Source organism: Catharus ustulatus, chromosome 16, assembly GCF_009819885.2.
Source record: "Catharus ustulatus isolate bCatUst1 chromosome 16, bCatUst1.pri.v2, whole genome shotgun sequence".
Lineage (NCBI taxonomy): Eukaryota > Metazoa > Chordata > Aves > Passeriformes > Turdidae > Catharus > Catharus ustulatus.
Window position 1 is genome coordinate 13,674,505 of NC_046236.1, and position 104,508 is coordinate 13,779,012.

The window sequence follows — 104,508 nt, forward strand, 5'->3', positions numbered from 1 at the left end:
CTTCCCAAGACAGCATCCTTCAGCATCAGAGCATAGCTGTCCCAACAGCACAGGCAGCACATGAATACACCCTCCAAGCCTCCCCCCTCCTATCAGTGTTCAGAAACTCAGAGGAAGACAGGCATTTTATTTTGATAAGGAATCAGAGGATGAAGCAGCCGCGGCAGAGCGAGCGCCTGCAATGCAGCCAGCTCCAGGCTGCAGCTCCTGACACCTGAGACTGCTCGGGCAGGCACAGCACCAGCAACGGCCTCCGAGCTCCCCAAGGGATTGGAAGAGACCAAGAGTGATAGCCCATGATGGAATTTGATTCACACATCAGGAAAAAAAATACTACAGCTGGAATGGCAGCTGCTGGGTCATGCAGGGACACGAAGAGGACCCTGAATGGCCAAGTGCAGACCCTCACCATCACAGCTACCCTGCTGCATAATCAAGTTCAGAAATCCATCATGGAAATCTTTACATTAGCTCAATTTTCTACCCCTCACTGCTGCTGGCATCCTGCTCTGGAGCTGCCTCCTGAGGATGCTCCACCCCAGGTGTGCCCAGCTCAGGGTGGGTTCCCCACAAAGCCTCACCTTGGGGCTGGTGTCCCAGTTAGGCACAACCAGCATTAGCTCAGTGACAGCATCTCCAGAGAGGAAGGGAAATGGGGATGGAGGAGTGGGATATGTGACGTGGAAAACCTCACATTTTCAGGTCAGAATTAAAAATTTTGTTGTCATCTCTCAGGTACAGGAATGGTCTCACTCAAACAGGGCTTAGCAAGACATGGCCCTGGCCCAGAGCAGCGAGGCTGCTGCAGCCCTGAGCACAAAGGGGAAATTCTGATGAAGACAGAGGCTGCATCATTAAAATGGAGCGAGTTGGATTCTGCCTGTATATCTACCCCTGCAAATCCCAGACAAAAGATTTTCCAGATTACGTATGCACATTCCTTTCCCTGCTGTCCCATTAAAGAACACACAGTGCCCCTTTCCCAGCCTACACCAGAGCATCACAAGAGGCAGGTTCAAAGCTTTGGGGCCCAGGGCTATCCAGGGAAGGAGATTCCCTGGAGAAAGAAAAGACTGTGGGGCTTTTTCCCCCTCCTTTTTTCAGAGAGGATGTGCTTTTTTTTATGTGGCAGAGGGAAAACTCAGGTTGTGACAGCAGCAGCAGCAGCCCATTGGATTTGATGCACAGCAAAAGGAGATGGGTATTTTTCCTTGGCAGCTCCAGATGCTTGAGACACAACACTGCTGGGGCATCACATGGACACACTCCATATCCAGTCTCACTTTCACAAATAAGAAGAAAACTTTGATTTTCACTATTTTTCTTCCTTTGATTCAGTCACACAAGAGAGCTGTCCCCAGTTTTGGGAGCCAGGAGCATGGAAGGTGCTGTGGCTGCTGGGGTACAAGGCTCATTCCCTTCTTTGCACCATTCCCCCCACATCCACTGGGAGGGGAGTTGTTTGTGCATCTCCTGCCCAAGGCACATCCCATGGGAAGCAGGGAACAGGTTACAGGGGATGCTGACCTCTGGAGCAAGGCATGAAACTTCAGTGTGTCCCACAGGGACAATTATCAAGTGGGAGAGGCAGAGTTCCCTCAAAGCCATTAGTTACAAAACAGGGAAGAGGGCTTAAAGCTCTTATGTTTGAACATGTTAGCTCAGCCCTTTAGGGAACTCCTGATGTGCCAGAGCATCTAATCTCTGCAAATCACTTTTATTCAGCCTTGCTCTGGGTTTTCCTTTTTAATCAACTTAATCTTTATTCATGAGGTGTGTTACTGCATTACAGGAACGCCCAGATTCTGAGCATCAGGCTCAGGGAACGGAAATTGAGGAAACTTGGTGTTTGTTCCAGTCAGGGCTTAAGGTCTGGAGCAATTTATCTGGACTCGTGGCAGGCCCTAGAAACTCCTCCATGTCCCAGCAGGGAGGAGGAGGAGGAGGAGGAGGGAAACAGCCCAAGTTCTGGGAGGACAAGCACTACACCCCAGGGCTGGCACACGGTGAGCAGCACGTCTCATTGCTATATTTAATCAGAGAGGTCCCCACTCACCCAGCCTCGATGATAGAGCCTTTTTCTTATTTAACAAAAAAAAAAAATAAAATTTACAATAAAAGATTCTGTGAAACAAAAATAATAAATTAAAGGGATCAAAGAACCGAGCGACCGGCGAGTGACAGCAACACTGAAGCAAAGAATAAAGGAAGCGTTAATGGGATTTCAAGGGGAGAAGGAGGGCAGGAGGGAGGATTTGCTCCTAGAGAGAACAGGGAGCTGTGGTGCCAGGACCCCATGACCTGTCCCACATGGGATCAGCTACTCATCCTGACCCATCCCTCCTCAGGCACAGTCTCATGAGGCGTTTCTAAACGGGGATGTGCAGCAGGACAGAGTTTGACAACCAGCACAAGCTCCTGGGAGCAGGCTGGGACACAGCAGTGCTGGCATTTCTGGTTTGGGAAGGCAGGAGCAATTTCAATATCTGCCCTGGAAGCAGAGGACCATCATTTGAGGGCCAAGAGGGGGTGTCTGAGCAGGACCCCATCCCCAGAAATCAGCCTCAGAGCACCCCCAGTTTGCCCAGTGCAAAGAGCAGCTCTCAGCAGCCTGGAGTGCCCTCAGCCTCATCCTCTGAGGATCAGCTCCCCCCCACCACGATCCAAAGGAACTAATGGGATTGTAATTCTTCTAATGAGCTGTAATTAATTAATTACCCTGTTAGCACAAGGGCTTTACATTTTTTGGCAGGCACGGAGCAGTTTTGTAGCTAGAGGGAGGCTCTTCCCCAGCACCATCAGGATCTGATCGTGGCTGCAGACAAGCTCATTCCCCTCCACTTCAATCTGACACGGTTCCCTTTGGGAAAGAACCTTGGAAGCAGCCACACAGCTCGCAGTTCTCTCACAAATTACAGACAACCAAGGCACAGACATTCATTCAGAGGGATCACAAACATCTCCTCTGTCAGTCCCTCAAGAGCATCCATCCCCTCTGGCAAACTTAACCAGACAAACACACCACGGGCAGAGAGCAAGAGATACCGAGACCCTCCGTGGTCCCTGCAGAGCAGGAATATAAAGTAGGAAATTCCAAAAAGCACTGAGAATGAAGCCAGAGCAGTGTCTGATCTGTGCTGCTCAGCACAGCAGCCCTGGGATGCTCAGATCCACGCTGCAGCCTCCTGCATGCCTGGGAGGCAGGATTGCACCCCTGCACAGCAGCCACCTCTTCCAGCTTGGCTTCTCCATTACCTCCACGCTTAATAATTAAAGCAGCAGTGTAAAGGCATTAAAGTTTCAGGGACTGACACGTTCAGAGCAAGACAAAGGGCTCGGGGATAAGGCAAGCGCTGCTGATCACCCCTGAACAGCTCAGTCCAGGAGGAGCAGGTCCCTGCCCTTCTGCCCCCATGGACCCGTCCTTTTCTCCTCACAAATCCTTTCTTCCCAGATCTGCTTTCCAAGAGCATCCACTCCAGGCTCTAGGGGAGATTTGCTCATCATCAGGTGTCTCTAAAAAAATCCTAATAGAGGGGGGGGTTCTTCCCAGGGCGTGTGGCTTTTTATAGCGCACACGGCTTTGCGTGGAGCCAGCTCCGAGCAAGGGTTATGAGGTACCTTTGGCTGGCTGTGGAGGCGGAACAGGAGGGCTTTCTGCAGGAGCAGATGGAGCTGCCATGCCTGGGAGCCAGCCCAGCCCTGCTGCGGTGACAGACTGTCCCACGCCACCTCCCCCGAGGATGCTGCACCAAGACCCCCGTGCGGGAATTGGGGGAGGCACCGAGGCACAACTCATCCCACCAGCACCACACCCCACAGCAGGCAACCCCTGCCCAGCCTCCAACCCAGCCCACTTGTTTCATCCTATTTATAACCAGCAGGCTGGGGAGGAGGAGGTTTCTCCTCTCTTTAGGTTGAGCTGGGCAATAGTACACCATCTTCCTTCTAATACACCAATTAAACTAATTGCATCGCCCTGAGTGGCTGAGGCTGTTCTCTGATCACACAGCCAGCAGTTCTGGGTCCCTCTGCATTTTGGGGGATATGAGCTCCTTGAGTGTGGGATGGAATCCCCCAGACAAAACTCTTTGGACACATTATTTGCTCCTAAAAAAACGCTGAACACATAAGGTCGGGAGCAGAGCTCATCTCTCCACGGAGCAGCAGAGATCTGGGGTTGGTGGAGCCCTGATCATGGGGAGATTTGAGGCTGAGAATGCAGGCAGCAGTGCTCAGCCAGCCCTTTCCCTTCCTGCAGAAATGAAATGCAGTTTGCCTTGGGATGAGCGGGGCCACGGGAGCCCAGGCTGTCACCGGGGCTGGGTGTGCCAGGCCATCAATCCTGCCCTGACACCGCCCGGGCCCGGCCACAACTCGGCATTACCGTGATTAAAAGAGATGGGTGAATGCAGAGCTTGGTCCCAGCTCTCCCAGGAGAGCCAGGCAGGGCTGTCCCCCATCAGCAGCTCCTCAAATCACAGGTGACAGCAGGAGCCTGGTGGGTCCCCAACCATCCTCTGTCCAACCCTCCCAGGGATTGTCCCTCCTTGCTGGGCAGCCAGAGGTTGTTTCACTCATTAATCTGCTCCTCTGAGGATGCTCCTGCCGTTTCAAAGCTTCTCCTGGTTTGTCACCTGCCTTTTCAGACCCTGCAGACACAAAGGACCCTGTTCCCCTGGGTACAGCCCTGGACTGGATCTAATGATGCCACAGGTCACCTTCTTCTTCTACCTCCAAGCTGTTGTCCCAGTTTCCAGCCTTGTTTCACCACTTCTGTATTTCAAAGAGATTTTTGGAGCAGTTTCTTTCATGGCAATATTTTCACAGAATTCCAGAATGGTTTGGGTTGGGAGGAACCTTAAAGCTCATCTCATTCCAGCCCCTGCCATGGGCAGGGACACCTTCCACACCCCAGCTTGCTCCAAGCCCCATCCAGCCTGGCCTTGGACACTTCCAGGGGTATAAATGTGATGCACAGGAACGTTCTGCTGCAAGGTCACCTTGTTTCCAGACTGGCCCCATTTGTGCTGGTCCTTCTCTTCCACATATCAGGAACCTGCAGCCAACTCCCACAGGGATTCTTCCCGCATCCCTTCTCCCACTTGTGCTGTTCTTGCACCTGCTTGAGTTTGCTGAACACTAAATATTTCATTTATCACCTCTTTGGAAAGTTACTGGGGAGATTTCTCAAAACAGGAAATAATCAGAGCTGTGAGCTGCTCCTGGGGGTGCACCGAGCCTGGGGATGGCTCCAACCAGCTCTTTAGGTGTGCTCTGAATGTGCTTTTTTATACCATCACTATCCCCTTTGATTTGAGTCTTTGACCAAACCATGACTTGTGCTGCTTCACTGGCACTGCCAAGATGCTCCCAGCCAGAGGGAGGGTTGTGATCCCTGGGGCTGCTTTGATCCACCTTTGCTTTTTTGGGAACGTGGTGCTCATCCCCCCAGCACGGCACGGGGTGCCAGGGCCCTCTGGATGGTTGAGGACATCCAGAGCAGGGATGCTGCAGGGAGGAGAAGCAAGGCTCGTGTCCCTGAGCGTGGTGGCCCCACAGGCTGCCCAGGCTTGCCCCAGTTCCGTGTTGGAGGTGTCAGGATGATAAAACCGAGCCCAGCTCGCCGAGCAGGCGCAGCTCCCGTAATTAATGGCACCGCCAGCACTTCCCTGCCAGGCCATGAATAAAACATCGCTGCTGAGCACCCAAACTTTGAAAAATCTCTCCTTTTTTTCATGTTAATTATATTTGTCGGGACACTGGGCTTTTATTATTGTCTGCTCCTGCTTAATCCGCAGGGTGGGAGTGAGTTTGGGGCTGCTTCTGTCAGACTGGCATTCTGTTTCCTAAAGGGATGGCAGAACTGCCAGGGGGATTTCCCACCCCCCAAATTCCCTTCCCTCCCTTTGGAAAAGGATTCACCTCTGCATCTTCAAACCTCCTGGATCTCCAGATTAGCTACAGCCGTTGGATATTTTGGCATTTCTGGGTCTTTCAGCAATCAAGAGCCCCTCCTGGAAACCAGCTTCTCCAGACCCTTTCCATCTTTTAGATGTTTTTGCTGAATATCCAGGCTATGGACATGGAGCTCACCATTTTCCTCATGAAGATGGGACTGCAGATTGTCCCTGACCCCCTTAGTCCAGAGAAGGAGGGACAAGACAGAGGGAAATGTAAGCCAAGCACCTCAGATTAATTGCTGGCATGAGTTTCAGCACAGGTCCCTGTCTCTGTTTCCCCATTTCTCTATAAAATCCTCAAAAGGCAGTGGGGGTTTCTCCCTACCTGTCTTTCAGGGCTGGGAACAGCTCAAGGGGAGAGAGGAGGCAGCTTAAGGATCTCAAACCAGACCCTGAACATTTTCCTCTCCCTGCCATGGCTTATGTAGGTATTTCCTCCATCCCAAACAACAACTCATCACATCCATCCCTGCAGAGATTTGCACTCCTGAGTGATTTTGGGAGGCTGAGCCCATGGTTGTGGCACAAGCCAATCCCACCCCAAGCTCCTGCAGGGAGAGCAGCTCCCATCACTGCCTGGCTCGGCAGTGGGAGCGATGTCTGACAGGAGAGAGATGTTCCCTGCACATATCCAAGTCTGAGCATCTCCCTCTGTGGAGAAAGGTGAAATTCCACCCCAGCTTTGCTGGCTCTGATCCAGGAGCTGCATTAGCAGGGCTTTGTCAGGTCACAGTCGGACTCAAAGCCAGTTCCTGCTGTTGCAGAAGTGTCTCAGCCACCCAAAGAGAGGATGATGATGGTGGGCAGAGGCATCAGGAGCTGAGCTCAGGGCTATGACTGCAGCACAGTCCCCTTGCAGGTGGCAACAGCCAGAACTTGCATTTCCACAACTCCTGGTTGATTTTTAGCTGAGGTTCTGCAGGTCCTGTGGGGCTGGGTACCACAGCTCTGCCCACACCATCCCCAGACCAGGGGCACTTCCAGCAGAGGCTGGGGCTCTGGGACACAGCAATTTCCTGCCTGAGCAACAAGCTCTTTGCTGCTCACCAGATCCTCTGCCAGCCAATTTTCTCTCCCTGGGCTCCTTCCAGCTCAGCAGCCCAGTCCCAGGGATGCAGCCAGAACATCCAACCTGTTTGGGATGGATGCAGCGCTGGCTCATCCTGCAAGGTGCCTTCTCCTTCCCCTGCATGTCCCCAGGGGCTGGTGGCCTCTGCTGTGCTTCTGTCTTCCTGAAGGTCCTGGAAATGTTCTGCTCTCAGCAAGGGCTGAAAGTGCTTGAAGAGCTCTCAGAGGGAAGAACTGGCACCTCTAGCACTGGGAAATAGGGTTGCATCCACTCCTAGGAGGGTTCCTAGGTTTTTTAAGAGGGGTCCTGCAGAGGAAAGGGATCTTCTCACAGCTTTGTCACCACAGTGAAAGCCTCAAGCAAAGAAAGGAAATCAGTTCTGTCAAGGTGGAGAGGAAGCAAGGGGAGAAAAATGACAGTAATCTCAAAGGGACCACTAAAAATCCCCTGGCACTCTTCAGCAGAGCAGAGATTAGCAGGAGGATTTGCAGCCACGCTGGGGCTGGGGCTCAGATCTGCTGCTGGGGTTTTGCATGGGCTTGGGTGAGCAGCTTCATCCCATCCCATCCTGTTTCCATGTCTGGGAAGCAGGGACAGTCTTGATTGGCCAGGAAAAAAAAAAAAATCTCCATTTAGTGGTGGTTGTGAGGCCCTTTGAGATCCCTCAAAGCAGGGAGAAGCTGGAGGGAGGCACAAAGGGGTGGGGGGGAGCCATGGATGTGATCTGTGCTGCTTCCTGCATGGAACTCTTCCCTCAGATCCTTCCACCAGCCTCAGTTAATTGCTCATTTGATGTCTGTGGGACCTGCAGGAGCTCCCCCAGCCCCCTGAGACATCAATCCCCAAAAAAAACAGCTTCATGCCACACACCAAAGCCAACAGACCCCCTCTTGAGCCTGGGATTTTTATAAAGGCAGTGAGACCAGGACCTCTAAATAAAGGCAAAGCACACACAGGGCACATGAGATGAGTCTGTGAAACTGTGTGATGGCTGAGGCCTCACTTCCAGTGGTGCCAGGGTGAATCCTTCCCTCCCTGAGGGTCCCAGGGCACCTCCCTCCATCCCCATCCTGGAGGACTGGGCTTTGCTGGGCACTGGCACCAGGAGGCATCAAACTTTCCCAAGCCCTCTTAACACAAATAAAAAAGAGGGATTTGAACCAGCCAACAAAGGTGGACCCGAGGCAATCCCACAGGGAGTATATTTTTATAAGCCAGGGCTATAAGAGAAAGGGCAGGAAACCTGACCCATCACAAATCAGTCTGCTGTCACTTGCTGTAATCTAGAAATGTTCTATTAAAAACAAGAGCAGCCAGCAGGGAAACAGAAGGGAGGCCAGGGAGGAGGGCAGCCTGGGCTGGGATCTGGCTGCCAGGCAGGTGCAAGTCTCTGAGGCTGGGAAGTGCCTCCCTGCTCTCTGTGCTTTATAAATAAATGGAGCTGCCCAGCTCCCTGGCATCTGTCACCTGCAGCCAGCAGATGTAGGTGGGGGAGATGTCTCCCTCCCTAATGGCTGGGCTCACTCACAAAGGGCTCAGGACACAGCTCCATGGGTCCAGTTTGTCCCCAGAAATGCCCTCCCAGACAGGGTAGGGTCAGGCAGGGCCCTGAGCTCTCAGTGGATGTGACCTGGTGCTAATGGGGTTGGGAAGTTGCCTCCTCTTCCCTCAGCTGTGGCCACGGTGCTGTGAGCCCCTGTGGCCACCACTGCAGCAAATAACATCAGCTAACAGTGATTCACCTGGAAAATAAGGTTCTGGGGCAACAGCAGCTCTTTGCCAATTCAGCACAAACTGAGGCAATAATTACCAGGGGAGCAAAAGTAATTCAAGGGTATTGAAGCACTTGAGTGCGTCCAAAAGGTTTTTTCCTTGGGAGATGCAGATTCCCATTTACTTTGAGATTTTCTGGGTGAGATATTTGACAGCATTTTAACATTTTCCACGTCCAAACCCAGCTGCTGTGATCACAGGGAGCAGCTCAAGAGGAGGGAAGAAGCACCTGGGAGAGGAGTGGGAGCCTCCTCCCTCCCTCCTTCCCTGGCTCCATCAGGGTTTCACAACCACAAAACCTATTTTCTCATGTCTCCCTCCCTCGACAAAACCAAATGTCCTGGACCACCTCCAGCTCCAAGCACTGGACAAAAGATCTGGTGATGCCAGGAACCTCCTGGACACGGGAGAAGCCTGGAGCAGGGTGTGGTGAGGTGCCCCCACCCCAGCCCCCTGCTGCACCCTGCTCTGAGGCTGGTGCACACCAGCTTGCTCAAACAAAGCCCATCTGTGCAGATTAATTACCAGACGATGTTTGCTCTCTTGCAGAAGCTGATTGGGTGATGAAAGTTTAAACAGGATGGAGAAGGGAGCACAGTGTCCTAGAGATGAAACAGCCTCTGGGTCCCACCCAGAGTCAGATCCCCATGGCAGCACCCCTTGAACCCCGGGCTCTGTGAGCACCTCACTGGCACAGACACAGAGGGTGGCATCCCCAGAGAGCCACCAGCCCCAGGACAACCTGCCCTGCAGGTTACAGGAGACACAAAATGACCTGTCCATACACCGAGAACAAAATCCCTGCCGGTGTTCCAAAGTCCAGGGAGTGCTGTCAGAGACAGCCCAGCGTGCTGCAAACAGCCCCAGGGACAGGATGGAAAAGCCTGGGGTGGGATGGGAAGGACAGAGCAAGGAAATCCCCTGGCAGAAACAGCTCCCACAAAAACAGACACCTGCTCTGGCCTTGCTGCCCAGCTGGGAGGAAAAGCCCTGCTTGGGGCTGGAGCACATTGCTGCACCCCAAGCTAGACCAGGAAACCACCCTGAGTCCCTTCAAGCACTGAGATAACCCCCAGGCCACCACATCCACTCTTCCCCTCACTGCTGGGGGCTGATGAGGAGCCCAAGCCTGGAAAAAAACACCCAAATTTCTTCCCAACCCTTCCAGGTCCCATGGGACATGGCTGGTCGATCCCCTGAGCCTATAGAACACTTCCAGCAGACGTGGACTGCTGTAGATCACTGCTTTGAACTTCTAAATGATATTTCCTCAATCAAAGAGCCTTCTGGACCTCAGAGGGAGGTGAAACAAGGCTGGATGTGCTCACCCATCCCATCCTATCCCACCCCAGCTCATCCCCCCGGACTCACACTCAGCTCCTGGAGCTCTCCTCTTGCTCGTACCTCCCAAGACTGGTGGAGGAAGATCTCACCTCTTTGGAGCCAGCCCTCACCACCCTTTCCTGCTGCTGGAGCCCAGAGGACACCTCCACATCTCCACTCCTCCCATGGGTGAGGCTGGGGAGCCAGGGAACATCAGCAGCTCCGAGAGGACGTTTCCCCACTGATGGATCCAGAGCAGGGAAAGGAGTGGGGAAGGAGGAGAGCTGCCTTCAAGCCAGCCACACTTGCTCAACCACTGGTTAGTGGCTCCACAGGAAACACCTGGCCATGCTCACCTGGACAGACATGTTCCCAGTGAGGCAAGGCAGATCCACCCCTTGGCACATGTAACCTGCTCCTGGCCACAGCTGGTGAGGAGAGGAGGCTGCCAGCCAGCCCTTGGTGCAGGATGGGGTTTGCTGTGGCCATTCCTAAAGGTGAAAGGGCTTGTTCACCCAGGACTAATCCAGCCTGGGCTTGCTCCAGTGTAGCTCTGGTGTCTGATGTTCTAATACACCTTTGTGCTCCTCAGTTTTTATTTCAGACTGAAGCTGTTTGGTCACACATGAGGCTTTTGGGGAAATGATTCTCCCTGCCCATTCCTGAGCTGCTCCAGGACCAAGATCTGCAGGTTCACAGCTCCCAGTCCAAGCTATGGCTGGTTAAAGCCAACAGCAAACCTGAAACATGGGTGGACTGTGAAGATGTGTTCAAGGCCAGGTTGGACAAGGCTTGGAGCAGCCTGGGACAGTGGAGGGTGTCCCTGCCCATGGCAGGGGGTGGGAATGAGATGATCTTTGGGATCCCTTCCAACTCAACCCATTCTGTGGTTAATTCAGTTGTTCTAAAGTCTGCTTTACCTTTAGGATGTGGACAAATGAGGGTGTCAGGAGGCAGAGGTAATCATTGGGAAGGACCCCTGGCTTCACCACAAGCCCATCTGGATACCTCAGCCCTAGAGAACCTCCCAAGAGAGCCGGCTGAAGGCGTCACAAAGGACTGGGGACAGCAGAAACCTGGAGCAGGAGGCTGGGACAGCATCGTACCCAAACAGGTCCTGCCTACTTTGCGGAGAACAACCCAAACCTGCCTGTCACAGTCACAGCAGAGCTGCTGGATGACAAAGAGTAGCCACCCAGGTTTGTCCCAGCATGGGGCTTCTCTGTGGCCATTGCTGCCAGCTCTCGTGGACAGGCGCTGGATGTGGCTGCCCTGCTCCAGGACACGACACCCACAGCTCTGCCCTGGACCTCCCTGGGAGCACAGGCCATGGTATAAGGCTCCATTCCCTGGCAGGAGAAGGTTACTCAGAGTAAAAGCATCTGCTCATGTGTCATATAAACAAACCCTGCGTCCTCCTCCCACCACAGTCCCCGCAGAGCCGGGCGGGATCTCACCACAGCCACGCTGCCTTTCCCATCACACCCCTCCAAGGTGGCTGCACCACATCCCTCAGAGCAGGGGCATGGGCTGCAGGAGAGGAGCCCTGCATGGACGTGCCAGGAGCCATCACACCCCTGAGGGACAGCTCTGTCAGCTGGCACCAGCCTTACCTTGTGCCATGGCACACGCCATCCCTGTCCCCGCAGTGCCGCGATGGTGACAGATGCTCAGAGCAAAGCAGCACAGCTCCATTGGCATCAGGGACACAAAGTCCCTGCCCATGATGAGGGGGTTGGGACTAGATGGTCTTTAAGGTCTTTCCAACCCAAACCATTCTATGATTCTGTAACTCAGAGCCATTTTCCAAAGCTGGTCTCACCCTCACAGGTGTTGGGTGCTTTCCGTGCTCAGACCCTCTTCAGATGCTGTTTCAAGCAGCTTCTGGGTGGCCCACATCATCTCTTCCCACACCTCCATGAGGCCACATGCCTTCTCTGGTGCAGAGCTGTGGCTGCTCCAGGCTCAGGAAGGCTGAGACATTAAGTGGGAAAACACTGATTTTTCAAAGGACTGCAACAACAGGGTGAAGCAAAGCCCAGCTTGGGAGAGCTGCAATTTTTTTCCAGTCACACACAAGGGAAGGGGAGGAGGAGAACCAGGTGAAGCTCAGGATGAAACATCATCTGATGCATGGCTTTGCAGGTTGTCACCAGTTTTCACAGCCCTGAAATGGAGATCTCTTGTTTGTAAACACACAAGGGTGTCTGGTGAAATCAAAGGGCTGTGGGCTCAGGGTGAAACACTCCCAAGCCATGAGTCAATCCGTAGCGTTGCTGTGGACAGGAAGCTGGTGAGTCAGGGATCACAGCCAGGCTGGAGGTGACCACCCAGAACATCCCTGTTATTGATAACCACGACACTGATACGGGCAGAGAGACCCCAGGGCTGCCCCCAGGCAGGGACAACACGGGACATCCCCACCATGTCACTTCCTGGCTCCCCAGCCTGGATTCCCAACCCAAAACTGGGCTCCTGGTGTGCTGGATGTGCCCCCTTCACCCAGCCAACACTCTCCATCCAGCAGCCAGTCTGTGCTAAAGCCATCATTGCCAGCTGCCTAAAGGCAGAACTTCCCAAGCCTCTCCCTCCACGGGTACCACTCTTGGAAACAAACATATGGAAGAACAAACACGGAGTTTGCAGAGGGATTTCTTACATAATTGATCTGCAAATCAAGAGGCACTAAGGAGATGCAGGAGCTCTTGGATGAAACCTTTCTTTCATCTTGAAGGTTTGGCTTTGCCCTCCAGACCCCACCTGGATGGCTCAGGGCTTTCCTCCTGTCTCCACAGCCAGCCTTCATCCTCAGACTCATCCTCCATCCCCTCTGCACCCTCATTTGAGACATTTGGGCTGTGCCTCACCAGCGGGGATGGAGCAGCTGCGAGCACAGCATGCAGAGCTGGGGGCCAGCACAGAGCTTGCCAAGAGATGCGAGGAAGGGCTGGTGGTGAGGAGCTGCCCTTTGCTTCGTGCCTCCCTTCCGACTGCGTGGTGCACTCAGCCAAATATCATTAAAGGTTTATCCACACGCTGATCCACTTATTTGCCTTCAAAGCTGGAGAGAGATGGGTCTCTGCGGGGAGGGGTGGTGGATGTTGCACCATCTTCTAAAACAACAGAGGATGCACAGGCGCTCAGAGCTCACTGGGCTGAGATTGGCCAGGACAGCCTGGAAAGAAGTGGTGATGCCTTCAAAGTGGAGAATGGGTTGATAAAGAGGGGAGTGGGGAGAGACATTTTAGCTCCTACTGGGTAATTATCACCCGTGGAAAGCTGGAGTTAGCTGGTGGGAGGGAAATTACAACCTATCATAAAACCAATCTTTCCCAAATCCAGTCTCTTCAATGCTCAGGAGTGTTTGGTCTGGTTCCAAGGCTCGGCTTCTGGAGGAGTTTGGAGAGGTCCCTCGACAGAGCTCCAACCCTCTGCAAAGCAGACACCACATCCCTTTTGTTCGGAGAGCACAAAAACGGGGGCGCATCAGGTGAGGGGCTGAAGGAAAACAAACGGCTCCATTCAGGAGAAACAGTCCTGGTGAGATGAGAAGGGACTTAATTACAGTAAGTCCCTTTACAGCAAAACTGCCAGGTGCTAAAAGACTTTTTAATTTAGCAGAGAAAGGCAGATCAACGCCAAGCATCTGGAAGCCAAAGAGAGAGAAAATCCAATTAAAAGTCAGGCAATGCTGCGAGTAGAACAAGCTATGAAGTGATGGATTATTCATTCCACGAGGTCTTCAGTTCAAGAGAGGGGTGGAATAATCGATCCTTCCAGCACTGCTGCTGTTGATGACGAGCACTCCAGCCCAACTTCTGGGAGTGTGAATATTCCACTGCAAGAGCCAGGCCTCGACTTTGGCGAACTGCAAAGTTCCCATGGATGATGGAGGACAATCCACCAGCCCTGCTAGGTAAGTTGTTTCATGCTTGGAGGCATTAATAACCCAGAACTAGCAGCCAACTCCATGGAAACCAACTGGTAGTCAGTGACAAGTTCTCCTGTTGCTATAGGAACAGGGTCCAAACAAATAAAAATTACCTATAATTTCTCCTCCCCAAAGTTCTCCCACATTACATTTCCATAGCAACTAATTAGCTCATTATTGATCCGAACCAAACCAGTGGAGGTGTGAACCAAGCCAGTGGACCAGAGGAAGTGCCCAGCTGCCATGCCCAGCTCCATCCTGTCTCGTGGTGAGCTGAGACAAGCCTTTGAGGTGGTGGATGCTGGGTTTGAGAGGAAAGGCTTAAACACGAGGAGCTGTGGATCTCAGGGCTGCATTCCTTCATGCCTTCCCCAGGATACCTCTGACACAAATAGCACTTGCTCCCTTCTATTTCTAGCTGTCACCTTACACCTCCATCTCTTTTCCTCGTTGTTCCTTTCCAGACTCCCCTGTCTCCTCCAGGCCCAGCGTTGCTCTGTTGGACACCTGCTTGTCTTGGCAATGTTCTCTCATCCTTCTGGCCAGGATATTTGAGTTTTCTGGCTTGTTGCTTTCTCTCCTGGACCAAGTCAGCACACTGCAGGGTGCATGCAGGAGTTTCTCTTTCTTCATGTACACTCACAGCTACAGCCCTGTGTCCTCCTCTGGCAGTTCACTGCCATGGATCTCTTCTGTCTCCACTCCTGGAAGTGTTCAAAGACAGATTGGATGCAGTTTGGAGCAACATGGTCTAGTGGAAGTTGTGCTGGGGTTGGAACTGAATGATCTTGAAGGGCCCTTCCAACCCATTTTGGGATTCTCTGACCCAAGGAGATTGGGTGCATTGAACCATAGGGCTGCACCATGCAAACAGCAATGAGGTCAATTAAACACAGCCAGCTGCTCCATTGGGAAAAACTGCTGTGACACCTAAACCAAGGGAAACAGAGCTGTGGAAAGTCAAGAAAAGCTCAGGCAGGTCCACCAAGCCTCTGTCCTGGGAGCCTGCAAACTCAGTGCAAGGCCTCGTGCAGGGGCAGCACCACAGCCCTACAGGGACTGGGGTTGTGTTGTGGATCCTCCTTTTCTCTTCCCCCTGTGCCCTGGGTCAGCAGCACTGGCACTGGGATGGGGACAATTGAGCTCAGGGTGGAGGATATTGTTTTCATCCCAATCTGGAGGGAATTTCCTGGTATCTCAGTGTATCCAAGACTTTCCCTGCCATGCCCAAGGCCCTGCCAAGGACCAGGGGATGGAGCAGAGGCTGCTGCTTGCTCTTCCCCTCCCGTTCCATCACCCCCACGATCACACACACACAAACACCCCAGGAAACACTCACTGACAGAAAGGCAGCTGAAGCAGGGGGCAGCACAGCTCTACAAGGAACATTCCCCCATCCCAGGGGCTGCACTTCCAGCTGAATTAATGTAAATCACACATGAATCCCTGTAATTAATTGCTGCCATCCGCTGCCACACATGCTGCAGCAGAGGCAGATGTGCAGGGATCCCTGAGAGCCACATCCCTGCACACACTCCAGGCAGCTCAGGATGAGGCCAGGCTGGCTACCAGGAGGGCTGGGGGATGCTGGATTTGCTCTAACCTGCAGCAAGGTGAAGAGCTTTACCAAGGAAATTGCCTTTTTATAACCAGAACCATCCCAGCCTGCAGGGTTCAGCCCCCAGTGAGACATTCAGTTAATTCACCTGTCCCCAAAATGTGACCTGACCCCAGAGCCTGGCTGCTGTGTCACTTCCCCAGTGTCTCAAAAGGACCAAGTGGCATCACACAAGGCCCTGTCTCTCCTCCCTCCTCCACCAGCCCCGGGAATCTGATTATCAGCAAGATCTCTGCCACCGTCAGATGTGATCAAAACCAGGATTCAATGAAATCTGACTGGATTGAAAGCAGAGGGTTTCAAGGAGACAGGCACTACACCCAGGGCAGGAGTCATTCCCCAGGAAAGCAGGCTGGGATCTGTAGGATCTGCAGGATGGTCACCCCAGGTGAAGGAAAAGCCAGGATGCAGCTCTGACCCTGGGATGAACTCCATCCTGTAGGGGCAGGAGCCTTTGCCAAGTCACTCATCCTCCTTCTGAAGGATCCTGGATAGAGTAAGGTGAGCCCAACCTCCTTTTAATTCTTTCTCATCTTCTGAAATCAAATAAAATTCCAAATGAGAAACTTTGTCATCTGAGCAACAGAAGAGGGTAAAAAAAAAAAACCCAACCAAACATGCCTGGAGATGAAAGGGAATTGTAGATGGATATTTCATCTCTTGCTCTTGTAAGGAACATGAACATAAAAAAAGGAGAAACAAACAAAAAATCCCAGACACGGTTAATGAGCTTTGCATTTAAATGTGCCACCAATGTCACTGCTCAGACAGCTCCTCCAAGGTCCCCCATTCCTGCTCACCCCAGACAATGGGTGTGGGACAGCAAACATTGGGTGAGATTAAATTCCACTGGTGTTTAGTAAATAAAACATTCATTTCGAGAAATCAGGAAAAAGTTTGTTAAATATTTTAGTACATCTGGTCTCCCCACCCGTACACGGCCTTACAAAATGTTTTGCATATTTATTTTAGCATGCACTAGATTTATTTAAAAATAGCATCACCAGCACTGGAAACAGCCCACTTGCTTTTCATCTAGATCTTTGCATTGAATCAATGAATCCAAAATTAAACAAGGTTGGGTGAACTAAATCTATACACGGACCTATTTGCTGATCAATACAGGAATGGATGCCTGGGATCTCGTTGCTGTGTGAAATATGAGGACTTACGAGAGAGAAATGGCTTCTTTTATTATATTTTAAAAAAAAATCAGATTTAATCTGCCCACATAAAGAAATTATTTATCGGAGCGATGCTTGGTTCTAAATAATTCATGCTGGTTGTATAGTACCCAGAAGACAGAAGACTCCTGTCTTCCATTCCTAATGAGAGGGAAAAACACCTCAAATACTTTTCTTGCATTCACTTTCATCACTGGAGGGAGATTAAACTCTACTTGGCTTCCAGAGGGTGTCCTCCCCCAGGGGAGCAGAGCCCCCCAAACCACAGAGAAACCACAACGTGCTGTGTGTGAGAGAGCTTCAGACACTCTGGAGGCCAAATTTTAGTTACCAGTAAAAGGCACTGGGCTCTGGTGTTGAGGTTCAAGGTGTGGCTTTGGTGACCAGGGAGCCAGAACAAAGGAGGGTCTGCTGAAGCCATCTCAATATAAATAGTACATTTTTTATTATATATATGTATGTGTGTATGTATGATATATATGTAAATGCCATAATATAAATTCAGCCTCTCCAAAACAAAACAGGGTAGGGGTGTAGCCACCCTGGGGGTACCAAGCACTGAGCCCCCAGCAAAGCAGAGCTGGAAGAAGAACAAATTCAACCCAGACCACTCCAGCTGAAGCACATGGGAAACACAAGCTGTAAGGACCAGTGGAAGTCTCCTCTTTGAATTTGGGCTGAAATACGTGGATTTGAGGGGAAAAAAGAAACTATGAATGGCCTTTTAGCCCATCTTGGGCACAAACTTTGGGGCTGGCTTTGGGAAGTTCCTTGCATGGCTGTTTGCTCAGCCAAGTCCTTTTCTCTTAAGCCTGCTGCAGGAATTGATCCACCGAGGGCTGTACCTGCTCTGCTCTGAATAAATCTGCATATCAGCCTCTTCCATGAATGAAAAATGCATGCACCAGTAAATCTGAGGTGAAATAATACATCTGTTGTCAGCAGCCTTTTCCCTTTTTTTTCCTCTTTTCCACAAGTTTCATTAAGAAGAGACACATCAGCTGTGATAAAGTCGGCACCACCAGCTCACTAATTGTTCCTGACGCTTCCCTGTTGCTTTGAGGATGGATCGCTGCAGAAACGCCCGCCCCGAGCAGGCAGGGAGGGGTAAAATCACCTCCCCGGGCTAATTCTGGGAGAAAACATCAGGAGGCTGCAGAGGACATGGCAGAGAATGTCCCCAGGCTGTGGCAAGAATGGGGACACGGGGGTGGCAGGGGTCCCACGAGCCCTGTGAGGTGCCAGCGATGGATTTGGGTCCTGCAGGGCTCCCAGTGCTTCCTCTGCAGGAGGGGAGGAATGAGAAATAGCTGCTGATCCCAGGGGCAGAATTCAAGGAACAGCCCCAGCTTCGCCTTCATCCACCTGCATCATGCAGCAGGAGCTGGGCAAACCCAGAATTAATTTGGGTTTGATGCACTCAGGCCATTTGCATCCCCACTGGAAGGGTGAAGAGGGACCCAGTGCTCCATCCCCACTCCCTGCTCAGATGATTTCAGGGCAGGGCAAGGCTGCTCCCAGCTCCCCTCAGCATCCCCTCAGAGGTGCCAGATGTGACAGTGACAATGCCAGTCCCTGCACTGTCCCTGTCCTGTCCCTCAATCAGGTTGGCAGCTTGCAACACGCCCAAGCGTGCTGCAAAGAGGCAACAGCTGCTTCCTGCTGGCCCAGATCGAGGATTTTAATTAAGCAGAAGATTTGGGGGAATAAAGGGGAAGATCTCTCTCAAAGCTGTAATTAAAGGAACTCAGGGTGGGGCAGGATATGAGGAAGGACACGTCCTGCTGCTGCTGGGGCTCAGGGAGGGCAGTGAAAGGTGACCCCGTGTGGGGCTGGCATTGCCCCCTCCCCGAGGGGAAGGATCCCCCAAATGCAGGTCAGAGGCTGCTCTGCACCCCCACAAACAACCTTCCAGTCTTGGCTGAGGTTCCTCACAGGGCAATCAGGTTCAAACCCAAATTCCTGTGGATTCCACGCTCAGTTATGGCAAAGGTGAGGGAGAGGCCGGAGGGCTCTGCCAGCTGAAGGTCCTGACCCCACCTCGCCCCCTCTGCACCAAAAGGGGCCAGGTCAGAGCCCAGGAAACCTTTGGGAAGTGGGGTGCAGTCACTAAAATCCCCAGACCACTTCTGGGCTGCTTGAAAAGGTTCCTAAAAAAAAATTTCAAAAAAAACCCCTATGAAAAACACCGGGGTGAGAAGACAAGCTGGAGACAGCAGTGCCTGAGAAGTGCCAGTGCCATCCCTACACCTCACACCAGCACTGCCCTGGGAGCCACCAGCACCTCTGCACCTTCCCCCAGGCTTCCAAAATTCCACCCAACAAGGCTTTGTGGGGTCAGTGCGTGCACGGAGCCGTGCAGAGCCAGCCCGAATCGATTCACGGCAGCTGCTGGGTATTTACAGAGCCATTCCGAGCCTGCGAGCACAGAGCATCCCTGGGGCAGCAGCACAGGAGCCAAACATCTCCTGCCACAGCCAGGGCAGCGTTCCCAACCCACAGGCACATCCTGGGGACCCTCGGGATCATTCATCAGCTCCTCAGTGCCAGCACAGAACGGGAGCTGTGATGTTCTACAGAGCCCGTGCACAGGGTCGGGGTGACCTGGGAAACTCTAATTAATTGTCTGCGTGGAGCAGTGGTGCTCAGAGCAGCCACACACCCTTTGTGGCGTTTGGGGCATCTTCAGACTCAAGCCAGAGCTTTTGTCTGAATAATTGGGGTTTATTTATGAAATCCCAGCTTCAGAAGAAAGGAGTGCATCACTCGAGGAGAGACAAGCGGCCCTGAGCAGGGAATGACACTGAGGAAAACACAGCTGATATCAAGGTAGCAGCTTTGCCTCATCAAGGTTTCTGTCTCCTCCTCCACCCCGAGATGTAAATCAAGTGCAAAAGCCACCGTGGCTCCTCTCAGCCCCCTGCCCACGTTCCGGGTGTCTGGAAATAACCAGCGTGTTCCAGCTCCGCTTGGTATTTGCAGAAAGGTTAACGCAGCGTGCGAGGGGCCAGAGCCGCCGCTCCGGGGCTGGAAAGGCTCCCGGCAAACCCGCCAGGAGACCGGGGCTCCCTGCGGGCCAGGCGACCTCCCCGGTCACCCCCGGAGCGCCGGCACCAAGATTTGATATTTCCAGGCTTTGCACTGCTAAAGCTTCCTTCTCCCACCCCCACGTTCCCCACCAGCATCCCTGCCTCTGAAAAATCAATAGAGGCTTCAAGCTGAGAGGGAAGGATGGAGGGTGAGATTTGCTGGGCAAGCCAGGAGTTTTCCTCTTGGTTTGGGGCTTCAGCAGAAATCTCCTCAGTTTTTTCCAGCACCCTGTTTGTTGATGGGGAGTTGCTGTTGGTCAATCCCCAGGGGATGGAGCAGCAAAGCTGCTGTGCATGGACACAACTCACTCCATGAATACACACCCTGCAAACCAGGCTGTTGGGATAGTGCTTGGAGATGCTTTGTCCAAGCCAGCAGCAAAAACAAAGCAAAACATAAAAACTTATAGCTAGGGATGATCAATTATCAGTGGAAAAGGCAGGGCACCAAAGCACCTGGATACCAATGGTTAAACCAGAGTGTGAGCTCTCCTCACCTCAAAACTAGCCAGCTACATTTCTGTTTGGAGGGGAGAGCTGGGAGAAATCCCCAGCAGCTCCTCATGGGCAGCAAAGACTTCTCCACCCAATGCACCTCACTTTAACCCTTCCCTCCCAGCTGGGCTGCGCTGTCCTCTGTGTCTAGCTGAAATGATTTCAGAGCCTCTGGCTGGGCCAGGAAAGGCTGATCCATATTCCTGAGGCCTCATTGCTATTCTGCTGCTTCAGCTCATTAGTGCTTAGGTGCTACAAGAGCTTTGGAAGTTTCTGGGTGAGGCAGCTATTAGGGGAGGATTGAACACATCTTGTACAAGCCCCTGGCCTGGGAGAACTCACTAATTTACACTTATCGAGCGACAAGGTGCCCAGAGGCCACCTGAACCAAAAAAAACCCACCCCTGTCCTAGATACGGGCTCAGCCACCATCTGAAAAATAAAAGAAAAATTAAGCAAAATAAATAACCCTCAGCCCCAGAAAACTGGCTGCATCATCACACCCCCTGCTAATCCATTAGCCAGCCCTCCTCCGCACACGGCTCTTAGGAACAGTGTGAGCTCCAGCTCGGGAGCTCCTGGAGAGAACCACCAGAGAATGGAGGCACAGAACGGTTTGGGTTGGAAAGGACCTTAAAGATCATCCAATTCCAATCCCCTGCCATGGGCAGGGACATCTTCCATCAACCCAGTTTGCTCCAAGCCTTGTCCAAACTGGCCTTGGACACTTCCAGGGATGGGACAGCCACAGCTGTGCCAGGGCCTCTCCATCCTCACAGCCAAGAATTTCTTATGTGTATCAAACCTTTATTTTGCCCCTTTTCAGTTTGAACCTATTACTCCTTGTCCTACCACTACAAAGGACCAGTATGACCAGTACAAACACCTGCACTGTACTGGGGAGCACATTGGGGTCTGCCCTTCTGCTCCTGTTGCTCATAGGTAAGGCTTTGTTAAGGGGAACAAGGCTCCAGCCTACTTAGGCTAAGGACAAGGGAGCTATGGGAGAGTGACTCAGCTGGAACAGGGGTAGGGAGACATGAGAGGTGTGCTGTGTGACTGCAGCATGTCCACACCGTGGTGGATGCTGGTTGTTTGACTTGGGCTTGTTGTGCATTAAAACAATGTAAACTGATAACTGCTGGGAAAGGCCGGGTTTTTGGCCCATAAAGATAAATTTCTCTCCTTTGCACCTTCCTGGAGTCCCTGCATGGCTCATTATCACAGCATGCTCCCAGCACGTGTTCCCAGCACAGGGAAAGCTGTGGTCTCTTCATCTGAGGAGGTCTGAGCTGCTGCAGCCCTGATGGTCCCCATGCCCTCTGCCTCTGCTGGGTGTGCTGAGTTTTCCCTTCTCTGCAGCAGGAGCTGTGTCCTTCTCACCCAGGTTTGGGCACTGCCTGTTCACACCTCGTGACAGTCCCACGGGGGAGTCACCAGGCAGAAATAACCTCTTTTTGCCTCTGTTTGAGACAAATGGGGGGGAAAAAAAAACACCTTTTCTCCTAATAAGGGAACTCAAAGTGATGAATTTTCCACTTCTCCTGAAGTTCTTTCCTCGGAGGCACTGATGCATTTTTAATGGTCTCGATGTAGCTATTAAGCTGGTAATTGGAACAGAGCAGGCTCCAGCTCCCAGCAGGTCAGGCCCCCTCCAAGCGTGTCCCCACACCACAGGGCTGGGTGTTCCTGGGGTCCCTGCTCTCCCCAGCCCCATTTCCAGGCAAAGCATCGCCAGCAAGATCCCAGGGTTTGAGGGACCCGGTGTTTGATCCTGCCTGGAGAGGGCTGACAGGGAAAACACTTGGGGAGGGAGCTGTTTCCTCACTCCCAAACCTGCAGCTCCATCCTCCATGGGGACGAGCCCCCGGACCCCCTGCCCTAATCCCGGCCGTGCACCCCGAGGGAGGGCTGGGAGGTTCCCACAGGGGGGTGACAGCAGGCTGGGATGGAAAAGGGAATGCGCCGGTGGAGGCTCATCCTGCGGGTCCAGGCTGATCCCGCGGGTCCGGGCTCAATCCGCCAGGTCCCGGGGGATGCTCATCCCCGTGGGGTTGGTTTATCCTGCGGGTCCAGGCTCATCCCGTGGATCCAGGTTCATCCCGCTCGGTCCCGGGGGACGCTCATCCCCGTGGGGCTGGTTCATCCCCACGGATCCAGGTTCATCCCTGCGGATCCAGGCTGATCCCGCCAGGTCCCGGGGGATGCTCATCCCCGCGGATCCATGCTGATCCCGCTCGGTCCCAGTGGATGCTCATCCCCGCGGATCCAGGCTGATCCCGCTCGGTCCCAGTGGATGCTCATCCCCGCGGATCCAGGCTGATCCCGCTCGGTCCCAGTGGATGCTCATCCCCGCGGATCCAGGCCGATCCCGCTCGGTCCTGTCGGGTCCCGGAGGATGCTCATCCCGCGGATCCAGGCTGATCCCGTTCGGTCCCGGGGGATGCTCATCCCCACGGATCCAGGCTCATCCCGCAGATCCAGGCTGATCCCGCTCGGTCCCGGTCCCGGGCGCTGCCTCCCCCTCGCGGCCGCGGGCAGCGCTTGCTGTCCCGGGACCCTGGGCTCGAGGGGATCCCCGATCCATGATAAACCCCAAAACCCCAAACCCGTCAGAGCAGCAGAGCCCTGCACAGCCCCAGGCAGCGCTGCCGGGATCTCCCTCCTGGGATGCTGCTTTGGGGTTCCCCAGCCCCAAACTGGAACCAGCAGCCCTCCAGAGGTTCCTGCCACCCCAATCCCAGGGGGGCTGCTCCAGGGATCCCATCCCGAGGGTCAGAACTTGCACAGCCCCAAAAGCAGGAGCAGCATCACCCACAACACAAGGATCCCCCTCCAAGCTGCTGCCCCAAACACGCCCGAGCTGATGCTCAAACAGCAACAAGAGACAAAAGCAGCAGGGTTTTGAGGGTGAATTTTATTAGAATCAAGGATGGGGGTTGAGGGGTACAGACCATTCCCAAAAATACAAGGGGAGAGGGGCTTCCCATGCCAGCCAAAAATCCTCGCCCACCTTAAGCCAAGCTGGTTCTCCCCAGGGAACTGCCACTGCAGAGGGAACAAGGTGGGACAGGGAAGCAGGGAGGTGAAAAGGGATATTGGGGATTTGGACAGGTAAGACCTGTGTTGAATGAAGCAAAGGAGATGGCAGAGGGAGGTGTGGTGTGTTTGCCTCCTCAGCAAAGCCTCAGCTCATCCCCAGGGACCCAAGCCCACCCCAGAGCCATCTCCCCTGTGCTTGAAAGGACAGATGCTCCCTTATCCCAAAATACAGAAATCCAGACTTTCTCCAGGAGGAGAAATGCAGAAAAAAAATTATTAAGCATGCAAAAAAAATGTTTTTTTTAAAAAATGAACACCATTCCCCAAAGCACCATAAAAGGGTGAGCTAAATGAAGGGGAGAAGGGTTTAAACAAAGAGAGAAGGAAGAAAACCCAAAAGCTCAACTCAAAAAAAAATCCAAAGTAACCAACTACCAAAAATACAATTGTACATCTCAGCAGCAAAGCTGTGAAACCAAGCAGGTACAGGTGAGTGTTGGGTGGTTTGCAGAGCAGGATGAGGAGGAGGGAGACATGGAGAACATCAATCACTTCTTATTTTCCATCCAGAGGTGGGCTGGGGGATGAGAGTGGAACCAAAGCTGACCAGGGTTTGTGCAGCTCCAGCTGGGCTGGTTCCCCCAGGGTTTGTTGACTCAGGGATCAGAGGGATGGCACAGGGAAAAGTGTGGCTGTGTGATGCATGAAGGACTGAAAACCATTTGCCCCAAAGCAGCTTTGCCAGGAGCAGCTCGTGGGGATAAATGGTGTGGAACACCCCAGTTCCCAGGCAGGGAGTCCCCAGCACTGCATCAAACCCTGGACTGCAGGAGGGGGGATAATGAATTTAAGGGGACATCATTCTTCATTGAGGGGGACCCTGAACACTGGAAATTCACCCTGAAATCCAGACCTCCAGGGCATGAATTTCAGGAACAACATTTTTAAAAGATTCAGTTAAAAAATAGATGCATTTCTTTAAAAAAGAAAGAAAAAAAAAGTAATCTTAGGCCAGAGTGTTTTCTAATGACCCCTTCCCCACCTGCCCAAATTTAGCCAGAAAAATGTTATTATGCCAGATCTGCTGGCCACATAGACATCCACACATTCATCATTGATTTAAAAATATATAATATATATAGAGCACACATACACACACACAAATATATATTAGAAAAGAAAAAAAAAATCCTTCGGAAAAACTCAATTAAAAAAAAAAATAAAATCCACAGCCGGTGCGTTTATCTGTGATCATGTACAGTAGAAGCCAGAAACCTCTCCTGCTCCCCTGGCTCCTCAGGCTGGGAGCATGGGGAAACACATCAGGTTTTCACAGTGGATTTGTCAGCAGAGAAGGAACTGCTCCTCCCTCCTCCCACACAGAAGGGCTTTAATTTATAGCGAGTTAGATCAAACCTAGGGAACACGTTACAAAGTCCATTATATATAGACATCAAATGTACAACTGTGGCAGCCCCGGGCCAGTCACTGGGGTTTGGCTCTCACTGGGGCTGGGGACAGTTTGGGACACCAGTTCAGCCTCTGGAAGGAGCAGGTGTCACAGTGCAAGGTCTGCCATCAGCTCCAGGTTGGAAAGCAGAGGGAGCAGCGTCTTCTCAGGGAGCCAGGGATGCTGGAGGCAGCCAGGGCTGTGCAAGGCGATGCCCAGAGCAGGATGTGCCCTCCCAGGCAGTGGAGGGAGGAGAGGCAGCACTGGGGATGTGCTGTCTCTCCATCACCTTGTGCCCACGAGGGAAGGGATGGATGCTGGGTGAAGTCCCAGGTGTGGGCACAGCATGGGCTGCAGCTTGTGTCACAGTGGGCTCGTGGAAAAATGCCTTTCCTCCCCATCAAGGGAGCAGCACTGATTGAGGGAGAGAGATGCCCGAGCTGGTGCTGCCTCAAAAGGTCCTCAAGGTGTAGAGCCAGGCATCAAAACAGCCTCTGGTGTGAGCAGCAGCCCAGGGAGCCCCACAAGCCCCTAAAGCTGGGTGGGCTCCTGGGAGCAGAGAGTCAGGCACAGAGGGAAGGGAGTGAGACCCAACTCCAGGGAAGGGGCTTTGGGCAGGCAGGAGAGGCGTGGGAGAAGCACAGCAGCACTGGTTCTGTCTTCCCCTGGCAGCAAAGAAACACAGCCCCCTGTGCTGTGCACTGGGGAGGGGAGGTGGCCTCTGGCACCCTCTGCCTGCTCAGGCACTGCTCCTCTCCAGGGACCTCCTGAGCCTTCCGAGTCCTTGGCTTGGCTGGGAAGGTCTTGGCTTCAAAAGGCTCCTCCTGGAGGATTTTTTTTCCTCAGGGCAAAGACAAAAGAGATTTCAAGGCTGGATGGGGCCAGAGATGCCCCCAGGCCGGGGAGGTGCGATTTGTGATGATTTGTGATTTGTGCAAACCACCGTGAACTCGAGTCCTGGCTCGCTGTCCTGCGGGGAAGCCGGGATGGAGGGACTGCAGGAAGCTGGGAGCTGGGAGTTAGGAGTCTTCCCCGAGGATCTCTGTCACAAAGGAGGCCATGTCAGTCTCTTTGGTGTCGTGCAAGGTAAAGAAAGGATGTTCCTGCCAACGAGATCAAAGAAAGCGTCAGCTGACACCAAAGCCAAGCACAGCCCCCGGGGATGTCACACAGCTGGAGGTGGATTCCAACCTCCTCCCCAGACTCCCATGGACACCATTCTTCAGCTAAAAGATGACCTTTGGCATTCCCAGGTTCAGCCCCAGTGGGACTCTCCAAAAGCAGATAGGACAGAGGGAGAAAACACCTGGAAACCCTGACCTTAACACCCATGAAATCAGCACACCTTTCCACCTCTGACACACTACACCCATCCCACTCTGTGCCTGAAAAATCACCCATGTGCTGTCCCATCTCCCTGCTGGACCAGTGATTTGAGTTTCAAAATTGGGAATCAAGACCAGCAGAAACAGCTCTGCACTTACCATAAGTTCTAAATAGTTCATTCGCTCAGCTGGGTTCTTCCTTAAGCTGGAAGGAAAAAAAAAGAAAAAAACAGAAAGGCTGTAAGATCTTTTTGTTTTGCTGCACCTGATCTGTCATAGGGGATCTCCCCTTCCCACCCAACATGAAATGCATCCCTCTCTCCCCTTGGCTGAGCAGGTTTGAAGCACCAGCAAAGCAGCCAGGCAGGTAACTGGGGAAGGACAACTCAGTGTTTTGCCACAAAAAGCACAAGCCAAGCAGCTCTGCAGTCTGCCCCACACAGACCAGAACTGGGAAGGAGAGGTTATGGTTTCCCAGCACCTGCAGGGTGAGCTTGTCTTTGCCTGGCAGCTCCAGGCAGCACCCAGGGAGCAGGGGACACCCTGAGCAGAGCAACTTCCCACAAAACCACAAAGCAGCTTTCACCCAGAGGCTGCCAGGGCTTGGTTCTGGTTTCACTGCCACTTTGCCAGAAAGCACCAACAATTCAGCAGCAGTGACAGGAAAAGGGGAAGAGAAACCTCTGCACCTTGCAGCCAGCCTGGGTGAGTCAGGCTGAGAGCAAAACCAGTTTGGGCAGCACTTCCTGCCATGCTGAGCACCAGGTACAGCGAGGAGGGGAGAAACGGGCTCCCCAAAGGACACCAAACCCAGCCCTACAGACCAGGAGAGCCAGCAGTCCCTGCTGGAGCCTCACCACTGTGCTGTGAAGTCCACAAACTCCTTGGAGAAGCGTTCAGGGGGCAGCTGGGGCGAGGGCTCCTCCACCACCTGCTTGAGCTGCTGGAAGGGCGTCCCCCAGGACTCGTACGGGAAGCGCAGGATGGCCAGTTCAATCTGGGGATGGAGCAGGGATGTCAGACACACACCAAGCACAGCCCCTCCATGCTCTGCCAGCTCACATTCAAAGGAAAACCCTCTTTCCTTACAAACCATTTTCAATTTGGGTCACACCACTTTTTTTTTTTTTTTTTTTTTTAAATACAAAGACCCAGAGGCCAAAAATACTTCCTTTTGAGGCTGGTTCAGCATATTAATGCATTTACAGGAAGTCACAAAAGATATGTAAAATGGGATTATTTAAAAAGATAATAACAGCACAGAGTTTCTGCACTGGTTTGCAAAGTGCTCTGCTGGCCCTAAGGCAGCCTCTGGGCCTTGGGCTGGTACTGCATGAGCTAAACACACAAAAAATCCACAAACCCAAGAAAAATTAAGTGCTGGAAAGTCATTTTGCCAAAACCACCTCAATTACTGGGTTCTTCCTACAAGTCACCTCTGCTCCATCCCTCATTTAAGCAGGAAAAAGTCTGTCACAGCTCCTGGGCAGTCTCCTCATTCCAAGATCGGTTCCTGCCTCAAAATGGGCAACAGAACCTTGAGAGCTGCCTGGTAGGGTGTGATGGGATGGGAGCAATAACAAACCTGAAAGGGCAGAGCCTGGGACAGAGCCCAGTGTCCCTCCCTGCCTCTGGCTCAGCTCAGGGGAGCTCAGCTCCTGCTGCTGCAAAACTGAATGAAGCCACCAGCCCAGGAAGGGTTGGAACAGCCCTGCAACTCAATGGCCCATAAACTGTCTGGTCTGAAATCAATCCACCCCTTCAAAAAGAAAATAAAATAAAAAGCCCCAGGAAGCCAGCTCAGGAGGAAGACACAAGAAGGAACCAAACATGCTGGGGCTGCATTCAGCTGCAGGCTGGCCAGCTTTCAGCAAGGTCCTCTCTCCCTTCCAGCTTTGGAAAAGTTTGGATGGGAGTCTCCCATCCCACAGCTTCCTGCAGCTCAGAGCTGATGACATTTCCAGGCAGCCAGACCAGCCCTGCACTGGCATGGGGACACCAGGGACAGGGGCTTGGGTTTGGCACTGTGGATGAGACCATGCTGGGGAAGAAGGAATATTTGCCAGGACACAGCATGCACAAACGCTGGGATGCAGCCCCCAAAAACAAAAGCCAAAAGGCTAAGAGGGTGCAGGAAAAATTCCTGACAATAATTCACCCTCAGAGAGAGTCTCCTGGAAAGCAGGAGCTGCTTCTCAGGCAGCATCCCTTGGAGCCACCAGCTGGGATTTCCTTTGATGGCGCCAGAGGATCTCAGCTCCTTTCTGCAAGATGTTTCTTGCAGGAGGCAGATAAACCATCCCAAGCAGCTGCAATTTTGGAACTGAAAGCATTTCCCCTTCCTGTTGGCTGCTCTGATCTACCCCACAGGCAGGATTTGCTGCAAACCACACACAGCAGCTCTCACTGCAGCAGGACTGGAATCCCCTGCAAGGCTCTGCTGACATGGGGGGCTGAAATAGGAAAGCTGCAGCAAACTCTGCCCCTCTGACCCCCCCTCAGACAGCAGGCAGGGAGCTGCAGGGCAATTAAAAGCCAGACTCTTGAATGCTCAGCATGGATACTCATTGTCATCCTGATATTGTCTGCTGGGAGCCTGAATTCCCTGGGTAATTACCCTGATTGCCCTGAGCTGTCAGGCTCCAACTGAGTCCAGCTTGATGGGCACTCAGAGCAGGAGTACAGCCCCCCCTGCCCAAACCCCATCCCAGCCCCAGGGCTGCAGACACAGATCCCAGCCCTTGGTGTTACCATTGTGATCCCAAGGCTCCAGACATCTGACTTCACGTTGTAGCCCTTCTGGTTCAGCTCTGGGTTTATTCTTTCTGGCTGTAACAGCAAAATGGGAGATGTTACCACTCCTGCTTTCCCCACAGAGCAAATCCCTGGCTCCAGAAGCCAGGCTGGGTGGATTTCCCTGCCTCTGAGGTTAAACCTAGCTCTGATGAAAGCCACATCTTGCTCCACACAACTCACATCAACTCTCCCTCTTTGCAGCAGAGGGAGATTGCATGATCCCTGCCTCAGGAGCACACACTTCCCACATGGAGCCACAGACAGCAAAGGGAAATTCATCCTGACTTGAGGATGAAACTAAATATTGCCAAGAAAAGCCTCAGTACTTTCTATCCAACAAAGAGCAGTGCCACAACCAGCAGCAGCCAGTTTTGTATCCTTCTGCAAATGGAAGGGGCAGAGGGAGAGTCACTGTGGGATTAACACAGAGCTGAGCTTAAAGGGAGGCTCTGCTGAGTCAGGCAGACCAGAGCACTCTGAGTGGCTTTTATCTCAGGGTGGAGGTGGAACAGACTGATTTCTAAGCAGCAGCCTCTCACAGGCAGGGCTGAGGCTGCACAGGGTTGCACTTACAGCCATGTAGGGTTTGCAGCCAGCATCCATGGTCTTGGCAACAGAGTCCACCAAGTAACCGCTGATGCCGAAGTCGCACATCTTCACGTGCCCCTCCTTGTTGATCAGCACGTTGGAAGGCTTCACGTCTAAGAGGAAATGCAAGAGGGTAAATTGGGTATTTGAAGGGGTATGGAAGAGTCTGAGACAAAACAGGCAATTTCCTGCAGGTCTGGAAGGGACAGGCAGGCCCCAACACAAGGGGAGGGAGACAAAACCCCACCAGTCTAATTGCAATAAAAGTCATTCACAGGTAAACTACAACCCTGTCCTTCAGGGAGAACAAGTCCCCTCTCCAACCAGGCAGGTCAAAAGGTAGAAATAAAACTGAGGAGTTTATCCCCAGCTCCTTAGGAGAGATTTATGTGCCCAGCATAGCCCTAAAAGCACAGCTCTACCAAACCTCCACAACAGTTTGTCTTGTGCACATCCTGATCTGTCCACAACTACACAAGGGACTTTAGCAGGATGGAGAGCAAGACCTGGGTGTTACAATTCCCATCTGTGATTTTATAAGGTCTCCTTCAGCCCTCAGTTTGCCTAAAATACTCAGCCAGGAGGATTTGGGGATTTTATCTCCAAGAGCTGCCTTCAAGGCACTTCTGCACTCCAACAGGGACAGAAATGCTCATAAAATACAGGTAGTGAGGAATTCTGTTGTTACATTCAACCCTTCATCTGGAAAGGAGGAAGAGAACAACATCCTGAAAAATGGGAAGCATCTCAGAACAAGCATCTAGAGCTGTTCACAGTCCTAAGCATCAGCAGATTCCACTTCAGGCCTCCCAGAGGGACACAGCACATCCACAAAGGAGCCTCCCCTAGGTTATTTCAATATTGCATCTCCAGCCACACTCCACCAACCCCATCCAGCATTTACCTCTATGGATTACAGAGAGTTTACTGTGCAGGTGCTCCAGAGCTCGTACAATCTGGGGACAAAGAGAGTGAGAAAGCCCCCATCAGTCACAGGCAGCAGCAGCCTCTCACTGCAAACACACCACAGGCCCCAGGAGAGCCCTCCAGCAGGCTCAGGGCACGCACAAACCCACCCAAGAACCCAAGAGCCACTCACAGACACAGCCATTTTCCCCAAAATGTCTTCAGGGATGGTTTTCTTCTTCTCCAGTACTTTCTTGTAGAATTTATCTAGGGAGGTGTCCATGAGTTCCATGCAGATCCACACATCACCCTGCAGATGGAGAGAAAGCAGCTGAGAGGGAATTCCCTGGAAATCTGAGGGAGGTAAGGAGCTGGGCTGAAGAACACAGAGGTGTTTGGGGACAGTTTGGTGCCATCCCAGAGCCCCAGGTGCCCCCAGGCACCCACCAGGTCAGTACCTCACGGAAGAGGGCTCCGTAGAAAGTGACTGTGTAGAAGCAGTCAACTGTCCTCATGGAGATGTCCAGGTCCATCAGCAACCTCTTCTGCTCCTGGGTGTTCACAGTGGCTCGAATCCTCTGAGACAAGGATGAAAGAAGAAGGGTTTGGTGTAGGTGGGGTAATCATCATCCCCCAGCCTGATTCAGGACCTGCAGTTCTAAAGTCAGGGGTGTTTTATCCTGATTTTGCAGCAGCACCCAGGAGGACACACCCAAATTGCCTTTGCCAGACAGAACCTCAATGAATGCCAAACCCTTGGCAAGCTCTGCAGGGGATGCAGGGCCAGGTCAGCACTCTGACACCCCAGCCTTGCACTGCAGGCACCAATCCTGGATTTCCAAGCCTGTTATCAACCCCACCGTGCCCAGCCAGTATCAGCAGGAACACCACAGGCTGCCAAGCCCAGATAATCCCATCCCCATTTTGCCACAACCAGTGGAGCTCAGCAGTTGCTCTGCTCCCTTGGAGGTGTCCCTGCTGCTCCCAGAGCCCCTCAGGTGTCCTCCCTCACCTTCACAGCCATGATGGTGTCGCTCTGCGCGTGCCGGACCTTCTCCACCACGCCGTACGCCCCACGGCCCAGCTCTGAAATGGCCACCAGGTCATCAGCTTCCACCTCGAAGTTCTTCAGGGAGAGAGGACAAAATGACATCAGGGACAAGCACAGTGATCATCAGCAGCACTTCCAGCTCACTCCTGCAGAGCATTTCAAACAGGGTAGCTACAAGAGTCCAGAGGCACCATGCTCTGAGAGGATGGGGGTATTTTTGGCTCTGTTGAATCACAGCCCAAACCCTCTCACCTCACACTCACCAGGGTTCATTTAATTCCCCCTATGCAGCTGGAGATCAGGAGTTTCATCCTTTAAGCCCAGGGAACGTTGCCACTAGAAAGGGCACCAAAGGTTGGTGCCTCTCTGCCTGCAGGGGATTACCCACACAAGGGTATTTCTGCAGTTGCTGAACTATTTGCAGGATTTTAACAGCTCCTGTGCCAACATGGGCAGCATTGAGGAGCCTCCACCACAGCTCCTGTGTGCAGCCCGGGATCCCTCACCTCTCCCCACATCCCAAAAATCATCAGTCACAAATACACCTAGTAACACCTAGTAACATGTACATCCTACAACATCTAATAACACGTGCAAAGCCTCTCTTAGGATGCACACAGCAACTCCATTCCTAATTATCAGTGAGTCCAAACAGCTTTTACCCACTTTCAATACACTCTCCTACCACCAAAAAGCTGCCAGCAAGGTAAAACCTGAGTTAACACCAAGAAAACAACTACCTAAGTGTTGCTTCAAGCTGGGGAAAAAAAACCACAGCCAGTGCTCAGCCCAGTGAGTGCCTGACACAGCAGGGAGCCAGCGAGCTCCTGCACAACCCACAACCAAGTTTCCCTGAAGAAATGTTCCCCTGTAATTGCTGGCTGTGCTGGGCAGGGCACGAAGAGTGAGACAGGGGCTATTTTTGGACACTGCATTCATCTCTCCTAATAAGTCACAGGCCTCCTTTTAGCCAGGCTTTATCCAGCCTCCAGTTTTCCTCCGGTCTCAGGGAATGAAAATAATACCAGGATGCCAAAGTGCCCCAGTGGCCACAAAGGCAGCGAGGGTGGGAAACAAGCACGGCACAGCTCCGGATGCGGAGCTACGCCCTGAGCAGGGAGAGAGGAAACGAACTCTGGCGTGGAGGAGCCAGGCTGGGAGATGGGGCTGCCAGGCTCCTGGCCAGCACTGGCCCCTCAGCACTGGCCACAGCAGCCAGCAGGTCTGCTGGACCTTCCTGCCAGCCCTGGCTCTGCTGGTCCCAGCCAGATGTGGCTGCTGGTCCCAGCCAGATGTGGCTGCTGGTCCCAGGCAGATGTGGCAGGCAGGGCTGTGCCTGAGCTCAGCACTCAGCTATGCTCTGCCCAGCACAGGAAGGTGCCGGCCCTTTCCTGGGCAGGACGTGGATCCTGAAATCCTCATTTTAGGATCAGAGCAGGGCTGAGGGGACAGGGCTGACCTCCCAGCACAGGCAGCTGGCAGAGGAGCAGTGCAGGCTCACAGGGGCCTCCAGGAAGGATCTGGTGGTGCTTTTCAGACATGTGCTCTGCAGTTGTTCCAGCTTATTGTGTTTTTCCTTTCCTGGCATTTGCCCCGAGGCTTCCCCAGAAGCTGGCGGTTCCCAGCACGCTCCAGGAACCAGCACTGCCCTGCCCAGCAACAAGAGGTGATGGATGCACCCACGGAGCCAGTGCTTCCCTCCCAGGACAATGGGATGCAGGGCATGGCCTGTGCACATCCCATGGACCCGAGGTCACCACCCACCTCCACTCCTGAAGCTGGACTTCTGCCCAAGTCCTCTTCTCCATCATGTCACTCCAAACCCTTCCTGCAAATGCTGGAGCAGGCAAGGAAGTGACTCTAGAGTTCTCCCTAAGCTGCAGCACTGTCCCCTTGCACACACAGTGCCCAGGCTGTCACACAAAGCATCTCTCCCAGAAAACAGCTCAGGCAGCAGGATTGCTGCCTGGACCCAGCCAAAGCTTCCTCTCCTCAGCCCTAATCCTTGCACTGAGGCCAAGGGACCCACATCCCATCAGCCAAGCCACCTCCCAGCCTGGAAGGGTCTAGATATAGGGCTGATCCAATGCAGGGTATTTTTAGCTCGTTTGCAAACAGTTTCTGCAGCCCCAACAGAGCTCATAACAAGAGAATGAAATAAAAGAGAGACAGTAGCTATTTCTAGCAGTGTTTTTCATCAGGTCACTAGGAAAGACTTTGGAGAACCAGTGAGAAGCTCTGTGCCCAGCTTCTCCTGAGCCTCAAGCAGCAACACAGAGCTGTGGGTAGGCAGGATAAAGCGACTTTGTTAGGGGCAGTCTGAGAGCTTGGTGAGGCCACCCTCATTTAGGACAGATGGGTTGGACCATCCTAGAATGGTTTAGACTGAAAGCTGTACCCCATGAGGCTGCACTCCTGATCTGACAGGCTGCAAGGCACAATCCACAGAGCTCTCCATGCCCAGGGAAAACCAAACTGGAAGCAAGCAAAAACAGAAACCCCATTGACACGTACCTTATCTCCGATGGTAATGAACGTCCTGGAGTCCAAGTTCCTCGGGGGCCTGCAAGAAAAGAGAGTCAGGAGAAAGCCCAACTTCACTCACCCTCTAGAGCCAGGTTTCACATTCCTTGGAGCACTTTCAGCTGCTGCTTTCCCCCCAAGCCTCGTTGTAGGTTCCAACCAGCCCCCTCCAAACACCCACAAACGCTTTAAATCGTGCCAGTAACACCTCACCCCACACCCAGGAGGCACAGGGAGAACCCCAGGGAGTCAGCCAGGTGAGACATGCACCAAACCACCAGGCTGTGAAACCATTCCTGCTCAGGAGAGGAGCCTGAGGAGCCGAGATGAGACGTTTTTGTGGCAGAGCAGCTCAGCTGTCATGTTTTGACAGGCAGGTGTTGTAACAGCGCAGCCACGTAGCCCGAAACGCACGCGAGGGAACAACAGGTAATTCCTCCCCTGTGAGTCATTTGTGTACACTCTGCTGCCTGTTCCAGGCAGGCAGAGCAGGCAGCACTTTGGTGTCACCCTTTGCACAACACCAGGCAGGTGAAAGTTGTCCTTTATGGTTTTTTTCCTTATTGCTGCCCACTTCCCATTCTGGGCAGCTCGGTACTTTTAGAGCCACCATGAGAGTTCTGCCTCTTGTGCCTGGGCTCTCCCCATCCCCTGGGAGTTTCTAAGAGCAGAGATTGCACAACTGGTTTAGTCTCAATTCCCATCAGAGCAGCCTCCAGCTTCAAGGAAGTACTTTGGGCTCTGAGCAAAAGCCTTGTACTGCGCAAATATTTGCACTGCAGCTTGAAAAGCAGGGAGAAAAGGAGCTGTGGACAGCTTGCACCAGCCTCTGGGCATGCAAAGCCCTGAAGACTCCAGCATGAGGCCTTCTCCAGGGGAAATTCAAACTCTGGCAGGAGCAGAGACAAATGTGCCCGTGGGGGAAGGAGGTGGCTGTCACACACAGGGCAGGGCTGTGCGAGGCTGCACAGCATCAGTGGGGCAGCTCCCCTGCCTCTCCTTTCTACCGTTTTCAGCAGTGATATTTCTCTTCTGGGCACTTCACTGCACTCCTGGAGCTGGCAGAGTTCTCTAGAACAGGTTTCTGGAGCAAACAAGGCTCAGCAGCAATGCAGCCCCAAGTGTTTTGGAAGAGCACCATGGAAAGTGGAATTTTATCCGTCTGCTCTTTGTCAAACCAAGCACTGCTACCCTGGGCTCTCCCCCATGGCATAACAAGCATCAGCAGCTCGAAGCAAACAGGGCAGGGAGAAATTCCAGTGCCCTGAGATACTGCTGGGCACTGGCCCCAGCTCCAAACAGCACAACAGTGCAAGATGTCTGTGTCCTCCTTTTAGCAGGGTGAGGAGATGCAAACAACTCAAACACAACCTGATACTCAGGTTGTGTAAAGCGCTCCCCTTTGTGCCTCTGGCTTCTGTCATGGTCCAGCTCTTCTTCCCTCTTCCTCCCTCAGGCAGATTCACCCTCTCTACCACATCTCTGCCCTTTGACACTGGCAGAGCCATGGCAGAGCTCCCCAGAAGATTCTGAGTCTTTGCCTTTAGGACATTTCCTATCAAGCAGGTACCTCGCTGTGCACATGTCTGCACACACATGTGCAATTCTTCCTCATCACCCACGAGCTACAGCTTAAGAGAAAAGAATAACTATGCTTCACAGGCCATTCCTCTCAAGGAAGTGCCAAATGCAGCTCTGGAGAACCTCTTCAAGCAGCAGAGATACTTACGTTGTGTTGGCAATGGGTGGTTTGATGGGGACACATGTTATCCTCAGATCCCTCTTCTTCTTGCCTTTCACTGGAAGAGAAGATGCACACATCAGCAAATGGATTTTTGCTTTTTTCCTTCAAGCATCCTCTTCCCAGCAGGGAATGCAGGGCTTGGACCCCTCACCATGGTCAGCAAAATGCCAAGAAGGTCACAGTGACCACTTGCCCAAAATTTCAGGCAAGAGCCAGAGTACAAGTGAGCCTCAATGACACTATTGAACATTGCTCTGTAGAAGTAGCCAGGGGTGCACTAACAGACCATTTTCCAGCCAAGTACTGCACCCTGGAAGTGCTCTTTATCCTTCATAGTCATTAACAGTCCTCACTCTTTGGGATTTGAACCCTTTCTGGGGTGAAAGCTGCAATTTCTGCTGGGCACTTACCTGGTTTGTGTGGCTCCAAGGATCCTTTGGAATCTGAAAGAGAAAAAATGAGACAGCAGCTCAGCCTTCACGCTCCAGCCAAAGCAGAGAGCAGCCCAGTGCCCCTCATGGCTCATGGACCCAGGAGGGCTCCAGGAGAGGGAGGCAGCTGGGCTTTGGGAGCACAGCCAAGCCTGGCCCCATCCCCGTTTCTCCAGCCACAAGAGGTCCCCACGCCATTAGTGATGTGCAGGACTCCCAAAAAATGTTCCCTGTCCAGAGGCTCCTTGACCCCCAGGGCACCAGCCCCAGCCTGGCCTTCCTGGGAAGAGCCAGAGCTGGATCTGGCATGGAGGGCAATGAAACCAGACATCCAGCAAAAGCAAGGGGTTAATCCCAGCAGGAGAGGGGATTCCCCATCCACAACAAATGAAAAAAACAGACATGAGCTGACTGCCAGCCAGCAGTGAGCCCCTCACAAGTCTGGGCTTGCACAGACTGAGGCACCAGGAGTGACAGGCAAGAGGATGCTCTTGTTCCCCTCCTCCCAACTCCAAACAGCCCTGAGATAACACCCACAGCTGCAGAGGGAAACGGGGCTCAGGCAGGGCCAGGACAGGCCAGAAAGCTGCAGGTGAAAATTCCATCCCAGCTCCCTGGAAAATAAACTGAGCCCAAGGGGCTGAAAGTGCAGCAGCTGAGAGCATCGAGGTCCTGACCCTGCCAGGAGAGACAAGGGGCAGCTGCACTTTGCAGCTCAAGGTGCTCTGGCTGCACAGAGCTGCAAGATCCATCAGAAAGCAGGAATATCAAGGTGTGCTGCAGGCACTGGGCTGGGAGCAGACAGCTCAGAGTGGCCTTGGACAGCCTTTCAGAACAGCTCCTACCTGCCTGGCTGCCGGGAACAAGCGTGTGGACAAAGTCCAGCACTCCAAAGGCTTCCAGGGAAGGGAGGGGAGAGCAAGGAGCTGGGATTTCAGCAGGAGATGCAGCACCATGCAAGAGCTCAGCTGCAGCAGGACAGAAGGGAAACACAAGTCCCCAGCACTGACAGCCCCCATCCCTGTGCCCTGCCAGCTCCAAGACAAAACAGGAGCCTGGGACTCACTTCTCCTGCCCTGTCCTTCCCCAAATGCAAAGCTCACTGAGGTTGTGGGTTAAAGCTGGTCTGCAACATACTGCAAAGGTCCCAACTGCAGCATCCCTCCCTGTTGGGATCTGCACTGACCAGTCCACACCCCCACCTTATCTGCCACTTTTCCTGCATCAGAGCTGAGCCATAAGCTCCAAGACCAGAACAGTTTCCATGATATGAACTTCCAGCTCAGTGAAACCAGTCAATGAGCCACTCCATCCCAAACTGATCCTGCTTGGATGGAAATCACCAGAACCATGTCAAAGAAATCACAATTTGTGAGCCTGCAGGGCTTCCCTTCCCCATCACCCAGCCAGCAGGGCTGGAAGGGGTTCCATGAACAGCCCCACACCCCCACCGATGGCACTTTGCAAAATACCCAGTTGAATAACGACGGCAGCAAATGTGGAGCCAAAGCAAAGATGTTGTCTGTGAGTTCAGAAATGCCTCCCATTCCCACTCCCAGCCTCTCCTACTCAGTGTGGGAGGCCAAAATCTAGAAACAGGGGTCCCCTGAGTCCTTCTGCACTCAAGGGGAGCTTGCTGTGGGCACCATCCTATCCTGGTGGATTTAGCTCCGTGCTGAGCATTCCACCCCCAGGACCTGCTCTGAAACTCAGGCTGGCCTCTGCTCCACACACAGCAGTTACCAGCCAGACCTCTACACAAAATCCCCCCGTGCTGGCTGGGATTCTGCTCCATCTGTTTGCTCTCCCTCTCCCCAATTGCCATAGTAACCCTGCAGAGCAGGCACAAAGCGCCTTCTGTGCCACCAGCAGCTCCCCTGGCACCACAGCCGTGACTCACAGGGCAGCAGCAGAGTCCATGGGCACCCAGGCCAGGCTCCTGCAGGATGGCCCCAGCCCTTCCTCAGCCCTTCTGGCTGCAGGACTGAGGCTGGAGGGAGCTGGGAGCACCCAGTGTGGGTTGGGAATCACAGGGTGCCTTGTCCAGTGGAGCCCAGGTTTGCAGGCAGGATTTGCAGCATGGGGTATCAGGGCAGCAAGGGACAAAGATTCCCTGTCCAAACCCCCTGCTCTGTACTGGAAAGTCTTTTGATGTGCACTGGCCATGAACTCTACTGTCACAGGCACCCAGACTTCCCAGAGCTGGAGTCAGCAACCATCCCCTTCCCAGCCCATCCTGCTTAGCCCCAAAAAGCATTTCCTAGCTCCAGTGTGAAAAAGCACTTATTAAACCAGAGGTATTACACCACCACTCCCAGGCTCTGCCTGGGCCACCTATGAAGGGTAGAAAACCCAGCTCAGCCCACACCTGCAGGAATAAAATCAGCCAGGATGCAGCCCTGCAGCCAGGGAAGCCGAGGCAGAGGTTGGATTAGTTTGTTACAGATCTCCTAAAATTTGACATGAGATTTCCAGCTCCCAAAGGCTGGCCTGAACTACTCCTTGCTGCATTGCTTGTGGCACCAGTGCCTCTCCCCAAGGAGAATCCATGCCTTGTTCAGGGTGAATGAGAGTGCAGGAAAAACCAGGGAAGCGAATAGAAAAAGGGGAAAAAAAAAAGAGAAGCAGAAAGGCAGTGGGATGGGCATGGCATGACCCTGCAATTCAAGCCCTTCAGTGGCAGGGCAGCTTTTGCCTCCAGCCCCCGCAGGCAGCTGCTGTCAGCTCCTTCCCACTGGAGAGTCCCTGGCACTCTCTCCTACACTTGAGACTCAGCACAATCCCTCCCACATTCGGGATCCCGGGAGGGTCGGTGCAGGAGGAATTGCTAGAATGTGCACAACTGCTTGTGTCACCTGAAAACCCTGGAAACACTCCCCTTTCCCAGGGCACTGGGCTCTGTGTCTGCAAGCACAATTCCCCCTCTAGAGATCCCTCTGCAAAGGCCAAACGGCAGCAGCAGGACAAGGCAATCTGGGGATCCATCCTGGTTATCCCTGCGAGCTGCAGGGCTCTGCTGCCAGCCCCAAACCCATGGGATGGCACAGGAAAGGGCTGCCAGCCACAGACACACACAGCACAGTGCCCTGCACCCAGGGCAGGGGAAAATTAGCTGACAGAAGTTCCTGGTGCGGATGAAATTGCAACCCACGTGATGCTGCAGGCACGTAACTGCATCCTTTATGCTAAGAAAGAACCATTTCCTCCTAAAGAAAAAAAAAAAAAAAAGCCCAACGAGATTTTTTCTCATGCTATAACCACCACCAGTTAAGAGCCACCAGACATTTCCTGGAACTGCCTAATTCAACAGCACCAACTTCAGCCCTACTAAGCTGCACCTCTCCACGGGAGGTTTTTCCTTCCCACTCCGCTGGCATGGGCGGAGAGAAATGAACAGGACAATCTAAAGAACTGCAAATAAAACTATTTGCCTGAGTCGACCTTTGAAATTAAACCTCACCACTGCCTCTGGCTGCAGCCCCAGGTGAAGTCCTGGGCACTGGAGGCTGCTGTGAGAGCTGAGCTGCTTTGTTAGTGCTGGGGGAAATGTTTGGGATGCATCCTGGTTCTCCCCAATCCAAGGAGGAGAATCAATTGCCATGGAATAGGGCAGAAGGCTGGAGGGTGGATCCCAGCCCTGCTGCAAAGAAAGAGCTGGAACAAAAAAAAGCATCAAGGAAAAACAAAACCAAACCAAAAAAAAAAAAGAAGAAACAAAAAAGGAAATAAATTGGAGGGAGGGTGCAGAGCAGAGAGGGGAATTTGGGTGCTTGGTCATGAGAGCCAGCTGCTCACAGGCACACTTTGTGCTGTTTTCCACTGCTGGGAGTGGAAAAAGCTCTCAGTGGAAGTGGAAAAAGGGCTCTGAACCTGCCGAGAGCCATCACTCATCACATCAGCCCGCCGAGGTCCCGCTGCACAGGGACTCCTCACTTCTGCAAAACTGCCAGCCAGCAGCAGGAAAAAACCACGCTGCACAAAAAGCCCCTTGCAGCCCCAAAACAGCCCCAGAAGAGCCTCAGCCTGTGCTGAATCAGAGCTCCCGACTGGGCACCCACCCACCTTTCCCATGCAACAGGCAGGGCACAGGCACAAAGAGCTGCTGCAAAACCCTGCATCCCAGGAATGCCACTCCAACCGGAGCCAGCTTTACCCTCTGCATATTTTCCTTCAGACATGCTGGATTCGATTTTTTTTTTTTTTTTTTTTTTTTTTTTTTTTTTGCAATTAAGAGTTTTAACCCCGCCGAGCATGCAACTTTTCCAGCGCTTTAAAAATAAACCCCCAGCTGCAAAGACCGACCCCCTGCCCGAGCCAGGAGAAACAAACCCCCCTCAAAAAAGTTACACAGCCCCTTTTAGCACAAAAAAAAAAAAAACTAGCCCTTTGCTCTCCCCCACCACGTGTTGTGGAAATTGCAACATCTACCTTGCTTCTTGTCCATGGTTTCCCAGAAATGAAGAGCAGCGCCGGCACGCCTGGCAGAAGAGAGAGGGATGGGGGCGGGCTGCAGGAGGGAGGGGAAAAAAAAAAAAAAAAGAAAAAAATTCCCGCAGGATCCAGAGCACTGGCACTTCTTGCAAGCGCCGATGATTCTTTTTTTTTTTTTTTTTTTTTTCAGTGGGAATGCATGGCCTGAAGCACCCGCTGGTTTCACAGAGCCATCCCTGCCCCGTGTCCCCAAAGGGTCCCCAAGGCTGGGAGCGGCTCTGGAGGGGAATTGGGGAAGGTAGAGCCGCGTTCTCTCATCGGCAGCTGCCGAGGTTGGCCGGGCTCGGCTCCGATTACCCTTGAAAGCTCAACAGTTGTAAAAACTGCAGCAGAGAAATAGCAGGTGACGTCAACAGGAAACTGGTGGGGAGCCAGCTCCAGCTCCGGGAGCTGCTCTGAGCTGGATGGCCACGGAGCATCCCGGTGGGACATCCCCTTCCCACCGCCCCAAACCCCACCGGAGGGACCCCCTGCTCCAGGACACCCCCCAGGCTCTGCCCTTTGCACGGGGAGAGGTCACGCTGTGCTGCAGGTGACGCGCTAATTGCTCCGCTGCTAACAACTATTACCACAACAAATATTGAAATATTGCTCCGTGACAATGCCAGCAGCTATTCCAGGGTGACAGCCCAGATGGCATCTCTGGGAGCAAAATGTTAAATTGCTGCATGGGCTTGGGTGGGAAACAGCAAGGGAGAGTGGGAAAATAAAAGTATTCATTTCTCTCAAGCACGTGCAAGAAAAGCCATGGCCAAGGATTGCTGCTGCTCTTTCCCTTTCCCTCAAAACCATTCCAGCACTGATGCTCCTGATCAAAGCCAGGCTCAGCTCTGACAGGCTGCAGTTTTGTTTTCGATTTCCCTGTCAGCCTGGAGGGGAGATACTGTACCAGATTCTTTACCTTAAACTAATTATAGAAAATCTAGCAGTGCTTTGCTCCCCAGCTCTCTCCCAACTCCAGGCTGTGCCGGACCAGGCTGAAAAGTCAGAGGTCAAGGTAAACGCACATACCAACATAATGAGTGGCTCTAATTTTAAATAGTGTTTATGTAAGCCCCAGAAGGACTGCGGAAGGTATTTTCTCAGGCTCATTTCCACTCCCAGAGTATAGTTTCAGGCACAGATCATCAGCACATAAAGGATGCTGACGCAGGAGCTGCTCTTGCAGATGGCACTGAGAGCCACCGGCACCCAGAGCAGAGCTGTGCTGCCCTCCCAGCACGAACTCTATTAACAGCTAATTCCCTCTCACCCAGACACAGACACCCCAAGGATCTTTGCAGACACCCACAGAGGCAGAGCTGCTTCGGAGCAGAAAGTCCCTATCCCAGCAGGTGGGATGGGAAACAAGATTTCCTTTGAATTAAATTTGGGTTTCAGCGCCCGAGGACCAAGGGTGGTGTAAAGTGGAGCTTCCTGACATCTCAAAAGCATCTTAAAAATAAACAAACAAGGAAGAAAAAAAAAAAAGAGAAGAAACAAAAACAAACCATCCTTTCAAGTTTAATGATTGGGAACTCTTAAAGGATTGCTGGTGCAATAGGAATAGCCAGGCCTGGAAAGACATGCACCATTATCCAGTATTTTATAGGGCACAGGTAATCCCAGGGGAACAAAACCAGCAGGTGTTTCACTGCTGTTAACAAAGCCTCCCCACCAGGGATGTCACCCCATAAAGGTGAGAGATGCTAGGAGAGCAAATCCTGGGGAGAATTCAGGCAGGGTTGGGAATGCCAGGGACAAGGATGGCTCCCATCCCTGCCAGCAGCCTCTGCCAGGGGGCTGGCTTCAACAAGGGGAAGAGCACACCCTCAAAAACAGCAATGAGCTCAAACAGTGCCCTGCCAACACTGGGCCCCTCTCCCCACCCTTCCCCTGTGGACACACAGCCCCTCCCGAGCCGCTTCTGTTCAGGCTGGGTCACCATCACAGCCAGGCAGTGCAGAAGGGGACGAGCAGCTCTGCCACGAGCAGCAGCAGTGTCCCATTTGGGGTTGGAAAGGAGCTTTTTATAGGCATGTTTGGGATAGACCACAAAATAAATGACTTCACCTATCCTGTAAGAATAGCTGCTGTCTAACCACAGGGACAGTGTGATTTTCATGGAATATTTCATTCCCTCTGACCAGAGACAAGCCCATGCAGCAGCTGGCTGCCCCATCCCAGCACCACAACTGCCTGATGGTGCCTCCCACACTTCTCCAGGAATGGCAGCAGCTTCCCTGGTCTGAGAGGAAGGCACTGCCCCAATCTGGGATGTGCTCACCTTTCCACACACATCCCACATGCCTGAGCCATGCACGGCACACACAGGCTGCAAACGCTGTTTTGAAATAAATCCTTTGAACTGAATCCAGTTGGAAAGGGAACAGTGTTATCTTTCTCATCCCCTGGGATGGGGCATGAGATCCTCCATGGCTGGGGACAATCAATCATTGCACCACCAGGACTCGAGCAGGATGTCACACCCACAGTGCCACCAGCTCTGGCTGAGACAAGGGAGAAGGATGTGATGTCCTGGTGCCCAGCGAGGAATTTGGGGATGGGCACTTCAGCCACAGATCTGGCAAGCAGAGGCATTGGCAGGGCCACCTCTGGGGCTCCAGGGCCACCTCTGGGGCTCCAGGGCCACCTCTGGGGCTCCCAGCCACACCCAGGCTCCGTGCAGGGGCCAGATAACACGGGGCAGCCCCGGGAGGATGTCACCGCCCAGCCACATTCCAGATGTATTTTTAGGTTACCTGCATAACCTCGAGGGCTGGAAAAAAACGTTTGATTTTGTCCCCACGTGTCAGCCTGCTCTCACCCAGCCCTGTGACAATGGGACACACGGGCTCCACTCAGAGCACATGTAAGCAGAGCCCAGAATCCCCTCAGGAAGCTGAAAAATCCCACCTGGCTGACACTCACACAGTGACATTACAGGACATGCCCAGCTTGTGCAAAACCTCTGTGCAAAGGTGGTGACAGTCACAGGGACACCTCTGCAGAGCATCCCCTGGGATGGACACCACCTCCTCTGCATCCTCTGCTCCAACTGGATTTTCCCCCCCAAAAAAAAATCAGTGGCTGAGGCTGCACCTCTTCAAAGCTCAGCTTTGCCATGAGACAAAGGTCTGGAAGGAATCCCAGCCCTGACACCCTGGGATTATCAAGGGAAGGTGAAGGAGACAATGCTTAGAGAAAAGTAAAGAACATACTAGGAAAAAAAAATAGAAGAAAAGGAAGAGGCAGAAGCATCATCACCTGTGCCCATTTCCTTGCCAGCAGGTACCAGCATCATTCCTTCCTTTGATTTCTCACTCTGTAGGCTAAGCTATGAAAAAATAAAATCTGCTTGGAATTGATGTGACTGGCTAGTGACAGATTCCTGATGGGAGAGAAAACTCCAACTGTCCTTGGAATAGATCAGCTTGACAGGAGGCACAGTGGGAAAGGGAATAGTTTGACTTTGTAATTGTCAGCAGTAACTCAACTCCAGCGTCAATAGACACTTTTTCTATCCAAACTGGCATCATTCAAGTATTTCCAGGTGTCCTTGTAAACTTATCAAGAGAGCAAAGTACTCCCCTTTCTGCTTATTTAAAAAAAAAACTGGAAAAGAAAGAATTTCTATCATCCTCCCTCTAATTTGCTTTGGGCAAGGATAGAGTGGTGTCATCTCTGCAAATGATGTAAGAGAGCAGGCACCTGCTATGAAAATGGAATTTATGGGGGAGAAAAAAACCCTTCTTGTTCACAGCTGCCTGCTCTGGGAGAGGGGCAGAAACAAGAGACTGACCCAGGTGCTTCCCTGGCCCACAGGATTCAGGCAGGACTTTCAAGAGCAGCATCTGCACTGGGAACAGGCCAAGCAGCTGCTCAGAGGGTTCACAGTGACATTATTCCCCCAGGGACCTGGAATGCTTCCCCACTCCCAGGGTGCCACCACAGCTCAGGTGGACAAAGCTGTGTCCTTCAGAAGAAACTCCTGACCCCAGCACTGAGCCAGCACCATCTCTGGTGTGCAGGAGCAGAAAAAACTTGGATTATTTCCTTTGGAGCAAGGCACTGCTCCAGCAGCTTACAGAAAGCAGCAGGCAAGTGCTGCAGTACAGTTCCCTGTATTTCCTGTTGTCCCACACCAAATTTTTGCTCTTTTTGGTGCATATTTAGTGTCATCCTTTCCCTGCTACAGGGAACCAGGCAGGAGACACAAATACAGAGAGCTCAGCCCCAACATGCTGGACCTGCATGCTGGACTCTTCCATGCACCTCCTGCTCTCCCTCCCATCACTGCTCCTCTGCCCCACAGGACAGACTACACCCACACTCCCAAATAAATCCCACATCCAGCTGGTCCATGAGAAATCACCTGTGAACATTTCCTTGCTGCAAAGTTTAAAAATGCCCCCAATTAAAGGCTGGACCACCAGCACACTGCCCAGCATCACCCTGCAGTGTCTCCACTGTAAGTCTATGTGAGGAAAACACTTATTTTCTGGTGGATTTGCCCACTACCCACAAGGCAGCTATTATTCATGATGAGGAAAAGCAGGGGCACCACAGGAAAGGTGCCCAGAGCTCAGCGCTGTTTTGCCACCGTGGTCCCACGTGGCCCTGGCAGGAAGGGCACAGCCGCTCCTCTGGGTGGCATTGATCTTTTTTCCCTTCCTCCTGTCACTCTCTCATATCCACCTGTCACACTGCACTTTTTCCAGTGTTCAGGGAAGCCAGAGTTGCAGGTTTTTCCTGGTAAAGGCAGATTAAAGAGCTGCCTCTCCATCCCAGGAAGGCAGAGGTCTCCCCAGCTGGGCTGGTCCCGACGCATCCGGCTCACATCCCAGCTCAAGAGCTCACTGTGACTCAGTGCAGCTCAGCCTGCAGCTGTCTTGGGGCACATTCAGGGCTTCCAGGAACCATTTGAGTAAGAGAAAAATCAGTTTTTAAGAATCTCCTTTCTCCCAGAAGAGCGAGCCTCACATCCGTGTTTTGGGGAAAGGAGCAGAGCGGTCCCTGCAGGGTGACGGGGGAGAGGAGCTGGAAGGAGATGTGTGAAACATCAAACCTGTCTGGGATCAAGGCAAACAGCCTGGCTCCTGTCCCTGGGATGCTTACACATGGTTTGCCTCATTGAGCTGAGGCTGTAAAGCCCCATGGGGAAAACCCGCAGTTACCCAACACAAAATCCTTTGTGCATCCAAAATGAAGGGTAAACTCTTGCATGTACACAAAGAAATCACACCGACAGGGGAGCTGCTGCAGGAAAAGCTGAGTGGTTTTCAAGCACACACAAGGCTGATAAGAATTAGAAATTCACCCACAATTTCTGCTTGGTTATTTCTGGAGGCACCTCCTCCAGCCCTCACTTCACTCTCACCACCCTTCAAGAATCCAGGCAGGGACAGATGTAATTAATTCCTGCAAAAAGCTGCTCTTGGGTAAGAAAGCAGCACCTGCAGAGCACAGCCCTGCAGGTATCCTGGGCTCTGAGGACAACCCCAGTACTGGCTGCTCCTCACCTCTGATGCTCAAGGATGATGCTCACAGCCAAACAATTACAGGGATCACCCAAAACCTGGGGAAAATGGGCTGCAGATGCTAACAGAGAGTGAACATGGGGAGCTGTAAAAGATCATCTAAAACACCCACCACATCCCTTGTTCTAGCAGCCTTAAAGCAGAGTGAAGCTGCTTCCAGACTTAAGGAAATCAGGTGGTGCCAAAGAGAGAGTTTGGCACAGGAGCTGGTCAGGTCCAGGTTGGTCTTCCAGCAGCATCACCCCCAACCCTCTTTCTGCACAATTATATCTTTTTTAAAATTTTTTTTTGACCATCACAGGGGTGGCACTCAGCACCACGGGTGAAGCAGGTGAGGATTTGGAGACCAAGGAAACCTCAGAAGTCAGCTGAGCACACGTGCACACCCACAGAGCTGTCTCACACTGCCCTGCCCCGTGCCAGCAGGGATTTTCTGGGGGGTTTTACAAACAGGCACGTGGGGCTGGGCCTGTCACCTACCCCCGAGCACTTTTCAGAGGTGCTTGGAAGATGACAAAGAGCAGCCAAAGCCACGTATCAGCACGAGATCATCTCAGCTTTGGCCGGGGTGCAACTTGGCAGCGTGTCAGGAGAGAAACCAAGCGGTGCAGAGCAGCAGGGGATTCTGAACTATGCAGAGCTGCTTTCCTCAAAAGCCCTGACCGTGAGCACATCTGGCCCTCAGCACAGGAGCCAAGTCATTTTTAGTGACAAGCTGCAAAGACATCCTCGTGTCTGCAGCACAACACACCCCTGCAGCCATGCCTGGAACGCTCAGGGCTGATTCAGAGGGGCCAACCCAAGGGCTGCACACTTTGCTGCTTCATCATCTCCCTCTCAAGCCTCAACTTTCCCACTCCCACACCAAGTAAAGCAGGATCTTCGTGCTACAGAAGAAAACTCCTCCGTTGTGCAGCGTGTTTGCCCTTCACCACCATGAACAGTGTCCTGCAGGGAGGGATGAGTGCAGCAAGAGGGAACATCTGCTCCAGCTGTGCCAAACGCCCTCCAGCCAGCAGGCTCAGGATGCTGCCATCTCCAAAGTGCTGCTAACACACCCCAGTGAACACATCCACAGCACCCAGCCCACTGCAGCACAGCCAGGCTGCTGCGTCAGCCATCCCCACGAGACCCCAGCTAGGAGGGAATTCACACTCACACACACACCACAGAGCAGTTTCTAACTGGCCTGCAAGCCCAGACAAGCTGACACACCCTAGATAACCCCGTCATCCTCCCCAAAACCACCCCCAGCACATCCACGTAACCAGCCCTGCGTGTTTATGATCTGTCAGACACATGACTGTCACCTGCCAGGCCCTGCAGGACAGCTTCTTCCCCTCCTGTCCCTCTGTCCTGCACTGCTGGTCCCATGCACACCCATCACCCATGGATGCTAAGGGAGGATGTGGCTCTTGGCACCACCAGAGATGCTGGCAGGACCCCATCCCTGCAGGGATTTATGCATTCCTCATGAGAATCCTCCAAGACTTTTAGGAATGAAATACAAGATTTAAAAGCTGCTTTTTCCTAAAAGGCACTATCACAGCAGGGGAGAACATTGGTGACAAGGGACACTTGGTGCTCAGCAGGCAGATCCCAGGGAGAAAAGGGTCCAAGCCATTCCCAGAGAGCTCCATCAGACACAAGCAGCTTGGCTGATGCCAGTGCCAAACCACAGCAGCCTCTGATGGGAAATTACTTGTATCGAGCTCTCTGGAGGTTTCTTCCTTTCCAAACCCAGATTTGTCTTTGGTGGTGGTGGTGAGAAGGAAGGAAGAGTGAATGCTCCACAAACAACTTCTGGTAAGTGTTGTCTCTTCCTCATCCTGCCTCCTCTTACGCTCAAGATATGTTTTTAGTGGAAATTTATCTTTAAAAAAAGTTTTTTAAAAATAATTTAAATTGAAATGATGAAGTTAAGGCTTAGAGCACAGGACAGATGAACTCAGCAGTGCCCCTCCCTGGGCACAGTGCAGCCAAGAGGATGGAAGCTGTGGCAGCTCAGTGGGTGCTGGAAAAGCTCCACTTCATCCTCACCTTCACCCCACTGCAGGTCCACAGGACAAAGCAAGGATTTTCTTCCTCCCCTACCCTAAATCCTGCCCTTCCCTTTGGCCACACTATAACCCACCACATTCCACACAAGCAGCACCTCTGCTCCAGCCTTTAGCTGGGCAGAGAAATGGCTGCAAGAGAAAGGAGCACACAGGGAGCCCTGTCCCAGCTCCACAAAAAGGGAGCAGACTCAGATCCACAGCAAACTGAGGCCACAAGGCAGCACTGTGACATCTGAGATTGCTGCAGTTGTGCCCTGTAATTCCAGTGTTCCTTGGGACAAGGAACAGGGGCACTCACAACGCTGCCACAGCACTGCCCCTGCACAGACAAGAGGCTGTGAGGAGATGGAATATCTCCCAGGTGGAAAAACACCAACAGAAACTTCCAGTTTCCATAATAAAAAAAAATCCTCTCTGCCCTTTCCCCCACTCCAAATCCCTGACTAACACTTGACCTGTGCTGTAGAGGTTTGTCAGCAAGAGGCAGCGGGTAAATCCAGCTCCCTACGTTCCCACAAGCCTTCCTGAGTCATGCCAACAAAACCCCAAACTTTTTGTTGATAGAGTAAAATCACCTCCCCAGCCAAAACAAGTTCTTCTCCCAGTTCTTTCCCCAGCAAACAGCCAGCCCAGACAGTGCCTTATTAACCAACACAAGCAAAAACCATCTTCCACCCAAAAACCACAGAGCCCCACATCTGCAGAGGTGTCATTTTGGGCCACAAAATCACCACTACCAGAAAGCTGCTCCCAAAGGGAAACTCTACAAAGCACAGATGAGTTTCCTCCAGCAACAACAACCTTTGCAAACAACAGAGGCAAACAAAGTCCAGCTCAGCCCTGGACCACAGCTCAGAGCTGGAAAATAAAGGGATCAGCCTTCAGCAAGATTCATTATTCACCAAAAGAAAAGCAGGGAAGCATCCCTCCAGGGAGGGAAATGGATTGCTGAAGCACAGCTAAATATTTATCAGGTCCAGCATGACATTTTCCAGGCACCTACCGTTATGCCAGCAGAGGAGGAAGGCAGGAGCAAAGTGCTGTGTTTTCTCTAGGATCATTACAATTAATTAGATTCGAGCTCCATGATGCTTCAACTAGAATTAAATAATGGCTCCCTGGGATCAGAGCTCCCACCCCTCCAAGCACTCACACCCTGGGAGCAACAAGCTGTGACTGCTCTGCCTGGACACGACAGGAGCCCAAAGCCAAAGTCCTGCTTCAGCAGGTCACGACCCACATGTGTATTTTTGGCAGAGCTGCCTTTTTTTGGGGATGGCAGCTGGAAAAGTGTGAATGGCAGAAGAGACAGTGCTGGATTCACAGACTGAATTGCATAACAGTGCTGTGCTCCCACGGAGGGCACAGCCAGGGCATGGCAGGGACACGTCCCCACCACTTATTTACCCACCCAGAATAGATGTGCCACAAGAACAAGCACCAGTTCATCCCCAGGTCCTGGCATTTCTCACTGCTGATTTTTCCAAGCCTCTGTGGCCAAGCAGAGCTGCCTCCCCAGAGGCACAGCCTGGCTCCAGACAGATCCTGATCCCTCTCCCCACCAGCACCTCTATTCCCAAAGGATGATGTCCCTGCTAAGGAAAAACACTTGCTTTTGAATTACTCAGGCATTGGTGCTAGGTGAGCCAGGACAGGACAAGCAGGTCTTCTCCCTCCAGATCCCACCCATGCACTCACCCTCCCTCCCTCCCTGCAGCTGCTTTTCCCAGCAAACTCCAAAATTCTGGCAAAAAACTGTTTCCCCACTGGCACACTCCTGTCTGTCCCTCCAGGACGGGCTTCTCAGGCAGCAGAGACCACTCAAGTCACAGTCCCAGTGATGGTCACAGGGATTTCCACATGCAGGGCGGGCAGAAGATGCACCTTGAGGGCCAGGGAAAAGGCAGCAGACTGGGTTTGTATCCCCAGAGTCCCAGACCTTGCACCCTCCACAAAGGCTGAAAATTCCCTAAAGCTTCATCCCCTCCTGCTTTAACCTCTGGGATACAACAGCATCCATTCACTGGAAAAGGTGGAAAACACACCCAGGCCCAGCCACCTGTTTCAAGCTGCAGCCAGAGGTTGTGACCCTTGCAAAGCTCTGCAAGGAGGACACAGGGACAGCTCCAGACCTCTGTTCCCAATTCCTTCCTGCAGTGCCACCCCATGCCATGAGACACAGCTCAAGAGAACTCGGGTGACCCGAGAAAACAGGGAGTTTTTGCATACATGAGTAAACATCAGCCTCAACAGCGCAAGATAACACAAGAGATGCTCTCCCACATACAAGATCCTGTGAGATAACTTGGATCAGGCAGACAGCAGCAATGGGAAGAGGAAGAAAGAAAGCTGAAATCCTCCCTAAGCTCCACACAATCCCCAGAAGGTGTTTATCTCCCCAGCTATGTTTAGTGCAGAGCAAAGCCCCAGCCCAGCACCATTCCTATCACTGGTGTCACGGCCAGCCACACGTCCCAAAAATCTCCTGAGGCAGGAGACAACCCCGTGACTAAGCCAAAGTGACGGCAGGTGAGTTTTGGAAGGCATCTGTCACAGAAAGAGCCAACCATGAGATTCAACACAGCAGCCTCTGCTTACAACTCTGAGCAACACAAACCCAAGGAGAACCAGCAAAGGAAACCTGAGATTGCTCACTGAAATTCCCTAAGGAAAACAAGGGAAATTTAGCTTAAATTCAGGCTGCCTGCAAGAGAGGGAAGTAGCTGCCATGAGCAGCTGGTGCACACACTCAGACCTGCAAGCATCCCTGGAAAAACCTGCTTGGAGGCAGGTGCAAGCCAAGGAGAGGCAGATGTGCTACACACAGTCAGGATCAACCCTCGTGCTGATGGAAGCAAAGGAGCTCAGGTCAGACAGTGCCAACAGAGCCCAGGTCCCTCAGCACACGAGTGACACCTCCAACATTTTAACATCAGGGTTAAAACTCCATGAATGAACCAGTTTGCCCCAACCAACAGAACCCTGCAGACACAGAGCTGCTCCAAACCTCCTCCAAGGAAAGCACCACGCTCCCAGGTGTTCCTCCACGCATCACCTCTTGCTGCCAGCCACGCTGCTTCCCCCAAAATCCTCCAGGACCAGCTCAGGCTCCAACTCCTGTGGGGCACAAGTGGTCCCTGGGCCAGGCTCACCTCGTCCCTCCATCCACACATCCACCGGTCCGGCAGGGCAGCCGAGGAAAGGGCTGGGCTCGAATGTGCCAACCTTTAAAGAAGCCTGGATGATCCCTTCCAAGGCTGGATGGCTGGAGGCATGTGCTCCTACCTGTGAGTCAGCAGCTCCGTAAATCGCTGCTGATTCACCCCCTGCTTACACAGCAAACAGGAAACTCAGGTCCACATTCCCTCCGGATAAGACACGGATCGTTTAAAAGCAGGGAGGAGGGAGAAATAAAAAAAAAAAAGTCACGAGAGGTGCGTTCATCTGCTCACATGGCTCCTGACTTCAAGTTTCCAGCGCATCACTCCCGCACAGGGAAAACCCCTCAAATTTAATTCCGCTGATAGAAGAGAGGCAGCGTGTCCTGTCCGCGCTCCGGGACACCGGCAAAGCCACGTCCCTGTCCCTGTCCCCACCATCCCAGGCGATACCTGCCGGCCGGGGCTCACCTTGCGATGGGGACAGCTCACCTGAGTCACGGCCGTGCTCTGTACACAACACCTGTGACACACGGTCACGTTCTGCGCCCGGGGACAGCGCCAAGGCAGCGAGGCCCAACGGCGACACGAGGGGACACGAGGGGACACGAGGCGACACGAGGCGACACGAGGGGACACGAGGCGACACGAGGGGACACAGCCCACACCCGGAATCCCAGCCCGGTCCTCCCCACCTGGCCGAGCCTTGGTGAAGGTTTCGCTCACCCGCGGCTCCGAGCCCAAGGATTCGCCAGCAGCGGAAACTCAACACAGGGAAAGGCTCCAGCAGCAGCAAACAACACTCGCGTGTTTTTACCGCTCTCCCCCCGGCCCCTCCGCACATCCCCACCAAGGGCTCTGCAGCCCCGGTATCGCGGCACCGCGCTCCGGCCCCAGCGACAACACCGAGCTGCGGAACCACCGCGGCCCGCGCGGAGGAAACCGCGGGGAGCCAACACCCGGAGGATTAGGCAACAGCCCCAACCCCGCGGCTCCCCCCGCGGTTCCCCAGCGGTTCCCCCCCGGCCGCGGCCGCCCCTTCCCCGCAGCCCGCTCGTACCTCTGGGCAGGGACATGGCGCAGTGCGAGCCCGGCGGGCCCGGCCCGAGCGGAGCCCGCGAGTCCCGCCCGCCGCGGCCGCGCCGGCAGCCGCCAGCCGGGCCCGCCCCCGCGCCGCCATTGGCCAGCGCCGCATGGGGGGCGTGGCTAAGCGCCCCGCGCGGAAACGGCTTTGCGGTTCTCGGGCGCGCTTCTCGGGGTGAAGTGAGGCGGGCGGGCGGCGGTGCTCCCTCAGAGAGGTGGCCGCGGTGTCCCCGTCGCTGGTGTGGCCCTGCAGGGTTGGGGCGCGGAGCATTCCCCGGGGGTTCCGTCCTGTGCTGCTCCTCGAGCCACCTGCCAGCTAAGGATGGCCAAATCACCGCGTCTTCCATGGGTTCTGCACGCCACGGGTGCCACCGGTGGGTCCGGCTGGGAAATGGGGAATCAGGGGAACGGCTGGAGCTGTGTCAGGGCAGGGTTAGGTTGGATATTCGGGAATGTTCTTCCCTCAGAGTGCTGGGACACTGATCAGGCTCCCCAGGGAATGGTCAAGGCTGCCACAGCTCCAGGAGTGTTTGGACAACACTCCCAGGCATTTGGGATTTTGGGGCCTGGAGTTGGAGTGGGTGATCCCTGTGTGTCCCTTGGAGCGCAGGATGCTCTGTGATTCTGTGATTAATTCCTCTCTGAGTCACTGAGGAATCAATCCCTCCTAGACGTGGCACATCCCGGGATTAAGGATGCTCCCACAAACACCCGAGCTGCAGCTGAAAAAAAAAAAAAAAAAGCCCTTTTCTGTCTGGAATTCTTAGTGTGATTCTAAAGATCCAAAGGAGGGGTTGGAGGGGTGGGAGCTGCTGACAGCCCTGGTGAGATCACAGCTGCTCTGCCACAGCCAGCTCTCAACTTTGCAGAGCATTTGGGATGGATTTGAGGACTGGAAAAACTTCCTCAAACCCCAGCAGCAGAAAGGAATCGCTGCCAGAGGGAAGGAGCTGGAGGGATTGGGATCTGTGGCTGCCTCGGGCAGAGCTGCCCCAATGGCACCAGATCCAGCAGCTGCAGCTGAAGGTGGAAGAGTTCAAATGGAAAACAAATTACAGGTTTTTAATGGGGAGAGCAATTACCATCCCCAGAGATGTCTCAGATTCACCACCTTTCAAGTCTTTCAACACAGACGAGGAGGAGCCTTTCCAAAAAAAAAAAAAAAACCAAACTGCTGTGCAGCCCAACCGCAGGTCATTAGTGCTGATGCAAGAGCTGGGGATGTCACTGCAGGGCTGGGCAAAGGGAGCTGAGTGGGCCTTTCTGACATTTATCCACACGGATCTTGGGATCAGCAGCAGAGTTGGAACCAATCCACACAGGTTTGGGCTGAGCCAGTGCTCAGGGTGAGTTTTGGGGGCTCTGTGGCAGAGCAGAGCAGAGCATCACCAGCACTCTGGCAAACGTGGAGCTGTGGGACCTGTGGGACAGGCTCTGGGGGTGGGACAGGCTCTGGGGTGTCACTGGGAGTCCAGGACATGACCCTGCTGTCCCCCAGCATGTCTCAGTGTGCACCTTCCCTCCTCCTGGAGGCCAGAGCCAGCTGTGGATCCAGGTGCATAAAGGTGGATTTGAGTCTCCAGCCCTCAATCCCTGGGCACTGCCCTGCTCCCAGGCCTTCCAGGGAAATTGGGATGCATCCAGATCCAGCAGGGTGGGAGGGCAGGGAGCACACAGACCCCAGGGGAAAGGACCAGAAGCTGCCACATGGTCACCTCCCAGCCATGGCAGGGCTTGAGGGGCTCTTAGGAGATCTCTCCTTTCCTTCTGCAGCTTCCCAGTGCTGCTGGCATGGCTTCAGCACCTTCTTGTCTGAGCCACTGTCCTTGGGCCCTGCAGGCTCCCAGGGAATCGTCACAGGCACAGCATCCCCATGGAGCCTGAGTGCTCCCAGAGATTTCAGCAAGGCTGCTGGATTTTTGGCACCCTTGGAAAGCCTCTCCATGCATTCGGGGGCTGTAGAACCTTTGTTTGTGCAGGCTCTGGGTCAGGGTGATCACCAAGAGAGCAATAAGGAGCTGCTCACCCATGTCTGGGCAAAACCTGCTTCTCCTTCCTCCTCTCTCCTCAAGGTTCCCAGTCCCACTGTGTCCCCAGCATCCCAACATAGTCCCCCACTCGTGCTGCTACAAAGATGAAAACTGCTAATTGAAGGTTTCAGAAATACAAACCAGCAACATCTGTATTTTTCACTATGTATGAGTGTTGGGTTAGGATAAAGCAGGAACTTCATCATGTATGACAGGTGCTGAAATTTCTGATTCTCTTTTAGGTTTCTGACTGTAGACTAAGATGCTCCTTGAGTAAAAATCAACAATTTATACTAGAAAATGAAATCAGGTTCAGAATAAATTTTTTTCTTCTGTTTTCACCTGATGATAAACAGGAAGGTTACTGAAACACAGTAATGCACATCGTGCCAAAACTCATTTTGTTCCTGTTTTCCAACTCTTACTAGCTTAGCTAAAAGGTAGTCCACAGATAGATCAAGACTGCTTGAAATAAAAAGAACAAAGAACTCAGATATTTTAAATGAAGGAGCTAAAACAAAGATTTAAATGTTTCATGTAGAATGTTTTAGGTTTAGTAATTCTGTTCCATTCCTTCAACTGTTTTGCTCTTTAAGAGGACAAGGAGTAACAGAGTTTGGAATGTAGGAATCACCATGTAATTATTAAATTTTATTAAAATAAAACTGAGGAAGTCTGGAGGGGTCCTGGGGGGGATCTGGGACATCCTGAGGGGGTTCAGGGAGTCCTGAGGGATCCTGGGGGGGTTCAGGGTGATCCTGAGGGGGTCTGAGGTGTCCAGGGGGGTTCAGGGGGATCCTGAGGGGGTCCTGAGGAATCCTAGAGGGGTTTTGGGGGGTTCAGGGTTAGATAGGTATTGGGAAGAGGGTGAAGCCCTGGCACAGGGTGCTCTGGGCAGCTGTGGCTGCCTCTGGATCCCTGGAAGTGTCCAAGGCCAGGCTGGACAGAGCAACCTGGTGCCAGCATCACACAGGGGCCGTGACCTGGGGCTTCACCCCACAGCCCCAGCAGCCGGGGCAGAGAGCCCAGAGCACAGGGAGGGCAGGAACTGTCACAGAGCAGGGGCACAACGGGGCAGCACCAGCACAGTAACACAGGGAGGGAAACCAGTGCAGGGCCAGTAAAGGACCAGTACAAAACCAGTGCAGAGCCAGTACAGAACCCGTGCAGGATCACTGCAGGACCAGTACAGAACCAGTGCAAAGCTAGTAAAGGACCAGTACAGAACCAGTGCAGGGCCAGTATAGAACCAGTACAGAACTAGTGCAGAGCCAGTACAAAACCAGTGCACAGCCACTACAGAACCCGTGCAGGATCGCTGCAGGACCAGTACAGAACCAGTATAGAGCCAGTAAAGGACCAGTACAGAACCAGTACAGGACCAGTTCAGAACCAGTGCAGAGCCAGTGCAAAACCAGTGCAGAGCCACTACAGGACCAATATAGAACCAGTGCAAAGCCAGTAAAGGACCAGTACAGAGCCAGTAAAGGACCAGCACAGAACCAGTACAGAGCCAGTAAAGGACCAGTACAGAACCAGTACAGAGCCAGTATAGAACCGGTCCAGAGCCAGTAAAGGACCAGTGCACAGCCACTACAGAACCCGTGCAGGATCATTGCAGGACCAGTAGAGAACCCGTGCAGGATCATTGCAGAACCAGTACAGAACCAGTTAAGGACCAGTACAGAACCAGTAAAGGACCAGTGCGGGATCAGTACAGAACCCGTGCAGGATCATTGCAGGACCAGTACAGAACCAGTACAGTACCAGTACAGCACCAGTGCAGCCGCAGCCCGCGGGCGCTGGTGGCGGTGCCCGCCCGCACGGGGGCGCCGGGCGCTGCCTGCGGACCCCACAGCTGTGGCGGCGTTGCCCCTTTAAGGGCCGCGCGGCCGTACCAAAACAAAAGCGCGGCGCGGCCATTGGCTGCGGGGCGGGCACGTGCCGCACAGCTGGGGCTTCCTGCGGCCGGGGCCGCGCCGGGGCCCGCCCGCGCCTCCGCTCCGGCACCGACACCGGCACCGGAACCGACACCGGCACCAGAACCGGCACCGGCACCGGCCCGCCATGGCGCACTCGGCGCCGCTCGGCCTGCTGGAGCAGGGCTGCCCCATCCAGGTGGAGCACGATCGCAAGCGGCGGCAGTTCACCGTGCGCCTCAACGGTAAGGGGCGGCTCGGGACGGTACCGGCTGCTCTGTGCCCACGATCCCACCTCGCTGCGGGCCCCAGGTTCCCGTTCCTTTCCAGCTCTCGCTGTTTCCTCCCCCCCCGCGTCTCTCCCGTCGGTCCCCTCCCCGTTGCTCTCCCCCTTTTTTCTTCTTGTTCCTCCCCCTTTTTCCGTTCTCACCTATTTCCCCCCGTTTCCTCAATGCCGCTGTGTCCCGCAGCACTTTCCGCTGTATTCTCCACCCTGCCGCGGTGTGACACCCCCCGTGTGCCCCCCGATATTCTTCAGAGCACCCCCGATTCCTGCTGGGGCTCCCCCCACCCCTTCCTGCACCCTAAAAATCTCCCCGGAGATCTGGGGTTCTCTCGGTTGGGGTTGGTGTGACCTCAACCTGTGGAGCTCTGGTGACACAGTGACCCCCAAAAAGCTCTGTCACATATTGGGTGAACAAAGGAAAAAAAAGTAGATGCCACTAAAATTTCTTTGTGGTGCATTGATTCTTTCTCAGCCTTCGTGTTAATGGTTAATTCCAAATATTCAGCGATCCTAGCATCTCTTCCCCATCCATTTGTCATGCTGAGAACTACTCTGGGTAAAACTGCCTTGCTGAAATTGCAGGGTAGCTGCCTTTTAGAAAAAATATAAATAAAATGTGTAGTTCAGAAATCATAGGGAATGCAGGAGGCTTTGTCGATAAAACAACAGGAATAGTCCAGATTTTATTTTAGACTTCTCTTCCTCCCCCCCCAACCCCATTTTCATTTCAACCACTAATTACAAAGTGCAGGCTGGAGGCTCAGCAGTGGTGGAGCGAGGAAGGAGGAGACGGGTGCGGAGAAAACAATTTCACCAACTGCTTATTTCAGCCTGAGATCAAACGAGGTCCCAGGTGCCACCACCAGAGCATTGTCCCAGTCAGTGAAGTTGGTGGTGCAGGGGACAGCCAAGGGCCAACAATTATTAGGGAAATGTAATCTTTTATCGTGGTTTTCTGGGTAAAAGCTCTGTCAGCCACACCATGGGCCGAGTAGCGTTTGGTGGCTGAGCAGGGATGAGTCGTGACTGGAGAGGGTGAACTTTGAGAGGCAGAGAATCAGCTGTGGGAGTCGTGTGTGAATCAGCACAGAACTTCCTGATTCAGGAGGGGGTCGTGGAATCACAGAGTCCTGGAATGGTTTGGGTTGGAAGGATCCTAGAGCTCATCTCAGAAGGGATGCATTCTGCATGTCCAAGCCCCATCCAGTCTGGCCATGGCCTCACCCAGGTGAATCCCCACGATCAAGGTTGTGTTTTTTTCTGGGAGTTCAGGGAGTCTGAGCCCTTTTCTGTGAGCTCAGCACTGGCCACACAAGGCAGCAGAGCGGCGTCCTGGTGCGACGGTGTCCGTGCTGCTGCGCTGACTAACATCCATGTGGAGTGCATCCATCCCTCCTCCTCCTCCTTGTTAGGCACTTGCTGGTAGCAGCCAAGCCCTGGAAGATGGTCAGGAGATAACATCTCTGTGGGAGTGCGTGGCAGGCTGTTTATTTCCTGCACTGCTCTTTGTCGCTCCCGCTCCTGGCACGATCAGCATCAGTGGTGTGGAATGCTCCGGGAGGTTTTTCCTTGCTGCGTGCAGGGAGTTACAAGAAATGGGTCAGACACAGATTTTTGGCATCCTAGTGACCCCTGTGTCCCTCAGAGAGCACTCTAGTCCCATGTCACTGCACTGTAGCAGGGATAAACAGCAGTTTATGGATTCCTGTGATGTCCTGATTTCTGCTAAATGTTAAGTGTGGATATTCTGGGAAAACATGGGTGCACCCAGCATGAGGACCAAGCAGCCAGACTTTGACAGCTGGTGGTTTAGGGTGGTGTGATGTTGGGTAGGAGACTTTCCATGGTGATGAATTGCTGGAAATCCCTGGAGCAGGAGGCCTGAGACAGGGAAAGCTGTGAACTGGTGTGAAAGTTTCATTTTCAGCATCATCCTGTGTTTGCCTCTGCGGCCCTGTGTGACCTCGTGTCAGCACTTCCTCCTTGTGCACAAGGAAGATGAATTGCACTCAGGTTTTTGGGGTTTGCCCTGTCTTTCCTCTCTGCTGGTTCCTCCCCTCTCTCCCCTCATGGCTGCAGTAGCTCCTAAAACTCTGATAGGAACAGCTGCTTCCCTTGAACACGTTCCATTTTCCCTTGCATCCCAAATGAAGGAGCATTTAGAAGCTGAAAGTAAAGCTGATTATAACCAGACCTCACTGAGCCTCGTTATCCCTCGAGAGGAGGGCAGAAAGGCGCCCAACTGGATTTGTAATGGGTTAGGATGTGACTAACAGCCTGAGCCAGCCAGAAACCTCCCTGTGCAGAGACTCTCTTGGAAAACATCAATTTGTCAAAGCTAAAAGCTTCCCTGGGAATCATATAGGCTGGTTTTGTCAGGAATAGTTGGGCATTTCTTTGGATCTGAGATGAATTTTAGGTCAAAACAAGAAATCTACAGGGATCCCCTACCCCAAAGCAGTCCAGATGTTTGGGGCAGGGGAAGAGCTTTTAGCAGCAGCTTCTTGATGCTCATCACACCCATCAGGCTCACCAGGAGCAGCTCCAGTTCCTCAGGGATGTGCAGGCTTCTCGCACATCCCAGCTCCCATTCATCCAACTGCAGCATCCACACTTCCCAAAGCTCCCCCTCCTCCCCAGCTGGGTTTGGGCAGGATTTTGGCTGGAAGCTCCTGCTCATCTGAGCCTCAGGAGCTCCTTGTCAGGGAGCCCAGGTTCAGGTTTATTGGGAAAACTGGAGCAGGTCACACCTTGGAGCTTTCCTCCCTGATGGGGCAGATGCTTCCCAGGAGAGGGGAAGGTGCTGAGTTTGCAGCAGGGACCGAGGGATCTGTCACCAGACCCTGCATCAAAGACATCCCTGCTCCTCCCGTGCCACAGGCGCCTCCAGAGAGCTCCTAAACAGGAAACTGCTCCAAACCAGAGCCCTCCTGCTGCCATTCCTGCGAGTGAGGCCCCTCCACTCTGGCTGTGCTGTCTCCACTCTGGTGTTGTGCTCTGTTGTGTTTTCTCTCCGTAGTAACGTGCCAGTAGCTCCCTGGGGAGTGAGGCCAGCCCACGGCAGGCAGCGAGCTCCAGCCTGGGATGCACGAGCTCCTCGGGACATCTCGTTCTCTCACCCCACCCCACAAGCAGCTTTTGCTTTTTTTTTTTTTTTTTTCACACTGTTTGGATCTGCAGCAGATGACCTGAGCTGCCCCCTGCTCCTGGGAGATGGGGCTGGCATTTGTTCTGTCCCCTTGCTGGCAGGGAATGGCTTTGCAGCAGTCTCCTAAAGGGGCTGGAGCTCAGGGGCTGCTCCAAAGGCTGGGGTGCAGAAATTGGCCTTGCAGGACCTGCCCAGGTCCTGGCTGGGGTTGGTGCAGAGGGACAGGGACAAGGGAGGGTCCTGCAGTGCTGCAGCCTCCCCTCCCTGGGCAGGTGCTCTGTGTGTGCCAGGAGAGGGGGTCAGTGAAGGAGGGGCTGGAGTGGGGTGCCTGTGTCTGCACAGATTACTGGGACTGGGGCTGGGCTCTCTGCCTGTTCCCCCAGGCTCCTGAGCCACTCAGCCTGGGCACTTGTGTCTGGCATCAGGGCTGAACCTGCTCCTGGTGGAAACCTTCCATGGAGAGCAAGGTCAGAGCTGGTCCCTTGCCCAGCTCCCAGAAAAGCTTCCCCTTCCCTGTGCCCCTGTGCTGGAGGGAGGGCCAGAGGGTGAGCAGGGCACCAGCTGTGCTGCCATTGCTGCCATCCTGCTCCTCTCTGGCTGTGCTGATTTGCATTGGCTCCCCTTCCTCTCTGCATGGCCTGGAGGGGAGTGTCAGCCAGTCAAACACCACGGGCAGGCTCCTGGGGCTCTGCTGTGCCAAGCTGTGTCTGTGCAGGCTGATAAACTCCTGTCCTGGAGCCCAAGGGGGTGACACAGGCTGGAGGCTGGCAGGAGGTGTCTCTTATGCTGGATTTTGAGGGGTTTCTGCTTGTGCCCCCCTCTCTTTAAGGGGATTGCACCAAACTGGGGCTGGGTACTCCCCAGAAGGGTCAGCACAGTTTCCAGCTCCCCCAGCTTTCCTGGGAGCAGCCCCCCATGTCCAGGGTACCACACAGCACCAGGGCTGCCTTATTCCAGCCCATGGCTGTGCCCACACCACACCCTGTGGCACAAGTGTCCTTGGTGTCATGTGCTGTGTCACTGAGGTGAGCATGTGTGGATGTGATCCTGCACTTGGCTGAACTGGGATGTTTTTTCTGAACTGGGCCCAGTTTCCTGCAGTTCCTGCTGTTGTAAAATCAGGCTGGTTGTAAAATGTGTGTTCATCTGTGCCCTGGTGGCACTTTGCAGCTCCTGTCCTGGCTGGGGGTTTGTGGTGCTGCTGTGGTACAGGGAATATCCAGGAAAAGCCTGTCCAGGACATGTCTGAGATCCTCCAAACACTGCATCACCTTCTGCTTTAAAATGCATTTGTGTCTGTGATGATGCTTCTAAACAGATCACATATTTTAAAAGTGTACTTAAAGAAAAAAATCTTCTGTTGTCAGTTTAGTTGTAAACTTCTCAAAGCTTCAGGCAGAAGTTATGGAAAGTTTTAGCCTGGGAGGAGAGTGGGGTGGAAGGGCTGGAACGAGTGAAAGCTGCTGTTATAAGATCATTTTACAGCCTTTGGTGCTGCCAACTCTGCCCTTGCCACCCCTGAGAGCTGCCACCAAGTGCTCTGTGAGGGTGAGGGCACCTCATGCCCCAGCCTGGGCAGGTTTCCCTCCAGAAAAACAGGTCTGTGCTGCTGGGGAAGGGCTTCACCTGCTCCCTTGGCTTTTTTGGAGTGCCTGATCCACATGGAGAAACACAGCAGTGCTCCCTCTTTTCTGTCTGGGGGAAACTCAGAGTTTGGCTTTTTGGTGAACCAGAGCTGAGAGGGGCAGGACTGAAGCCTATAAATACTTGGGGGAACGGCAGGGAGGGAAATTATTTATGTCCACCCAAGAACAATGTTGGCACAAGAATGAGTGGGCAGAAACCAGCAGGAATAAACTTGGGCTGGAAATGTGAAGGTTTCCATCCAGTGTAGGAGAATTGAGTGTCTGCATAAAAGGAGCAGGAATAAAAGCTTGAGCTGCTGCTCTGGAAACACAAAATTCCAATGGGCTCATTTCTAGTTTCTCTTGAATACAGGGATGAGGCAAAGTGGCCTGGAGTTGTCAGCTGAAATGCAGTGAAATAGAGTGTACTGAGCTCAGCTAAAGCAGATCCTGAATGTAGGTGAACTTGCAGTCCTTCAGCCTTAAAAAAACATTGGAGAGAAGGAAAAGTTTCCATTCTTTTAATTAAACTTGTCTCTTTGATTGAGATCTTGCATTTCAGAAACTCACTTTTAACTACAGAAACTCTCTAGAAATGAAACATTTGTTTTTGCACTGAAGGCAGAAGCTCAAGGTTCTGTGGATGAAACCAGGGGGGGTTTAACTCCTGATTTATACATGAGCTGAAACTTCTTTTTTCCTGTAACTGAGCTGCTGTGAGAAAGGTCAGGGTGTCGAAACAGGAAGCCTGTGTGTGTGTACATGTAAATTTGTGTGCACAGCCCCCCTTGCACACCTGTGTGCACTTTCCTGTGTGTTTGTGGCATTCACCTCCCCAGCATCTTCCCCAGAATGTGTCTAGACAATGCTGCAACACCAAACCAAGGAGTTTTATGTGCCACAACAAAAAACCCTGTGCTGGAGGAGAATTTATTTGGCTATTACCTGGTTCAGCTTTGTTGTTTTTTCCCCCTCTTCTTTTTGTTCTCCTCCACCATCAACACATCTCCTCCCTCCCCACAGCTGCTTCCCTACCCTAAACACGTTGTGCTGGCATCAGTGATTCAGGGCTGGGTCAAAAACTTGCTCCTGTTCTTCCAAGGGCCTTGGAAAGTCTGAGCAGACCTGGCTTTGCTCACATCTCAGGGAGACCAATGAAGATATCCAGGTGTCACTGAAAGCAAAATCTGACCCAGCACCAGAGCTGGGTAAATGTCCCATTCCTGCTGTGGGCTCTCTGGAGCCATCCCAGCCCTCAATCCTCTCTGCTGTGGGCACCCCAGGGACACCCCAACCCTCACCCCTCTCTGCCACCCCTCAGGTTGCCACGACAAGGCCGTGCTGCTCTACGAGTACGTGGGGAAGCGCATTGTGGACCTGCAGCACACGGAAGTGCCCGATGCCTACCGAGGGAGGGGAATAGCCAAGCACCTGGCAAAGGTACGACCCCAGCCACCCTGAAGGGCAGGAGCTGTTGCTAACCCAGCTGTGGCTAAAGATCCTGGCTGGAGGCAGGCCCCATCACGTTGGAATTGCATGTGTGCCCTTTGGGAATCCTGCTCTGATGGGAGATGGGGTGGTTGGTGGGGCAGATGGAGATTGGGGGCAGACATTGCTGTTTCCTGTGGCAAGAGGAGCTGGGTAAATGTCAGCAAATCTCACCCAGAGTCAGCCCATTCCTCCTCAGCAAAAAAACCTTGTGCAGGGGCTGATGGTTCACCTCAGCTTAAGCTGGACCCTCCTCTCAAACCTTGACTGCCTTTGTGAGCCCTTTCCTGCCTTGGGCTGTGCAGGGAGAGCTGAGGAGGCAGGAGCACAGCGGTGGGGACACTGTGGGGTGGTGCTTTGGGGTACAGCTGCTCCCTGGCCCTGTAGGTGAGGACAGAGGGGTGATGAAGGTGAGCTGGGTCACCTGCAGTGCAGCATCCACCAGGCTGGATTTGTTGAGGGTTAAGCTGGGGACTCTGTGGCGAGGTGGTGGCTGTGGCAGGACAGCTGTGCTCTCCCCTCAAGCCTCTCCCTCCACCTGCCTCGCACAGGGGGTACCTGAGGGACCCCTGCTGCTTTCCTCATCTGGGTGAGGGGTACAGGACTCCCACAAGGCTTCAGAGGGGAGTGGAGGCTGGGGGTGCTGGTTGTAACTCACCTGATCTCCCTTGGCTGCAGGCAGCCCTGGACTTTGTGGTGGAGGAGGACCTGAAGGCTCACCTGACGTGCTGGTACATTCAGAAATACGTCAAGGAGAACCCGCTGCCGCAGTACCTGGAACACTTGCAGCCTTAAGGCAGGACTGCTCCCACACCAGCACAGCTGTCCCTGACTGTTCAACGCGGCCTTCGCTTCTCTGCAGTCTCAGGAAACCCTTTCCCACACTCACAATTCCCGGTTTTTTAAGCGTGTCCATGCGGTGTGTGAGTGTGGGCACGACCTCCTCCTCTCTGCCCGCGTGTGAGCGTGGCTGCAGCCCCTGGGCCAGGCTGGCTCTGGGCACACGTGGTGCCCTCCAGTGCTTTTCCCAAGCCAGGGGATAGAAGAGGGTGATTTTCCACCAAACTCCATCACAAAGCCAGGGGATGACTTGTTCTGCACCTCATCCTCTCCCCTCTGCTTGGTGACAGCTCTGAACTTGTATGGGGATGTTGGTTAGGGGTGGTCATGGGCTACCAGCCCCCCTTTCCTCCTGGCAGCTGGGGAGATGCTGTGGATTAAGCTTTGTGGGACAGAGGAAGGTGCTGGAGGAGCCCCAGCCCTGTGTCAGGTTTATCCCCTGTTGGACACCAAGCTGTGTCCAAGCCCACATGAAACACAAACAAGAACATGTGGACCATGGTGGCACCTCGGGGGCTTTGCTGCACTGGCTGTGGAGACACTGGGATGGTGACACCTTCGAGCCTGGAGACAAGAGCTGTGTGTGACTTGGACTGCAGAGCTGTGGCAGAGTCTGTGCAGAGGAAGAGATGTGGCAGAGTTGCAGATGCTGCTGCCTGGAGATGCCAGCTCCTGTACACAACCCTGCTTCTGTACACAGCCCTGAAGTGGCATCCCACAGGGTCATGGACTGTTATTCCTGTCTCCCTGCCCTTGGTGTGGACACAGCCTGCTCAGGAGTGGAGATCAGCCCCGCAGCCACCCCTGGCCTAAGTGATGAGGGACATCCCAGGGCACCAGGGTGGTTTTCTGCAGCTGAAGAGGAAGGCTCCCCCCATCTCCCTCTTCTCCATCTCTACATCCCTGTCAGCACCCCAGATCAGCCTCATCATGACATCCTGAGAGCAGCAGGGTGATGCCTCCAGGACCTGCTCCTGGCCCATCTCCAGGGCTCAGTGCTAGAGGCGTCCATGTGGATTCCTATGGCTTCTCCTTAGAGCCTTTGGAAAGAAGCCCTGGCTCATGGCATTACCTGTCTGCTCAGCAGCCTCCTCACAGCTCCAAGCTCAGGGCACTGGCAGCATCGTGGGGACCTTGGCCAGCAGCAGGAACAGCCTCATTTCATGATCTTACCTCCGTGGATGATGATCCTGTAGCACAAGGCAGCATTGCCACACTCAGATGTAGAGGTAGCACCATGATGGCAGGGCACTGCCAGGTTCCAGCTTGCTGCCTGTCCTGCCTTGCCTGGGTTTTCCAGGGCCTGAGCTACACCTCAGAGCATCTCACACTGAGCTCAGGATTTTGCAGTGTCCCAGGGCAGGGGAGTGGTGAGGGAGATGTTTTCAACACACCCAGCCCTGAGCAGCCACTGGGGGCTGCAGCCAGGCAGGGGATGGAGATCCTCTCACCTGGAGACCAAATCCAGACCTTGCTTAGCTCAGCAGGGACTAAAGTTTACAATCTGTGCCACGGAGTGACTGAAGCCCCAGGTGAGAGGCAGCTCAGCCCTTTCCCAGAGCCCAGCACCAACTCCATGGCAGCAAAGGCAAAAACTACAATCTTCTCTCCTGATTGGGGTGGCCAGAGATGGAGACCTTGTGCCAGGATTTCAGCCTGAGCTGCCCCTGGCCTCCAGCTCGAGGTGAACCCTTGCTGCCCAGCATAGGGCAGCCCTCTCAGGCTTCCAAACATCCCAGATTCCATCCCTGCCCTGCCTGCTGCAGGCTGTGAGACCCCTGCCCATGCCCACCACCTGTGCCAGGGGTCAGAGCCACCTCTGCTTGTGCTGCTCAGGAAAGGCCTTGAGCTCAGCCCTGCCTTTGCTTCATTTCTGCCCTCCTGCTGCTTATTTCACCCAGGCTGTGACCTTTAGGGTGGCTTCAAGGGACTGGGAAAGGGTGGCAGGTAACAAACTAAAGGGGCTCGAAGAAATGTGGGCTGCTAAATGTTCCTTCTTTAAAATGCAAAGCACACTTCAACACATAGTTACAGGAGCAAGGCTGGCTCTGGTACTGCTGTGATGACTGAACCATCCCTTCTCTTGATTCCAAGGTGAAGCTGAACTGTTTTCTCCCCTGGAAGCCAAGATAAGATACCTTGTCTTTGCCACAGCAGGGCTGAGTGCTTGGGAGCGATGTCTGAGCCCAGTGCTGTGAGCCTCTGTCCTGGTTTTGTGCTCATTTCCATTGTGTACAGTCTCCAGCAGCTCCCAGTTGTGCCAGCTCGCTGGAGGGTGTGCTGTGCTCAGTCCAGGCAGTGTCCCAGTGTCCAGCCAGGCTCTGGAGCCCCTCGTGCTGCTCTGGCAGGAACCTCGTGCTTCCCGGCGCTGGATCACCCGCAGCGATCGCTGCCTTAAATCAGGCACAGCTCACGGTTCTGCTGCTGCTTCCCTTCGAGGTGCTACAACCCCCTGGGCATCTGACCTGACAGAGACGTGTGCCAGTGTCTGTGCCAACCATTTCTCTGCTGTTCCCTCCTCCTCGATGCCAGTGAATAGCAATACCAGCGATGCCGCAGTCCACGGTGCTCTTGTGACCCTGCACGGCCGAGTGGGACCTGGCTCGGGGTCACTCGGTGCTGGGTAGCCCCTCCCTGCCTCCCCACCAGCTGCCTTTTCCCAGCTGGTCTCTGCAGAAAGGAGCTTTGAGTCCTGTGCTGCCCCTTGGTGCTGATTAAGCCTGGAGGAGTTTGGGATCTTGGACTCTCCCCAGGCGACAGGAGCGTGGAAGTGGTTTGGTTGAATACTGAGCTCCCCAAACCCCTTTGAACTGCAGACCTGTGGTGGGTGGGGGAATGCAGGTGGCTGTCAAACCTGCTTCCACAGCCCCCAACTTGAAACACCCCTTCCCTCCTCCACTCTCCAGCGTTGTCTTCCTCTGTCCAAGGTTTCCGTTCTGTTGGATTCGGTGGTTACGATGTGCCTTTCCTTCTCAGGACCTGTTACAAACGACCTTTCTGCTCTTGTTTATGTTTAACATTTATCTTGATCCCTCCCTCTGTCATACTATAAAACATGAACATAATGCATGGAATACAATACAATAAAAGTGTGGCTTAACTGAGCTGCAGTGGCTGTGCTGCGCTGGGGGGGACCAAATGCTCCCACTGCAGATGAACAGTAGGTAAGGGGTGAAATTACTGTGTTTATTTGAGGTCACAAGGCTAGCTGACCTCATGATGACTCTGCAGAGCTCAGGGTGACCGGGATTACAACTGGTTCCTCTCCTTTGACAGCTGATCCAGCCCTGCTCACCTTCATCTTTGCTCCTCAGGATTTCAGGCCAGTCTTTGGGAGTTGTCCTGCAAATGGGCGGACACTCAGTGTTTATATCCAGTTTTAAGATGAAAATATTTAAATATCCATCTGTTGTGCTTGTCCAGAGCAAGGTGGGCAGGCAGGTGACTCAGAGAGACACAAGGCTCTTCCCTCCTGGAGCCAGGACTCCTCAGGGCTGGGAGCACAGCTCAGCACTCAGAATCACTGCAGGGCATTTGTGTCACTTCCCAATACCGAGTGAAGGCTACAGAGGCTGAGGCCAGAGTTTGGATAACTCAAATTGCCGGGAAGGTTGGTGTGGAGAACAGTTATGGTTTGATCCAGCCTGACAAGCAGGCAGCAGGAGCGTGGGGTTTGCTGCTCCCGAGGGACAGCACAGGCAGTTGGGATCTGTAGCTGGGCTGTTGCTGGTAACACACTCTGTTTACATTCCACATTCCAGACAGTCCATGCTCCGGCCTGTCCCAGCACTGCTGCACGTTCTGCCGGGCTGGGCACGCTTCCCAAACACCTCCTTGTTCCTGTGAATGCAGCATTTACCTCCCCTGAAACAGCTGCCCCCCAAAATACAGCTGGGAGAGCAGCGGCGTGGGAGAGTCCTGTAGGCTGGAAGAGCAGCCTCGGGATGCCTGGGAAGGTGGAGGCAGCCTGGGGTTTGTTCTCTTCAGTCACATTACATCACTTGGGAATAATGTTATCAAAAAGAGGGTTTGTCTAGGAACGGGAGATGCAGAGCCAGCTCTGGCTCCTGATGTTCGTGTCAGGCTGGAGGAGGGCTCCAAGAAAGGAGGGGGTGCAGAACAGGGAGCTGCTGTTTGATAAAGGAAAACTTAAAATTCCTGAGAAAAAGAGTAAGAGCCTGCAGAGGCTCAAGCATCCTGGAGATAACCATTCAAACACCCTGCCCACAAAACCTTCTGATGGATCCACAGGGGCTGGGAAACCTCTGGCACTACCAAACCGACACTGCAATTCTAGAGAAACGTTTGGTTATAAGATTTATATTGACTTGATAATCTTGAGGCCTTTTCCTAAGTGGTTCTGTGATTTATTCGTCCTCAGAGATTCAGCAGGGGAGCCTCCCCATTCACTGTCCCTCTTTCGAGATGGGTTAAGGGGGCGAAATTCACCCCCAAACCGCCCAGCCTGTCCTTGTCATCCCAGGGAGGTGCTGCACGAGGGGATCCTCCATCCCTAATCCCCTGCAGGGAAGGAACCTCCTGGGTTTTTTGACTTTTTTTTTTTTTTTTTTTTTAATGCTGAGGCTGCCGAGCGGTTCCCACCCTGGGCAGCCGCATCCCCTCATGGCGGGGCCGCGGGGCAGGCCGGGACTCGCCGCCGCGCTCCTCCCACCGCGTGGAAGATCCCGGGCGGCGGGGCCGAGCCGAGCCGAGCCGAACCAAGCGGGGCCGCTCCGCCACCGGTGACGGGGCTGTGGCCGGGGGTCTCACCGAGGTCTCACCGCCCCTGTCCAAGGGACTACGCGCCCCAGAGCCCCCCGCGGCCGTGCTGCGGCGCGGGGCACTGTGGGACTTGTAGTCCTCTCGCGGGCTCAGCCCCACCCCGAGCAGCGGCCGCCGCCGCCCCCGCGCACTACATCTTCCGTCGGGCACCGCGGCGCGCCCGCGGGCCGCCGCCGGAGACATTTGCGAGGCGAGTGTCTCCAAGATGGCGGCGTGGGGAAGGAGGCGCGCGGGGCCCGGCGGCACCAACAGCGGCGGCGGCCGGGACAGGTGAGGGGCGGCCGGGCCGGGGCCAGGGGCGGCGGGGGCTGCGGGGCTGCACTACCCGCGGCGGCCCCGCGACCCTGTGGCAAGGGCGGCGGCGCCGCGAGGGGAGCGTGGCCGGGCGGGGCGGGCGCGGGACGCGGCCGCGCTGAGGCGCGGAGGGGCCGGGGGCGCTCGGCGGGGCCGCGCCCGGGGAAGGTCAGCGCGGCCCGCGGCCTGTCTGGGGCAGCGCTGCCCGCGGCGGGATGCGGCGCTGGGGGCCGGGTGCAGGAGGGCCGGCCCCGGGAGGCTCCTTCCGTCCACGGCTATTTTTAAAGGCGGGGAGGGAGCGGCGAGTCCTCCAGGGTGACCTCCTTCTGCCGGGGCCGCGGCGGGCAGGCGGCTCGGTACCGCGCTCCGGCCAGGACAGGCTGGAAATACCCACGGAGCAGCGGTGGAAGTTTGGGAATTGCAACTCTAAAATGGGAAAAAATGGATAGAGGGAAATCTGATAGAATCAGTTAGGTTCGAAAGACCTCTGAGATCATCGAGTCCAACCTGTGACTGATCCACACCCAGCGCAGAGCACTGAGTGCCACCCAGTCTTTCCCTAAACACCTCCAGGGACGGTGACTCCACCGCCTCCCAGGGCTGCCCATGCCAGGATTTAATCACTCTTTCTGTGAAGAAATCTTTCCAAATGTCCGACCTGAACCTCCCCTGGCACAGCTTAAGACAGTGTCTGGTCGAGCTGCTTTAAAATCTGTGTGCACAGCTCTCCACCTGCTGAAAATGTCTGGGTTTATCCCGCATTTCCTGACGTTGGCATTTTTCTGTTCTGCCCCAGGGCTGACTGATGTAACCGGCAGCTGCTGAAAGCTGCTGCAGTGTTTTCTGAGTTTTCCTTTGTCCTGCCGCCTCGCCTCGAAACTCTGATATCCCTCTTAATTAGAAACTCTGATATCCCCCTTCATTTGTCTCGTGGCTTTTGCTTCACTTTGTTCCCTTGCTGTGATCCAACTGCGTTTGCTTTGATGCTGTTGAATCTACGCAGCCAAGGAGAGCCACAAGTAGCCCTGAAAATTCTGGCGCTAATGTGAATTGCAGGAATGCTGCCTGTGTTCAGGGAATTCAAAAGTAATTGAACTGGAAGGGCCAATGGAATTCATGTATCAGCGTGGTTTAAATAAACAACTAAGAATACCACAGTGGTAAAACTGTCTGCACCCAGTGCTGGCACTGCCCCAGCACAGGAGGTGGGGAGTTTTTATGTGCATCTTTCATGTGGCAGACGTGTCCTGCCAGCAGAAGGGAAGAGACAGAATATGGAAAAGAACACTTAATAACTTCAATTATTCTTCCAGGGTGAAAACTGATGCAGACTTAAAAGTGAGTTGTTACTGTGCAACTTCATCTGTGACCTGTACAATAATCTTAATTGTTGTTTGAGGTGTTCTTTTTTCAAAGCTGTGATTGCTCTTGATCTCATGATCAAAAATATTCCTAAACACAAGTCACTCCATGAACCTGCTGCATGCATGTTTTTTTCCTTTGCCAGTGAGAAGGGTATGGAAGAGAACAGAACAGCAGATCCTCCCCTGAGCAGCATTTCACAACCTCCATCAAAAGCTGGTGGTTCTTTAGGCCTCACCCTGTACAAATGTTACAGGAGGATAATTCCAAAAGGTGCTGGGTGATGTCAGCAAGGTGCTGCTTCTTCCTGGCAGCTGCAGAGCAGGAGATGTGGATGTCTGGGGCTCTGCCTGTCCGTCAGTGGCTGATCCCAAACCACACCTGCCTGCTGCAGCGCGGGTTGTGCAAAGGCAGCGCTGACAGACCTGATGTCATCACATGATGACATGTGCTTTTTATAGGTGAATACAGTTTTCTTACTCTGGGCAGGATTCTTGTCCAAAGACACGTTCCTTTGAACTGAATGTGCTGATCCAGTTTTCCTGGTAACTGAGCTGCTTCAAGGAGTGTTTGTAGTTGTGAGCCAGCCGCTCTGAAAGGCATCTGTGTGTCGGAGGTGGTGTGAGGAGACTCAGCACTGAATAAAATCCTGTCTGCTGTGAGACTACAGCAGCTTTCATTTAAAATTATTTAAAAAAACAAAAGACCAGCATATCTGTGGAGACTAGTCCCTTTACAAGTGACTTTATAGATACAGAGAAAGCTATAATTGGTTAAAAAGTGCTTTCCTTGCTCAGAGTGAATGTAAGGAATTAATTTCAAAGGATGTTGACTGTGAACTCCAGCTGGCTCTGTTGGAGAAATAATAATGTTAAACAAAATAACCAAAAACACTGAAGGGAACCAACTAAACATTTGTTTTTCTTCATTCTGGATAGACTCTTTAATGGAGCCTGTCTAAAGGGAATTGTTAATCTGTAGACCAAAACAACTTTTCATACAGAACAGACACTAGATTGTACTGGGTGTTTTTGTATAAAAAGCAGCCTGGTGCCACCAGAGCAGCGGACAGCATGTTGTTTGTTCCCCTGGGAGATGTTCTGACAAACTCTGGAAAGAACAGCTTTCATGTCATCACCACTGCCTGCCCTGGCTCCTCTGTGCCCTCCCAGAGCTCTCCTTTCGCTACCTGCACTGCTCAGATTTCTGCTGCTCTGCTTGCAGCAATGATTGACCTATTTCCATCAGCCTGGCTAATCATTAGTTGACTTAAAATTGTCACCTCCTTGGTGTCTGGGGGCTGGATTTGTTGTAATGGTCTGGTGATGTTTTCCTTAGAGTTCAGGGAATGTTGTCCCTCCCTGAGGCTGTTTGAAGAGCTTCCCAATGTTCTCCTGTCCTTTTTTTCTATTTGAATTAAAGGTGCATCTGTGGAATTCAAGTCTTGCTTTATTGCCCTGCATTTCCTGTTCTTCCTCTGCTTGAGTGCCCTTCTTAAAGCCCCAGGCCTGACAGCCCTGGCTGAGGGCTTGAGCCTGGTAGATTGTGGGGACTTTCAGCAGAGAAACAATTCTCCAGGTGTTTAGGGTGGGATGTGTTTGTGCTTTCTGTGCACCATATCCCGAGTAGAAGCACACTGGGGAGTATGACTGGGAGGTGGTATATTCCACTGAGAATTAAAGCCAGGCCACAGCTCTTTCCTTCATCTTGAAATTAAATTAAATTTCAGGAAGGATTTATGTTAGAGGGAGGGAAGTTTAGTGTTTGGAGTTGTCATGCCTTGACTCTGTTGACTTCCCCCAGCTTGGCTGAGGTGCTGACAGTACTCCCAGACATGCTCTGGCCATCTGAAATGTCCTTTTTCTGAGATCTTGCACAGCCAGCATGAAACCCCTCTTTGCACTGCTGAGCTGGACTGTGTGTGCTGCTTGTGACCAGGTGTTATCACACTGCTGCAAGCTTCTGCTTTATAATTTTTTTTAACTTATCAGACTGGTCTTCATTTTCAGTTAATCTGATGGTTCGGTGCTCTGAGCAAAACTCTTGCCCAGGAAAGAAAACTTTAACAAAACTTGACCTATGTGTTATAGGAGGGGCTCAAAAGAACTTTTATTTTTGCCCAGAACTGTACTTGAGCTTTGTGCAGCTTAAGATTGTTTCCAAGTGTGATTTTTGAGCATTTGCAAAACTGAAATAGTTGGATAACTTGAAAGCCTGACCAAAAGTCTGTCTGGCAAGTGCCATTAAGTTGAAGGGAACAAGCTCAGGAGGCTCAGTCCTTGGTAAGAGGATGCTGAGGGCTCTCCCAGGATGTTTTCCTCTGCCTTGTTCTCAGTGCTCTGTTCCTTTGTTTCTGCTTTTGCCACTTGGCACCTGGCAAAGCTGAATGAAGGTCTTGTCACATGGAGTGACATTGTGCCTCCTCTTTGGAATATTACTTATTTCTTCATCCATAAACATTATCCAATTGAAATTTTAATTTACCAGGCAGGCTGCTGTTCATAGGAGCCTGCTTCCAAGGTGGAGACAGAGAAATGGAACTGCTCTGAGGACTGGAACTTCAGAAGAAATCCTTCCCTGTGAGGGTGCTGAGGCCCTGGCAGAGGTTTCCCAGAGAAGCTGTGGCTGCCTCTGGATCCCTGGAATGTCCAAGACCAGGCTGGGTGGGCTTGGAACAACCTGGGGTAGTGGAAGGTGTCCCTGCCCATGTCAGGGAGTGGGACTGGATGGGCTCTGAGGTCCTGTGCAACCCAAACCATTTGAGGATTTGATGAGCTGCTGGAGCTGCAATTGTTCACCCTCTCCTGGTGCTCTCCCATATTTCCATGTTAGGAAGACAATCCAAATGTAATTTGAAGCTTACTCTATAGCTAACACAGACACTTCTGCCCCTGCTGCTGCTGCAGCTCTGTTAACAATGGGTTCCTTATTTATAACTTTGGCTATACCAAAATTTGACATAATTGAATTTTAAGAGATTTATATCTTGCTGTGCTGAACAGCTGAGAGTTCTGTCACATTCCCTCATCCAGGCATTCATTCAGCACCAGGAATGAGACACTGAAAGTTCTCAAATGCAGAATGCCTGAAGCTGCAGTAGAACAAATATTTGGATGTAAGGCCTAGAACTATTCCTACAGAATAGCTGTGCCACTTTTTAACTGTGCTCTCTTAATAAGAGTGGGGAGGCAGATTCTAAAAATAATTTGATTGGAAAATATTAACAACTGCTTTTAGGCTCTGATCTGTCCAGTAAAGAACCTGTCAGGCTTCTGAACCTGGCAGCATTTTATGTCTTCTGGCATTAGGTGCTCTCTGGTTATTTACTATTCTTTTAAGTAAAATAGAGTTTATATAAAATCTCCACACTTGATAATGGTGGATGCCAGCTCAGAGTTGCTTGCACAGCTCTGCAGTTGTGTTTGTCATGGCCAGGGGTGGGTGACAAGCTCCAAAAGGCAAACTGCACGGCCTCCAGTGTTTGAGCAAATCCAGTTGCTTTGACTGGATTTGTTGGTGTGCAGCTGCTGTGTTCAGTGGAAAGGCTGTGCCTCTCTGAAGTCCTCAGCTGAAACCTCCTCAAGCCCACATATCAGTGTCTCTTTCTGTATCATCTGAAATGCAAACAGTTTTCAGCTTTCCATGCTCCAGGGGCAGCCAGTTCTTGTGTGGAAATAATAGATGATAACCCCACTTCCCTGAGCAGAAATAGAGACTTGCTGCCTGCCTTGCTGACTCTTCACATGTCCTGTTCAGCAGGTATCTTCTCATTTGTCATTTTTTGGATTGGCAACTTCAGCACTATGATACAGATTTATTCTTGGTTTAGAGGACTCTTGGAGAAACAGCACAGTTGGGGGGCAGACATTTTCAGGGATGAAGCCTTTGTGCTGTTCAGTTCCCAGTGATTTTTTATTTTTCCCAGCAGAACATACTTTAAATTCTGCTTGTTTTGGCATTGGAGTACTGTGCTTTTCTCTACTTAATTGTTGTAAAGCCCCAGAGCCTGGCAAGCCAGAAAATTCCAGAGGAGATGGACAGTGCTGCCTCTGGGCAGTGTGTTGGATTCCTGCTGACAGGTGGCTGTTTGTGGTGTGGCTCTGCCTGTACAATGAGGGAAAAAAGGAGTGTTCAGGGGGCAGAACAGGCAAGAGCTGAGCCAGGAGAAATGGGGCTGAGTTAGAAGCTCAGTTCCCATGGCTCTTGAACAGGCAGGGAAAGCACAGGCTCATTTCATCCATGTTTTCAGTGATGACAGGGACATCTGCAATGACAACAACTGTGCTGTCCCTGAGCCTCTGGGAAGTTCTTAGTTGAATTTGGATTCTGCTTCTCTATTTTGCAGACCCATCTGCATGTTCCCAGGTATTACAAAACACTGAAAGTTCTCCTTGTTGGAAATATTAATTTTGTCTGGAGGGTTGTGCTAGCACTGGGGTTTGGCTTCCAGCTTGAAAATGCCTTTCAGCAATAGCTTTTCCATGAAGTCATTATGCCCTAGAAGTGGTTTCACAAAGTCATGGGTGGTGGTTTGCAGTTACCTTCAGCCTCTATATGTCTTTTGCAATGAAACTGGAATTTTTGATTTGGAAGAAGCTGCACTTGGAGCAGCTGTTATCAGGAAAAAGAATCCTTGGCAGGAGCCATGACCAGCTGTGTCCTTGGTGTCAGTGTAAGACCTGCTTAACTGGCTTCTTGTTAGAAACTCCTTATATGGCTCCTGTCTTTGTCTTTAAATTCTTTTTCTCTAAATACCTCTCAATTCACTGCAGAACATCAGAGCCCACCCCATCCTGTGCTGAAAGGGTTAAAGGTAATTTTCCCAACAATGTCTGACAAGCTCATTGCCCTAAAGAAGCCCCTGGCATACATGGAATTAAAGTGGATTTTTATTTTTCTTTCTACCCATGAACAGGCCAAGGGGGAAATGCACTGCAAGGAACTCAATAACTACATTGTAAGTTGAGTTTTCCTCGTAGGTTATATAAATTCCAGCTGGACTTTTAATGAAACTGCTTATGACTCTGCTTTGGGAGAGGGTGGTGCCTCTCAGGTCCTGCTGGTTGATGTTTGCTGCTGTTACAAACCCAGCCATGTCTGCAACAGCTTGTAATTTAACAATATTCTTGATTACAGCTGGGCACTGCTCAATCCCCTTTGCAGCCTGAGTGGAGCTGCACATTAAGGATAATGTCTGGCAACAGCAGCTTGTGAATGTGTATTTTTCTCCCTTATTTTCCAGTGCATGCACATAAGTACCACTGTACTAATGGAGCAAAAAGTGCTCATTCTGTTCTCCACATCAGTGTGTTCCTCCCAGTATCACGGGGGTCTGAATGCTGTTGGGATCAGGCAGTTTTGTCTGCTGTGATTAGGTCAGATGTGTGATTTGTTCTCCTTCTGCTAAAGAAGTCTGCTAGATATTTTTATCTTTGCTAGGCCACGTGTTCAGTTTTGCTCTGGTTAAGCACAAGTATGTCAGAAATATTCATTTCTGCTTAGAAGGGAGGATTTTGCCTGATTCTGATGGAGAGCTTTTTACCCCTTCTCAGAGCAGGTGAACATTATAATCCTATTTCTTAGCAGTCTGCACCTGAATGTAGCTGCAGATATAAGGTGATGTGGTGAAGAGGGTGGAGGGAAGGTGGAAAATGATGTGACATTAGGTAGCTGAAAGCTGCTGGTCCAATTTAATCCTGACTCCCCTGAGTAGGAAATATGCTGCCAGGTCAAGTGAGCAGCTCTTCCTTTAGTGCTTAAGCCTGCCTGGGTTAAAAACTTGTCTTGCTTTGCTGCATCCCACTTCAGGAGGGGGAGTGAAGTGTTCTGCCACAAACAATGCTGTGCTGCATTCTTCACCTTCCCTTTCAGCAGAGTTCCTTGGCCATCCTTGTTGGATTTACCCTGGAGTTACTAGGCTGTGTTAGTATGGAGGACTAAATAGAAAGCAAATGTGTTCATCTGGAGATGCTTCCCCTCTCCAAACCTCCCAGAGCAGCTTGTCCTCCTGATCAATGAGCTGCTTGTCTTGGTTTCTGTGAAAGCTCCTGAAGTCTGTGTGGTTTGTTCAGTGATGTGTTGTGGTCACTAAGGTGTGACACTTCTGCTCTCTCCAAAGAAACTGCTTGGGTATTGGTGTGAGAAACCATTGCAGGACTCTTACAAGACCCTATTTCTCAAATTGTTCTAGATCCTCCAAGTTAGGAAAAGGTAAGAAAAATACGTTGCCTTCTTTTGGGATGAATTATTGTGCAGCAGGAGTGATCAGCTGGTGTGAAATGAAGCTTGAATTGAGAAGCTGCTGGCTGTGAAGCAGAGGCAGTGACCTTGAGGGGCTGCTCTCACTCGGGGCACTCGTGTCCTGCTCTCCCAGCCGGGTGGGTGAACAGCCCCGTCCTTCAGCCCCGTAGTTTTAATTCTTCATTTCCCCTTACCAGGGTGACCTTGTCCTCCACGGAATGTTACATTGTGCACGAGATCTACAACGGGGAGAACGCTCAGGACCAGTTTGAGTACGAGCTGGAGCAGGCGCTGGAGGCGCAGTACAAGTACATCGTGATCGAGCCCACGCGCATCGGCGACGAGACGGCGCGCTGGATCACCGTGGGGAACTGCCTGCACAAAACAGCCGTGCTGGCGGGCACCACCTGCCTCTTCACCCCCCTGGCACTGCCAGTAGATTATTCTCACTACATCTCCCTGCCCGCTGGAGTGCTGAGCGTGGCTTGCTGCACCCTCTACGGGATCTCGTGGCAGTTCGATCCCTGTTGCAAGTACCAGGTGGAGTACGACGCCTATAAACTTTCGCGCCTGCCCCTGCATACGCTCACCTCGTCCTCCCCCGTGGTGCTGGTGAGGAAGGACGACCTGCACAGAAAGAGACTGCACAACACGATAGCACTCGCTGCCCTGGTGTACTGTGTAAAGAAGATCTATGAACTCTATGCTGTATGACTTCAGCAGGGAAGAGAGAAACCCACAAAGACAAGTGTATTAAGACTCCCACAGTAATGTTTTTGTTTTTCCTCTTTGAGAAGCGGTGGAGACTGGGAAGGATTTGGTTTAATAGAGCTGTTATTTTTCAAATAACACATCACTGGTGCACCAAGGTTTTTCAGTTCTTCGTTACACTTGAGATGTGGATGTGTGGTGACTTGAGATCCGTATGTTAGGCCAGGGGAGTCCAATCCAGCAGCAGAATGTCAGTGAAAGAAAGCAATAGAAAGGAGGGGTGTGAGAGCTGCTTTCTATTTTTTTCTTTTTTTTTCTTTTTTTTTTTTTTTGGGAAACATTTAAGTATATTGTTTAATTGTATTACACAGAACCAGCCAGAAGTTATCATTGACCATTAAAGGATGAGAATTTGAAATGCTCAAGCTCTCTTGTCACTGTTATCATAGTGATATCAAAAACATTCTAATCAGTTCTTGTAGGAGTTCTTCCTAAGGTGGATACATCTCCTCTGAAATGCCTTGAGCCACGTGCAGGGCTGGGGGTGCCAAGGTGGAGCCTCCCTGTCCTACCTTTGTGCTGTGCCCTGACCACACAATTCCACTGCTTTTGCCTGGAGCACAGGAGCTGCCTGCTCCTGAAATTTTAGAATTCAGTCCTGTGCATTAATTATTTTTTTAGCTCTGAACTCAAAATCTTCTTCTTAGAATGGGAAGCATTTACTCTTCTGTGAGAGCTGCCAGTTATTTTTGAAAGATAGGGGGTTGCTGTCTGTAATCTCCTCCCAGCACATGGAGAATTAGGTGTGGCTGGCGTTGGCAGGGCCAGCTGGGCACAGCTCCAGGTGTTACATTTGGAATGGGAGAGCCAAGGCCTGCAGTGAGAGCAGCCTGTGCACCGTGTGCTCCCTGCCCCAGTGGGAGCTGCAGCCTGACCTTCACAGCTGAAACACTGACCTTGGAGAGGTCAGACCCCAAATTCTGCCTTTCTGTCTTTATCTCCCCACAGCAGGCACCAAGGACTCTCCTTGTCCTCACCTCCATGGGCTCTTCTGACCACGGTTCTGACTTGTGCTTCTCTGCTGGGGCAGTTTTTCTGTGAGCAGGGCATGCAGCCCATTGTGTGTGTGCTGGACAAACTGGGTTTGCTGGGTGTTCCCAGCCCTTAGCACCAGCACAGGCAGCTCTGCTGAGTGGGCTGGAGGAGCTCCAGGGGCAGTGAGACATTTCTGAGTGGCAGCAGCCCTTTGTACAGTGGCTGAGCTCCTTCCCTCCAAGGTTAAAAGAAGCTGGGATCCAGAGTGTCTATTTATAGCAACAATGTACAGTTGCCTTGGCAGAGCAGAGAAATGCAGCTACTTCATCTTTCAGGCCAGGCTGGGCAGGCTGCCCTTCCACCCTGACACGTTTCCAGAGTCCCTGCTGGATGGATTTGAAGCCAGTGGCACATCTGCCACAGCTAATACAGCTTATTGCTACAGAAGGCCCTGAAATACCTTTGTGCTGGCCACACCAAATGTTCCTGGTATTTTTTTACTCTCAGGGCTATTAGTTTCTTTCCTGCACCAAACTTCTGGGTCCTGGTACTTTTTGTGTTAAGCTTCCCCTGGTCTGGAACGATCACTATATCAAGTTCCCTAAATGCATGGCTGGCATCAGAGACTTGAGTAAAAATTAGCAAGTTTCCTGGGGTAGGTCTGACTGAAAAACACAGCTGTTACTCCATTCTGAGGTGGAGGGGCAGAGGGGCTTGTTTTCCAAGGAATCTCAGTGATAATGTAGCTAAAAATGCTTTTTAACATTCTGGTTTTTAGTCAGTCAGGGCTGTAACTGTGCAAGAAGGAGAGGGGTCTTGAAGGGCATTTTAGTGCACAGTGAAATGGTAAAACAACTTCCAGGAATTCTCATCCATGTGGAGTGGTGCTGCCTGTGCTGTCCCCAGTGCCAGCAGCTCAGTGGGATCAACAGTGGCTGGGGACAAACCTCCCTTGAGAAGCCCCCACACTTTGCTGCCCACCCTGCCCATTGTGGACATGCTCTGCAGTGTGAGCATTCCCCTCATCACAGGGAATTCACTTCCAAAGGGAATGGCTGCACTCTCAGCAACCTCTGCCTTGGAGCTGTAGTTCCCACAGCAACTCCCCACACATCATTTTTCCCTCAGGCCTGATGTGTTTCACCCTCAGGGGCCTGGATGGGAGCACAGAAATGCAAAGCAGCTCCTCAGTCCTTCCTGGGTACCCACAACCTGAAACACCAGAACGTGGAGCAGCTGAACAAGCCTGGCAGGAGCACACATTTCACCAAGAAACTGAGGATGTGAGCATGGGAAACACAAAAGGAAAAGCACAACTAACAAGGTGGACAAGGTAATGCCTTGCTTTCCTATCTCAGCAGGAAAAAAGTGTCTACACACCTGAAAGCTTCAACTTGAGAATCCAACCCCAGACCTTTCCTCAGCCACAGGGAAGGTGGCAGATGGATGTCCTGACAGAGCAGCAGCATTGTCATCATTAAACACATCCTGCTTCTCAGAGATCATTTGTGAATCTGTAGTGGTTGAGAAGAGGCCTTTGGAAGGAGAAGGTCCTTTTGAGCCTGCACACCTGTATCAGAGTTTGTGTGACCAATCCTCTGTGTGGATTCACACTGTGTAAGCTAACAGTCCCATAAAGAGGGCTGGAATAAAGCATGTTGTTCTGCAGCTACTGCTGGTACAATAGCACCTTGCAGGGATGCAAGAAAAAACAAAACCCTCCTGCTTTCCCTTCCTCTTATGTTATGTGCTGTGAGGAGCTGGAGTAGGCCAAGGGATTAATTTCATAGCAATGTAATTTATTTGTCATCAGATGTGCACTCCCAGGCAGGACATGTGGGGCAGGACACATGGAAAATGCTGGCAAGTGCATGGAGGTGGCAGGAGGGGTCTGGACCTTAGTTCCTACTACTAGAACTTATTTCAATTTTAAGATTATTTCTGTCCTATCTCTGTGCAGCAATTCCTTTTTCCTAGTGGTGCTGGTATCCCTCACATGAGAAGAAGGGGTGAGGAATGGAACATGGCACCCCTTGAGGCTGTCAGGCTCCCTGAAGTGATATCTGAACAGGCAGGTATCATTCCCCACTGGGTCTATCCTAATTACCATCTGAGATTGCTTTAAGGCAGAGGAGAACAAAGGGTCTGTCTGCTACACTCTGCACTCTACCACTATGGATTCTTCTCCAGTGCCACAGAGTGCCTGGCATCCCCAGGATCACACCTGCTCTGTGCTGCAGGTGGCCCAGGTGTGCTGCTGTCACCTGTGCAGTGTGTCCTGGCAGCAGCTGCCCTGCTGTGCTGTTCTACCTGTTCAGTGCATTCCTTGGCTGGGATTCACAGAGCACTGTCACTGCAGAATTAACTGTCCAGTACATCAGCAGGGCATGATTCACACAGGTAAAATGATGGCCAAATACACCCAAATTGTACATCAGTTACTTTAAAAATGGCACTGGATTGAGCTTAATTTATCAGCTGACTTGGCACGTTAACAGGAAGAGGCTGTGAAGTTTCCCACTGCAAGCAGCACGTCCTGGATCAGACTGGAAGGAGTGGGAATGAGACACTGATCACGAGAGCTCCCAGCTGAGGACTGTATTTCACAGGGGTGGGGACAGCCAAGGTCTGCTGCTGTGAAGGCAGAACAGGTGGATTTTATTTGTAGCAGCCAGTAAAGCTGAGCATGCCTGGAGTGAGGTGAGGAGTCTCCCAGGCAGGGACTCCCTGGCTGCAGCGCTCCCCTGACCCCTCCCCTGCAGCCTCAGCTCTCCCCCATCGTCCAAGCACCCTTCCTTCTCCAGCTGAGCTTTAGGTGCTGTCTCCCAGCAGTGTGGGGGAAACCACTTCCCAGTCTCCATGCAATGGTAAACAGCATTTTGAGAAAGGAATTTCCTGCAGGAGCACCTCCAGTGATGTCCCAGCCGACTGCAGGGCTCAGCCTCTCCCTGCTCAGGGCAGCTGAGCTCTAAGAGCCCTTCACTTTTCTCTCCTTTTTTGCTCTAGATGCCATTAAGGTGAAGAAGAGCCTGGGGCAGAGGTTCCTCAGGTAGACAGCCAGGCAGGGGGTCAGGCCAGCCACAAGCACTTCCTTCTTCTTCTGTCCCACTGCATTGAGAACCACCTGAGCCACCTCGGCCGCCGTCTGTCCCTCGGCCGTGCTCTTGTCCATCACTGCCAAGGGAAAGCTGAGTGAGCACCAACAGCAGCAGGGAAAGCCTCACTGAGGTACCCTCCCAGCAATGCTCTGACTGCACATGGCTGCCTGCTTTGGTTTTTACTCCAGCTGTGGATGGCAGCACAGGCAGCTGTTCCCCATGGTTGGCCCAGAAGGCAATAGGTGCTGTCTGGGAAGGCTCAATTTTGGGGCTTGCTGTTCCTACCCTGCATCCAAAGTTGTTTTTTGATCCTTCAGGGCTAACCTGTGTCCCCACCAGAGGCCATGTGTTGCAAACACACCTCACAATAACAGGGAGATGCTTTAGAAGCAGGGCACTGAGTGGTGTCTCACCTCCATAGCGAGATCCGTCGGCTGTGACAGCGTTGAGGGACAGGTTTGTCTGGATGTACCCAGGGCTCACAACTGTCACTTCAATGTCATACTGCTCCACCTCTGCTCGCAGGCAGTCAAAGAAGGCCTGGGTAGCATGCTTAGAGGCAGCATCTGGAAAACAGGAGAAGGACTGTGCACCAAGGAGGAGCAGAGCTGAAGGAATTTTCACTTTCTGAATGGATTTTTCACTGCAATGCAGCCACTTCTCAGCAAGAACCCAAGAGCTGTTCCCCAGCCTCTATATTTGTTTTTGTTTAGTGAATGGCAGCAACAGGTAGTGGGAGTCAGAGGCAATTTAGGAAGACAAAACGTAAACTCAAGTTGAAAACTGGCTGGGATCCTGAGCTTAATATCACAGCCCTGCCAGAGCACTCCAGAGTGAACCCAAGCTGCCTCCCACTCCTGATAAAGGAGACCCAAAGCCTTTGGAAGGCAGAGCTGGCTGCCCTGCACGTGCTGAGCTCTGGGGACTTGCAGAGCAGGTTCAGGGCTTGGCTGCACACATGGCAACAGCAGATCAGCCAGGCAGGCAGAGCAGGGAAGCGTGGCCTAGGGCAGGATTTTCCCCCATGGAATGGCTGAGTGACTCCTTTTGGTCACTGCCTGTGAGTGCCACCAGCACAGCAGCAGCTCCAGAGCCAGCTCAGCACAGGCTGCACACCCTGAGAGGACCCAGACAAGGGCTGAGCTTCTGCTGCCAGATCCACGTGGCTCTGGGAGCTCCTCAGAACAAATTTTCTGGAGCAGTTGGGCCCACATCAGCTGCAAAACCCCATGGCTTAGACATTCCAGGCTGTCCCTCACTCAGCATCATTCCTGACCCACCATATGCCATCACCACTCTACTTCTGCTGTTTACTTGCAGTGATTTACTGATGCTGGTGCATCAAATCTTCTCCTCTTAGTTCATCCATCTTTTAAAAGGCTTTTTTTTTACAATAATCCCACCAATATTTCTTGTCATAACTGATTTAGCACAAAGAGTTTGCTCTGGCATTGTTTGCACTATGGCAATTCATAATTTACTAAAAAAATTCCTGCTGTCTTAGGGGAGATAATGCAGACAAATGACAAGGATAAAATACCATAAATTGATGGAATTATAGTGACTCTCAAATGTTAAGACAGGACTATCAAGCTGTTTTCAAAATATATTCTCCTTCTCCATCCCTTAAAAACTTTAGGAGAGGGCTAAGATTTTGTATTTAAGAGTGCTGTCAGTGGTTTGTGACCCCACTGAGGGTGATGCACAGCTCTGCCTTCCCTGCACGCAGCCAGTTCCATGGAGAGCTAAATGTGGAAGCAGGAGCCAAGTATTTATTCAGCCTGCTGCCCCAAATATGTCTTTCCCATCCTCTGTGGAGGTACTTACATGCAGATCTGAAAGGAATGCTTATTTTGCCTTGCACGCTGCTGATGGCCACAATGTGGCCTTGTCTCCTCTTGATCATGGAGGGGAGAAGTGCTAGCAAAGGACAGAAAAGACCCATTCAGACAACAGTCTTGCCATTGCTGCTGTCAAGAATCAAAGCTTTCAGAGCTCTCAGAGATGCTGAAGGGAATGACAAGATCCCTGTTCAGTGCAGGGGTTGGGACAGTGCTTGGGTTGCCTCTGACTGAAGCTGTGTCTGGCTGGGACATTCACCTGTGAGGAGATTCCTTGTGCCAGAGGCTGCACAAGGGCTCTGTGGTGGCTCTGATCTCCCACAGGGTGAGCAGCAGGACTTGCTTTTCCTGCCCCCAGAACAATGACACCCTCCAGGCTGAGCTTTCTGTGTAACCAGAGCTTCCCAGGGAAGCTGCAGCTCCACTGGAACCCCCACCACGTTGTTCTGTCAGTGCACACAGGATAACTGGACCCCTTCCCAATTCCCTACCAGTCTAGAGTGAGGAGATGGGACCAGGGATCATCTCCAGTGGGGTATTTCCCACACAGTCATGCCCAAACCTCCCTTCACCCTGTGCTGCACAGTTACAAACACAAGTGAAGCTCTGCTCAGTTGTGCTGCTCTGCAGAAGCATCCTGTGGATCTCAGGTACCTTTGGTGAGGGCTATAGGTCCAAAGTAATTTGTTTCCATCACTTTCTTATCCACATCCAGTCCTGTGTCCACGATTGTGCCTCGGAAGCTGATGCCAGCGTTGTTGATCAGGATGTCCACGTGACCCAAGGCCTTCAGGATCTCCTCAGCAGCATTTACCACACTTTTGGTGTCTGAGAGGTCAAACACCACAGGGTGAGGCTCGTGTGTCTGTGAATAAACTAAAGTTAGCAAAATACAGTTCAGTGCTGGATGTGCCAGCTCTGGAAGCACAGGAGCAGAGCCATCCAGACCCTGTGCAACCACAGTGCAGCAGTTCCATGTGGCAGGAATTCATGACAGAAGCAGCTTGTGCTCATCTTTCTCTGCTCCTGTAGCCTGTTCCTTATCCCTGAGCCTAGCAAAGGGACAAGGGAGATCTCCCTCAAGTACTGAAGTTTCCTGCTGTCTTATTAAAGGAAATGCATCTGAAAAAGGCCAAATATAACCCATGTATTTTCTGCAGAAGCCACTGTCAGCAGGCATAGACATAAAAAATAAAAGCCAACAGAAGGAAAGTCACTTTTCCAGATTCACTGTATGAGGTGCAGGTGTAAGAGCTCTGAGCACTCTGCCCTCATCTGCTTTCACTTCCAGTTCTAGCCAAGAGGGCTTTTATTGTGGGGTTTTTACAAGGAATGACATGCCAGCTCAGTGTACTCCTGTATCAGCATCTCTCCCTAACCACAGAATTGCATTCTTCCTATTGCTCAAGAGATCAACCCACAGGCAATTCTGTAACTTCTGCAAGAACCCAAGCAGCAATCCAGGCCACGTGAGCCCACAGCCCGTCCCTGTCCCACACTCACGTTTTTGCGGTGATTCTTCACAGCACAAAGCTCCTGCACCAGCTCTTTGAGCTTCTCACTGTCTCTGCCACAGAGCACCAGCTTGGAGCCAGCTGCATGGAAAGCTTTGGCACATTCTGTGGAGGAAGCAAGGAAGAGAGAAAAGCAGGCATGTGAACACCAGACAAAGGACAGATCCACATCAGAGCTGGTGACAGCTAAGCCTGCTGTTTGCTGGCAGGGTCTGAGGTGGCTTTATTGCTGCTGTGTGATGGCCAGGCTGATTTACAGAGAGGTCACAGCCCCATCCCACTCTCCTGGGACTGTGACAGACACATGAGAGTGGTGAGGCAGCTGCTGTGCTCACACACTGTGCTGGTTAGACATTTATTGTGCTGTACACATTCTCCCCTTTAGCTGGTCAAATTTGCACATGGCTCTTCATTTTTGACTTTATGCCCTTCTTAACAGGGACCACAGTTACTTTGTGTGTATCTAACACAGGAGTTTCAGTTTTACTGAACAGCTCCAGAGGTTCTGGCAGCCTGGGATTTAATGGCTTCATCAAGGTGATTCTCTTCACTGGGAGAAGCCTGGAGAAGGGATGCCAGGCTATTGTTCCTCCTGATTGCCTGTTCCTGTCCCCTCTGGGAGCCAGAGGGACAAATGCTTGTTTGCACAAGGGATGACAGGGGATGGCAATGAGCACACAGTAATTAGAGGTGGTCTGGTGTATCAATAACTAGGAGTGAAGGGAGTTGTAAAAGATCTTGCAAATGAGTCAATAAGGGAGGAAACTTCACTGTACAGAGTGGAAGTCTCTGCACCCCACAGCACAGACAGAGCTCCAGATGAACATCTCTCCTGGAATACTAATTTCCTCTCTTGTTGATGAAAAGTACAAGATCCTTTACCATTCCCACTCTTTGGCTGAGGCAGGCAGAGAGAACCAGTTCATCTCCTTTGGCCAGTTCCTGAACACCCCAGTCCTTAGGGACAAACTCACATGCAAAGGCAGCATCAATTAAAGCTCTATTTGTTCTTTAAATGCACTGATCCTAATGAAAGGCCTTCATAGCAGAGAGCACCTTGTCTTCTCTTCAAGCAGCTTTTAAAGCAATTATAGAAAGTAGAATTAGAGAATGTAGCTACTGAAGCAAAACATAAATTTCAGTTGGAAAAAAGTGCTCCCTGGTGTTAATAATGCCAAGAGTTTGACTTTAGAGTGGATGGATTTGTACCATGAGAGGAAAGTTACCTTAACTTGAGGGTGAGGGACAAGGAGAAGGAGTGGAAAGTCTGGCAGAGCAGCTGTAAGTACATGAATGCAGAACATCACTTCTGGGAGGTTTTAAAGAAACAATTTGGCTTCCTGGCTTTTTCAGGATTTAGGGAAAAGACCCCTGACAGCACAAGAACAGCATCTAATTCCTTGCTTTGATGAGCTCCAATTTATACAGGATGATTAAAATTTTCTGTACCAGATGTTGAGACTTTCTTGCATGCAGATCTGTGGTTGTAACTCAGGTGGGAGCCGCGTCTCTCAAAACTCAAAATGAACTTTGAGCTCATTACTGCTGTACTCCAAGAGCTGCTCTGCCACAGCCCCCTGCCTGTCCTGCCCTTGGTGCCCTGCTTTGGGTCCATACCTTTGCCCAGGCCAGAGGTGGCCCCTGTGATCACCACCACAGCTTCCTGCAGGTAGGCTCGCATCCGCATCCACTGCAGCAGCCGGAACAGCGCGAAGATCCCCAGGCTGCCGAAAAGCAGCGGCACGATGACAGTGCTTGTGAAATCCATCAGCTTTCCTTTCTGAACTGTCTTCCTAGAGCCACAGGATGAAAGGAAAGAGATCACTTCACCACGAAGAAAATATTCTGAAATTGTTTTTCTTAACCCTGCCTCAGACCACCAATAAACCACCAGCAGATTTCTGTATCTCCAGCAGATTTCTCATCCCTTCATTTAGGCTTTGGAAAGTTCACGTCAGTGCCCAGTTTTAAGCATTTAAACAGTAATGTGAACATCCCAGCAGGACACTTGGCATTGCACCCTGGCAGCTGTCATGTAATAAACTTGGGTTCAGGGATGCCGTCCTCCTGTTTTATCCTAAATTTACTCTCTTGTGTGGAAGTTCCTCAGGACTGGGATGTATCTCCACATTCTTCTGATTGTATAGAACTGTTCAGATTTCTCTAGAACAGCCAGTACCAGAGTGTCCACAAGCCAGAGATCAGTTACTGTGCATTATCCCAGATGGACAGAAGCCAGTCTGTCTTTTGGAAGCTCCAGGTTTTCTCTCTGAGCCAGTTATTTGCTTAACACACTGAAATCCCATCCTGGAATTGGATTCTGATACCAAGGCATAGCCCTGATCTCCTTGCTAAGCCATTCCTTCAAGGGAGTAGTTTGTGTGACAGCTTACTATGGACCCAAGAGCAAGTGGGACTTCTGTGAAAATGCCACTCATTTTCCCTCTGTATATCCCTGAGCTTTTATCAAAGCTTGGTGTAAGAGTAAAGTTAATTACAACCCCTCCCTGAAATCTTCTGGGTCACACATGAAGTCAAAACCAAACATCAGGGTATTTCCCTTTCTCATGCAGGCAGAGTCTGAACTCACCTATACTGGGAAGATACTGGGAGATTCTGGGCACACAACTTGTGCTCCTTCACACAGAAGGACAGCACAAAAAGCACAAAAGAAGAGGTTGTTACAATGCTAAGGCAGAATTCAGTGTCACTGAGTAGGACTGAGCTTGTGTGGAACTGAGGGGATGGCAGAGGCTCTGCATGCCATGGAACACAGCTAATGTGGAAAATGTCAGGCTCTTCCAGATATCCATCAGGGGCTTGGAGAGAATTCCTCAAATAGCTGCTCAGTGAACAGCTTGCTGAAATAGTAGTGAACTGAATAAAATAAGTATTTCTGGGGGTACAGCTGGAACACAATAAAATAACACATGAAGACAGCTCTAAATCAACTTGGCAAGGTCTAAAAACAAAGCCATTAAGTTAGAACACGACTCCTCCTGGGGTCTTTTGTAGTTTCCCAATCCCAAACTGATTTGTGTGTGCCTGAAGTCCCTCCTGGTGTGATCCCCTGGGGATAATGCAGGGAGACATCACAACAGCAGCTCCCCCAGGCACAGGGAGTGTGCCCAGAGTGGGAAAGCAGAAACCCAAAAGGAGGATTCAGCTCAGGCCACTGCAAAGCATCTTATTCCTGCAGCCCTGTGCTGAGGGAGTGCACACAGGGTGTATTTTGTACTGCTTTGCAGCCAGGGATGGTACAGCTCATTTGACATAAGAGAATGGATATTCCCTAAAATAATTCCTGGGAAAGAGATGTTTTGACACAAGGCCACTGGATTTTCAGGATGGATGAGAACCTGACTGGTTCATGCCCAGCTGGTCCTTGAAAGCAGCTGCCTTCTTTATGATTCCCCTTTTTTGCTCTCTCAAAGGCCTCTTGAGATTCACAACACGAGGTGTGGGCAGGGACAACAGGTGCTGTGCTGACATTGGGCTTACAGGACATTCTGGAATCAAAAAAAAAAATCTCCAGCCCACGTTTAGGCCCTTTCATTATTTCCAGAGTGAGAGCTGACAGGTGCAGTGGCACTTCCTTCATGAGGCACTGGGAAAATCTGGCCCTGCTCTGGTTTCAGTGAAATACAAATGAAAAGGTAACTGGGAAGAGGGGCCCTTCCTGACACCTCTCCTAACTAAAGCACACTAAGATCTGAAAAATATTTCCAAGTCTTTTATTGTTTTTCTTTCCTTTTTCTCCATGTTATACACAGGAACTGGGCTGCAGCAAACCAAGAACCCAGGCAGGAACAACAACCTGCTCTGGCAGCTTCCAGGCTGGAGTCTGAACCAACAGGTACCAGCTCTGGGGAGGGGAAATGTGGGATGGGGAAGAGAAGGGAGAGAAGTGAGAGAGAGAAGGATTTGCCAATCAGAGATGTAAATCCTTTCATATTGGGGCATGCAGATGCAACACCTTCTTCTAAGGTGCTCAAATGGTCTCTTAAAAAATCCCAAAACAAAGAAAATCTCAGTTCAGTCGGACTTGAGAGAGAGGACAACTCAGCTGAATAAATTTTTTGGGACAGAAGAATTTCTGTAGCACTTCAGACCTCCAGCAACAAGTTTTGCTTTGATTTCTTGACTTGCTTCTACCACAAACCCAGCTTTAGGTAACACTGAAGTAGCCAAAGACATCCCAGAGCAGATAATGCTGTGTCACATTAAAACAGGGGTGAGGGTGGGGAACACATGGGTTCCACACCTAATCTGAGATTAACTATCACAGGCCTCCTGCTTAAAGGTCTGAGACCCCACTACCACCTTTGTTCAACAATTTGGGTATTCATGCTGAAAAAAAAAATCCCAGGTAATGTTTATAACACCAGGGTTTCAGAATGGGAGAAGGCACTGCTCATTAACTGGTCCTGTAAAAACCAAGTCCTGTAATTCCCAATTCTCCATCCCAAAAGGCAGGATTGGAACATGCAGGTTATTAGAAAGCAGAAATAAGAATATTAATAATGTGAGCAAATACAGGTGATAGGAAACTTTAGGAAGGCTTCCCACAGAATAAATCCCATTAATCCAATTAAAAATAAACCCAGAACTTTCCCCTTAAAACAAAACTGGATGTTCTCCTATAAAAGCCAGGACAAAGGTTCTGAAGGAACAAGGATATTAATTAATAAGGTCAAGGGTGCACTGGAGGCAGCGAAGATGAGAGCAGGTCCTGAAGAACCAAACCCCTGGAAGCTTCTCCAAACAACACTGATTCTGCAGCTTCAGGCTCCCAGAATCACATTGTCCTTTAGGTGACGAGTGGCAGCAACTGGGAGGCTGCACTCCCAAATCCAGCACTTGGGGGGATAAAAGGAAGGGAAAAAATCAGGTTTTCCTAAGGGGAAAAAGCACAGCCTCTCTAGGCTTGAGTGAGGGCTTTAGTGTGAAGAAAGCACAATGTCCTACCTGAGAAAGGGGCTCACTTGCAGGGACTCTGGGCTGGAGCTCCCTCGGTGCCGGGGCAGGACAGCCCCGACTTAAATTTGGAAATGGCAGCGAGCCAAGCGAGTGTCCAATGCCAGCTCAGCAAGGGCTGCCTCTAAAAACAAACCTCGGGAATACAGGCTCTGACCTTTCCAGTGGAGGGGGGGAATTTAACTCCCAGACTGAGAAGACAGAAGTGAACTCGTTCTGAATGCAGTAAAATCTGCTAAGGAGGAATGCACTGGACAGAGCTGCTCATTCCAAACAGGAAACAGGAGAAGGAAAACAACAACCCAGCTGGAATTCTCCAAAGCTGCCACCCCAGCATTACCTGAAGCATCACCTAAGAAAAGCCTCTGTTGTATCTCAGCAGTTATTTGGTGCATCCCCACTAAGTTCTTTCAAAATTGTTACACAAAACAACAACCTCAACCCATGGTGCAGCAAGAGGGGAAAAATACGTTTCCAGCACCCAAAAACCAAACCTGGACTTGAGAAATTATCTCGTCTTCCACCTGATCTGGTTGAAGGTGTTGCTGTCCATGGCAGGGATACAATGAGATGGGATTTAAGGTCCTTCCACACCAGCCCAAGATTCTATTAAATCGCCTTCTCATTAATCTTCCTGCCACTTTTACTCAGTTACAAACTGTAATTCCACCCTCCCACGCGGAATTTCTCTATTGGTGTTTGGGACAGAAACAAAGGTGGCCTGGTAAGAAAACTGAAACATTTGTTGTTCCAAAGAAAGCATTTTGCAGACATTGACCAAATCAGGAACCACCTAAACCTCCGTGAGGACATGACCGCCGGCTGTCTCCCTGTTTATCTATAATTAGGTATTTAATGGCAGTACCAGCGGTGAACTCTGTCCCGGACAGCGCTGAGTGTCCCTGCCCGCACCAGCGCCGGGTTCCCCCAACCTCTCCCGCGTTTCCCAGACCCCCGCCCCGCTCAAGGCCACACCCCCACCCCCCTGGACCCTCCCGGGTGTTTTCTGTCCCCTCCTGTCCCCTCGTGTCGCTCCCTGTCCCCACCTGGCCGCCGCCGTCACCATGGCCACGCCGGAAGTGGGGCCGGGACACTTCCGCCCGGGCTTCCTCCGCCATGATGCCAACCGGAAGTTGCGCCCGGAGAGCAGCTGCCCTCACCAGTCCGCCCGCCTTTGCAGCCCGGCCGGAGAGGGGCGCTGCTAAAAAGGGGTTCCGCCCTCTCGGGGTTCCCCCGCTGGTGGGCATTGCCCTCAGTCCCAGAATCCCAAAATCCCAAAGGGGTCAGGCTGGAGGGGACTGTGGGGCATGGGTTCAGCCTCCCTGCTCAGCAGGGCCATCCCAGAGCACGGCACGGGACTGCATCCAGGCAGCTCTGGAATATCCCGGGTGCGGGAGGCTCCACACCCTCTCCACTCAGAGCTCGGGCACTGCTCAGGGAAGTTTCCCCTCATGTCCAGCTGGAACCTCCTGGCCATCAGTTTGTGTCCATTCCTCTTGTGCCATTGCTCCTGGTCCATCTCTGGCCCTCCCTGCACACCCCCAATTCCCAGCTGTGCTGGTCACTGTTTTATGTGCTCATTGCTGTTACACCGACTTAAATTCTGTCCTCTTTGATACGTCCCCATGAAAACTCAAGATCACAAACAACCACAGAAAAAGCTCGGTTGGAAGTGGAACCCACACGGGTCACCAACTCCTGGCCCTGCACAGGACACCCCCAAAATCCCACTGTGAAAAACAAGTTTTACTGTTTTGGTAAAATTTATAACACCACCCTGTGCCTGAGAGTGACCTCGGCCCAGGACAGGACTCTGTGCCAGGTGTGACTGTGAGGAACAGTAAATTCCTGTAGGAGAAAAGAGGCATTTCTGCAGAGCCTCTTTCAAATCCCTGATGGGGAAAAACACAATTTCTCTGCTTTTTCCATGAGCTCTGTGCAGAAAAGGGGCCTGGATGTGCTGCAGGTTGTGCAGCTTTAAATCCCCAGGCTCGGGTGCTGGCACTGATAAACCCATGGAGAATTGCCAGGCTGTGGCACAAACCTGGCTCCAGTGATCCCAAAAGCCCAAAGTCCAAATGTGTCAGGACTCTTCCCCTGAGGAAGGAAAGGCACGGAGAGTTTCTCCACCTCTTTGTGAAAGTGTTTGTAAGCAGAAGGGACATTTTCAGAGATACTTAAATGTTTCCAAGGGCAGTTAATCCCACATGTCTTTCCCTGTGGGCAGCAGCAAGATAAAGGACAGCTTCTTGCAGCACTTCTTTGAAAGATGTTCTTATCATCAATTTTTATGGCAACTTTTTTCTGCTCCTCTCTACTAATAGGGAAAACACTGAAATTAATTCAAAGCTTGGATGCCGGTTCATCATTAGTAAGGGATCAATATTTCAGGGAAAAGATGAGAAAATAATTCCAAATCTTCCTAAAAAATACTGTCTGAAAGGAAGGATGATAATGCACTTTTTTGACTTCAGGGACAATATGTAATGAAACAGAAGAATCAATAATTTTATTTACACAAATGAAACAGAAAAAGAAAACCCAGAGGAAGGTTTGTGTCATGGCAGCATTACTGGGAGTTGGTTCAATCTTCTGAAAACCAGAGCTGGAAAAAACATTTCAGTCCTTCTTTCCCACCCAAATGGGGCAGCAAGAGCTGTAGTTTAATGCACAGGACAGCAGTTACCTGAGAGCTCTGCCCAAGCTGCTCTGGCATTTCCTTGGTGTCTCCCAGGTGTTTATTTTAACAGGAATGGTCTCTCCCCAGACTGGCAGAGTTGATTGAAACCAAGTGCCCAGCAAATCACACAGCAGGGTCAGTCTGGAGCTGCAATTGGAGAGGCAAAGTCAGTGAAGCAAAGCTTGACTTTGTTGCTTTGATTTGGATTCCATTTTCTTAGGTTAATATAATGTAATTAGCAAGAAATTCAGCTCTGATTTAAACCTGCTCATTGACACATCACACACTCTATGGGGATTGGATTATTTACTTATGTCAACATGTCTTTGTTCTCAGAATCATTAGTGAAGACTCTAGCCCAAATCTAGGACTGGTTTGCAGACTGTGCAAGCTCCAACTGGTAAATATTGGCATAATCTAGATCTAAGCTTGTTGTTTTTGTTAGCACTCAAATCTCTCCTCTTTTCTTTCTCATTTTGTCAGGCCACAACTGCAAAGGGCTGGAATCCTTTTAGCATGTTAACACTTCCTTGACAAACATCCTGCTGTTCTGTCTCTGCCCTCTTGCAGTGCAGGGGTTGAAAAGAAAAAAAAATCTCCAAACTCAAGGATTTGAGTTTGCACTTGTGTTTGGTGACATCTGCTTTACTGCAATCACTGAGTGCAGATCTTCAGCCTTTTAACCCTAATCTCTAGGGCAGCAATTTTGTGTCCTAGTTCCTGTGGGTTCTTATTTGTCACCTTTTTTTTCAAGGCATATAAGACGTAGCTTCTTTCTGTAAGAAAAGCTTTGCTTGCTTATCCTAAGAGCAAAGATCTGGACAGAAATCCCCACAGGGTAACAAAACCCTTCTCCATGGAAAACATCCTTGAACTGAGAGCTCCCAGTTTCACAGTGCCTGTGGCTGGAAGATGTTCAAAAGGCTGTGGCAGGATTAAAGATTTTCTTGTCTCAGCCTCTCATACAAGGGTGCAGACTCTCGTCCTCCCCTCCCTGCTCCCATAATTGGGTTTATAGGAGTCAGTGAAAACATTCTAGGTTGATAGGGGGAAAAAAAACAGACCTAGGATGGAAAACAGAAAAATAAAGGCTTCTCAGCCCTTTCCAATTCTTTGTCCCTGCAGCTCTTTGTTTTGTTTGTCCCTTCCAGACAGTGACCCAAGAAGATGGTTTTAACTTTTGCCTCAGTTATAGTTCTGGTTTGGATCTGGGCTTTGACTCAAGGACATCAAACTCCTTTCAGAGGACTCTTTCTGGATACTTGGTCACTATTTCTCTCAGTTCTTGTCTCTGGGAGAATTTTGCTGCAGGTTCAGTTCATTGCAGTTCAGTTTTTTTCCACCACCTGAGTATTATTTTTCTTTTCCAGCTATTTTCTATAAGGTTTGTTTGTAATTACTGTCTCCTCCAGAGCCTGCACTGCAGCATTTCCAAGCTCAGTGTGAGAACAGTGTAGACTTAGTGAAACTGCATTTCTGATGTGTGATCGTGCTGCAAATCCCCAATCCTTGCAGATAACCCAAGAGCAGGGGAAGAGGGAGAGGCAGCAAAATCCTCTCCTCCTGCAGCTGAAGATCCCCTCACTCCACAATCATTTTAGTGGAGCTGAAAGCTTCCAGGGGAGTGAGTGATGTTTTGTCACACACAGAAATGGCAAAGCTGAGGTGCCAATTCCACAAAAAGATGCTAATTGTGGTTGTTTTAATTGATGAGGAGACAGCTCAGGCCAACTGTACTGAAGTATTTTCTACCTGCAGCTTCACTGCTCTCAGGATATCCAACCCTGTCCTTTACTTCTTGGTTTGGACAGGGAAAAGCAGATACAGGCTGAGGGCAGGACCCCCAGAGCTGCAAAGCCGCAGGCACATCTGCAGAGGAGTGGAGAGCCCACCCCTGTCAGGTTTTGGTGGGTCAGGAAGGAGTTAAATGACAACAGAGGGAGAGGCTGTGCTATTGTTCAGGCATCCCTGGGTCCAGGGTGGCTGATCTCTATTCCCGGATCTGCCTCTGGCTTCCTGCACGACCTTGGACTGCTCACTTACCTTTTCTTTTCCTTAGCTCCCAAACTACAACATGGAAATCCTTCTCTTCCTGTGGTGCCTCGTTCCCTGGGGGTTTCAGGGGGGCTGAGGTTCTCTGGTGGGAGATGAGGGCAGGAGAAGAACGCGTTTCCACTCACACTTAAGGAGAGGCAGCAATTTCTGTGGCATGTTCCTGTTCGTTCAGGTCCAGCACGGGCTGTGCATTTGTGGGTGATATTTGGGGTTTTTTAGTAGCAAACCTGTGGTGAAAGGCAAATGTTGGTGCAGCTGCCCAGAGCGCTGCCAGCTGCAAGGAGCCTGTTCTTCACTAGATGGTGCTTTGATCAAAGATTTGGATAACCGCAGTTCTTCCTGCACAGAATTTCCTAATTTTTCTTCCCCAGTCTCCATTCCTGCCCCTTTTTTCTGTGCTTTAACACCACGGGGGACACTTAATGATGCTGGATATCGAACAGGGCTAATCTGTGGTACTGCAGGCTCCAAGCACCCACCGGCCCGCCGGGCTCCCGGGCTTTGGGGTTTGAAGTGTGGATCAGTGCTGCTGGGCTGTGGCAGAGAATTGAATTCTTTCCGTGTTTTCTATTCCCATAAGGAAAAGGCTTCAAAGAGCAGGTCCCCTCCCCCTCTCTGCTGGTGAAGGGCATTTAGGGAAGCTGGGAAAGAAATCCAGCCCTGACAGATGCATTTATTTAACAAACCACTGCCTTTCCCTACCTTAGCAGAAGACTGGGTGTTTTTTAAAAAGGGGATTGCTGCTTTTATATCCATCTTTGTATTCAGGAGATCGGTACCTAGCCAAGGTCATTGCTGCTGCATGCCTGGATCGAACAGTGAGCCATCCTCCTCTTCTTGCATGAGCACTGCTTTCAGTGGGGCTCCTCCAAGGAAAAAAAAATAGGAATTAGGCTTGGATCTGGCCAGCGCCAGGTCCCAAGCTGCTGGCGGGCAGAGACAGCCACAGGAAGAGCGTCCCCTTTTCCAGCGGCAGCAGAGGAGATGAATGAAGCTGTAATCAAACATTTCCTGTGCAGACATGCACGGGGCTGGGCTGGGCTGTGACAGCCTGTTCCCGGCACTCCAATCCGGCACACACGGGAGAACCAGGGGCTGGGCCCCCGCCACGGCTCCCTGCGGCTGTCGCCTCCCTGGGGATGGTCCCACAGCCCGGTGTCCCCAGTGCCTCGGTGCCTGGTGTCCCCAGTGCCTCGGGGACAGGCGGCTGTGCCAGCGCCCGGCGGCTTCCACCGGCACAGCTCCTGCCCGTGCGGCTTGGGGAGCATCCCTGAACGGGGCTGGGGCTGGGATTGGGATTGGGGCTGGGACTGGGATTGAGGCTGAGGCTGGGATTGGGATTGGGGCTGGGATTGGGATTGGGGCTGGGATTGGGGCTGGGACTGGGATTGGGATTGGGGCTGGAATTGGGGCTGGGATTTGAGCTGGGTTTGGGGCTGAGGCTGGGGCTGGAATTGGGGCTGGGATTGGGGCTGGGGCTGGGACTGGAGCTGGGATTGGGACTGGGATTGGGGCTGGGATTGGGGCTGGGATTGGGGCTGAAATTGGGGCTGGGGCTGGGATTTCGGCTGGGATTTGGGCTGGGGCTGGGATTTGGGCTGGGTTTGGGGCTGAGGCTGGGATTGGGGTTGAGATTGGGGCTGAGGCTGGGATTGGGGCTGAGATTGGAGCTGGGGCTGAGATTGGGATTGGGGCTGGGATTGGGGCTGGGATTTGAGCTGGGTTTGGGGCTGTTCTGACCCCACAGTCCAAGCTGTCGCTCCTGTCACCAACACCAAAGTGGCGAGTTCGATCCCCGTGTGGGCCATTCATTCATGAGTTTGGCTCGGTGATCCTCGTGGGTCCCTCCCAGCTCAGAGTATCCTGGTTTTCTGTGCCTGCACGTGTGTGTTGGAACATGCAGGATTGTTGTGTTCATGGCAGCGATGTCCCCACAGCAGGGACACCCTGCCGGACTGCAGCGGCACAAAACTCCTCTCGGGGCCGGGAGCTGACACGGATCTCTCTGTCCTTCCCGTTGTCAGCGTCCTGCACATGCATTTGTTCATCATTATTAAATACTGATGCTGGCTAAACCCTGACCCTGCATCACACAGAAATTCGCCCAGAACTACGGGATTCAGACTCATATGGAGGGTGAAAAGTGAGGACAGGGCATTTCCTCACATCTATTCCATCCGGAGAGCGAACCCCTCTCCCAGTCCCTCCTGGCTGCCAGGGAATTGCATCACTGGCACGTGCAGAACTTTTTTTTCATTGTTTTCCCCCTGAAACGTGCTTGTTTTATTGTTTTCTTCCTATGGAATTTGCCAGCGTGTCCCAAATTACGTGGTTCTGAGATTTAAAAGCGACATACCTGTGTGGGGGAGAGAAGGAGTGATTTTCAGTGTGCATGCTGGCTCTCCCTTCCCTCCTCCCTTCTCCCCACATCCCCATGTGCTGCGGAGCCAGCTGCTCCCGGAATAGTTTGGGAATGAAATGTCACCATTTGAAACTGGTGAGTCACACTTTTGGGAGGAGGGGAGGAGAGAATCTGAAATCTTGCCGTGTGGCAGAGCGTCTCCTGGTGAGTACAGAGAGATTTTTAAAACCACAGACTCCCTGATGGTGGAGTTGAGGGGCTTTGAACAGAGGCTGTTGGGTGTGTCCACGCTGCCTTTTTTTTTTTTTTTTTTTTTTTTTTATTTGCAGGAGGATCTCAAAATCCTCTGCAAACTTGAATTTTCTTCCCCAACATGCCCACTGCTGGGTGCTGGTGCCTTCTCCAGCAGCACTGGGCTGTATCCGTGTACAACACACCTACAGTGACTCTCTTAATTAAGTCTCCCGCACCGTGCGAGGTGTGTAATTACAGCGAGACCTGACTTAAGCATCCACTCGAGGGACTAACAAAAAGAATTCTTTACCAGAGCATGGAGGAACAGAACTTTACTGAATAAATTTTTTAAAAATATATATTTTTGAGGAAGTTTATCAAACAAAGGAGGGCAATTATTCTGGTTTTTCTTTCTCCCAAAATTGGGATGGTGCCTTTAATATACTGGGCATTAACATAATCAGCTTTTCTTTTCCTACCAAAAGGATACTTGAGAAACTCTGTCTTTTAACAGATTATTAAAAAATGTCAATTAGTGCAAACGGTGGCAATGATCTTGCAAAATGAGCTACTGTTTATCAGAAGTTCAGCAGTTTTCCCTCCCTGCCCAAGCCCAGTGACAGATTTTTTTTTAGTGGAAGGGCAGCACTCAGGATTTCAGTTTTAGGATGCTACAACCACCCATTTCCAGCACTCTACCTGGCAGCTGGGCCTCACAAGAACTGACGTGTCTGGAGGCAGCTGTAACAGCAGTGGTGCCTCCCAAAGAGCTGCAGCAGTTCCTGGAGGATGGATTTGGAGGAGATTTTGGCTGTTGCTGCCCCAGCTCGCTGTCAGAGGTCTCAGTCCTGCCCCGAGGTGGCAGCTGGGCTGTGCATCCCCACACACAGCCCAGGGTATTCATCCAACCCAGCCATGATTTCAGGTCCCATTGCTATTCTGACACGGAGAGGAGAGGATATTCCACCCATCCTGCAGCCCCAGGGATCTCCAGCTGAAGGACAGGGAGAAGCTGGAAACAGTGATATCAGAAATAACCCCCACAGGGGCTGTCAAGCCTCCAGTCCCACCTTTAGTGAGATTCTGAGTTCATGCTGTGAGTGAAATCCCAAATTGCTCACCAGGCTTGCAGCGAACTTGGTGGGGATTTTGCAGACATAAGGCCCTGGAGGGTTTGATGCCATCTCAGTTTTATTTGGAAGACTGAGCTCAGAGCAAGATTTTATGAAGTGTGCATTTCTATCTCAAATTCTAGATAGCATTAACTAGAAACCCACATCCTCCTCTGTCACTGGGTTTGACAGAAATCATCTCTGGCTGCAGAAATTTGCTGCAGAGCCTCAGATTTTCTTTAATACAAAATAAAACAACCTCAGAGACAGCCTTGAACAAACCTGGCTGCTACTCCACGTGCATTTTCTCAGCAGAAAAGCCTGTTTATTCTCTTAAGTGTATCACTGTTGCCTTTTTTTCTTAACTCAGACTGTCACAGTGATTTTGCACTGCAGGGCTCCACAGAATCCAACAGGAGCTGGAAGTTGCAGCAGCAATGCAGAAATGAGCCAAGGAGCCAGGTCAGAAAAGGGAACCCCTGTGGGTACCTGCTGCACCCTCAGCTGTGAACTTGGAGCTGCTCCAAACCAGTAACTTCCAAGAGATGGGAATGTCAGTGGATCATCAATTCTGAGGGATAATGACAGCATTTTAGTGCTTGGTATTGTCTTAGCTTTGTTTGTTGTAGCATAGGTGTCTGCCTGCTAGGTTTAGCTCCCCAGATTCCTGATGGGGATTCCCTTCAGCCTGCAGCTTCCTGCAGATAACTCCCCTGATAATGCTGGGAATGATCAGTGTAAAAACTCCCTGTGGAAAAGCAGCTTATTTCTCAGAATGAGGTTATTGTCCTTTCAAATAGAGTAACAAAAGACAAATTTACTGAGTGTACAACTCACTGAAGTGCTGCATATTTCATATACATGATGATTTCTTTAAAACTTGATGGATTTTTGCCGAAATCAAAGGGTTTTGTCTCATCACCTACAGTGGGATTTCCCAGAGGGCCTGAGACAACACATCCTCTTGGACTTGGCTAAACTGATACATAATGTGTGGAAGTCTTCTCAACAGGAACAAGCAACCCTGGAAGGCCAAGATTACCACTGATCTGGTTTTGGGGGAAAAAAAAAGAAAAAGACAACTGAAATGACGTTGGACATTCATTAGCAAAGCATTGTCAGAACACAATAGAAGAACAGACAAAAGCCAGTCCAGATTCTGTGGTATTTCCTAAAGGGCTCCCTCTGGCACACGGCTGTTCCCTGCCAATCCTTCTGTATTGTTTTTGATAATGAATAGAAGCTGAACAGATGATTGTTGTATTGTCCACTAAGTGATTCATTTACATTAAATACTGCTCCAAAAGTAGGCTTTGGATGGACTTTTTTAGTCACTTCAGTTATTTATTTATACAGTTTAATTACTGTCTTTTAACTCTCCACTGTAATAATTATTTCCTGATTGCTTCAGCTAAATTACTCCTCTGAAGTCAGTGGCCCAACAAGCCCTGACATGAGAAGCAGCATCCATGCATTTTCAAAGGTGCTTAATTTTGAATGACCACCACTAGGGAAGTGCTCCTGATTTGGGAAGGTGCTGAAGTTCTTGAGCACCTGCAGGTCCCTGGTGTCCCTGGTGTGCCTGGTGTCCCTGGTGTCCCTGGTGCCTGGCACTGAATGAAACAGAAACTTTGCTGCATGAATTTCCATGTTAACATTTCAACTCCTGCTACATCTTCACCAAGGTTCTTGATTAACCCAGGACTTCCATTGCAATTTCAGACTTTTCTTACAGAAGTTTTGGTTTAGTTTGGTTTGCAGATGTGACAGATGTCATGTGCTCAAGGGCATATTGTTGGAGAACTTCAGTGTGAGAAGTATTTGGCCCCAAATCCTCATCCAGGGCTGCAAGACCACTAATTTGGATGTACTAATGGGTGGGGGAGAATGACATGTACTGAAGGGCTCTTTGATGGGTGAAGAATTTGAGGAAATCAACACTCCAGGCCTTTTCATCTTCAGTTCTCTGAGAAGCTTCATGACTCTGTTGAGTGGCTGCAGTTATATCTCAGATTCCCTGATTTTGTAATTCTTCTCTCCTCCCTATTCCATGGACAAGACAGGGAAGCAGCAAAGCAGAGAGGAAGGGAACAGTCCCAGCAGTGTTGATCTGTCCATGTAATGTGGCCTCAATTGAAACCTCCCAGGGCAGAGCAAGGCAGCCTTTGCAGGCTGACATTTCCTCAGTCCCTTCTCCTTCCATTTGGGAAAAACAAACTTGCCAGACCTGTGCCAAGATCCCAAAGAAAGAACAGAAGTTTGTTTTGAAGAGTTTAGATGCCTCTACCTGCCAAAAAGAGGCAAGATTGACTTTTTGCAACCAGTTTCCTACCAGCTCCTCAGCCAAATGAACACAGAGAACAAGAACATTCCAGTTCCACTGGAGCCTTCTCCTTGCATTCTCTACTGCTCTGGCTACAGAAACTGGGAAGAGGCTGATTTTAGGTTTCTGTTTGTGTCACATTTTTGTTACCCTGCCTCAGAAACTGCCTTTACCTGGCCTGTGATTAAAGCAAACCCTCAGGATCTCCCTGAGCTTCAGCCTTCTTCTAGGTTATGTGGCATCAGCAGCAGCAGACACAGAAATAAACCCATCCCTCCCTCTGAAAAAACCCACACAGCACTGCCAGGGTTTCCCCTGCTGGCTTCCACCTGAACCTGCAGCGTTGCTCTCCCTGTGCTCCTGCTCTCCCAGGGGCCCGGATCGCTCCGTGCTCAGTGGCAGCCAAGGAATCAAACACTGCATTAGCAGCCCATAATAGCTGTGCTCAGTGGAACCCAGCTCCCTTCATTAATCCAGAAAATGAGAGTTGTTTTCGTACATTTGAGAAGCTAATTATTTAAGTGCTGGGAATTAAGGCTCATCAGATGCTGGTGACTGAGTTTGGTTTTGCATCCCAGGGGGTGGAAGGAGACCAAGGGAAGCTGGTTTTGCACAGGTGAGCAGTGCTAGAGCTGGGAACAAATCCCTGTCTACCTGGTGCATAAAAGCCTCCTCTTTTTGTACATCTCTGTTCCTCCAATGACTCAGAGAAGTTGGGGATGCCCAGAGAAGTTATGAGTGCCCCATCTCTGGAAGTGTTCAAGGCCATGTTGGACAGGGCTTGAAGAAACCTGGTCTAGTGGAAAGTGTCCCTGCCCACAGCATGGGGCTGGAACTGGATAATCTTCAATATCTCTTCCTATCAAAACCAATCTATGATCCTGTGATTTTTCCCATTCAAATGGATTTTTTAATCACCAATGATCAAATAATTCTATATACAGGGCTTGTTTTTTTCCCACCAGGAAAAGGTGTGCCCCACTTGAGGTTGACCTAACATTTATATTTTGCAATAAATCAATATTGCCTTGTCTCAGGTGGGTTTTTAGAAAGGGGAATGAGCTCACACCATGTGTTCTCCTGCAATCAGTTGTCCTTCAGCCTTACTTTTGACCACCATAGTCAGAGAAGAGTTTAGATGGAAATGCTGTTCCCTGACCTAACAGTGCCTTGGGAAACAGAAGATGAACTGGGTGAAAACCCCCCTCATCTGTGAGAAACCACAGACGAGGCCAGACCTGCTGTTCTAAACAAAGTTTTTGCAACAGAATGACTTGCAACAGTAGATGGGTGCTTTTGACATTCTTCCCAGAAAGTGGCAGAAAATCTATTGATGCTATTGCCAATAACTATAGGCTAAGGAACAAGGACTTGGTTCCTGGATGTCACTGGATGGATCCTCTCTTCACTACAAGCAGCTTGCCAAGAACAAATGTTTCATTTTTTATGGAGATAGCCAATGTCCTGTGCTGTCTGCAGACACTGAGGGAGTGAACTGCACTGTGTGTTCATTTGAAGCCAGATGTTAAAGTATTGTTTGGATGTAATTGGCTTGACAAATAGCAAGAGTGACATTTTAGCTCCATTCAAGTCAGTGGCAAAATTCCTGTTGAGTTCAGCTGGGGCCAAGATTTCCCCCTCTGACAGTGCTGACGGGAAATCTAACGAGTGATCTCCAGAAAAACAAGCACAGGCATTGTGTTTTTCTAGGACTATTTTCAATCCATGAATCCTTGGAGTCTTGTGCACTGCTTTGAAGAGGTCTGCAAAAGATCTCGAAGATGAGGAATTTTAGTGTCAGTACCTTTAAATTTGCTGTACAGGAGGCCATGATTCCAAAAGTTAAATTACCAAGTTCAAAGTCAGCTTGATCCACTGAAATCCATCTATCTGTGCAGTCCTTGGGCTGACAATCATCTTTCTGGCAGGATCTGCTCAGCTGAACCAATCCTTTATTCATGGAACGTTGTGGATTCCAAAAACAGCTCTGTGTCCTATGCTAAGACTGAGCCACATAGAAATCTCTGCTCTGGCACCTACCAGGTGCCATCACCAATGGATTGGGATGAAAACAAGGCTTTTTTAGAGAAGCTGGTGTAGCTGGGAATTTCCAACCCATTTGGTTTTCTAGCAAGGTCAGTACCCCAAGATAAATAACCAATGTTTCCCTACAGACCTTCAGGTGTGTGAGGTAACTCAGCTGAATTTTGTAGGGATTCAGAAGCAATCAGCTTCAGGCAGAATCACACAATGTGGTATCTCCAGAGCTTTAAGCCCTGCAGCCAGACATGCAACCTCATCTGCTTTGAAGCCTTTGGATTAAGCAATGGAAGTACTACTTGCATGGAAGTTTACAATGCTTGAATGACAAAAGGCTTGAGCTCAGGGGGAAAAATATTCCTGAAGATTAAAAATAGGGTAATTTTTAAGAGGTAAAAGTGTTCTTTTTAGGCTTTAAAATATTTTTCTCTGTGTGTTTTGGTAAGTGGTGTTGTTCTGTAAGTTCTTTCCTTTTAGAATGTAGAACTTGTATTTTGTAGAGTGCCTGAAAAAATGCAGGAGAGGTGCTGAGGAATCTTCACAGATTCTGTATTGGTTATCAGCATGGAGAGCCCTTGTGCTTGCAGGAGCAAAGCTCCTGAACATCCCCCTTCAAATCCACTTGTGGATCCAGGGGCTTCAGCCTCTTGCAGATCCAAACTCAGGCCAGCTCCACTTGCAATCCAGAGTTATGGGAGCAATCCTACCCAAATCCTTGATGCTGCTCACACACCTGATCAAAGGGAAAGGTTCCTGTACCTGAGAACTAAATTGGACATTTTAGCACTTATCATGGCACAGCATTAGAGGTGATGAGGCACCAGTTGATTCATGGCTATGCAGAGGAGCCCAGAAGTGCCACCTTGGGATGACATGGATAGAAGAGGCAGTAGCTTTGCTTTTCCATGTCAGGAATGCTGCTTCTCCCCAGCTGAGCTATCATGGAATGCAGATGACTCTCTGGAGGAAGACTCTGCTGCACATTTGCAGTGTGTTTTAGCTACTATCAACATTTATATTCCACTGGCATTTGAGGGTAAGCACTAATTAGCATAATCATCAATGCTTTAAAATTAAAAATTCTTCCAAGAGACACAGGAGGGATTGAAACTGTTTCCTTCCCCCAGAGGCAAATCCTTTCCCAAGCTATCTGCTGCACCAAAAGGTTTTATTCTAGAAACATTCCCAAGCTATGCCCAAGAGTAAATTAAACTACAGCAAACTTGTAAACTCACGTGTGTGTGTGCAGCAAGCAGGCCTTGGTTTGAACAATTACTGCCTGACAAAATGTTGTCACTATTTTCCACTCCTGTTTTGTTTTGGCTGCTACTCTGTGCTGTTGTCTCACCTTTAGTGTGTGGGTTGCAACAATCAAGAAGTGTTTGTAGAGTTGGAAGTTTTTCTATTTAGTAGGAAAGATTCTGGTGTCTTCACAGGACAGAAAGCAAGGGGTTTAATGGCACATGTAGAATTTTGCCTCATGCCCCCCAAATCAGGAGCTGGCCTCAAAAAATCTCAAAAGCCACTGTTTTCTACAGTGGATTTTAACTCTGGTTCCAACTTACCACACACTCCAAGGTGTGGTCCAGGATGGGTGTTCTCCATGTGGGCTCTTTGTGGCTCAGAGGATGTTCCTCACATCCTCAGCCAGGTCAGAAACCTCCAGGACAGGAGTAGTTAACTCTGTTAATTGTTCTGGAAGTGGCCAGAGAGAGAGAGATCAGTATTTTTTCCAAAGGCTCTTTCTTTGAGAGAGAACCACTAAAAAATGTGTTTCTAAAAACAATTGCATTTAAATTCACAGTTTGTGTTATTTTTGCATGAGACACCACACCCTACAGGGAGTAAATACAGGGACTCTGCAAGACAGAGTGGCAAAGAAATCTCCGTGAAAAATTCA

General features: G+C 51.5%; 4 protein-coding genes across 5 annotated transcripts; 2 read left to right on the forward strand and 2 right to left on the reverse strand.

Moving 5' to 3' along the window:
* Positions 1-23,341: 23,341 nt before the first annotated feature.
* Positions 23,342-52,659, reverse strand: MAP2K3 (mitogen-activated protein kinase kinase 3). 2 transcript variants are annotated; one of them, XM_033074379.1, is made up of 13 exons: positions 52,590-52,659; positions 36,281-36,313; positions 35,856-35,925; positions 34,118-34,166; positions 31,565-31,678; positions 31,011-31,130; positions 30,746-30,862; positions 30,551-30,602; positions 29,632-29,759; positions 29,014-29,091; positions 27,120-27,259; positions 26,422-26,467; positions 23,342-26,040 (listed from the first exon to the last, which is right to left on the reverse strand). In XM_033074379.1, the coding sequence occupies exons 1-13, from the start codon at positions 52,603-52,605 to the stop codon at positions 25,957-25,959; spliced, it is 1,047 nt and encodes a 348-aa protein (XP_032930270.1). In that variant the 5' UTR covers positions 52,606-52,659; the 3' UTR covers positions 23,342-25,956. The 2 variants fall into 2 exon arrangements, with proteins under 2 accessions (XP_032930270.1, XP_032930271.1); XM_033074380.2 differs by lacking the exon at positions 52,590-52,659 and adding an exon at positions 40,730-41,118.
* A 3,954-nt stretch (positions 52,660-56,613) lies between these two features.
* NATD1 (N-acetyltransferase domain containing 1) lies at positions 56,614-67,052 on the forward strand. The gene is made up of 3 exons (XM_033074502.1): positions 56,614-56,806; positions 62,942-63,060; positions 63,787-67,052. Exons 1-3 carry the CDS (start codon positions 56,710-56,712, stop codon positions 63,901-63,903), a joined length of 333 nt encoding a protein of 110 aa, XP_032930393.1. The 5' UTR covers positions 56,614-56,709; the 3' UTR covers positions 63,904-67,052.
* Positions 67,053-68,898: 1,846 nt separating this feature from the next.
* TMEM11 (transmembrane protein 11) lies at positions 68,899-77,762 on the forward strand. Its single transcript, XM_033074068.1, has 2 exons — positions 68,899-69,000; positions 76,824-77,762. The coding sequence occupies exons 1-2, from the start codon at positions 68,936-68,938 to the stop codon at positions 77,338-77,340; spliced, it is 582 nt and encodes a 193-aa protein (XP_032929959.1). The 5' UTR covers positions 68,899-68,935; the 3' UTR covers positions 77,341-77,762.
* A 2,388-nt stretch (positions 77,763-80,150) lies between these two features.
* DHRS7B (dehydrogenase/reductase 7B) lies at positions 80,151-90,940 on the reverse strand. Its single transcript, XM_033074067.2, has 7 exons — positions 90,849-90,940; positions 86,443-86,618; positions 84,815-84,930; positions 83,966-84,176; positions 83,298-83,390; positions 81,884-82,036; positions 80,151-81,546 (listed from the first exon to the last, which is right to left on the reverse strand). Exons 1-7 carry the CDS (start codon positions 90,866-90,868, stop codon positions 81,341-81,343), a joined length of 975 nt encoding a protein of 324 aa, XP_032929958.1. The 5' UTR covers positions 90,869-90,940; the 3' UTR covers positions 80,151-81,340.
* Positions 90,941-104,508: the final 13,568 nt, after the last annotated feature.

Excerpts from the sequence above, each read along its gene's own strand:
- NATD1 (XM_033074502.1), top strand. The coding sequence starts at position 56,710 with ATGGCGCACTCGGCGCCGCTCGGCCTGCTGGAGCAGGGCTGCCCCATC. Across the intron at positions 56,807-62,941 it reads GTTCACCGTGCGCCTCAACG|GTTGCCACGACAAGGCCGTG; the intron begins GTAAGGGGCGGC and ends GCCACCCCTCAG. Across the intron at positions 63,061-63,786 it reads TAGCCAAGCACCTGGCAAAG|GCAGCCCTGGACTTTGTGGT; the intron begins GTACGACCCCAG and ends CCTTGGCTGCAG.
- DHRS7B (XM_033074067.2), bottom strand. The coding sequence starts at position 90,868 with ATGGTGACGGCGGCGGCCAG. Across the intron at positions 86,619-90,848 it reads ATGGTGACGGCGGCGGCCAG|GAAGACAGTTCAGAAAGGAA; the intron begins GTGGGGACAGGG and ends CTGTGGCTCTAG. Across the intron at positions 84,931-86,442 it reads CACCTCTGGCCTGGGCAAAG|AATGTGCCAAAGCTTTCCAT; the intron begins GTATGGACCCAA and ends CTTCCTCCACAG.
- MAP2K3 (XM_033074379.1), bottom strand. Across the intron at positions 31,679-34,117 it reads TCATTACCATCGGAGATAAG|AACTTCGAGGTGGAAGCTGA; the intron begins GTACGTGTCAAT and ends CTCTCCCTGAAG. Across the intron at positions 26,468-27,119 it reads GTGGACTTCACAGCACAGTG|CTTAAGGAAGAACCCAGCTG; the intron begins GTGAGGCTCCAG and ends TTTTCCTTCCAG.
- TMEM11 (XM_033074068.1), top strand. The coding sequence starts at position 68,936 with ATGGCGGCGTGGGGAAGGAGGCGCGCGGGGCCCGGCGGCACCAACAGC. Across the intron at positions 69,001-76,823 it reads AGCGGCGGCGGCCGGGACAG|GGTGACCTTGTCCTCCACGG; the intron begins GTGAGGGGCGGC and ends TCCCCTTACCAG.